Source organism: Benincasa hispida, chromosome 1 (genome assembly GCF_027475165.1).
Source record: "Benincasa hispida cultivar pf3 chromosome 1, pf3_genome.v1.1, whole genome shotgun sequence".
Lineage (NCBI taxonomy): Eukaryota > Viridiplantae > Streptophyta > Magnoliopsida > Cucurbitales > Cucurbitaceae > Benincasa > Benincasa hispida.
The window spans coordinates 18,298,079-18,442,257 of NC_143478.1; the positions used below are offsets into that span (position 1 = coordinate 18,298,079).

At 33.2% G+C, this 144,179-nt stretch overlaps 10 protein-coding genes and 1 pseudogene across 11 annotated transcripts; 7 read left to right on the plus strand and 4 right to left on the minus strand.

Moving 5' to 3' along the window:
- Nucleotides 1–11,043: 11,043 nt before the first annotated feature.
- On the plus strand, nucleotides 11,044–109,883 carry LOC150038300 (secreted RxLR effector protein 161 pseudogene; annotated as a pseudogene).
- LOC120072919 (Pre-rRNA-processing protein TSR2, conserved region) lies at nucleotides 37,517–38,293 on the minus strand. Its single transcript, XM_039025460.2, has 3 exons — nucleotides 38,095–38,293; nucleotides 37,911–38,002; nucleotides 37,517–37,809 (listed from the first exon to the last, which is right to left on the minus strand). The coding sequence occupies exons 1-3, from the start codon at nucleotides 38,291–38,293 to the stop codon at nucleotides 37,756–37,758; spliced, it is 345 nt and encodes a 114-aa protein (XP_038881388.1). The 3' UTR covers nucleotides 37,517–37,755.
- LOI1 (Pentatricopeptide repeat (PPR) superfamily protein) lies at nucleotides 38,674–43,472 on the plus strand. Of its 2 annotated transcripts, none has more exons than XM_039025437.2 (3): nucleotides 38,674–40,259; nucleotides 40,657–40,943; nucleotides 43,314–43,472. In XM_039025437.2, the coding sequence occupies exons 1-2, from the start codon at nucleotides 38,674–38,676 to the stop codon at nucleotides 40,889–40,891; spliced, it is 1,821 nt and encodes a 606-aa protein (XP_038881365.1). In that variant the 3' UTR covers nucleotides 40,892–40,943; nucleotides 43,314–43,472. The 2 variants fall into 2 exon arrangements, with proteins under 2 accessions (XP_038881365.1, XP_038881359.1); XM_039025431.2 differs by lacking the exon at nucleotides 43,314–43,472 and adding an exon at nucleotides 41,242–41,491.
- Nucleotides 41,604–44,745, plus strand: LOC120072913 (late embryogenesis abundant protein D-34-like). Its single transcript, XM_039025446.2, has 3 exons — nucleotides 41,604–41,930; nucleotides 43,314–43,595; nucleotides 44,033–44,745. Exons 1-3 carry the CDS (start codon nucleotides 41,604–41,606, stop codon nucleotides 44,306–44,308), a joined length of 885 nt encoding a protein of 294 aa, XP_038881374.1. The 3' UTR covers nucleotides 44,309–44,745.
- Nucleotides 51,345–53,320, plus strand: LOC120076061 (transcription repressor OFP16-like). Its single transcript, XM_039029844.2, has 2 exons — nucleotides 51,345–52,116; nucleotides 52,887–53,320. The coding sequence occupies exon 1, from the start codon at nucleotides 51,415–51,417 to the stop codon at nucleotides 52,039–52,041; it is 627 nt and encodes a 208-aa protein (XP_038885772.1). The 5' UTR covers nucleotides 51,345–51,414; the 3' UTR covers nucleotides 52,042–52,116; nucleotides 52,887–53,320.
- Nucleotides 56,771–57,456, plus strand: SECE1 (secE/sec61-gamma protein transport protein). Its single transcript, XM_039040653.2, has one exon. It carries the CDS (start codon nucleotides 56,771–56,773, stop codon nucleotides 57,308–57,310), a length of 540 nt encoding a protein of 179 aa, XP_038896581.1. The 3' UTR covers nucleotides 57,311–57,456.
- On the minus strand, nucleotides 57,532–58,193 carry PDF2 (prefoldin 2). The gene has a single exon (XM_090316540.1). The coding sequence runs from the start codon at nucleotides 58,191–58,193 to the stop codon at nucleotides 57,747–57,749; it is 447 nt and encodes a 148-aa protein (XP_090172666.1). The 3' UTR covers nucleotides 57,532–57,746.
- Nucleotides 57,532–61,119, minus strand: LOC120084825 (Ribosomal L18p/L5e family protein). Its single transcript, XM_090316530.1, has 3 exons — nucleotides 60,983–61,119; nucleotides 58,680–59,780; nucleotides 57,532–58,199 (listed from the first exon to the last, which is right to left on the minus strand). The coding sequence occupies exon 2, from the start codon at nucleotides 59,713–59,715 to the stop codon at nucleotides 58,717–58,719; it is 999 nt and encodes a 332-aa protein (XP_090172656.1). The 5' UTR covers nucleotides 59,716–59,780; nucleotides 60,983–61,119; the 3' UTR covers nucleotides 57,532–58,199; nucleotides 58,680–58,716.
- FDC1 (2Fe-2S ferredoxin-like superfamily protein) lies at nucleotides 68,718–69,440 on the plus strand. The gene has a single exon (XM_039024997.2). It carries the CDS (start codon nucleotides 68,829–68,831, stop codon nucleotides 69,255–69,257), a length of 429 nt encoding a protein of 142 aa, XP_038880925.1. The 5' UTR covers nucleotides 68,718–68,828; the 3' UTR covers nucleotides 69,258–69,440.
- A 4,624-nt stretch (nucleotides 109,884–114,507) lies between the features above and the next one.
- LOC120068808 (Survival protein SurE-like phosphatase/nucleotidase) lies at nucleotides 114,508–119,458 on the plus strand. Its single transcript, XM_039020443.2, has 10 exons — nucleotides 114,508–114,880; nucleotides 115,316–115,410; nucleotides 116,249–116,313; nucleotides 116,627–116,670; nucleotides 117,121–117,198; nucleotides 117,445–117,598; nucleotides 117,757–117,921; nucleotides 118,213–118,272; nucleotides 118,358–118,481; nucleotides 119,157–119,458. The coding sequence occupies exons 1-9, from the start codon at nucleotides 114,735–114,737 to the stop codon at nucleotides 118,463–118,465; spliced, it is 915 nt and encodes a 304-aa protein (XP_038876371.1). The 5' UTR covers nucleotides 114,508–114,734; the 3' UTR covers nucleotides 118,466–118,481; nucleotides 119,157–119,458.
- A 1,051-nt stretch (nucleotides 119,459–120,509) lies between these two features.
- LOC150038301 (uncharacterized) lies at nucleotides 120,510–121,339 on the minus strand. The gene is made up of 2 exons (XM_090308310.1): nucleotides 121,115–121,339; nucleotides 120,510–120,878 (listed from the first exon to the last, which is right to left on the minus strand). Exons 1-2 carry the CDS (start codon nucleotides 121,185–121,187, stop codon nucleotides 120,766–120,768), a joined length of 186 nt encoding a protein of 61 aa, XP_090164436.1. The 5' UTR covers nucleotides 121,188–121,339; the 3' UTR covers nucleotides 120,510–120,765.
- Nucleotides 121,340–144,179: the final 22,840 nt, after the last annotated feature.

A 144,179-nucleotide genomic window follows, 5' to 3' on the forward strand; every position in this document is an offset into this window, starting at 1 on the left:
AAGCTACTTAGTTCGTTTTGGAGTGGTTCGAGCGGCCCGGGAGTGGTTCAGAAGCTGTTTTGTAATAATCAGGTTTTGTTTGCTTGTTTTTGCCAAAACTAAAGCCATATCAGTTGATGTTTAATTATTTATGCATGTGATGTATGTTATAATTAAACAAATATTGTATATGCATATAGTATGCCATGTAGATTTAAAATCCCATCGTAGGAAGTATGCTACATGCATTAAAAGTACGTTATAAAATGTTATAATATATTGAATGCATGTAAGGGTTTCTTTTATTTAATATAATAGTTATATTAGATATTGAATGCCTTTGTTATTTGTCATGGATGTTTAAAATCTATAACAAAGAACAGTTGCATACTCACTTAGGTTAACCACTTGTTTTAATAGTTAAAATGGATCGTTAAACTTGTAAAACTAGGGTTACAAACTCAACTGGTATATAATCCTGTCGAAGGCTGGGGGTATTTAAGTTGACGGTCTACAAAACACCTCCTACCTGGGGATTGTAGCCAAATAATTGAGTGTTGGTAACCAGTTTTATGAGCACTCGTGGGCGATGTGAGGTAATAAAAACGGTTTATCACCTAGAGATCGTATGTTTAAAATCCATTTATAAGTGTTATATATGGATAAACCATCTAGACTTAGGGTTGTTTTTATTAGCCGAAAAGAACCTAAGTATAAATATACCCAAACATTTAGAACACTTCAGTGGGAGAATAAAAGTTATTAGCTCTCACATCCTCAAGAGTTCACACCGTGAGATCCATGTTGGGCTTCTTGTCTATTTTACCTTGACTGCTCCATACAGAAAGTGTTTGCATGGGTCAATAACAAGGTGAATGGGGGAGGTCGTTCATAATAAGTGGGTGAAGGAAGTGCGTCAAAATTGTCCTACGGTCTCCTCCATAGTTTGAAACGCGAGATTCTTATGTTACGTCTGCTGTCGTTTTTATGCGGCACTAGCTAGTCGTTAACCGCGGCGATCCCTACGGAGGGTTGTAACATAGGATTCAGAACAACTCAGGTTTCAGTGAAATGAATAGGGTCTTATAGTTCCGTCTTGGGTATTGTCTTCTATTTCGGAGGCATACTCGTACCATTCTGTAAGATCTGAAAATGATAGGTCTACATTTACAAGACTTACTAAGTATTAGTAATGGTCTTGACCGAAAACAATAACTAAATGGCTATTGGAATATGAGTTTTTCTAGAGATAGTATTTGGTCAAGAACTGGTTTGCTTTTGTGAAGGAATTCTTGACTGCCCCACAGTAACATTTGTTCTAAATCACTTAAGTATTGTTGCAAAAATAATGATTATGGGTACATTATCACTTTTCTAAAACTTGATTGGATTAAAAAGCAATTTCACTTATAAAACTTGTTTATAATTTCAGAATGGCGAGTTCAATTATACAATTGTTGGCTTCAGACAAACTGATTGAGGACAACTATGTAAACTGGAAATCGAATTTGAATATAATACTCACGATTGACGATTTGAGATATGTCTTAACGGAGTAATGTCCTCCCATTCCTAGCTCAAATACCAACCGAACTATTTGGGAAGCGTTTGATAGATGGATCAGGGCGAATGATAAAGCCCGTGCTTATATTCTCGCCAATCTGTCTGACATTTTGGCGAAAAAACACGAGGATATGAACACTACCAAAGAGATTATGGAATCTCTAATAGGGATGTTTGGACAGTCATCCTTCACCCTAAGGCATGATGCTATCAAATATGTTTACAATAGTTGCATGAAAGAGGGGACCAATGTTGGTGAACATGTCCTGGACATGATGGTCCACTTTAATGTGGCTGAAGTGATCGATGCTATGATGGATGAGAGAAGTCAAGTTGACTTTATTATAGAATCTCTTCCGAAGAGTTTTCTACAATTTTGTACCAATGCCTTGATAAACAAAATTGAATACAACTTGACAACTCTATTGAATGAGCTGCAGGCTTTTCAAACCATGTTGAGAACTAAGGGTTTGGAACCAGAAGTAAATGTTGCTTCTGCTGAGAAGAGAGGAATGTCCTTCAAGCCTGAAGTTGCCTCATCTTCATAGACTAAGAGTATTCCAGTGAAGAAAGACAAAGGGAAAAGGAAAAGGAAGCCTGTTGATAAGAAGAGCAAGAAATCCTCTGCAGAGAAAGAGAAATGTTTCCACTGTAACAAACAAGGGCACTAGAAGAGAAATTGCCCTAAATATCTTACAGAGAAGAGAGCAGAGAAAGACAAACATGCTACTTAGAACCTAGAGATCGTTTGCTCAGCTCATCCAGTAGGAGAAGTTGCTGATGAAGATGTAAATTACCTATTTTTGTTAATCTTGTAATTAACCTATTGTACATATTTTTTGTTTTGAATGAAATGTTCGTTTTCAGGAAATATGTTTATTCTATCTTATAGTAACCTCTGTTAAGAATCAAATTGTTAAAAGCCATTTGTAAATATTCAGATATTTAAACGGCTAAGATCGAAGTATAAAAATTTAAGATTTCTAGATTTGACTATTAACAAGAGTTGTTAAGGCATGTCAGACGCATCTTGATCAAAGAGTTGAGAGTACCTCAATGTAGTTGGAAGAAAGTATGCTTCCTAGCCATTATTGAGAATTAGATGCATTCCTCATATAGTTTAATAAGAAGCCTATTGTACACTAATATGTTTACAATGATTCTCTCGGCTAAAGTATTTAAGAATCATCTAGTAAGACTAGAAATACCAGAGGTTAATAACTTCAGGCAAGTGGGAGAAATATCGAGTATGAGATACCGAATGGTAAACCATGGGTATGAGATGCCCTAGTTTATTATATTTCTCTATAAAACTCAGAAACTCGGTCTTATATATCGGATATATAAGTTACCACTAGAGTTTTAGTCCAAGTGGGAGTTTGTTAGGTTTTATGTCCTAAAACTCGTGGTTTGTAAACATTAGAACTTACTCTGAGAATTCAATAAAGTTGTTATTGAATATATTATTTTTTAGAAATCTAATAAACCTAAGTCCCTTGACTATTATATGAGTACTTGAGCTTTATGTGGAGACATACAAGTGGATCAGGTTCGAGTAAATAGTCAAAATGATCTATAGTATATGAATAAGGTTGAGTACCTTATTTTGGTGACACTGTTGGATGCGGCCTACTCTGTAGTTGTTACAAAGAGTTGTAAAGTGCTACAAATGAAGTGATCTTAATTCGCTCATGTTGAGACATGAGGAGTAGGGATGTCCCGTGCAAATGAGTTTTATGCAAGATCGGACCACGAAACCAGTCACTTTTACTTTATAACGATGTTTACTGTTTAAGACTAACTATTTCAAAGCGATGACCTAGGTAACTTAACCTTAATCCTAAGCTAACTATGAACTCCTATTTTTCGAGATTATCCTTTGATCTGCAAATGGTGAGAGTAGACCAACTGCCTCTACTCAATAAGCTTACCATTTTGGGGATAAGACCGAATGAATAGCTTGGAACATAGGGTGCAAGAGGGAATTCACTCCTACCCGATTAGGGTTACTAGAGAGGTTGTTCCCTTTAAGTGATGATTCTGGGTCTTGAACAAGAGGTCTCACCCTTTCATTGGCCCGAGAGGGATTCGATTTGTTGATTGGATCACAAATCAATTGTTCATTTGGGAATCAGTGGAACTTAAGGAACAAAAGATAATTTCGGGGTAAAACAGAGATTCGACCCAACCGTTATTACGAGCAATCTGTGAAGGGTTAACTTACTAATCATGGTTATATCGAGTGGACATAATATGTCTACAGTGAGGGGAGTTCAGCTATAGGCTTTAATGGAATCACCCATTTGTTGGATTTTATGTCCTAAAACTCGTAGTTTGTAATATCATATTCTTGTTCAATAAAGCTGTTATTGAAAATATTTGGTAAATTTAAATTCTATGTTCATGCATCCAATAAAATAAGGTTATGAGGCTATTAAGTTTAAGTTTGAACTATATGTAGTGACATAAACGTGGATCAAGTTCAAATATATATAGCCAAAATGGTCTATAGTATATGAATAAGGTTGGACGCTTTATTCTGGTGGACACTATGGATGCAACCCATTTTGTAGTTAGTACAAACGATGTGATTCGTGGAGACATGAAAATGGGGGCATCCTATGTAAAGAGTTTACATAAGATTGAACCATGAAATAGTCACTTTTTACATTCTAAATGTCGTTTAATGTATAAAACTGACTATTTCGTTAATTGATGACCTAGGTAACTTAATCTTAATCCTGAGCTAACTATGAACTCATGTTCACTCGGAATTATCCTTAGATCTGCATAGGTGAGGGCAGCTCATTATCGCTGGCCCAATAAGCCTCCCATTTTAGCGGTAAGATCAGGTGGATAGCTAGGAACATAGGGTGCAAGAAAAAATTCACTCCTACCCGTTATAGGGATAGTAGATAGGTTGTTTCCTTTAGCACTGAATCCAGGTCTTGAATAAGGGGCCCTACCCTCTCATTGGCCCGAGAGGGGCTCAGTTTATAGATTGGACCTTAAATCAATTGTTTATTAGAGGATCGGTGGAACTTAAGGAATAAGATGTAGTCTCGGGGGTAAAACGGTTTTTATGACCCAGCCGAGATTACGAACAACCTGTGAAGGATTAGCTTACTAACCATGGTTATATCATATGGACACAAATATATCTATAGTGAGGTGAGTGCAACTACGGGACTATAGTGGAATGACCCGTGAGTTAACAAATGTTGATTAGCTCCATCAAAAGAGTTTAGCCAACTAATCTCGGATCGTTGGAACCCATGATCTATAGGAACATTAGGTTCCCCTATTGTTCGAATTAGGTGAAGAGAGAGAAACCAATAAGTATATGTGATATAGTGGTCGATTTTTTAGTTTAGAGATACAACTTTAATATTAAATGTGATTTAAATATCAAGAATATGAATTCGTTCATATTCGGAAGCTCGAAAATAATGGAAATGGTCAAAGATGTAAAAAGTCAAAGAGTTGACTTTTGACTTTGAAAAGTCAAACTTTGACCGACCTTATATTCAAATGTGATTTGAATTTCGAGAAATTGAATGTGGATTCATGCTCGGAAGGTCAAAATTAGTCAACATGGAATAAATAATAAAAAGTCAAAATGTTGACTTTTCAGTCAAAGTTTGACTTTGACCAAATGACTATTTTGCCCTTTGACTAAAGTTAGTGGGAAAATCCAAACTTTTGTTGGATAATCCCACTAACAAAATAGTGAGCTAGGTGTTGGCTTATAGTGGAGACATTAAGCCCACTTAGTGAATGGAATCTAGGTGTTGGGTTTTTATGAAGTTATTTCATGCAATTTTGCATGACCCTTTTCTATAAATATGAGCTTGTCATTTTGGATTAAAAATTTTATTTTTTGCCAAAATATTTTTCTAAAATTGGGCTAAAAAGAAAAGCCCAAACCCAACTCAAAATTCCTTCTTCTATTTCCATCTTTTCTCTCTCTCGGGTTCTTCATCCATCGAGTCCCACAACCCGATTCTGAGTCCAGAGGATAGTAGGTCAGCTCTAGTGGTGGTCCGTTCGTGTTTGGGTGGAGATAGACGAGTTTCGGGAGCTTCAAAAGTATTATTTCAAAATAATCCTAATTAATTCATTAGGGTTGCATGTTTATTTTGGGCAATTAGAGTAAAATCGATTCTCATTTCCGCTGCACATGCCGACTTTTCCATCATGTGGTATTAGAGCATGTTATAATTTTACTCAATTGCATGTGGTGGGTATCAATTTATTAGATAAAATTGAGATTGGAAACTAAAATGGTTTTTAGGTTTTGGCAATTAAATTAAGTTTTTTTTTTGTAGTATTAATTTGTAATTGATCACATGTTTATGAGCATTAAAGTTGAAATTAAGTTGTAATTGCTTGGTTCTGGGAAAGAGGACGACTTTAAAATGAAGAAAAAAATATTCACAGATCCGATTTTGCTCCCAGACCCGAGAAAAGGTGCTCCTAGACCCGACCTGAAGCTCGAATCTTTTTTTCGCGACCCACCCGATTTTTTCGCGACCCGAATCGCCGCCCGCGTTTCCGTCGACCCACCCCGCGCATTGACCAGATGGTCTGGACCGGTTCGTTTGACCTGGTTGAGCCAGTTTGACCGGTTCAACTTGGTTTTTTGGAGTTTTGGGCTGGTTCGAGAGTTTTTTGGCCGGTACAAGTTGATTCAAAGGTGTTTGAAGCTGGTTTGAGAGGGTTTTTTTGTACTACACCAAATTATTACTATAATAATTTAGTTGTTAGCTTAATTTAAGAGCCAAAACCAATCTATTTTAGGTTGTTTAATTAATTATGCATGTTGATGTATGTTTTAATTAAATTTTGAATCTTGTCGTGCATATAGTATGTCATATAGATTTAAAATCCCACCGTAGGTAAACATGTGAATGCATTTAATATATGTTATAATTGTTATAATGTAAATAGTATGCATGTTAAGTTTTTTTTAATATAAAGTTTTATATTAAAACATGATCATTAAGTATGAATGTATGTTATAGATGTATGATTCTAAGGTTATAATGGTTATAATTTTATTTTATAATTGTTATAAAATAATCTAGACTTTAAAATCTATAACAAAGGTAAAAGTTGCATACCTAGGATTAAATTGGTGCAATTTCAATCGGCTTTTCTAAAGAGTTGAATAGGTCGATTACTTGTTAAAAAAAGAGTTATTTACTTACCCGAGGAGATCTTGTCTAAGGTTGGGGGTTCTTAAGATAACGGTTTACAGAACACCTCCTACCTGGAGATTAAACTAGCGTCTAAGTCAAATAATCCTAGTTTTAATGAGCATGCGGGAGAGATGTGAGGTAATAAAATTTGTTTATCACCTAGACATCATAGGTTAAAATCCAGTATAAGAGTTATATATGGATCTATCACCTAGACTAAGGATATGTTTAATTTAGCCAAAATATATCTCTAAGTATTTTTTTTATATACCCTAAACCGTTATAGAACACTTTAGCTAGAGAGAAGTAGCATACTTTTAGCTCTAGCGTCCCTAAGAGTTCACATCGTGAGGTCCATGCAGGGCTTTGGGTCGTGCTTAGGAGCGGACTCCCTTCGGAAAGTGTTTGCATGGATCAATATCAAGGTGAATAGGGGAAGTAGTTCATAGTAAGTGGGTGAGGGGTATGTAACAACATATCCCACGGTCTCTTCCATTAGGTCGCACCATGAGATTCCTATGATGCGCCTGCATGTCTGCCCTGAAGCGACCTTTCCCTTCGGAGGGTTGTATTATAGGATTTAAAATACCGCGAACTCCAAATCTGGATAGGCTCTCTTAGATCAGTTTTCATATTGACTTTCCACTTTTGGGAGCATGTTGATTCTGGTTTCTGAAATCAAAAAATGGAAGGTTACACTTACAAGAATTACTAAGATGTTAGTATATTCCCGACCAAAGTAACGATAACTATAGTGCTATAAGAATAAAGAGTTATTCTGGGGTTAGCATCTAGTCAAGATTGTCTTTGTTCGAAAGAGGAATAATCGACTGCCCTTCAGTGGAGGTTACTCTAAACTTTTGAAATATCGTTGCAAAATATAATAATGAAGAGTACATTATTAATTTTTTTTTGCTAAACTTGATTGGATTTAAAAGATTAATATTTTTTACTAAAAAGGATATATTTATCTTTTCAGCATGAATAGCTCGATAATTCAACTCTTAGCTTCCGAGAAACTAAACGGCGATAATTATTCGGCATGGAAATCAAATCTAAATATAATACTGGTAGTTGATGATTTAAGATTTGTCTTAACTGAGGAATGTCCTCAAGCCCCAGCCTCAAATGCTAACTGATTTGTTCGGGAAGCATACGATCGATGGGTCAAAGCCAATGAAAAGGCCCGTGTTTACATTCTTGCCAGCATGTCTGATGTTTTGGCAAAGAAACATGAATCCTTAGCTACGGCTAAAGAGATAATAGATTCATTAAGAGAAATATTTGGGCAACCATCATGGTCCCTTAGACACGAGGCAATTAAGCACATTTACACGAAGTGTATGAAGGAGGGAACTTCTGTTAGAGAACATGTCATGGACATGACGATGTACTTCAATATCGCTAAAGTAATTGGAGGACCCATTGATGAGGCTAACCAGGTTAGCTTTATCTTACAATCTCTTCCGAAGAGTTTTATACCTTTTGAGACAAATGCGTCTTTAAACAAAATAGAATTTAACCTCACTACCCTTCTTAACAAGCTCCAGCGATTCCAAAACCTTACTTTAGGTAAGGGGAAGAAAGTGGAAGCAAATATTGCTACCACTATGAAAAAATTTATAAGAGGATCGTTCTCTAAAAATATAGCTGGACCCTTTAAAGCTCAATTGAAAAAGAAGGGAAAAGGGCAGGCTCCCAAGATAAAAAAAAGGAAAGAATGATACAGATAAAGAAAAATGTTTCCACTGTAACCAAAATGGACATTGAAAGAGAAATTGTCCGAAGTACCTTGCAGAGAAGAAAGCTGAGAAAATGGCATAAGGTAAATATGATTTACTAGTCGTTGAAACATGTTTAGTAGAATATGATACTTCAATCTGGATACTAGATTCAGAAGCCACTAATCATATTTGTTTCTCATTTCAAGAAACTAGTTTTTGGAAAAAGCTTGAAGAAGGTGAGATAACCCTCAAAGTTGGAATATGAGAGGTTGTATCAGCTGAAGCAGTGGGAGATCTGAAGTTGTTTTTTTTAAGATAGATATCTAGTACTTAAAAATATTTTGTATGCACCTCTTATGAAGAGGAATTTGATATCTATCGCTTGTATTATAGAACAATTATATACAATATATTATAGAACAATTATATACAATATCTTTTAATATAAATGAAACGTTCATTTTTTGTAAAGGTATTCAAATTTGTTCTGCTACACTTGAAGACAACTTATATAAGTTAAGACCAACTAGAGCAAATTTTGTTTTAAATACTGAAATTTTTAGAACATTAGAAAATCAGAATAAAAAACAAAAGGTTTCTTCCAACGCCTATCTATGGCACCTTAGACTTGGTCACATAAATATCAATAGGATTAGGAGATTGGTCAAGAGTGGACTTTTAAGTCAGTTAGAAGATAACTCTTTACCTTCATGTGAATTCTGTCTTGAAGGAAAGATGACCAAAAGATCTTTTACTGGAAAAGGTCTCAGAACCGAAGTACCCTTAGAGCTCGTACATTCGGATCTTTGTGGACCAATGAATGTTAAGGCTCGAGGTGGGTATGAATATTTCATCAGTTTTATTGATGATTATTCAAGGAATGGTCATGTTTACCTGCTTCATCACAAGTCTGATTCTCTTGAAAAATTCAAAGAATATAAGGCTGAAGTTGAGAATGAATTAGGTAAAACAATAAAGACACTTCGATCAGATTGGGGTGGAGAGTATATGGACATACGATTCCAAGACTATTTGATAGAAAACGGGATCCAGTCACAATTCTCTACATCTAGTATGCCTCAGTAGAATGGTGTATCAGAAAGAAGAAACCGAACCTTATTAGATATGGTTCGCTCTATGATGAGCTATGTTCAATTGCCTGATTCCTTTTGAGGATATGCACTTGAATCCGCTGTCCATATTTTGAACAACGTTCCCTCTAAAAGTGTTTTAGAAACACCTTATGAACTATGGAAAAGGCGTAAAAGTAGTTTACGTCACTTTAGAATTTGGGGTTGCCCAACACATGTGTTGGTACAAAATCCCGAGAAATTTGAACATCGTTCAAAATTATGTCTATTTGTAGGTTATCCAAAGGAAACAAGGGGTGGTCTGTTTTATCATCCTCAAGAGAATAAGGTATTTGTATCGACAAATGCCACATTCTTAGAGGAAGACCACATAAGAATCATCAACCTCGCAGTAAACTATTATTGAATGAAATTTCCAAAAACGCTACAAATAAAGCTAGTTCATCTACTAAAGTAGTAGATAAAACTAGTACATCAGGTCAGTTACATCCTTCTCAAGAGTTGAGAATGCCTCAATGTAGTGGGAGGGTTGTTCATCAGCTTGACCGTTACTTGTGTTTAACAGAAACACAAGTCGTCATACTTAATGATGGCACAGAGGATCCATCGAACTATAAATAGGCGATGAAAGATGTGGACCGTGATTAGTGAATCAAAGCCATGGACCTCGAAATGGAATCTATGTACTTCAATTCTGTCTGGAAATTTATAGATCAACCAACTGATGTAAAACCAATTGGTTGTAAGTGGATCTATAAGAGAAAACGATACCAAGCTGGTAAAGTACAGACTTTTAAGGCTCGACTTGTGGTAAAAGGTTATACCCAGAGAGAGGGAGTGGATTATGAAGAAACTTTGTCTCCCGTTGCCATGTTAAAGTTGATAAGAATACTCTTATCCATTGCCACCTTTTATGATTATGAAATTTGGCAGATGGATGTCAAGACAACCTTTCTAAACGGAGATCTTGAATACAGTATCTATATGGCTCAACCAGAGGGGTTTATTACACAGGGTCAAGAACAAAAGGTTTGTAAGCTTCAAAAATCCATTTATGGGTTAAAACAAGCTTCTAGATCCTGGAATATAAGGTTTGATACTGCGATCAAATCTTATGATTTTGAACAGAATGTTGACGAGCCTTGTGTTAACAAGAAAATCGTCAATTCTACTATAGCGTTTTTAGTTTTATATGTCGATGATATTCTACTCATTAGGAATGATGTAGGATATCTTACTGACATCAAGCAGTGGCTAGATACTCAATTCCAAATGAAAGATTTAGGAAATGCGCAGTATATTCTTGGGATCCAAATTGTTCGGAATCGCAAGAACATGGCACTAGCCATGTCTCAAGCATCTTATATAGACAAAATGTTGTCTAGATATAAAATATAGAATTCCAAAAAGGGTCTATTGCCTTTCAGACATGGAATTCATCTGTCAAAAGAACTATGTCCTAAGACACCTCAAGAAGTTGAGGATATGAGAAATATTCCCTATGTCTTCGAAGTTGGAAGCCTGATGTATACAATGTTATGTACTAGATCTGACATATGCTACTCCGTAGGGATCGTCAGTAGATACCAGTCTAATTCTGGACGTGATCATTGGACTGCCATTAAGAACATCTTAAAGTATCTCAAGAGAACTAGGGACTACATGCTCGTGTATAGTGCTAAGGATCTGATCCTTACTGGATACACTGACTCTAATTTCCAAACTGATAAAAATGCTAGAAAGTTTACATCTGGATTAGTGTTCACTCTTAACGAAGGAGTAGTAGTGTGGATAAGCGTAAAACAGACTTGTATAGCTGACTCCACAATGGAAGCTGAATACGTAGCTGCTTGCGAAGCAGCAAAAGAAGCAGTATGGCTGAGGAAATTCTTGACAGATTTGGAAGTTGTTCCAAATATGCATCTACCCATCACATTGTATTGTGACAATAACGGTGCAGTTGCAAATTCAAAAGAACCTCGAAGCCATAAATGGGAAAGCACATCGAATGCAAGTACCACCTTATCTGAGAAATCGTACATTGTGGTGACGTTGTAGTGACCCAGATACCTTCTGGGTCACCTACAGCTAAAGTTTAGTGTTTATTGTACTCATATGTAATATTAATTTATCACAGTTAAATTTAGCATCGTTTGATCCTGCTAGGAGTTTTAGTCCAAATGGGAGTTTGTTGGATTTTATGTCCTAAAACTCGTAGTTTGTAATATCATATTCTTGTTCAATAAAACTGTTATTGAAAATCTTTAGTAAATTTAAATTCTATATTCATGCATACAATAAACTAAGGTTCCGAGGCTATTAAGTTTAAGTTTGAACTTTATATAGTGACATAAATGTGGATCAAGTTCAAATATATATAGCCAAAATGGTCTATAATATATGAATAAGATTGGGCAAATTATTCTGGGGACACTATGGATGCGGCCCATTTCGTAGTTAGTACAAACGATGTGATCCTAAACCGCTCACGTGGAGACATGAAAATGGGGGCATCCTATGTAAAGAATTTTCATAAGACTAAACCATGAAATAGTCACTTTTGATGTTCTAAATGTAGTTTAATGTATAAAACTGACTATTTCGTTAACTGATGACCTAGATAACTTAATCTTGATCCTGAATTAACTATGAAATCCTATTCACTCGGAATTATCCTTAGATATGCATAGGTGAGGGCAGCTCATTATCGCTGGCCCAATAAGCCTCCCATTTCAGGGGTAAGATCAGACGGATAGCTGGGAACATAGGGTGCAAGACGGAATTCACTCCTACCCATTATAGGGATAGTAGATAGGTTGTTCCCTTTAGCACTGGATCTAGGTCTTGAACAAGGGGTCCTACCCTCTCATTGGCCCGAGAGGGGTTTAGTTTATAGGTTGGACCTTAAACCAATTGCTCATTAGAGGATCGGTGGAACTTAAGGAATAAAATGTAGTCTCGGGGGTAAAACAGTTTTTATGACCCAAACGAGATTACGGATAACCTATGAAGGATTAGCTTACTAACCATGGTTATATCATATGGACACAAATATATCTATAGTGAGGGGAGTGCAATTATGGGACTATAGTGGAATAACCCGTGAGTTAACGAATGTTGATTAGCTCCATCTAAAGAGTTTAGCCAGCTAATCTCGGATCGTTGGAGCCCATGATCTATAAGACCATTAGGTTTCCCTACTAGCTCATATGGAATAAACTTAGAACAGTATGATAGAATAATTCAAATTGTTCGAATTAGGTGAAAAGAGAGAAACCGACAAGTATATGTGATATTGTGGTCGGTTTTTTAGTTTAGAGATACAACTTTAATATTTAAATGTGATTTAAATATAAAAAATATGAATACGTTCATATTCGGAAGCTCGGAAATAATGGAAATGGTCAAAGATGTAAAAAGTTAAAGAGTTGACTTTTGACTTTGAAAAGTCAAACTTTGACCGACCTTATATTCAAATGTGATTTGAATTTCGAGAAAATGAATGTGGATTCACGCTCGGAATGTCAAAATTAGCCAACACGAAAAAAATCATAAAAAGTCAAAATGTTGACTTTTCGGTCAAAGTTTGACTTTGACCAAATGACTATTTTGTCTTTTGACTAAAGTTAGTAGGAAAATCCAAACTTTTATTGGATAATCCCACTAATAAAATAGTGGGCTAGGTGTTGGCTTAGAATGGAGACATTAAGCCCACTTATTGAGTGGATTCTAGGTGTTGGGTTTTTATGAAGTTATTTCATGCAATTTACATGGCCCTTTTCTATAAATATTGGCTTGTCATTTTGGATTAAAAACTTTTGGATTTTTTGCCAAAATAGTTTTCTAAAATTGGGCTAAAAAGAAAAACCCAAACCCAACCCAAAATCCTTTCTTCCCATCTTTTCTCTCTCTTGGGTTCTTCATCAATCGAGTCCCACAACCCGGTTCTGAGTCCAGAGGATAGTAGGTCAGTTCTAGTTGTGGTGTGTTCGTGTTCGGGTGGAGATAGACGAAGGTAATATTTCAAAATAACCCTAATTAATTCATTTAGGGTTGCATGTTTATTTTGGGCAATTAGAGTAAAACCGATTCTCATTTCCGCTGCGCATGCCGACTTTTCCATCATCATTAGTTAACGAATGGGGGTTAGTCGATCTAATTCGTTTAGCCGACTAGCTCATAAATGGATAAGCTCTAGAATAGCGTGATAAGTTAATTTGAAGTCTTCAAATTAGAATTAAATGAATTTGGAGAAATAATATTTAAATATGATTTAAATATTTGAAGATTGAATTATGTAAAAAATTAATTTAATATTTGATATTAAATTAATTAGAATTATTTAAATTGTTTAAATAATTATTTATTAATTTTATTAAAGAAAATTAATTTATGAAATTAATTTTGTAAAATTAATAATATATTCAGTTTTATTAAATAAAATTGATTTATGAAATCAATTTAGATAAAATTGAAAAAGAAAAGATAAACACAAAAATTGGAAAATAGTTTTTCCATTGTCTTCTTCTACTAGGTCACCAACAACCCACATTAACTCTTCATTAACTCCAAGCATGTGCTGCATCTCATGCAATAAATTTCTTTACATGAATGTTTGCAATATATTGAAGAGATTGAAGTGTTTTGAAGTGATTGCAACCAAACAAATTTTTGAGAAAAAATCGAAAGAAAAAGGCTGTTATTCTATTTGGTTGCTACTGTGAGCTTCTCCAAATTCCCTTAATTCCAGCTTATTTTGAGTCCCACTACTCAATCTTTAGCTCCAAGAGGATAGTAGGGAAGATCTTGGGGTGGTCTACAATAAGATTCTATGGAGATTTGCAGCTGAATCAAAGCTTAGAGGAAGTTCTTCAAAGATATGTCATGAAACCCATTTATTTATGTTAAAGCATACTTTCTTTTCTTCCAAAATTAATGAATTAGAGTGCTTATGGATCGTGGTTTCTTCCACTGCGCATTGGTACCTTCCAGTAACTTCACAGATGCTCATAAGTACAGTTGGACCAATTTATTGTTTTGCCCCTATAGTTATATCTTATTCTTTTAGTATCACTGATCCCTCTAATGAACAATACAACATAGTCTTACTATGTGTGAACACCTCTCGGGCCATGAGAAGGTGCGTGGCGCCACATCGTTCAAGGACTGCGATCAGCCCTTAAGAGAGCAATCTATTTACTTACCCCTACTTCGGGGAAGGAGTGAACTTCATCTTGTGAAGTTGAGTTTCCAGTTTCTAAATCAGACGAATCCCCAAAGTGGTAGGTTTGAGTCAGTGCACTGACCACTCGCACCCATGCAAATCAAAGGACCACCCTTAATGGCAGGAGTTCCCAACTCACTCAGGATTGAGGTCATGTTACCTATGGTCATCTTAGTGAAGTAAAGTCTCTGTCATGAACGGAGTTATATGACGAGACGTTAACACTTCGTGGTCAGGTCTTATATAAACTCTTTGTATAGGACGCCCCCACTCGCATGTCCCTTACACGAATGATCATGATCAAACTATCTGTGACAATTCATAACACTTGTAACTATTTTATAAAGCGGACCACGTCCATAGTGTTACTAGGATAAGGTTTCCCTCCTATGTCCATATACTACAGACCATTTTGGTTGTCACTTAAGACATGATCCACTAGTATGTTACTACATACATGCTTAAGTTACATAGAGAAAACCAAGGATTTAAGTTTATTGGTCTGTGGTAAAGCAAATAAAATATCTAAATGTGTAAAGTCAAGAAGTGAAGTAAATATCATATATTATACATCATAAACGTTCGTACAAAATGTGTTTATAAGCTACAGGACACGAGACTTTAGGGCATCAACCCCAAGAATCTCCCACTTGTCCTAAAGCGAAGTGGGGAGTACAAAAACAAGTACAAAACAATAAACTAGGACATAAAAACCTAGTACAATAAAATCTCCCACTTGCCCTAGTCCAGCCGTGGGCGGTCCCGTAGACCCATGCTCTAAAGGTGACCCTCAAACATTGTAGCCGTGAGAGCCTTTGTAAACGGGTCAGCAACGTGGTGCTCTGAGGCCATGTTTGTGACGATCATGTCTCCTCGATGCACTATCTCATAGATTAGATGATACTTCTGCTCTATGTGTTTGTCGCGCCTGCGACTCCTAGGCTCCTTAGAGTTCGCCACGGCACTACTATTGTCACAATAGAGGGTGATGGGCTGAGACATATTTGGAACAACTTCCAGCTCTGTCAAGAACTTCCTGAGCCAGAAAACATTCTTAACAGCTTCACAAGCCGCTACGTACTCAACCTCCATCGTGGAGCCGGCGATACACCCCTACTTAATGCTCCGCCACACTACAACTCCTCCGTCAAGAGTAAAAACTAACCCTAAAATGGACTTCTGAGAGTATCAATCTGAAAGTCAGAATCCGTGTATTCAGCAAGGATCAAATCCCTAGTCCCATACACGAGCATATAGTCCCACATTCTCCGAAGATACTTGAAGAAGTTCTTAACTGCGGTCCAGTGACCCTGGCCTGGGTTAGACTGATACACGAGCATATAGTCCCACATTCTCCGTCAAGAGTAAAAACTAACCCTAAAATGGACTTCTGAGAGTATCAATCTGAAAGTCAGAATCCGTGTATTCAGCAAGAATCAAATCCCTAGTCCCATACACGAGCATATAGTCCCACATTCTTCGAAGATACTTGAAGAAGTTCTTAACTGCGGTCCAGTGACCCTGGCCTGGGTTAGACTGATACCTACTGACTACTCCCACAACATAGCAAATGTCTAGCTTAGTGTAGAGTATGGCATACATCAAACTGCCAACGGCAGATGCATATGGGACCCATCTCATCTCCTTAACCTCTTAAGGCATCTTAGGACACATGTCCTTAGACAAAGTGACTCTATGCCTAAATAGCAGTAGGCCCCTTTTGGAGTCCTGCATCGAGTACTTGAGCAAGATCTTGTCAATATACGATTCCTGAGACAACGCTAGCACTTTGTTCTTACGATCCCAAAAGATCTGTATACCCAAAACAAATTGAGCCTCTCCCAAATCTTTCATTTGAAATTGGGTCGTTAGCCAGTTCTTAACTACAGTCAGTAGACCTACATCATTCCCAATGAGATGTATATCGTCTACATACAACAGTAAGAAAACTACCGAACTGTTGATGATCTTCTTGTAAACATAAGGTTCATCAACATTTTGATCAAAGCCATACGATTTGATCGCAGTATCAAACCAAATATTTCAAGATCAAGACGCCTGTTTCAGCCCATAAATGGACCGATTCAGTTTGCAAACTTTTTGCTCTTGACCTTGGGCAATGAATCCTTTGGGTTTCACTATGTAAATGGTCTCCTCAAGATTGCCATTCAGAAAATCCGTCTTGACGTCCATTTACCAGTTCTCATAATTATAATAAGTGGCAATGGACAGAAGGATGCAGATCGACTTTGACACGACAACAGGTGAGAAAGTCTCCTCATAGTCGACTCCTTCCATCTGCGTATAACCCTTTGCCACAAGTCGAGCCTTGAAGGTTTGCACTTTCCCATCAGTTCCTCGTTTGCGCTTGTAGATCCATTTACAACCTATAGGTCTTACCCTATCAGGCTGATCTACAAGATCCCATACTGAGTTGAAGTACATCGACCCCATCTCGAGATTCATGGCTTTGACCCATTCATCCCGGTCAACATCCTCCATTGCCTTTTGATAAGACAACGAATCCTCAACGTCGCATCTACCACCATAGCTAGGATTTCTATGAAACCTAGATAGTGATTAGATGGGTTCATAACCCTCCCACTGCATCGAGGTTCCCTCAACTCTTGAGGTGGAACCGACCTACAAGATAAACTATCATCAACAACTCTAGCTGATGAAGTAGGTCCTTCGACAACTCTTGTTGAAGTTTCAGTAGTTTCTTGGGAAAGCTCACGTAACACGACTTTACTACGTGGACTGTGCTCCCTAATATGATTCTTCTCCAGGAAAGTAGCGTTCGTGGAAACAAACACCCTATTTTCGGACGAATCCCCTTCGTGTACCTTTGGGGTAGCCTATAAAGAGGCATAACCTCGATCGTGGTTTCAACTTCTTGAGATCTGCCTCAAGCACATGTGCTGGGCAACCCCATATGCTAAAGTGACGTAAACTAGCTTTACGCCCGTTCCACAACTTCAAAGGTGTTCTTGCAACACTCTTGGAAGGACAGTTGAGTATATATACCGTAGTCTCCACTGCGAAACCCCAAAACGAGTCCGGTAAGGAAGCGTAACTCATCCTCGAATGAGCCATGTCCAACAAGGTTTTGTTCTCCTCTCCGCTACACCATTCTGCTGATGTGTACCCGGCGTTGAGAGTTGGAAAACAATTCCATGTTCTAATAAATAGTCCTGGAACCCTGAATTTAAAAGCTCTCCGCTGATCGAAATGTTTTAATCTGTCTATCCAAAGAATTCTCAACTTCAGCCTTGAATACTTTGAACTTTTCAAAAGATTCAGACTTTCGTTGCATCAGATAAACATACCCAAAGCTAGAGTAATTAGCCGTAAAACTGATAAAGTACTTATAGCCTCCTCGAGCTCGCACATTCATAGGACCGCAAAGGTCAGAATGTACTAATTCTAGAGGCTCTTTAGCTCGATAACCTTTTCCAATAAAAGGTGTTTTAGTCATCTTACCCTCAAGGCAAGATTCGCACACTAGTAAAGAATTTTCTTCTAACTCACTTAGAAGGTCATTCTTCATCAATCTCTCAATCCTATTGAGATTGATGTGTCCTAATCGAAGGTGCCAAAGTTGGACATTTTTTTTTTTGGAGAAATTCGTTGACGTTTAGATTGAGTTACAACAGATTTAAACAACTATATGTTATGGAGGGAACTTAAGGCTAACAGTCTTAGCACATACAAATTATTTTCCAGTTTAGTTGTACAAATTTAAACACCATCCTTATGAATAAACACTTTATTCTCATTAAAAGAAAGAGTGTATTTGCATTGCAACAGACACTTTACAGAAATAAGGTTCATTTTTAGTTCAGGAACTACAAAGACATCTTTGAATATAAGAAATCTATTATGTAAAGTTAACTGGATGCCTCCCACTGCCACAGCTGAGACGATATGCCCGGTGCCTACTTACAATGTCATCTCACCAGCCTCCAGTTGTTGGCAAGATCTAATCCCCTGAAAAGAAGAACAAACATGATTAGTGGCGCCCGAATCAATTATCCAGGCTGAATCACCATTCTCCACTAAACAAGTTTCTAACAAAAGTAAATCACATTTACCTTTGTTTGCCTTGGCCTTAGCCTTGGTTTCCTTCCTTTCCTTCAGATAGGGAGGATAATTCTTCTTCTAGTGTCGATGGTGGACGCTTCCTCTAGGCGACAGGTGGCGGGTTAGCAGGTGCTTTCCCTTTCCCTTTACTACCCTTCTTCTTCTTCCTCTTTCTAGAGTTAGAAGTTGAAGGTGCAGACTTCATCCTGAGGTCGAACCTCGATGGAACTTTTTAGAAGACGAGACAACATTTGCCTAACTTCACATCTTCTCCTTACTTTCAGCAAAGATTGATAAGTCTGCTACTCATTGAGGAGAGTAGTAAGGGTATATTCCACTTTGTTAAGAATCGTATTGCTAATAAAGTGGAGGAAGCACTCCAGTAATGAATACAGGATAATGCTAACCTGACTGCCTTCATCGATTTTAGACCCATTCATCTCCACCACGTTAAAGTGAACCATCGTATTAAGCACGTGTTCACTAACAGAGGTGCCTTCCTCCATTTTAGAGTTGAAGATGTGTTTTAGAGCCTCGTCCTTGAGCTGTCTAGATGGCTGTCCCAACATCCCCGTAGAGACTCCATGATCTCACGTGCTGAGACCATGGACTCATGTTTCTTGGCCAACACGTCACTAAGACTAACCAAGATATAGGCTCGAGCCTTCTCGTTTGCTCGTGTCCTTCGCTCGTACGCCCCCCAAACATTTCAAGTAGCGTCTTGAGCTGGAATAGGAGGACAGTCCTCTGTAAGGACAAACTTCTGATCCTCGATGATGAGTATTTTCGTGATCATATGTTTCCAACACGAATAGTTTTAGCCATTCAATTTTACGGTGCTAAGTAATCTAATAGTGGCTGTAGCCATTTTTAAAACTGTTGCTGAAAAGAAAAATGAATAAACTTTTATAAGACTTTGCAAAACCACATTTTAAGCAATTAGTTTTAGCAAAATAGTTTCCAAGTACCCTAAATGATTAGACTTCTATTTTGCAATGATGCCCCAGCGAGATAGGACAAATATCACCGGTGGGGTGATCAGATGTCCCTTCACTGGGATGAGACATTCTCAACCATTAGGCAGAACCAACTCTTAGAACTAAACCTAACATCCACCATTTGTTCGGTCCAAAACTATTAACCTTTAACAATTTCGTGTAAGTGTTACCCCTCATTTTCGGCCCCAGAGTTCCACCCTAATGCGCCCACCATAGGGAAAAAGAAAATTTGTATAAGAGACCAAGTAACCTTATCCTCTTATAGGAGATCAAATAAAGAAACACGCAAAACTGCTATCCTATAGAGGGACACTCCCAGGGTGTCTCGAGGCGATGTGCATAAACTTTATTCAATCCAACGAGAGAGACCGTGGGATATGTTATCGCACTTCCTACTCCCACTTACTATGAACATTCTCTCCATCTACCTTGATATTGACCTACCCAAACACCATCCTTTAGGGGGATACTCCGAGGGTGCCATGAAGCCGAGGATAAATCTCACGGGTGTGGACAATAAGGGAGAAATGCTAGAGGTTTAAAAGAAGCACCTCAAGTACCTCCCACTGAATGTTCTACCTAGGGGTTCTTTAACCTAGACAATCTGGGTACTGATTATAGTCTAAGTCATTATTAAGTCTGCTAAAAAATAACTTTTGTCTTTGAAATAAAACAAATTCAAGTAGTCACATTTAAACTCTTTAATGGACTGTTCTTAACTTGCATGCATGCATCAAATCTATTTATTTCACCTTTCCAGGTAGATTTCCAGATAGGGGTGTTCAGTTGCCGTCACCTTAAATACCCCAGCCTAGATAGAACCCGCCTTAGACAAAAGGTCCCTTATAGATAGATTTACTACACTTTAATCTTTTATTATTGATTTTAGTTCTAATTTCATTTTATAACCATTATAAAATAAACAACTAAAACATACATTGCCACACAACGAGGTATTTATAACACTTATAAATATAACCTTTAATAAATACTGCATGTATAAATATAACTCTTATATTATATGATGCATGAGCATGCACTTACGTAATTTAAATCATGCTTCTCTAAATCATAACACTTATAATAAAGAGATTGTGTATAACTAATGCATAACCTAAGGTGAGATTTTTCTATATGTGCATACCATATGACATATAAAAAAAATCATACATCGCATGTATAAAACCATAGGTTAATGGAATGGGATGAACCAACAAAAAACCGGAATGAAATTCTATCTATTACATTTTTCCACTGGGCAAACTGGTTCACAAGCGAACCGAGTAACCATCGGGCGAAGCTCCATCATTTAGTAAACGTCTCTAGGTAAATGATCGTGTAGCGCACATTAAACGATAGCGCGAAAGCTAAATGATCATATAGACGACAACGAGGTCGCGAAGCCTGATCGTCTAGACGATCGCTTAACACGCGAAAGGTAAATGATTTACCACGCATTTACTCCACGATCGTATAGTTAGTAACTAAGCGATGAAGTTTTTGAGCTATACGATCGTCTAGTGCGCGCGCACGTTAAACGACACCCGAGCATCCGATACTTAGCGATCGTCTACTCTATCATCTATACAACCTGACCAACGCTTGATTGTCTTCTTCCTCGAAAAACAGCAACCGTTGGTCTGAACTTTTTCACAAATGACTCAAGACTCAAACTAACTTTGAAAATACAGACTCGATAGCAATTAATTATGCCCAAAAATGCAGGGGCCTTTACAATTAACTGAAAATGCAAAAGAATTTAACAAATCGAGGTTTCATGCCAGAAAACTCCATTAATCTACATATCCACAAACGATTTAACAATTAAAGAAGAATAAACATGTTGCACCCACCAAGAATGTAAATGCAATTCTTTGCAGCAATGAAATTGGAATATTAGAAACTGGGGGCTCTGATACCAATTGAAGGAACTCTTATACAAGAGTACCTATAAGAGGAAGCGGATCTTTCCAATTCATTGTGACAGAATTTCCACATATACATTCACACATACAGATATACACTAACAACGCTAAATTACTGGCATGCTTAAAGGATAAATAAACAAGAGACCGAGAGAACATACCAGTTGAAGATTTTCTACACAACAAATCTTGCTTTCGTTGGAACGACAAGCTATTGTTCAACAACACCTAATCGTATACCACGAACAGTCTCCACACGAACAAATGAAGAAAAGGAACGACACCACCACTTGGAACCCTCGGTATTTTTGGAGTGAGAATCCAAAGAGTAGGCTCTATTCGGATTTGGTAAAGGGGAGAAGGAAAAGAGATCGTATACAACAATCAAACAAGTGGGAGAAAGACTCATCTATCGTATAGACAAAATGCTTGATCGTTTAGGTGAAATATACGATCATGTAGGACAAGCTATGCGATCTTTTATACGATCATTTAGTAAAGCTCGAGCACTAAACGATCGTTTAGTAAAAGATGGGCGATCGTTTAGTAAGTAGAGCGCCGATCGTTTAGTAAAAGATAAGCGATTGTTTAGTAAGTAGTGCGCGCGGGTGTAAGCGATCATTCAGTAAACAGCACTACGTCTAGGCTCTTATTTACTAAGCAATGACCTTCTCGAATTGCAACACACTGTGAGCTATTTAAGAGTCTCAAAACAATTCTTCATCTTACTCATCAGGTACGAAAACAGAAGAGACGCCAACCAATTATCCCATAACTGTCCAATTAATAAATATAATCACATTATATTCATAACCTATGGTTTAATATCATATATTAACTATAGTATTTTTCCTCCATTAGATATAAATCATATTAATATCCAATTTCCTCCAAATTAATGTATCTCATACATAAAGTCAATTATATCATATATAATTAACTAGTTCAATTATATCATATATAATCGAACTCCCTCTTGTCAATTTGAACATTTTAAACTAACCCAAAAACCGATTCTCAACTTTTATCCAAGCTATCAAGGGGACCTTATGAACCTATGGCTGAAGCTCCAACGGTACGTGAATAACTTATTAAACTCTTTAGCCACGATATCCACCATCCGTTAACTGCCAGGCATTCCATTAAAGATCGATAACTGAACTCTTCTTACCACAGATATATTTCTATGTCCATCGGATATAACCAATCATCAGTACGATGACCCTTCACAAATGCTCGTAAGTACAGCTGGGCCAATTTACCGTTTTCCCCTATAGTTACATCTTACTCCTTAAGTGCCACCGATCCTTCTAATGAAGAATACAACATAGTCCACTATGTGTGAACACCTCTCGGGCCATGAGAAGGTGTGTGGCGCCACATCGTTCTCTCCATGGGATCATCCCTTAAGGGAGCAATCTATCTACTTACCTCTGCTTCGGGGAAGAAGTGAACTTCATCTTGTGTAGCTGAGTTTCCAGCTCCCAAATCAGACGAATCCCAAAAGCGATAGGTTTGAGTCGGCACTCTGGCCACTCGCACCCAAGCAAATCAAAGGACCGCCCTCAATGGCAGGAATTTCCAACTCACTCGGGATTGAGGTCATGTTACATATGGTCATTCTAGTGAAGTGAAGTTTTTGTCATGAACGGGGTTATATGACGAGACTTTAACACTTCATGGTCTGTACAAATTCTTTGTATAGAACGCCCTCGCTCGCATGTCCCCTACACGAATGTTTAGGATCAGACCATCTGTGAAAAGTCACAACACTTGTAACTATTCCACAAAGCGGGCCGCATCTATAGCATTACCAGGATAAGGTTTCTCTCCTATATCCATATACTACAGACCATTTTGGTTATCACTTAAGACATGATCCACTTGTATGTCACCACATACATGCTTAAGTTACATAAAGACAACCAGGGATTTTAAGTTTATTAGTTTGTGGTAAAGCAAATAAAACATCCAAATATGCAAAGTCAAGAAGTGAAGTAAATATCATATATTATACATCACAAGCGTTTGTACAAACTCTTTACAAACTACAGACACGAGACTTTAGGGCATCAACCCCAACAATATATACTTTTTTTGTATCATATAACTGGGCCGGAGAATGTGGTTTTTGTACATATTTTTTATGTCAACCATGTAACATAACCATTAATCGAGTCATTATAGTACAATTACACTTTTTTGAATATTTCACAAATAATATAAATCCAAATTTGTTTTGTTCCAATGAATCAATATAATTTTATCTAACTTAACTAGAAACGTCACATGCACAAATTTGTAACATGATTGCTTAAATAAAAAAAAAAAGAAATACATGATCCAAAAGTAAACCCTAAATCTCATTTCTCAAAACTTCCAACGCTACATGTGTACTTAAAAAAAAAAACAATAAAACAAAGGACAATCCATAGTTTATTTAAAAAAATGTAAAATTAATGAATAAAAAAGTTTCCAAACAAAAATAATCACTATAAAAATAGATTATTTATGTCAAGAAAAACTATACCAGATACCCATAACATATGAATTTAACTCAGCACCGGAAAGATATACATATGAACTCCTCAGAATATAAACTCCACATACATATGAACTCAACTCAACATTCTAACACAGCCCCTATATGTCATTTAGGATATTTACAAAATTATATACAAATATACAAATATATTATTATATTATTTTAATCATTATTCTTCGTCATTGAACTTTCAGGTTTGTATCTCGCTTGCTTTCATGAACACTCATTATTGCTTTTTGATAGCTTGTAGAAATACAAGCTATTGTAGCCTTTTACTTAGAATTATGAGGGCTAATAAGCAAAATATGTATTAATAATACCAAGAATTCATGTCAAAAAGTGAGTTTGCGTCGTTCAACACTGAAAACCCTCACTAACCATATATCATGCGTTATTCTGCATCAAAATGTCTATGTTTGCAGCTATTGCAGGAATTGATCACATGCGTTGATCCCAAACTGCCATAAATTTGATCGCATGCTTTGATCTTCATGAAGACTAGTTCATCGCATGGAATGCTGCGTCCATAGAATGATAATCGTGATAGAAGGTTGATCGCAAGGTGGGTGGAATGCATTGATACTTCAGGAGAAACGAGCATGAACGCATACCTTGGGAGTATTAACATGATAATGATGCTGACATTTCCCGTACCGTGACAGAAGTAGCAGTGTGTCAGAATGGGATTGTCAATGCTATCAGCGTTTGAGCTCTATAAATAGAGCCTTGGAGTCAAACTATTCAAGTTTATGCCTTAGGAAAATTCTTGTGATCACGATGAGAGCATGAGCAAGACATTCTTTGAGAATTCTTCACTTCCACAAGCCCTTCCGAGTGACGACCAGAGCTTCGCCGGAGATAAAGCTCGAGAGAGACTTCTTCACCACTCATCCATGGCACCATCGGCAGCTTTGAAGCACATCGGATGAAAAGCAAGAGACTGCTTACATCTAGCCCTCCACCTCTCCTTTTATCTTTGTATTGTATTACATTTTGGCTTAAGACATTAATACATTTTGTAATCAATGCATCTTTTTAGTTCCTTTAGCACCATCGTCATCATCTTCTTCTTCTTTATCATCGTTTAGTTAAGTGTTAAATACAAGTCACATATTTAATCATGCGGCCTAGAGATATGACACATGTAGCAAACCACTGAGAGGTGTGTGTTGCACAAGTATAGTGAGTTAATCCTCTTTGCTTGGTGTGAGGCTATCACAATGCTTATCTTTGAGCTGAGTAGCTACAACCAACTGCCCGAGAGGGTAAGTAGTGGAACACAATAAACAAAGTGAGTAGTGTTCCTAGAGATAGGAATGATATTATGCTCAATGTAACCATGTATTATAGAGATATAAGCATGAGACTGACCACCGAGAGGTGTGCGATGCGTTAGTGTGGCGAGCTGGGATTACTCTTGCGACCAAGCATAATGATGCAGTGAATTCATTCCCTCCATAATTATGTTTCTTCATTCACTTTATTACGCGTTAACAGTTGCCGGATCTCTACCAATTCTCATAGTCAAACTTCCATTGCTCAATTTGTCTAGCTAGGAGTAGGAGTAGCGCATAATCCATTAATCTCTTTCTTTTTACTTTCATTCATCACCTCAAATGCATGGTCATCGTATACACGCTTTACGCATATGGCATATTCTTCATTCCAACGCATAGAGATTAATGCATATCAAAAGAAGAGTGCATTTTCCTCTTTCCTTTTTCTTGAACAAGTTTTGACCTACAACTCATGACATACCTGATATCTTATAGAAGTACAAGTTATTTTACCTCTTTTATCTAAAACAATTAGGAAAAATCTTGGAAAATGCGACAACTTGGCAAGAAAATCATGAAATTAATTATGTCATGTGATCATATGTGTACAAAATCTCACAATCCACGAAAGATATAAAAATCGTGCCTTTTGGGTGCATAAAATCTATTTATGCGATCACGAGATATCTCCGCGAAGAAATTCCTGACGCCAACATAGGAATCGCATAATTGGAAACACATAGCCTCATGCAATAGAAGGTGACAAGATGCATGGGCAATAACATGACGCTTAGGCGGTGGACGTAAAATCAAAGACCAAGTTGATAGTTGACAAGAAAGCTTTATGGCAGAGCCAATGAACTTCTGATACGGAGCAGACGGCACAACAAGGTATGGAAGTTAATGTATCATGTCAGTATAATCATTAGTGAGAGATGAAGAAGTTAATCCTTGACGCCTATAAATACTCAATGAAATTTCCATGCAGAAAAGGAGGGAGTGAGATAGCGAAGACATTGGAGAAAACTCTACAAAATTCCTCACTTAAAAACAATTCCATTCGAGTCTTTGTGAAATTTGAGTGAAAGTTCAAGATTTTTTCCTTAAAAAAGGGAAAACTTCACCTTCAGCACAATCTTTGTAAAGCAGCCATTTACGGTGCCAAAAGGAGGAAGGAATCGCACCCCACGGCTTGATTTTCTGTCTCCATCTCTTTTTCTCTACTATTGTTGGTTTATGTTGTGTAAAATGTTGAAAACTTCTTTTTTATCAATATGAATGCATCCATAGTTTATTGTTTATCCATCTCTCCATCTTCAACCATGAGCAACTAATTTCTAAATGGATTGAGAAAATTGCAACTAACATGAACTAAGCAGAGCATAATCCTACGTTCAACTTGTTTTATGTATGCTTCGTGACTTAGTTGATCAAGTCGAGAGATTGCTCTAAATAGAATGAATCTATATTTGAAAAAGCAAAAACTTTAGACCTCATAAAACAAGAAGAGATTACCATTAGAAATAAAGTGACATCTTTTGCATCAAAGACTCATCGCATGCATCCTAAAAATAGGACATTATGGCTAAATGCACTACGAAGTATAGCTTATGATTTTGAGTGATTTGCTTGAACACATGGTTTATGCATTTGCTTAGGAAGTAGTAGTGAATATTTCTCTCAACCCTATTTTATTCATTAGGAATCTACATCTCCCTACTTCGGCTATTTTGCTTACGACTGTGACCCTCATCATATCCATCATTATTTACCTGCACTAGCGATAGAATAGGTATATCAACTCAACATATATTTAACAATAATTCGTGTCAAGATCGAAACAATTATTGTCATTGAATCAATAGAACACAATATCTCAATTCGACCTTAAACTTACCAAGATTCTAGTTAGATTTATACTTGGGTCTAATTAGATAAAACAATGCGTTTATGAGGTATCACATAGCATTCATTACATCGCATAGTAAAATACATCAAAACCCTACTTTCTATGTCATGCTTCTTCCAATATTGGAATAAATTCGTGTTGGGATTTATGTCCTAAATCTCGTAGTCTATAAATTTGTAAACAAATTATTGAATAAATATAGTCTTATTTATTTGAAACAGATAAAGTTGTTTATTTTTTGCATAACTCAAATTCAATAAACTCAGGTTTGAGGTTATTTAATGTAACTAGAACCGTATGTGATTGACATACAAGTGGATCGTTTTCAAAGAATAACCTAAAAGGTCTATAGTATATGGATGAGGTTGGATACTTTATCCTGGTAACATTACGGATATGACCCACTTTGTAAATGCTACAAATGTTGTAAGTGTACAAACGATTTGATCCAAAACGTTCATGTGATGACATGTAAGTGGGGGTATCCTATACAGTGAGTCTGTATAAGATCGGATCACGAAATATATAATCTTTCTTTATAACTGTTGGGTTTTATGTTCTAAAACTCGCAGTTTGTAAAATGATAAACATTTTCTATAATCAATAAACTTATTATCGATTTCATAAATTGTATGAAAGTCTAAATCCAATAATCTAAGACCCATGACTATTATATGAGTACTTGAACTTTATGCGGAGACATAAGAGTGGATCAGGTTCGAGTAAATAGTCAAAATCTATAGTACATGAATAAGGTTGGGTACCTTATTCTGGTAACACTATTGGATGCGGCCTACTCTGTAGTTGTTACAAAGAGTTGTAAAGTGCTACATACGATGTGATCATAATTCATCTTATGCAATGAGTTTGCATAAGATCAGACCAAGAAATAAATCATTCAAACTTTATAACGGTGTTTACTGTATAAGACTGACTATTTCACCTAGATGACCTAGGTAACTCGATCTTAATTCTGAGCTAACTATGAACTCCTGTTTATTCAGGATTATCCTTAGATTTGCATAGGTGAGGGTCGGCTTAACAGTGTTGGCTCAATAAACCTCCCATTTCAAGGGTAAGACCTAATAGATAGCTGGGGACATAGGGTGGAAGATGGTGTTCATGCCTACCCAATTTAGGGATAGAAGAAATGTTGTTCTCTCTAGTACTGAATTTAGGTCTTGAACAAGGGGCCCCACCCTCTCATTGGGTTAAGAGAGTTTGGTTTAGTGATTGGATCACAAACCAGTTGTTCATTAGAGGATGAGAAGGAACTTGAGGAATAAGACGTAATCTTAGGAGTAAAACAAATATTTGACCTGGCCGTTATTACGAACAACCTGTGAAGGGTCGACTTACTAATTATGGTTAAATCATGTAAATATAATATGTATTTTAACCAAGCAATGAATGATGTAGATAAAGACCAATGGATTAAAGCCATGGACCTTGAAATAGAATCTATGTATTTCAATTCTGTCTGTGATCTTGTAGATGAACCTGAAGAGTTAAAACCCATCGGTTATAAATGGATCTACAAGAGAAAATGAGACCAAGCTGGTAAGGTACAGACCTACAAAGTAGACTTGTGGCAAAAGGGTTTATCCAAAGAGAGGGAGTAGATTATGAAGAAACCTTCTCTCCAATTGCGATGATAAAGTCAATTAGAATACTCTTGTTCAGAGCCACATTTTATAATTATGGAATATGAAAAATGGATGTCAAGGCAGTTTTTCTGAATGGCTATCTTGAAGAGAGTATCTATATGTCTCAACCAGAAGGGTTTATACAGTAGGATCAAGAGCAAAAGGTTTGCAAACTTAATCGATCCATTTATGGATTGAAACAAGCTTCTAGATCCTGGAATATGAGATTTGACACTGCGATCAAATCTTATGGCTCTGAACAAAATGTTGACGAACCCTGTGTATACAAGAAAATCGTTAACAAAACTGTCGCTTTTCTGGTGTTGTATGTTGATGATATTCTACTCATTGGGAATGAGGTAGAATATCTAGCTGACGTTAAGAGATGGTTGGTTTCACAATTCCAAATGAAAGATTTGGGAGAAACACAGTATGTTCTTGGAATCCAAATCGTTTGGAATTGCAAGAATAGAACATTAGCATTATATCAAGTATCTTATATAGACAAGATGTTGTCTAGGTATAAAATGCAAAATTTCAAGAAAAGTTTTTTACCTTTCAGACATGGAATTCATCTGTCTAAAGAACTGAGGAGATGAATCCAATTCCATATGCATCAACATTAGGGAGTTTAATGTATGCAATGTTGTGTACTTGTCCTGATATATGCTATGTCGTAGGAATAGTCAGCAGATTTCAGTCCAATCCTGGACATGATCATTGGACTGTTGTTAAAAACATTCTCAAGTATCTTCGGAGAACGAGAGATTATATGCTCGTGTATGGTACTAAGGATCTAATCCTTACTGGATACACTGATTTTGACTTTCAAACCGATATTGATTCAAGAAAATCAACTTTGGGATCGGTATTTACTCTAAATGGAGGAGCAGTAGTGTGAAGAAGCATCAAACAGAGTTGTATTGTTGACTCCACAATGGAAGCTGAGTATGTAGCTGCAAGTGAAGCAATAAAAGAAGCAGGATGGTTCAGAAAGTTTCTGACAGATCTGGAAGTAGTTCCTAATATGCACCTGTTTTTCATTCTCTATTGTGACAATAGTGGAGCAGTTGCAAATTCAAAGGAACCACAAAGCCATAAAAGAGGAAAGTATATCAAACGAAAGTACCATCTCATCAGGGAGATTGTACACTAAGGAGAGGTAAACTTCACCCAGATTGCTTCATAAGACAACTTAGCTGATCCATTTACAAAAGCCCTCTCGGCTAAAGTGTTCAAGGATCACCTAGTAGGACTAGGACGACGAGTTTTGTATCACTAGGGCAAGGGAGAATTTGTGGGTATTATAATGCCCTAGTTTATTGTATTTGCACATTTTATTCTCTCCATGTAAATTAAACATTGTATATATTGATCCACTGGAGTTTTAGTCCAAGTGGGAGTATTGTTGGGTTTTATGTCCTAAAACTTGCAGTTTGTAAAATGATAAACATTTTTTATAATCAATAAACTTATTATCAATTTCATAAATTGTATGAAAGTCTAAATCCAATAAACTAAAACCCATGACTATTATATGAGTACTTGAACTTTATGTAGAGACATAAGAATGGATCAGGTTCGAGTAAATAGTCAAAATGATCTATAATACATGAATAAGGTTGGGTACCTTATTCTGGTAACATTATTGGATGTGGCCTACTCTGTAGTTGTTACAAAGAGTTGTAAAGTGCTACATATGATGTGATCCTAATTCGTACATGTTATGATATGAGGAGTAGGGGTGTCCTATGCAATGAGTTTTCATAAGATCTGACCAAGAAATAAGTCACTCTTACTTTATAACGTTGTTTACTGTATAAGACTGACTATTTCACCTAGATGATCTAGGTAACTCGATCTTAATCCTGAGCTAACTATAAACTCTTGTTTATTCGGGATTATCCTTAGATTTTCATAGGTGAGGGTTGGCTTAACAGTGCCGACTCAATAAGCCTCCCATTTTAGGGATAAGACCTAAAAGATAGCTAGAGACATAGGGTACAAGGCGGAGTTCACGCCTATCCAATTTAGGGATAGGAGAAAGGTTGTTTTCTCTAGTACCGAATCTAGGTCTTGAACAAGGGACCCCACCCTCTCACTGGGCTGAGAGAGTTTGGTTTAATGATTGGATCACAAACCAGTTGTTCATTAGATGATCAGTAGGAACTTGAGGAATAAGAAGTAATCTCGGGGGTAAAACAGATATTTGACCCAGCCGTTATTACGAACAACCTGTGAAGGGTTGACTTGCTGATTATGGTTAAATCATGTAGACATAATATATCTACAGTGAGGGGAGTGCAACTATGGGCTTTAATGGAATGACCCATTAGTTAAAGAACGAGGATTAATCTGGTCTAACGAGTTTAGCCAATTAACATCGGATCGTTGGAGCCCATGATCTGTAGGTCCGCGAGGTCCCCCTACTAGCTCGTAATTGGACTAGCTCTAGAATAGTGTGATAAGTTAATTTGAAATGTTCAAATTAGAATTAAGGGAATTAATAATTATATGAGATATAATTACGTGTTTAATTTGAGAACTAAACGGAATAGGAGAATTTATATTTAAATATGATTTAAATATATAAATATAAATATGTGTAAAAATTAATTTAATATTTGATATTAAATTAATTAGTTTTATTTCAAAATTAATTTATGAAATTAATTTTATAAAACTAAAATTTTTCAGTTTTAAAATCAAAATGGATTTTGGAAAAATCAAGTTTTGATTTTGAGATAAAATTCGAAAATTGGAAAAATCGTGCATAAATGGAATATTGAGATATTCCATTATCTATCTTCTTCATGCTCACAGAATTTTCATTTCCTCTTATTCATTAACTCCAAGCATGAGCTGCAACTCATGTAACTCTCTTCCTTGCATGATGATTTGCAATATATTGAAGAGATTGGAGTGAATTTAAGGCATGCAATCAAGAGAGAATTTTAGAGAAAATTCGTGCTGAAGAAAGTGTTCTTCAACGAGATTGTTGCTGTGAACAATTCTCCATAATCCCTTGATTCAAGCTTGTTTTGAGTCCCACAACTCAATCTAGAGCACCAAGAGAATAGTGGGGAAGATCATGAGGTGGTCTGCAATAAGATTCAGAGAAGATTATAGTTGGAGATCATGCTTTGAAGAAGTTCTACAAAGGTATGTCATGAAACTCACTTGTTTTCTGCAAGAGCATGCTTTATATTTTGCCAAAATTAATGAATTAGAGTGCTTAAATGATCTTTGTTGCTTCCGCTGTTGCTGATACATTCCTACAATAACACCGTTAATTGAAAAGATTAATATTTCAAACAATAACCATGTAACTTAATCTCAATCTTGAGTGAGCTATGAACCCCTGCTCATAAGGATCGTTCTTTGATTTGTATGGGTGAGAGTGACCTTAGCTGTCGACCCAATATACCTATGACTTTAGGGACAATACTGAGTGGGGAGCTGGGAACATAGCTACACCAGATGAAACTCACTCCTTCCCGACTTGAGGATAAGTAAAAAGGTTGTTCTCTTAAGTGCTGACTCAGAGAATTGAACAATGGAGCCTCACTCTCTCAGTGGCCCGAGAGGGGACTTGGTTTGTGGTAGAACCATAAACAAATTGTTCATTAAAGGATCAGTGGTACTTAAAGAGTTATAGATAATTACAGGGGTAAAATGGTAATTTGACCAACTGTAATTATGAACAACTTGTGAGGATTAACTTATTAAAATGGAAAAATCAATGGACACATAAAATAGTCTATAGTTTATAGGAGTGCAGATATTGGTCTTTAATGGAGTATACTATAGTTGATAAGTGTTGATTGATTTAGTTAAAAAGTTTGCACACAATGGGTTAAACAAGGATATTTAGCATTGAAAGAATTTGAAATGTTCAAATTATTTAAGAGAATTGATAGTATGAGATTAATTATAATATAAAGTTAATTTTGAATTAGATTCAAAATTACAATTTATAATATGAGAGTAATAATATTTAAATAAGATTCAAATATTAAATCAATATGAATTGGATTCTTATTAAAACTATAGGAAGTTAATGTGAATGAGATTCATATGAAAATTATATGTTATGAGAGAAAATGTGTATTAGAATATGATTCATATATACATTAAATTAAATATATAATTAATTTAAATAGATTTAATTAAATAATAAGTTATTTAATTAATTTAGATTTACATTAATTATTGTTTAATAAATATATAAATAAATAAATTAGATTTAATTAATTAATATGTAATTAATTAAATTATATTTATTATTTAAATAACTCCCCTGCATTAAGGGTCATTACAAACTTCCCTCACGTCATATGGGATATGAAGTTTACAGAAAAAAAAAAAAAAAAAAAAAAAAAACGTTCACACACACTCTCTCACAGGAAAAAATCTATGCACTTTTTCTTCCTTTTTTCAATTGGTTCCCACAAACCACCTTTGTCCAAGAGAATAGTAGAGAAGATCTACTTGGTGGTGTCTTATTCGTGACAAGTTTGTATGTGTTGTTGATAAATCAACCAAACCAAGAGAAGATATTGAATATTGTTCTTCAAAGGTAATTGTTATTTTCCCAATAATCTTCTAAAAGCATGCTTAATCTTGTGATTTATCTCTGTTTTGTATAATTTTTTTGTAACATAATTAAGGCAAAAGCGATCACACGATTTCACACAGAAAATCAATTCCTTGAATTGGTATCAGAGTCCAATTTTTACCTTAAATTATGTTTTGAAATTTTACGAAAAAAGAATGGTGGGTTGCTTTTGTGCATTTGATTTATGAACGTTAAAGGTTGCATAATAGATGTTTCGAAATTTTAGAATATAGATTACTGTGTTTATGTGATAAATTTAATGTAGGGGTCTGTTGTTTTAGGCATCTAATTCAGCAATTGAGTCTAGAAGTTTGTGTCATTCGTTAGCAAAATAGTTGTTGAAAATTGGAACCCAGAATAGTGAAATTCAAACGAAAAATGAAGGTTTTCTAGGCATTCTGTTTCGTAGTGCTCCGACGGTGATACGACGCTCCGAACTTGCTGAACATGAGGTGCACGCGTAAGATCGTAAGTTCAAGCTAGAGTTTCGTTATTTCCTTTTTTCTGTATTTTCACGTTTTATTAATTATCTTAATATAATTTGATTATATTAATTTAATTATTTTTATAGGATACCAGATTTTGGTCTATTATTGTTGCATTATATAGTTTAAAATACATGTGATGTATGTTTAATTATAGTAATTATATATTGCATATAGTATGTCATATAGATTCAAAATCTCGCTATAGGTTAAGCATGATTATGCATCTTATTTAAATATCATTGTTATATTTAAAGTTTAGGTTATTTCCTAAAGTATGACATGCATAGTTAGTATGCATGGTTATAATATAAGTGTTATGTTATATAGCTTAATATTTGATTAAAGCATGTACACTGTAAAGTGTTGTTTTCATTAAAATCTAGGTGAGTACGTTATATTATGCATGTTAATGAAAATAGATGATGCATGAAACATGACATTATATAGATTAAATATTAATGCTATATTAGTGATACCACTAAATACATGTTATAGTTTTTATTTCATAAATGTAAAATTGTTATATGTTTAATGATATAGAAATTAAAATCTATAATAAAGTGTTGCATGCAAATATAGGGTTTTAAAGAATGGTTTTTAAAGGGTTTAAAATTTTGAATCTTTTATGTAAAAGAATTTCTAATAAGATTAGAAATATGTTAATCTTTTATTTTTTTTTTAATAGGATTAAAATAAGATAATAAAAGATTAAATTTATAAAATATTGACTATAAGAGACCTTTGATTAGGAAAGTTCTGTCTAGGATTGGGGTATTTAAGTTGACGGTAAGGGAATAACCTGAGAATTGACTTGGAAGGTAAATTAGTAAACATTTTATAAGCATGGAATAAATGATTAAACTTTATTAAAATATTTAATAGATGATAATCATATGTCGTTAAACTATGATGATAATCATATGTCGTTAAACTATCTAATATAAGTATTATATTAGACCTAGTTGTACTTACGAGCAATTTGTGAAGGGTCATCATACTGTTGATTGGTTATATCCAATAAACACATAAATATATCTGTAGTATAAAGAGTGTAGTTGTCGGTCTTTAGTGGAGTACCCAACAGTTAACAGATGATGAATAATGTAACTAAAGAGTTTAATTAATTATTCATGTACTTCAAGCTATAGGTTCATAAGGTCCATTTGGTAGCTTAAAAGATTTAGTTGAGAATCAGTTTTTGAATTAATTTGAATGGTTCAAATTCATAGAGGGATTTAATTAAAACTATAGTTTATATCGTATGTGATACAATATTAAAACTATATGTTATATTTGATATAACATATAATTTAATATAAATATAACATGATAATAATATGATAAGTAGTTATCATATTTATTTATGTTATTATTATTTTGAATAATAAGGAAACCCATCTTTTCTATCCACCCACTTTAGTGGGTAGTTATGTTTTTTATGGCAAAAATCTTTTTCTTCTTCTTATACGTTGAAGTTGTTGAACGATAAGAGTTTTTTTTTACAGAAGTGTTCTGTGTTTTTGTGTTCTAGAGAGAATTCTCAATCCTCTTCCTCCACCTAAACTTTCCCTCTAAACCAAAATAGTCAAAGCCTACCACTCCTGGGTTCTCACCCTGAGAATACCAAGGACTCCATTGTGGTTGTTTCCGGATTTTGGTTCGAGAAAATCTTGAAGAAGGTCTTCAAAAAGTTTCCGATTCCGTTCGAGGGAGGATTCGTGAAAAAAAGGTCTTCAAAGGTGAAATTCTTGAAACCCTTTTTCTTATAGAGCATGCTGTAATTTAAATGCATATCTGTTGTATATTTACTGTAAACTCAGTATTTGATAATTAATAGAATTTTGACAATCCATTTCCGCTTGGTTCTCCTCACACGAGTTCCTTCATCTTTTTCCTTCCCTAGGTTTTTTCCCATTAGGTTTTTCCTATTAAGGTTTTAGCGAGACATATTTCATACATACATATATATATGTGTGTGTGTGGGCATTTAAGGGGGAATATTATAAATATCATAAAAATAGATGCCCAATGTTTAGTGTCCTAAAAGTCATGTGTCATTTTTTATATTGTCTATGTGTCTTGTAATAATTCATGTTTAGTATCAATGTAAGTCCGCATCCTACTTGTCACTTTTCCTATAAATAATGGCATTTGGTGGATCTCAAGAGAATGCACATTAGTGAGAAATCCACTTCAAAATTCTGTTAATTTTCATTTTATCCAATTTTATAATTTTAGTTATTTTATTTTGTTTTATATTATATTATATTTATTATTATTATATTATATTTTCTCCATATCCGTGTTCTTGTCGTGCGCATCAATTTTACAATAAAAATAAATAATTCAATGAAAATAAAGATATATTTCATGTTTTATGTGTATGATAGTAGATTAAAAAACTATGTATAGTTGAAACTAGTTATGGGAGTTTTATTAAATGACTGCTTATGAGGTTTTATAAAATTATAGGAATTAAATCATAAGTTTTAAAACTATAGATACTAACCCTTTTTTTTTTCAAGATATAGGAACCAAATTTATAAATTAACATAATTTAGTGCATGCGCATATTTTAGTTTAGAAGAAGAATGAATTGAGTTTACAACCTAAAATACAATATTTGTTAACGTTTTTATATCTGTTTTAATATAGTTCTACATTTTAAAATTTCAAATTCAAAATCTGGATAGTTTTCAAAATTTGCAATGGTCATAAAATCCAAAAATAATTTTCAAAATAAAAACATATTACCTATCAAACATGCTCTAAAAGACTAATATATAATCGAAAAAGTTGTACAAACCACCCTTGAACTGTGAGGTTCATTTAATAACTCTTAATTTAATCAATTGCTCCCTTTAGCTTTGTGGTTTGTCACAATTACATTTCTAAACTTTGAAGTTTATTAATTAGCCCTCAATAGATTGTTATTCGTTACAGTCACCTCGGTAATATGTTAAAATTTTATATTTACCTTTGTTTGAAATGTTTTTAACTTTTATTGTTTTATTGAAATTTTAATTAATAAATATATAGATATCAATACTAACATGGAGGGTTGATTGTAACAATTAACAAACTACTTGAGTTAATTGATCGCATTCAAAGTTTAGGAGTATAATTGTCAATCAAATTAAAAGTTTAAGAATATTCATAATTCAGAGATGGTATGTGCAATTTTTCTTTATAATTTTAGGGCAAAGGGACTAAAAAGAGATAAATAATATTCAAAATGCATCTTGAGAGACAAAAGAAGATTTTCCTTTTTTTTTTTTTTTGGTTTGAGAAATCAAACTAAGAGGATCTAAGTCCAACCAGTTACAAATTTTGAGTACTGAATTTGTATTGGTAACAATAACAATTCATATAAGATTTATCGTCAGGCCGATGGCAGCAACTACAATTCTATCCCTGCCTGGAAGCCATGACAAATCCGGTGCTGGTTTAATTTCTCATATGAACAATCCGATTCTACATTTCTCTAACGACTTCCCACCAAATTTTCTTCGTATATCATCATCAATTGTTCTGCTACCTGCTCGAATTTTCATCCAAAACATCAACTTTTCTGTTAAGTTGATTGTAATTTCAATGTTGTGTAACGTAACCCCAACAATTGGTTCTAGGAATTTTTACCTGTTCGATGCTCCCATCTTCAATCTCGGTGTTGAAGGAAAGCAACAGGGTTTCATGGAGCAAAGTTTCCAGATCTTCCACGTATAAAGGAGCTGCAATTATTGGAAGCAAAAAACATACATCAAGAAATTGCAAAAGGTTAATTTTAATGGCGGATGATAATTTAAAGAAGAAGGGTAATAACGTTTGGATTGAGAGAACCAAGCGAAGACATCAGAGGCGAGATTCAGAGATTTCTGGTGAGAATCGCGACCTCCCCATTGATTTTCAATGGCCATTTGAAGGCCATCCCACCGAGAAAACACGGATGAAATGGCCTTTTGGAGGCTTGAGACAGATCCCGCCTTATAATTGGTTGAGGTTAATCCATCAATTGACTCCATGGATGATCCTCAGAGTTTCGTCTTCGTATTCTCCCTCTTCCGGAACCTCGAAATCTTCTTTTTCTCTGTCACTCCTAACAGAGTAACCAGAGAGAGAGAGGGCGGTTGCATCTAGTAATTAATGTCAGAATTGGGCGGAGAGAAAAGCGGAGATGTGTTTGGAGAGAGAGGCGTAGAGAGTTCGGGCCTTTTTTTATATCTTCAAATGATAGAGCTCGATTCCATGGCTTCTCGAATTCCCGCCAAATCCAACTGAATCGAAGTAACGTCATAGAAGAAGATTCTCGTAATTGGAAAAACCAGAGGGTAAGATTGCTCTCTTTACTTCTTCTTCTTCTTCTTCATTCTGATCTAGATCATGACCTTTAAGGTATTCAACCATGCCGTTTCTCTCACCAAACTCGCTCGCTTCACTGGTCGAATTGGCCGTATCGGTTCGTTCTTCTCTTCTTGGCCGAGCCGCCCATGCCCAAATTCTCAAAACCCTAAAAACTCCTCTTCCAGCTTTCCTCTACAACCACCTCGTGAACATGTACGCTAAATTCGACCATCTTAACTCGGCCAAACTCATCCTCGAACTCGCCCCTTGCCGCTCCGTTGTCACTTGGACTGCCCTTATCGCCGGTTCCGTCCAAAACGGCTGTTTTGCTTCCGCTCTGCTTCACTTTTCCGACATGCTAAGTGACTGTGTTCGACCCAATGACTTCACTTTCCCTTGCGTTCTCAAAGCCTCCACTGGGCTTCGCATGGCTATGACAGGCAAACAGCTACATGCACTTGCGGTTAAGGAGGGGTTAATAAACGATGTCTTCGTCGGGTGCAGTGTCTTCGACATGTACAGCAAATTGGGCCTTCTTAGTGACGCATACAAGATGTTCGATGAAATGCCTCATCGAAACCTCGAGACATTGAATGCGTATATATCCAATTCTGTGCTCCACGGGCGACCTGAAGATTCTGCCATTGCATTTATTGAGCTACTTCGAGTTGGTGAGAAGCCAGATTCCATAACATTTTGTGCTTTTTTCAATGCGTGTTCAGACAAACTAGGCCTGGGGCCTGGGTGTCAGCTTCATGGGTTCATTATTAGAAGTGGGTATGGGCAGAATGTCTCTGTTTCAAATGGGCTGATTGATTTTTATGGGAAATGTGGGGAGGTTGAATGTTCTGAGATGGTTTTTGATAGAATGGGAGAGCGGAACAGCGTATCTTGGTCCTCTTTGATAGCTGCTTACGTTCAAAACAACGAGGAAGAGAAGGCTTCATGCTTATTCTTGCGAGCGAGGAAAGAAGATATCAAACCAACTGATTTTATGGTATCAAGTGTGCTTTGTGCCTGTGCTGGTCTTTCGGAAATCGAGTTCGGAAGGTCAGTTCAAGCACTAGCCGTCAAGGCTTGTGTAGAGGAGAACATCTTTGTTGGAAGTGCACTGGTTGACATGTATGGAAAATGTGGAAGTATTTATGAAGCAGAGCAAGCCTTCAACGAGATGCCAGAGAGAAACTTGGTGTCTTGGAATGCATTGCTGGGCGGATACGCGCACCAAGGACATGCAGACAAGGCTGTGGCATTGCTCGAGGAGATGGTGTCAGTGGCAGGCCTGTCGCCGAGCTATGTAAGTTTGGTCTGTGCATTATCAGCTTGCAGTAGAGCAGGAGATTTGAAGACGGGGATGCAGATTTTTGAGTCCATGAAAGCAAGGTACGGTATAGAACCAGGGCCAGAGCATTATGCTTGCTTGGTAGATTTGCTTGGACGTGCTGGAATGGTAGAATGTGCGTATGATTTTATAAAGACCATGCCATTTCCTCCTACAATCTCAATCTGGGGTGCTCTGTTGGGGGCTTGCCGAATGCATGGGAAGCCAGAGTTGGGAAAGTTGGCCGCTGAGAAACTGTTTGAACTTGATCCAAAAGACTCTGGAAATCACGTTGTGCTGTCCAATATGTTTGCGGCAACTGGAAGGTAACCCTCAAATTTCACAACGATCTTATTCACATCTACATTTGAAAGTTAGCTCATTACTCGATCATAGCTATTGTCAATAGTACTTAGAAAAGATGACTCTTGACATTCTAAATTGATAGATCGTTGTTTGATCTTTTATTCCTATTCTACTACTATTCACTCGTGAGTTAAAAATTTAACTAAAAATCCAATAGGCAACTACTATACTATTAATTTCCTAAGATCATAGAAGTTTAAAGACAATAACTTCTTACTTTATTCTTTAATACTAAATTAAATCGCCACTAAATCTAAAAATTTAGACCAATGAATTGTTGTATTCTTAAATCTCTCACATTCTTCAAGACATTGATTTCTCAAATTCTATGGTAAATGAATTGGGGGCGGAATTCAGGTGGGAAGAAGTGACTGTCGTACGAAATGAGATGAAAGAAGTGGGGATCAAAAAGGGAGCTGGGTTCAGTTGGATAACTGTAAACAGTAGAATTCATATATTCCAAGCGAAAGACAAAAGCCATGAGAAGGACTCTGAAATTCAGGACATGCTGGGGAAGCTGAGGAAGGAGATGCAGGAAGCTGCTGGTTTCATTGCAGACACCAATTATGCTCCTTTTGAAATGTCGAATTAATCAGATTTGGCTGCCACCTTAAGAGCAATGCTCTTGCCATCACTTTCTGCAGGTACTGAATTCATCTCTAGTAAGTAATCAAGAATCAGCATTGATATTTGTTTTTCTGGAGATTATTTGAGAAGTTACTACTTTCCCTCTCCGTAGTTTTTCAAATGATCTCATTGTAAACTGTAATTGTTAAAATTCTAAGCTTGCAATCCTTCCTCTCTACCTGATTGTCTTCCAAGTTTCTTAATTTTTTCCCCCTCTTTTGTCGTTTCTTGTGCAGTTGAATAATTAACCCATTAAGTAACCAAATTATACAAACTAGATCCAAAATGTTTAGATCATATGCAATTCCATTGCAGGGAAGAAACACATCCAACCCAAAGGCTCGTAAGTTCCACAAATTTTCCAAATCAATCTCTTGAGATTTGAAAATACTTTCCTCCAGTACGAATAAATGTCCAGAAACTGCCATCTGTACCCAAAACTCAGCTAAGTGTCAAGCAACTGGCACTCCCTTCTCAGTGGATTTCTCAAGCTTTCTCCACCGGCCATCTGTACATTTAATCATCAAATCACTATCCTTCTTCTCTACATTCAACACTTGTCCCAACATGACCAGCCACTTCTTCCACTCACCAATCTCTTCAAATAGGGAACAGCAAAAATTCAACCGCCATTGCAGAAAGAAACTTCCCATAGTTTTTTATTTTGTGTTGAAATCATGAGTCAGGAGCAGCCTCGCCAGAACGACGATGAGCAGCTGGAAACCATCAAATACGGGGACGTTTTTAACGTCTCGGGTGAGCTGGCTGCGAACCCTATCGCACCTGAGGATGCTCGCATGATGGACAGTGCTGAAACGAGGGTGTTGGGGCAAGTGCCTAAGGCTGGTTCGGCCGATGTCATGCGGGCCGCCGCTGCTCATAATGTCCAAATTGGTCTTCTTAGTAGCCGTGATATTAGCGATGCTGCTAAATACCAAGGCATTAACATCAGCGAGACTGATGTTCCCGGAGCCCGTGTCGTTACTGAAAGCGTTGCCGGACAGGTCCCCCATCTTGAATCTCTCCCATCTCTCCCATCGCTTGATTTGTTTGTTTGTTTTTTATGTTTTCTTTTCATTATGCTTGAATATTTTTATAATATTGGTTAAATAGTAAATTTGGGAAAAGAATTTAGTTTCTATAATTTTGAAAGTTAGAATCTAATCTATACTAAATTTCATAAATAGTCTCCTACTTTTTAATAAAATTTTCGTAGTCCCTACCTCTGGATTGTTTATGAAGCTTTTGTCAAAACTATAGGACTATATTTTAATAATTAAAATATAGGGATTAAATTCTAACGTGCCCTTACTTATAATGTCTGATTTAACACCTTCAACCTTATTTTCGTAATACTAAAATTGATTTTTGGGGTATGGAAATTTTGAACGCCCTTACCTATAATGTTTGATTTAACACCTTCAACCTTATTTTCGTAATACTAAAATTGATTTTTTCCCCCCTAATACAACTGAATGGGTATGAAAATTTTGAATTTATATCATCGTTGAGCTACTCATTCTTTCTGACTATCACTTACATTTATTTAAATTAATGATTTGCAGGTTATGTGTTTGAGGTGATTTTGAACCTGGCACGTCATAAATTAGTACTTTTTAGAGACTTTTCTAAAATCATAGATATTGACCAGCTTGAAATTTTTGTCGTATTTTTTAATCTAAAATTTGATTTTTCTAAGCGCAGCCTATTTGTGCATCCTCAGCTTGATGCATCCACTATCATCAGACACGTAGCGAAATGAACTAAAATATTAAAAATAAATTTATTATGTGCCAAATTTTGGTGGTTGGTTGGAAGATTTGGTGCGACTTAAAAGATAGATACAGCTCAGAAAGTATTTTTCTTTTTCTGATGGGTGACATTTTTTCCATCCAAATTTGCACCAACCAGAGTATTAACACTAAGTAGCAGTATGGAATAACTTGAAAAAAATGCCTTTTCCTTTTTAGGATGGAGAAAATGGTCTAATTTTCTTAGATTTAGAAACTTCTATGTTTTGTTTTCTTCCAAATTGTCCTTAATTGATTATTTTGTTGCGTGAGTTTGTTAACGAATTTTAACTTTATTATGAGTGAGGAAATAAATTGCAAGCCAAAGGGATTAATTGTTAAATATACGGAATTAAATCGATTTTTTTTTTTTCAAGAGTAGATTTTTTAATTGCCACATACCCCTAAAATTGGACAGGAATTATAATTTCATCTTAACTTGAAGGAGGAAAATGCTTAGGATGTCTACGCCATCTTTCTGTCGTCAGTTTTTCTTCTTTCTTCAAATATTCTTTAAATATTTGAGTTTATTCTTTTGTGCGTCATCTAGTCTAGTATGCACCAAGTACTCAATATCACATTTATTTACTTTTCCAGGTTGTTGGACAGTATTTGGACACAACGATGGCGAGTGGGATAGAGACGCCGGAGCAGAATGTAATCACGATCGGACAAGCCCTGGAAGCAGCATGTCAAACTGTAGGATACAAGCCAGTGGAACAGAGTGATGCTGCAGCAATTCAAGCCGCTGAGGTACAAGCAACAGGCAACAATGTCATAAGCCCAGGTGGGCTGGCCGCCACTGCTCAGGCGGCAGCAACTTTCAATGCCATAATGGATCGAGATGAGGACAAGATCAAGCTCAACTATGTCCTAACGGTATCAGAACTTCTGAATTCTATCATATGATATTCTATACTTGACGCATTGATTATTGCTTCCTTGCTCATTGATTTTGTGATGAAAGTTATGTTTATCTAATACGAATTATATTCTTTTTAAGTTAAAGCATAAACGGCATAAAACAGAAAATTAACTACTAACAAACTCATTCACTTCCACTCGGCTAACTAATATACAAGAATATTAGCTCTAATATATTGCACTCTCTCTAATTGAGCAGCAGCAGGTATCACAAGATTTTTACCAATATATAGCTGAGACATTTTCTGTATAAAAACAAATCCAATTATACTTGCACAGTTATTACCCTTTTACATTATTTTTTCTGTATAAAAACAAATCCAGTTATACTTGCACAGTTATTTTTTACATTATTCTGAGAATCTTTCCATTTTCCTTTTTTATCTGTACAGGCCGCAACTCAGAAACTAGCGACAGACAGAGCGGTGAGCCAACAGGATGCGGAGGGGGTGGTGAGTGCCGAGCTAAGGAACAATCCAAGCCTGACGACACACCCAGGTGGGGTGGCGGCCTCCATAGCTTTCGCTGCTAGACTGAATGAGGGTGATGCAGAGGGGGTGGTGAGCTCAGATCTGAAGAACGATCCAAGCCTGACGACACACCCAGGTGGATTGGCAGCCTCCATCATCGCCTCCGCGGGACAGAATGAGGACGGCGGGGGTATATGAAAAGGTAACAGCAGCTTAACTGAGAGTTCTGAGCGAGTGTTTAGGTATATGAAAAAAGTAATAACAGCTTAACTAAGAGTGTGAGTGAGTGTTTGTTTTGGAAATGAAGTGTTGGTTTTGATCAGGAATTTTGTTTTTCTGATACCGTTATTCGTGTCTTTAAAAACAAAACTCTGCTCCACAAGAAAGCAGCCTTTTTATTTTCCCCTTGGTTCTTTTTTTTTTTTTTTTTTTTCCTTTCTTCTTTCTGTTTGTGTGATTTTAAAATGGAGAGGTAAATAATAAGGGGAAAAAACCAGCTGTTTGGTTTCAGAATATGTTGACTGTTCACTGTGGAGTCAGGTTTTTTTGTTTTTATTTCAAGAGGATCGAGAAATGTTCAGGGATATGGATTGGTCTTTTCTCTGCAGGTTCTATTTCAACTTTGTTGAATTGTTCATGTTTTCTTTTGGTTTTTTTTCCTTCAGAATTGGTTCCCTTTTTTAAGATAGGGAAAAAGGTTGAAAATTTTGAAGCCATGTTTGGTAGAGAATCTGAAAACAAAGGATTGAATAAATAGTTCTATTTTAAAATAGACTATTATTTATGAATATTATTTAATGAATATTTATTTTGTTATTAACTTTTAAATTTTGGATATTTAATATTCAAAATTTAGATACAATAAGGATATTAACATTCAAATTTAGATACAATACAAACAGATTAGAGGGGTCTTTAAGCTCTCTGACAATATTTACTTCCACCAATGTTGCATGAACATTTGAATTTGAATTTCAAACAGAACTTTTCGGTTTTTGATTTTTTTTTTTCATTTTTATTGATTTTTTTTTTGAAAAAAAGGAAAAAATTGAGTTCAACTTCAATTTTGGGAAAATTTGAAGTAGCTCTCTACTGTCCAATTTCTTGAATCAATATTCAAGATAACTGCCAACAAAAATTATTCAAGATAACGAAATGCATATATATTTTTCTAAATAAATAAATTTATCTGGAAGGGACATCTTTTTAATACAATTTTGAATATGAAAAAGAATATTAGGTAATTATCTTAAGGCTTGCAACTTGTAATATTTTCAAATACAACAAAGAATGGTGGTAATTATCATTTTCTTCCATCAAGAAGAAGAAGAAGAAAGTGCTGGTTATTTACTAAATATTTGTTAAACACCTTATGTTTTACGTGTATCAACTTTTACCCCAAAAAAACACGAATGTATTTATAAAAGTTCTATTATTTTCTTTCTTTGCAAGGTTTTATTATTTTCTTAAATCTAATTTTGTCACTATCGAATCACACGATAAAAATAATTTTTAAGAATAAATATGTCAAGATTTTCACAAAATTTCTGTTGATTCCACTAATCCTAAAAGCCAAAAACTGAAATTTATCTCTTTTTCTTAAAAAAAAAAAAAATGGTTATCGATCCTTTTTTTTTTCTTATAAATGTATTTGGAAAAATTAGAAGGATATTATCCTTTTAGAAACTATTTAGAAAAAATATTGTTGTTTTCAAACTATTTGTAAAAATATATATTTTTTTTTTACAAGTCGAGGGTTGAAAATTTGACCTAGATGGGTTGAATTTTGAACCTTCGATCTTTCATTTTCTCTTTACATTTGTACGTCGAACTTTAAACCCTCGACCTTGTCCTAACATTATTATTGAGTCTGTTTAATTATCATTGAGACTTTTTCATAATTATTTGATGTGGAGAGAATGAAAGTCCTTCCCCATTTCGGAGACCTTCATCATAACACTCATAATTATTCGATGTGTTAAAAATAATTTTGTATTGGGAGAGAACGAAATAAGGAAGAGTAAGAGAGAGAGCGAGAGCGAGTACAAGATATCCGTACAAATTTTTCTTTTTTTATTTTTTTAATTATTACACATTCCACTTCTTTCTTCCTTCTTTTTTTTTTTTAACTTTTCATTTTATAAAAAATTTCTAAAAATATTTTTTTATTATTTATAATTTTTTTTAAAAAAAAAAGAAAAAAAAACTCCATCAAAATCTTGGTACCAAATGTACAAAAGGAATCCAAGATCATTATTGTAAAATCTTTTAAACTATTAACCTCACTACTGTAATTAAAATTTCTGTTCTTTATATCAATAATACAGTCTTATTTATAGACTTGCATGGGAAAGATTTTGAGTGTTGATTTGATTTATTATGTCCCCAAATTATTATCTAAAATATGTAAATTTGAATATTGAAGTTTTTTTTAACCTAACTTTCTAGATTTAGACTATATGATGTAATATTTATGTAAGTGACATTTAAAAGCTTCTATATCAAAATAATTATTATTCATAATATATAAAAATAATAAATTAAAAAAAATAATATCTCATAAAAATAAAAAAAAATGTAAATTAAATATCTCATTTATACAAAAATAATTACAAAAATCAATGTGTCCCATATGGCGGACGTCATCGATTCGAGCTGGTTGTCGTCATCGACTTCGAACTTAAGGTTGTTCGGGTTCTTCTTGATGTTACTCTGGTACCTCTGTAGACGCTTCATAATATAAATATTTATTATGCTCTCCACGACCCCGACCATGTCCATGCACGTATGAAGACGAAGGACCAGCCTCTGAGTCATAATGTCATGAACCAAATGCTAGCATCATCATCATCGGACTAATCAGTCTGACTCTGCGTCTGCATCATAGGGGGAAACTCTTCCACATTATGTGCAACCTAATCAAACTCATCCCCTTCCCGAACAGGTCCTCTACGTCTAGGAGCTAGTGGAGGAACAATAGGTATATCGTAATATAATGAATTTCCTCCATATAGCTTTGGTTGTTACTACATATAGCAAGAACCTGGTTCGGATCATTCGCAACCTCACGGAGTCTACGGTGGTTCGATCTCTGTGAATTATAAAACAATAGACAATATTTAGAATAAATTTAAATTAAAAATAATTAGATAATATTCATTTACCAGATGATCCATAGCTACTCTCGGACGAGTGACGTAGTGCCTTGTGATATTATTATATCAATGAATATATTCTGGAGTGACATCTGTGTCAAACTGTTCAAGAGAAACCCCCACTGCAATAAACCTTGCACGATAGTGCCATCGCACTACCAAATGTGCAACTTTTTCGGACCAATCTCCAGTCCTTAGGTCAATATCATGCAATACGGGTTCAGTATTACAAGACGATGAGACATTCTGCTGAAAACCGAATTGTCTCATCACCCTGTCAGGAAGATGCCACTCACCAATGTGAAAACATATGAGAGGACTCATCGTCTACCATATGTTTTGACCATTCGTACAAAAATAGGCAAAGTATGCATAATAATTTTGTACGGCTCCCAAATAACCTGAAACACAAAATATTATATTAGAGAATATTAAAGAGAAATACAATAAAAATGTGTATAAAATAATCAATTAGGTTTAGTGTAATGTACCAGGTTGAAGCAGATCAAACATGTATCTATACTGGCTGACTACATGTGTAGCTGTCCTAGTCACAAAAATTTTTCTCTCCACCTAAATTTTTAAATTGATAATTTATAATTTAAATTAACTAGATCAGTGATATAAAAATTAAATTGAATTAAAACAACATACCGAGAATCGTAGGCTCGTCCAACCAACTGAGCGCCATTAACATGTTGTAGTTGTGAAGCCATTATTAGAAATCGCTCCCAAGCCCATAGTTGCAAAAGTATGAGAGGCCCAACTATCTCTCGAACCTTAGGTCTTGTTACTTTGCATAGTTGTCTATACAACCATGCCAAGCATGCTCCACCCCACAAATACTGCCCCGTATCATGGAGGTTAGCTAACAGTGGCAGAAATATCAAGTGAACAAAATGACTTGATTTATCTGAAAATAGACTTCCACCATCTGTGAGCTCATGAAATTGTGTTCATAACCATATTAAACTTAACCTCGATTCTTTAATCTTGTCGACAGGTGGGGTCGCACCGAGGTACAGTTGACAAACTTCTAACCAGTCATCATACATCACTCCGGTGACCGGCTCACCGTCAACCGGTAACCCCAACAACACTTCTATGTCTTGTAGAGTGATAGTGCACTCTCCAACAGACATATGGAATGTATGCGTCTCGGGCTTAGTGCACTCTCCAACAGACATATGGAATGTATGCGTCTCGGGCCTCCATCTCTCGACCAAGACTGTGATCAGATGCTAATCCAACTTAATAAATCCTAATATGGCAACTCCATAGAATTCAGATGTGCGCAGTAGCGGTAGTATTCGTGGGTGGAGCGGGATAGTGCGCTGGAGAACTGCTTCTCAATGCCTGCAAGATATTTCTCCAATAGTACGATCTCGCCATACAACAGATGATCGATGAATGGACTGGTCGGACAAAACATCGGGATCAACAGGTCTTGGGTTTAAAGTCATGATTTGAAAAAAAAAATATTTATTTCTCAATCAAAAAAATATTTGTTTCTCAATTAGAAAAATAATGTACAACTTAATTAGAAGAATAATGTACAACTTTATAATAAAAAAAAATTGAATATACAATAAATTTATTTACTTTCCGTAGAAATATATATATATATATATATATATATATATTTCTATGGAAAAAAAGCTAGTAATTATTAATGAAAAAATAACAACAATAACAGAATTTTGAATTGTAAGAGAAGGCGAGATTGAGAGCGAGATTGTGAGAGAGAGCGAGATTGTAGGAGAGAGCGAGACGCATACATTCCATAGACGTTGGAGATTGTCCCATCCTACAATCTCGCTCTCTCAATCTTCTCTCTCCTACAATCTCGCTTGCAATCTCGCTCTCTCTTACAATCTCGCTTTCAATCTCACAATCTTGCTCTCTCTTACAATCTTGCTCTCTCTTACAATCTACTTCACCCACTTATCTTCTTTGTCGAGGGTTGAAGTTTCGACTAATGTAAAACTAGCGAGATTTCCTTTTTCTTGTCGAGGGTTGAAGTTTCGACTTATGTATGTCGAAACTTCAACTCTCGACAACCTTTGTTTCTAAGTTTTCTTTGTTTGTCGAGTTCTCAATGTTCGACCTCTACATTAATCGAATCCTCAATCCTCGACTTTTAGCCTTGAACTCCTAAAACAACAATATTTCTCTAATAAGTTTCAAAACAACAATATTTCTCTAATAAGTTTTGAAAATAACAATATTAATATTAAAGGTCCAATGTATTTTATTCGTTTGACTCTATTTTCTAGATTTTGGGGATATCTTTTGAAATAAAAATATTTCTATTAAATACCTGTCGACATATAGATATATAATATATATCTATAAATCGAAAGATTCAAAATTAATAATTTCAACATCAATATATCGACAATATTAACATCAATATTAAATTAATGATATCTTTAATATCTTTTATAGATATTTTGTATAAGTGTTGTTTTTAAATATAGAAAAATAAATCAAAGTATTTACAAAATATGAGAAAATTTTAGAACTATCAATGATATTGATAGATATCGACACTAATAATTCGAAAAATTTGTTAAATCTTATAAATATTTTCAACTGTTTTACCATTTGAAATAATTTTCCTTTGTATAATATATTAAATGTATGTTTAATCTAATATCAATAAAAATACGTTCTTTTATTTTTTTTCACTCTACAAAGATCAAGATCAGATTAACGATCTATGGATTCATATATCTCAATCGGAAAAATTCATCAATATATTCATATTGACGTAAATTTTTTTTTTTATCTCATTTGGGTTATATGACTTAATTGATTTGTTTATTGCTCGAACTTTCATTCCATCGTCATACTAAAAAAAACAATATACTTATTTTTTAATGGAATTCTACAATCGTTTCTAACTTTTTGATGGGAGAATCCTTAAATTGATAATACAAATTCTTTGAACATAAATAATTCTTATGTGGTTTGAACGTAAATTATTTATAACATCATATGTGTTCGATTTTGTCTTTTATTTTTTCGAATAAAAGTTATAGATGAGAGATCGAACCTTCAACTTTTGAATTGTGTTAATACTACTATTTACGTATTAATACCATTATTTAGGTGTGTTTGGGGATGTCTGTTACCATATTAACATTAGTAACGGTCGATTGAATTCAGCAAATATTTGTCTTCATATGTTTTTGGGACTGCTGTTTCTATCCATGTTTACCTCACTAAGGAAAAATAAAATTACACTATAAACAAATACCCATAAAACGATTTAAAAATAATGACAAAACTCTAAATTACAAACTCAAAAGAAGGAAAAAAAAAACTGTTTGACCATAATTTGGAAGTTTTCAGATTTTGTCAACGAGAGTCATCAATTAATTAGTTGCTTTTTAGCTTTAAATTTAAAAGAGAAAAATTTGGTTGCTTCTTAGCATCTAAGTAATTTTCCAATAATATTATTCTACCATGTGACAATTTTTTTTTAAAAAAATAAATGAATTCTTTTTAGTTTTTCTTTGTGTCTAAAAAAGAGGTATGTTGCACCTAATTATCATTCGATTTAAAATATGTAGTTTCTATTTCAAAATAAAATATAAATGTGTTAGATATTTATTACTTCATATATTTTCTTCTTATTTTAAAATCAATAAAGACAATCAATTAAATAAGAAAAAAAATAGAAATTATCAAAATAAGTATAATGTGTTTATATAATCAACTTTGTAGTTAGAGGTTTGATTCATTCCTTCCATATATTTTAAAAAAATTGAAAATTATTAAAAAAATTGTATGACATATTTAATACAATAAGATTTGAGTACAACTCTCACATATAAATTTGAAACTCGTCCGACATAGATTAATAAATAACCTAATCCAACTTTTAAAGAGTTTGAAATAGTAGATAATCCAAAATAGATGTTACATATGTGAACATTTATTTCTACTTTTCCATGTTACCTTGTCTTCCAAAACTTTGATACATTTGATCATTTAATTAACTTTTTTTGCACTTTTAATTTCCTTATTATTTATGACCTTATTTTGAGGCCCCACTCTTTCTTTTACACCTTATAATAATAATCCCTCTCTCACAATTACTCAACAATTCATACTTTCCATTCCCCCTCTCTCTCTAAAAAAATGTCCACCGCCAAGAAAAGAAATTTCCACCTCTGGTTCTCAAAGCTCCGTTGCTTTCCGGCCGCCGTGAAACCCTCATCGCCGCCGCAAACTTCCAACAAAAAACCCCTTTCCATTACCCACTTGGAAAACTCCGACTACTCTTCTACATCCACCGCTGCTGACGACGGTTTCTTCTCCGACGACTCCACCTCCGATTCCGACGCCGTGGTCCCTGACTTCTCCGCTGCCGTCGCTTCCCACCGCTTCTTCTTCTCTTCCCCCGGCTGCTCCAACTCCATTTTCGACTCCTCTCCCGACACCCACCACAGCGCCGCCGTTTCCGACGCCGTACACGGCGGCGTTAAAGTCCGGAAGGTTTCAGTGGACCCATTTGTCGATTTTAGAGCTTCAATGCAGGAGATGGTTGAAGCGAGAGATCGGCCGGTGGACGTTCGGCGAGACTGGCAGTATTTACAGGAGCTTCTTCTTTGTTATCTTCAAATCAACCCCGTTGATACCCACAAGTTTATATTAAAAGCTTTCTCCGACCTCGTCGTTTATTTGCTGGAATCTTCGCCGGAGTCATTCTCCGATCACAGTCTTCACCGGCACAATATCAACTCACGCAGCTGGTTGGTGCAATAATAACAACATAACATCAATGTTTCAAAGATATAGATTTGCTGCCCTCCACCAATTGAATTCTTGATCGGTGTATAGGCAAGTATTTTTCTAACTTCTTATCAGATAAACATGAGATTTTATTTTAAAATTAATTCATAATAAAAAAAGTAATTCATTCATCATATAAAATTTAGTAAAATTTTTACTTATAGAAAAAATTGTTAAAAGTATCTATAGAAATAGTAAAAAAAAAAAAAAAAAAAAAAAAAAATGGATACTATAAACTTCTATAGGTTTCTATCACTAGTAACATCTATTTAAAGAAGATTTAAAATTTTGTTATTTTGTGTAGATAATTTTATTTATTTATTTATTTATTTTTATTTTCGAGGGTTGTTTCATTTAATTTTTTAGTTATCCAATATGAGATTATCAACATGTCTTATCAAGATAGTATTCTAAGTTTACCATTCTCGATCAGATCTCAAATTTGTAGTTGGACTGAATATTTGTTTGAGTTTTATAGACTCTAATATCATATTAAATAATATGAGATTTCATTTCAAAAACAACTGGTAACATGTGAATAGCAACTCACCTATCTTATAAGAAGTATGAAGTCCCTTGATTTTTCCAACATGGGATTCTCAACCATTATATTTCTTCAATCCCTTCAAAGATGTACTTACTTTAGGTCTATGCTCAAGCACATTTTGTTCAAAAGCATATATATATATATCATAAGAACCAAATATAATTATGGAAAAATGATTTCATAATCATAGGGTGGGTTATTATTGTTTCTTTTTATCTTCTACTTTATGAAAAGTGATGATGTTTTTGTTGTTGTTCGTCTTTATTTACAGGGAAAAGCTTAGTAGTTGGTGAAAGTTGGAATGTTTGTTGTAAGAAGACAAAACAAAATGTGGGTTTCGATGATCACACTCATACACAATCAAGAAAAGCGTGGGATATGCAAAAAAAAGAGAGAATATTGTGTTTACTGTTTGGTTGGTGGAAGAGAAAATGAGGGAAAGGAAAAGAAAAAAATTATTTTATTTTATTTTATTTTTGGGTACATATAATTGCTGACAAAAGAGGGCAGAAGGGTTGGTTTATTGTCCTTAGAAAGAAAGGTTGGGAGTGGTCCTATAAGGTCATGTTTGGTGATGACATAAATGTTTGTAATTTAATGGTGTTGCAGTGTGGAAGAAGAGCTAACAGCTGAAACAGAAAAGGCTTTCTTTATTATTATTATTATTACTTTTTTTAAGCTAAGAAGGTGGTGGGGTTTGGTCAATTAAGTTTCTTGTTCAATGTTTTTTTTTTTTTTTTTTTTTTTGGGAGAGAGGAAGGATTTTGAATCTTAAATGTCTATACGTGTGTATATGTTTTGTTCATTGTTTTTTTTTTCTTTTCTTTGACAAAAAAGCAAGAAGAGATTTGAGTACAAATTGGGAGTGGGGAGATTTGAATCACAGATCTCTTGATCTTGAGCATATACGCAAGTGTCAGTTGAGTTAAACTCTTCTTGGCACAAGAAGTGATTTGACTTCACTTCAAGATGAATAATAGAAAATAAATGATTTTGGTTTAGTTGCTGGATTGATTTGTTTGATCTTATAAGTTAGATGTTGTATGACCCACATGTCTTTGTACTTAATGTGGGTTGGTTTATTTAAAGAGAATGGGTTCAAATGTTTTTTTGTTTTTTGGACAAGTGAGTTGGGAGATTTAACTCGAAATAGAAAATTATATTATTCGTAGTGATGCATATACATGCATATCTTGTTTATGTGTAAGATGATATTTCAAAAAAGAAAGGTTAAAAATGTGAAGAGGGATTATAATACTACTATTTTCATATTATCTTATTCTCCATCTTTAAAAATTTCAAGTTCTTGTTTTTCAATGAGTAATGATAAAGATTAAGATATCTTCTTGTAGTTTAAAAGAAACTACATTTGACTTGATGTTTGGTGTTAACAAAATTATAAGAAATGTTTATGATAAAATAAGTTCATAATTTTCTTTTATTTTAATCTCCAACTTTTTTATCTTTGTGAGTCGACTTATTTCCATAGAAAAAATCAATATAATAGGGATTGGTTAAATAATCTATAAGAATAATTCACATGTGCTATTTTGATATTAGAATAGGATGAAAAAGAAATTGTCCCAATATTCCATAGTTATGGGCAATTGGGATAGGAATAAAAAAAAGTAAAAAGAAAAAGCTAGGCAATGAAAATTTCACTCAATGGACCATTTTGGATACTAAAAGTAGTGAAAATTTTATAGCAACATGAGATGTAGACTCTATTTTTAAAAAGCATGTTGACGTGGTAATTAATAGATAGAGGTACTATGAAGAAAATTTTCATATTACTGTAACATACTAGAAATTTACTTTCAAAAGCATTGAAACAATCTATTTTTCTCTATGCTTGCACACATTTTTCATATTCATGTAATACTGGAAATTTCCTTTCACAAGCAACAAAACAATCTTTCTTTCTTCTATGCATGCATAAAATTAAGGCTTAAACACCGATAACTATGGTTCCGTTGGGTAGTCATTTCAGTTTTTATTTTTATTTTTGAAAATTAAGTTTATTTCCTCTCAATTTCTTAAAATGTTTTCCATCTTTCTTAAATATAAGGGTTGAATTCTTAGTCAAATTCTAAAAATAAAAACTAGTTTTTAAAAGTTTTTTTTTAAAATTGGCTTGATTTTTTAAAACTATTGATAAAAAGTAGATAACCGATGAAGAAATTTAGAGGTAAAGTAGTATCTATAGGTTTAATTTACAAAAATAAAAACAAAAAAAATAAACTGTTATCAAATGGTGCCTATATTCTCATTTCAAGATAGGATATTGATCATAAAAATTAAATAAAGTAGACAAAAGTATTAAAGAAAAAAAAAAGAGTTTTTGTTACCAAGTTAGCTAGAAGTTTATTGCAACTCAATTTAGACAAGAGTGGGCTGATAAAGAATGGGTATGTGTCACCACTGCATGCCTTTATTAATTTATGATTTTATATGCTTCCAAAGGAGATTCTCTCTCCTTTTTAGACCAAAGTTCACTTTAACGCTTTTCATTTCACAAAGTTCAAAAGTATAAATCATTTTCTAAGCGGAAAAAAGGTTTTGCTATTTATTAATATTAATATTATTTGTAGAAGCTAGAAAGTTACTAATTACCTTTTACTTTATTTATATCATAGCCAATTAATTCCTAGATCACTATTTAATAAAAACATATCATATACTATAAAGTTGAATAGAATTTTAGGATGCACAAGACATTACTTATAAGTTTATAACATAATCAAAATTAGTTTTACTTAAATAAAATACTTATCAAAATCTTCGTCATCTTTGTCATGTCAAGTTGTAGCCTGCAGAAATATTTAATTTTTTTTTTTTAAGGAATCTAAAAAAGTATTTAAAAGTATGCATGAATAAAAGACTCGATATATATAATTTCGAGATCTAATATAGATGTATTTTTTTTAGTCTTACCCTTGTGCACAATTTATTTGATATTGAAATATGGGTCATCCAAATTTTGGCAAACCCATCCACACATTATATACTTAGAGCTATATAAGAGTAGCTTTGATAAACCCAAGAGATAATGAGAGAGAGAGAGAGAGAGAGAGAGAGAGAGAGAGAGAGAGAGAGAGAGAGAGAGAGAGGAATTTGAAAGGAGTTTTGTTTGATATGAAGTAAAATGGGACAAGGGGAAAGTGGATCCAAAGAGAGATTCCAAGAGGCATCTAAAAAGAAAGACATTCTTTTAGTATTTTTATGCATATTTTTTGTATTAAGTATGATCCCCAAGATACCTTGGGTCTACAAATTTGGTCTTGTTTTAAGTATACCATTTTCTTTCTCTCTCAAATATTTAAGGTTTGATTTGGACTAAGTGATGGAATTTTCTGATGTAATCCATATTTTAATCTATGTTGTTGGAGTTGATATATGTATATCTATATTTATTTCATAATCAGGGCTAAATTTGGTGGCTCAATACTTCACTCTCTCAACTTCATTCATCTCAAGGTAGACACAGCTTTGCCAATTTGGCAAATAGGGAGATGGTGTGTGTATATATATATAGTACAGTCAAAGAATAGTTGAAGATAATATAATTTATCAAACATAATTATTTAATAACCATAACTACTGATGAACTCAATCAGTCTGATTTCCGTTTAGTTTCCAGTTTCTCTAAGTGAAAAAAAAAAAAAAAAAAGCAATCTGCTCTTAAACTTTGAAGATAGAGTTCAAACTGAGAAAGCACATACATATATACTAAACTAAAACGTTTTAAAACTATAAGAACCAATGAAACAAGGATAATCAGTTTTAGGGCTAATAATTAATGTATAGAAACATTTTTTAAAAATTGTAAATATAACAAAATTTATCAGTAATATAACTTTATTCATGATAGATAGTCTATCACTAATAAACTCTAAAAATTAATCTTTGCTATATCTTCCTTTTTTTTTATTCATTATGTGGGCTATATTTCCACCTGCCGTGAAACATCCCAAATTCTCGTGGGCTAAGCCCAAGTTAAAAAGTTTGGGCTTTTCTACATTCGACCCACACAGAACCTAACGATCGTGAAAGATAATGTGGGCCACAAACAAAGCCCTAGCTATCCCAAACTCTGACTCTTGACTGTCAACCGATTTATTCAATCTGATTCTCGACCGCTCACCGACAGCAAAAATGGCCGTTCCGATCTCCCTGAAATTCCCGACGGTACCATCCACTTTAACCAACAGATCCGCCTCCTTGTTCCTATCACTACGACGGAGCTCCGCTCATCATTCTCATCCTCACTCACAACACACGATCAGACTCCCCACTATTAGGTTCATAAGGAAGATTAACTTCTCCGCCGTCAATGCCGTGCAGGAAAGCCAAGAGAACACAGAATCCAACGGGGTGGAGGTTCAAGCAGGGCCACCAACGGAGGAGCCGAAAACGGCCGACCAATCGGCAGAATCCGGCGCAAATTTGGGAGCCGAAATTCAGGAGGCTTTGAAGCAGCGGAAGGTGGAGAAAGAAGGGGACCTGATCGGCGGAGTGGCGGAGGAGATTAAGGAGATTGAGTGGCCGGCGTTTCAAAAGGTTTTGGGCACGACGGGGGTGGTGATTGGCGTTATTGCTGGCTCTAGTGTCGTTTTGCTAACTGTGAATGCCTTATTGGCAGAGCTGTCCGACCGAGTTTTCGCCGGAAAAGGAGTTCAGGATTTCTTTAGCTGAGAGGATGAGACTTCGATTATGACTATTTGGTTTTTCACTTGAGATGTAAACTTTGTAACTTTTAAGAAAGGCCAATGGCTTCCATTGGAAGAGACTGCTTTGTATTTGTGTTAAGAAAGGAGAAAGGTTGAATCTGAACGCTCGAATATAGAATCCATTACAGCATAATCAAAGATTCAAACTAATAAATTTTGAAGAGATTATTCTAAAACTAAGAGAAATTTTTCCACATCAAAACGATGAAAAGTCGGTTCCCATTCAACTTTTTCCCGTCAAAATCATCTATACCATACAAGTCCTGGAAATCTTCCTATTGAACTGAAAGTTGTCAAAACAAAACTTCACACAAACTGGCTTATAACAGTGAACCATCAAGATGAAACTAAAAGTTCAGCACTACAAGAATATGATAAAAGTTCATCATGGGGTTGAGAGTTTAACTTTCACCTGCAGGGCCAACTAAGACTCCCTGGGCTGCACCTTCTTTCCGCCCACTGTCTTCTTCCTTAGCCTCACCATCAGGCTTTCTAATCCTGATCTTGTATTTGGTCTCCAAGTCAGAAATCTCCTTCTTCTTCTTCTCCAAGGCCTCATTGAGTCTAGAAATGACCTCCTCGAGTCCCTCTTTGTTGCGTCGAACAGCAGGCAGGACCTCTTTGATTGTTCTTTCCACCAGCACTCCACCGATCATTCTGTAGCATCTTCTTGATGGGTCAAGTGGCTCAATTGCAGAAATAACCAGAGAGTGCTCACTGACTTCCATTTCGAGTTCTGTGATTTTTGAGTATATCTGATTGAGTTCAGACCTTAAAGCACCATACATGTTCGCAACCATTTGCTCATTCACCGGTTCCTTGCGTTCACTCTCACTTGAGCTTGCCATTTTGATCTGTGAAGTGGTAGAAACTTAGTATACAATTTATAAAACTAGAAGAAGAATTACTTTTTACTTTCCATCCACATGAAATATCCTATACGACTATCAACCCCAAAAATTCTAGCGTGAATTGGTCAGTGTATACTCATGGAGACAAAGGAATGTCTTTCTAATGGAGGATGAGATCACAGACGATGAGGAGGGTAGATGAGAGTTTCCTTGACGAAGGGTGTCTGAATATAGTCGCACCCTTAATTTTAGACAGAATTGAAAACTCTACAAGAGTTATATATATATATATATTTCAGATTCGAAACTGGGCACTTTTTATATACTGAAACATCTTGACAGAAGAAAAACAAAATCTTTAATGTTACAAGAAGATTAAATAAGTTCATGGCTCTTATCAAATAAATAAATAAGTTATTGGCTGAGAAGGAGGATCCACAACAATATTACTTAGCCGTTAGCATATCAAGGAAGTTGTCTTACATCAAAAGTGCAGCCTCATGTTCTTCATACGTCCATGCTAATGGTGGACTTCCCACTTTCTGGGTCTCTTTTGCTGCTTAATTTTTACCTTAACATTAATCCCATTATCAATGACAGACTGAAGCACAATTTGAAGCTTCCCTTCTATCCTCTCACCTTTTCTTGGAGTGTATACCAGATTGTGGATATCATCAGCCAATGCTCTCTGGGCCAAAACAGCCCCCACAGCAGTACAGGCAGAGGAATCCTTCCTTGAAGTCAGGTCAAATTTCATGTCTGTAGAAATTGAATGTGCCACAGCAACAACCTTACTAGTCACTCGGTGAATGACACAGGCTCGAACTGAGGCCTTTGATATGTATATATCAAGACAAAATGGCTCATGGTAAGGACCAGTAAGTTGATTAAACGTGGGTGTCCTAAGTTTCTTCTCAACGTCATCACTCTCCCTTTCCACTATTACATATTTGTTCTTCACATGTTCAGGAAGCTTTACATGGCCATTTGCCAAACGATTATCAAGCTTATCATTGATTTTACTTTTGCTTTTTTGCATATCTTCCTTTTCCTTCATAGACTTCTTCTTCCGATGAAAATCAAGGCTATATTCTTCAAATTCTTTGGATCCTCGATCAAGTTTATAGAAGAGATTTCCACGTATTCTCATGTTGTCAATATTGTCAAAATCTAAATCACAATAATCAATTGGGTCATGAGCCTCATCCTCTAAGAAGCATCTATTTTCAAAGCCCGTCCAACCCTCTTCTCTCCCTTCCCATGCTCTTGCTAAACCACATGAAACTGCCCAAGTATCAACATCTACAAGTTCAACATCATAAGCAACTGAATGAGGTTTACCATCAGAGAACAATGGAGATTCCTGAGGCCTGGATGAACGATTTGCAATGCTATCTGAATGAGCTACCCTTTCATTCTCGCTTCCAAGGCTTCCATTGGGCAATGCTTTTGAGCAAAAGCTGCAGGCCCTCAAAACAAATTGAGGACTAGTAAAAGAAAACCCTCTCCTCAAGAACATGAAGCCACTTTAAATCTTTGAAAAACCACCGTTCCCAACCACCTATTTACATGAATATCATATGCCTAGGACAAAAAAAACAAAAACAACACAACGCGTAGTGAATGAATTAACTTATTGAAGCAAAGCATCAAACAGATGGGCTGCATTATTGATACTGTAAACTTGCACAATTAACTTTGTACAATTGAACTAGACGTAGAAGGGAAACTCATAGATATCTTAATTCCTGTAGTTGCATCTAAATCTGCAACCTGGGTGGACTGGTTTAATCAAAGTTTGTCTTCAACTTTCTCCTCCCATTTCATTGATGGTGGTAGAGACTTGGAAATCGAAACCCAGTGGCGAAAGTGAACCAAGCATAAGAAATAGCTACATCTAGTTCCCACTTCCCGGTACAGATATCCCTCAAATCAAACAAAGGATCTATCATTCCAGTCCACACAGACTTCCTTCCTCCCTGCTCACAACGTAGGAATGCTGGAAGTCCACTTTGAGCATAGATAGGATGAAGATCACGAAGTTAAATTTTGAATAAGACAACTTCCTTGATAACTTGACATATAGGTATCCATACCCGTCAGAGTTAAAATTCCAAAAACGGCAGCACCAAACAGCTAACCATAGTCTGAAATCACCACTACCACATCTCCCAACTACTAAAAGTTACCAACAAATCATCCCAACAATAATGTAATTTCATGGAATCAGGAAAAATTTAACATTAAGCACGGAAAGGTAAGTGGAGCAGTTTAGAAACGCAATACAATTTCAAGCTATAAAACGTCTATTAAGGTATCGAGTTCTAGCTCGATAAGTGGGGTAAAGTCAAACGATCGTTCATTGTGGTTCATAATACAAAAAACAAGCACCAGAGAATTGAGATCCTTAAACAGTCGTGAACTGAGCCAAGAGGTGATGATGGCAATTTGCAGAAACACAGCATAACAAAGGCCAAATTTAAAAATGAAAGCAACTAGCTCCAAATTGCTGCAACGGAATGTTTCGTAGCGAACAACTTAAAACGAACCACAGGTCCAACGGAACAAACGATTAAATACGACAGAGCAAATACCTAATCCCTTAGAGCAGGGTATATAGTCCAGCATTTAGTCAAAATAGAAACGGATTGCAAAACCTAATTTCAATCGAAGCCGCAGGCAAAACATGGACATGATTCGCAAAGAAACTAAAAGCAGTCGATCGCAAGCTTAAAAGAAGCGGATGAAAGTGAGGCAGAATAAGATGAACAAAAAACAAAGCATACTTGATCGACGCCGCTAATCAGTGCTGAGAGTGAAGCAAATGGTGAGCGATTCGAGGAGGCGACCACTTCGAACAACTACGCTAACTGTGAGACTGCGAACAGCCAAATTGAAAGAAGGGAGAAACGGTGAGTTAAGGAAATTGGGTCATACGGGAAGTTCCCTTCACTTCTCAAGGGTAGTTTGGGAATTGAGCTACGTTTATTCGATTTTTGTTTTCTTTTATATTATGATTATTATTATTGAAAAAGTACTATTGTTTTGTTTTTTTTGTTTTGTTTTTTTTTTTTAAGTTTAATCCTTTTGGTTCCTACATTTCAATTGGTAAAGATCCAGTATTTATGCTTTTAATTCGATGCCAATCAAGACTTTATATTTGAGGGTATGTCTTAGGTTTAAAATACATTGAAAGTAATTAATTTAAAAAATAAATTATTTTAAAAAAATTCAAGTATTGGATAACCATTTAAAATAGAATTTTAAAAAAATGTGTTTATCAAATAATTTGGTTTAGGATAAACCTTTGTAACCGACTTTTTGCAATAGACTGATCTTTCAACCTTTTTCCAACCCGGAGTGAGTCTGTCCAAAGAAGCTTAAGTAGTTCCCGTGATAAGGGGTAAAAGGGGCATAGACCCACGTTATACTCTTTTCTAAAGCTATAAGCAGGTCAGATGGATAAAGCATGGGCAACTCAGCTCGCTTTGTTCATCTTTGAGGAAAAGGGAGGGGGATAAGGAGAGCCTTAGCCCTGAGAATCGAATTCTAATTTTAGGTATAATGGTTAATCTCTCCTTAATTTGAGAAATTTTGGTCACAACCTCCGATGACCATCACCGGCCACTACTTTCAACAACCGTTGCAACCAATCTTTGGTCACCTCCTCCAACGACTGACGTTGGCCACCTTTAGCCATACCTCCAATGATCGTCGACCAACCTTTGGACACAATCTCTGATGGCTAGCATCATCCAACTCCAACCATCATCACTGTCAGATAATTCATTTATAGTAATTTGACATTAAAAAAAAAAGTTTTGAAAAGGAGTTGCCAAGCACATGTGTGTTCTTTATTTTAAAGCATTTTTATCAAAAGTATTTAAATGAATATGAATTTTTGAAAAATATTTTTCTATGTCAGTCCAAACAAATCCTAAACATGTTACAATTTAATCTCTAATATGTGTATAACTCAACTAATATGCTATCAATTTCAAGGTTTGAGATTCGATCCTCTACCCCGCATATTGTTAAAAAAGTCTTTATCATAAAAAATGTTGTTCAAAATTCTTATATCTATGAATTCATTAATTGAGAAAGGATAAATGTGTTTATAATCTATAAAATTAAATCGTTAGATTGAACCCATGACCTCAATGTTGATAGTATATACTTATTCTTGTTATGCTCATTTTGACTCGCACTCATATTGCATTATAACAAATTTAAAAATACAATATTAAATTAGTTGGTAGATATTAAAATTTATGAATGTGAACTGTTATCCACTAAACGGTCGATTTATGAGTCTAAACTGTTATCCATTAAATGGTTGTTTTGTTTAAGATTTTCTAGATGCCAGTAATTAAGAATAACTGGGAATTATAAACTTGGGAATAAGATTGATGAGAATCAAGAATGATTGCATGAAAATGCTATCTGAATTTTATGAAAATAAATTATCTTTGTATTTAATTTATAAAATTAATTATGACAACTCTATAAAATTTTATAGATTAATTGGTAAACAATAAATTCAATTCAAAATCTTGAGAAAAATGTTTTCTCGGGTAAATACCTAAATTTTCCAACCAAACAAGGATTTTATATATCCATGTCCATTTCCACTCTTTATTTTCTCAAACCAAACGGCCCATAAAATTTTGAGATTAAATTGTTGATTTCATGAATGTTCAACGATGAAGATTGATTTTTAACGGTACACTAAAAAAAATTGAAATGCAATGTATTGACATTTGTAAAATATTCTTTTATTTTTTTTGAGAAAGTCATGTTTTATGAGATGTGAAACGTAAATCTGAAAACGATATTCAATTAAAAATAAAATTGTAATTCATTTTCAATTATTTTTAATATTTATTCTGTTTTGGATCCCAACTTAATCTACGGTTCCAAACATGTTTAATAATTGTTACGGATAAAATATTAAATTTAATATTTTCGTGGATTTTGTAGTTTGTAATACATAAATACAAATTGTTTATTTAATAAAATAAGAAGTATTTTATTTGACATTTAGATAGCATTAACTCAATTCGATAAACTAAGATCCAAGATTGTTTAAATGTAACTTGAACAGTATGTGGTAGACATACAAATGAATCGTGTTCAAGTAATAACCTAAAAGGTTTGTAGTACATGGTTAAAGTTGGATACCTTATCTTGATGACACTGCGGATATGACCCATTTTGTAACTGTTATATGAGTTGCAAGTGTTACATACGATATGATTCATATTGTCCATGTGGAGACATGTGAGGGGGTGTTTTGTATAAAGAGTATATACAAGACTAAACCTGAAATGATTGGTTTCTCTGTATAACACCGTTACTCGAAGAAACAACATTTCACTAGGATGACCATTGATAACTTAACTTAAATCCTGAGTAAGTTGTGAACTTCTATCTATGAGGGCAATTCTTTGATCTGTATGGGTGAGAGTAGCCAATTTCATTGACTCAATATGCATACCATTTTTTGGATTTTTTCGAATATGGAATTGGGAGCACAGATACACAAGATGGAATTCACTCATTCTTATAGACAAGAAAAGTAGATAAATTGCTTCCTTAATAGCTAATCCCATATCTTGAACAATGAGGTTTCACCCTCTCATTGACCCCAAAGGGGTTAATTTTTATAGTTGGACTATAGACTGGTTGTTCATTAGAGGAATCAATAACATTTAAGAAGTTAGATGTAACTACAAGAATAAAACGATAATTTGACCTAGTTATAATTATGAGCAATTTGTGAACGTTCAACTTACTATTGATCGATTATATCTGTGAATACAAAAATATATTTACAGTGCGAAGAGTGCAGTTATCGATCTTTAATGGAGTAACCAACAATTAATGAATGTTGATTAATCTAGGTAAAAAGTTTAATTGATTATTCTCGTATCATTGGAGCTTATAATCTATAGGTCCGTAAGGTCCTCTTATTAGCTCATTAAGGATAAAAACAATTGCATAATTATTTTTTTGAATAATTTGAATTGTTCAAATTATTTATGGAAATTTAAGCAATTATTATATTAATATGATTGATATAATATATGAGTATATTGATATATTATAGTATATAGTTTGTGAGAGAGAAATATTTGAATGAGATTCAAATATTATTTGTATCAAAATTATAGGTTAAAATTTAATGTAAATATGATTCATATTAAAACTATAGGTTATAAGAATGAGTTACATTTTAATATGATTATAATGCATATTATATGGTTTATTAATTATATAACAAACCATATAATATACATATTGTATTATTATTAATTTAATAATACAGTTATAACTCCCTATGTAAGGGGAATTACTTTTATAGAACATGAGAGAGAGTATCCCTCACTTTTCTCTTATACTGTAGGTTATGGGACTAGAGGTCCCAAGATCGAAACCTGGCTCTAATACCAATTGAAGGAACATTTCCTTGATCCCAAGATCGAAACCTAGTTCTAATACCAATTGAAGGAATAGAATTCCCTGCGGAAGCGTGTGAACGTTATACAATTCGAACTCAATTAATAAATTGAAAATGCAAGATAAACATTCACAAAGCCTATGCATGCAATCTACATCATATTGAATATAATTGTTATATTATATGATTGTATGCATAATTAACATGTCCATGTATCATACTATAGTATAAAAGTTCTATTATATGGTTTTGTATGATAATGTGTTTATTTTCGTTACTTTATAATATATATGTTACATTATATAATGAAAATGAAATTGTGTTGAGCATGACATTATTTAGTATATATAAGTGCTATATTTCATGAATGTCATTAGATGCATAGTTATAAGTTTTAATTATTTCACTATTTTATAAGTGTTATAAGTTTAATTATTAAAATTAAAATCTATAATCAAGAGTTGCATGCAAATATATGTTTCAAATAATTTTAAATGGTATAAAATTTATTCACCTAGATCTATGTTAAAATTATTTCTAATATGATTAAAAGTATGTTAATCTTTTAATTTTCCTTTTAATAGGATTAATTTGACTAATAAAAGCTAAATTTATAAAATAATTGTCTATAAGGGACCATTGTCTAAGAAAAGTTCCGTCTAAGGTTGGGAGTTTTAAGCTGACGAAAATGGAATACCCCTACCTGGGAATCAATCTGGAAGGTGAATTAGACAAATATTTTATAAGCATGCAATAAATGATTCGATTTATTAAAGTGTTTAATAAATAAAATCATATATTGTTAAACTATTCAATATAAATGTTATATTGAGCACATTAACAATCAATTAGTTAAATTATTTAATCGAATTTATCTAAGTGTTAATAAACTCTAAGGTTCAAAACACTTAGAGGGAGGAAAAATATATATATGATATGACATTTTTTCCACTCACATTCCCCCTAAAAGTTCATGGTGTGAGATCCATGCTCGACCTCGGGTGCCTTGGACACACCCTCCCTTAGGAAAGTATTTGCATGGATTAATATCAAGGAGAATGGAGAAAGTGTATATAGTAAATGAGAAAATGATGTGTATCAACACATCTCTTTCATTAGTTTGTAATATTTTTCCGTGTTCGGCCTCGTGACACCTTAGGAGCGTCCCCTTTAGGAAGATGTTTGCATGGAAGGGGACAAAGCGAACTCAAAAAATGGATTAGATCATTGTAGCCAATTGCACCGATTATATTCTTCCTTAAGGCAGACTAATTGAGATGGGCTATAGAGTTGAAAATACAGGGTTACACTTATAAAAAAAAATTAAGATAGTTAATAATTTATTGACCAAATTAATGGTAATTAAATATTATAGGAATAAGAGTTATTTTAGTGTAATATTTAATTGAGAATGTCTCAATTTAGTGAAGGAATAAGTGTACACTCCAAGGTGGCATTTATTCTAAATCACTGAAGTATCATTGTAAAATCAAATGTTTTTAGGGTTAGTTAAGTGTTTTGCTAAATTGATTGGATTAAATGAATTTTTTCATTCATATCTAATATAAGTAATTTGTTTTTATCAGCAACCTATAATCATGACTAGTGCTATAATATCCTTACTTGGTGTTGATAAGTTAACCGACAAAAATTACACTAGCTAGAAAAATACGATAAACACAATCTTGGTCATCGACAACCTCAAATTTGTTCTAATAGAGGAATGTCCTCCAGCCCCTGGATTCAATGCATCACGAAATGTTCGTGATGCCCATGACAGGTGGACAAAGGCCAACATTAAGACTTGAGTCTACATTTCAGTAACTTTAATTGAATTCTTGGCAAAAAAGCATGAGACCATGCTCACAACACGCAAGATCATGGAGTCATTACATAAGATGTTCGGGCAATCGTCCAGACATCTCAAGCACGACGCTCTTAAGTTCATCTTCAACGCCAGGATGAATGAGGGATATTTGTTAAGGAACATGTCCTTAACATGATGGTCCACTTCAACGTGGCTGAGATGAATGGGGCTATCATAGATGAGTCCAATCAGATAAGCTTTGGAGACTCTTCCGAAGAGTTTTCTTCAGTTCCACAATAATCCTATCATGAACAAAATAGAATACAACTTTACCACCCTTCTCAACAAATTGTAGAATTACGAGTCCTTGATGAAAGTCAAAGGATACCACGGGGAGGCAAATGTTTTATCAATTCCTTGAAAATTTTCCATAGGGTTTCTATCTTTGGGACTAAGTCCGCGCCTTCTTCCTCAGGTTCCAAGAAATGGAAGAAGAAGAAGAAAGGTGGTAAGGAGAATAAAGCTAACCCACCAGCTACTGTCCAAAAGGGGAAAAAGGCCAAGGTTGCAAAAGAAACTTGTTTTCATTGCAACCAGGATGGACACTAGAAAAGAAACTGCCCAAAGTACTTGACTGAGAAAAGAAGACAAAAGAAGGTAAATATGATTTACTAGTTCTAAAAACCTATTTAGTAGAAAATGATGATTCTGTCTAAATACTTGATTCAAAAGTTACTAACCATATTTGTTCTTTATTATAGAAAAATAGTTTCTAGTAGCAGCTGCAGGCTGGAGACATGATTCTGCTGGTTGGGACAAGACATGTTGTCTCGACGGTTGCAATAGGAAGCTGGAAGTTGTTTTTTCAATTCAAAATATATATTGTTAGACAATGTTTATATTGTTCCTCATTTTAAGAGGAATTTGATTTCATTATCATGTTTATTGGAACAATATTATAATATATCTTTTGTTTGTGATAAAGCATTTATCTAAAAAGTGGTATTAATATTTTTTTAGTAATAAACGAAAACAACTTATATGTGGTAAGACCGTTGACATCTAAAATGCTCCATAACCTTGAAATGGTCAACCACACAAAATAAAAGACTAAAAGTTTCTTCAAAAGAAAATGACCATCTTTGGCATCTAAGAATGGATTACATAAATCTCAATAGGATTGAGAGATTGGTCATGAATGGACTTCTAAAAGAGTTAGAAGAAATTTTTTTATACTATATTATTATAAATGAAAATATTATTACTCAAGTAAATATTATTATATTCCAACATTCTTTATACTATATTATATATACCATTATTCATGAATTTAAATATGTGTAAATCAAACCTAAATATTTAAAATAATCTATACATAAATGGCACATGATTATTCAAATCAATCAAAATAGAATTTAAAAAATCTCAAAATTTTAATTTAATTTCCACATTTCTCATGCAATATACCTTATATCAATTTTATCTAATTTGTATTTTATTAAACGTTATTTTAAAAAATAAAAACAATTAATTCCACCTAGTTCAATGGATGAAAACAAGAGTATGTAAATATATTTCTATGCAACAATTTTAAACATTACAATACACGTGTTATTAAACTAGTAACCATAAGTGAGTATTAAATTTTTTATCAACATATCAATATTCTAATAGATATTTTCATATGTCCAAGAATTAATCATATTATGTCAAAATTAATCATAACATTGACATAAGAACAAGAATTTAATCTTGAGATCAGAAATAAGAAGTGAATTATTATTATTTTTGACATTATAAGAAATGAATTCATCTTTTTACTATATCTTATGAAAGGGATGAAATGAATAATAAACATTCTTGTTTACGAGAAAGATAAAATATTTATTTATCCATTACTCTTTTTTCTTTTTTATAGTTTTCATAAATATAATTTAATAAATCAATGCTGATTTAAAAAGTGAGTCCTATTTAATAACTTTTGGTGGTGTTTACTTATGTTTCGTACTTGATATTTGGGGTCTATTTCTAAATCTATAATAAAAATGTAAATTGATGACAAGCAAAACGTACTCAATTTAATTGTGTTTGAAAATTAGGCTAATTTAAAGGCCTAAAAAACCGAAAAAATCAAGGAAATCAACCAAACCGCACCAAAATGACTGGTTTGGTAGGTTATCTAGAAAAAAATTGGTTTTGTCAAGCCAGATGATCTACATCGACTCCCCACCGCTGTGATGGGGCCATGCTTTAGCAAATTACATCAAGGAATCAGAACCTTATCTCATCACCAACGCCCTCGAATGGCCACAACCTCACAAATTACCTCCTTTTCAATTCATCCTTAAGCAGAGAAAAGAAAACAATGGCAACTCTTCATTTTGTTCCATCCGCTTTCTCTCTACCAAAACGAAACCAACCCACCAAGCTTTCCAGACCCACAACCCATATAGGCTGCTCACGGCGGCGCTTGGTGGTCCGGTCATACAAAGTGGTGATCGAGCACGGGGGGAAGGCCACCGAGCTGGAGGTCGATGCCGACGAGAGCATATTGAACAGTGCATTGGACAATGGCTTAGAAATTCCTCACGATTGCAAACTTGGAGTGTGCATGACTTGCCCTGCTCGCCTTGTCAGTGGCACCGTCGACCAAAGCGAAGGTATGTTGAGCGATGACGTTGTGGAGCAAGGCTATTCGCTTCTTTGTGTGGCTTATCCTCGCTCAGACTGCCACATAAAAACCATCCCTGAGGAAGAATTGTTGGCACTTCAATTAGCCACGGCTAATGACTAAAAATCTTGAGTTCTTTGGATGGTTTTGTAGATTTAATTGTGATTTAGTTTAACTATATGGAAATCAATTGTTCTGGGATGTTGTCTCTCTTGGCTGTTGTTTGGTCATTTGGCAGGGTTTTTTATAATGAGCTGTATAATGGAATTGATGCATATTGTTAAAGAAATCCAACCCATTTCTCCATTTAGAGCTTCTAATTAATTGTTGGAAAGTAACATGTATAGAGATAGGATTTTGATAGACCAGGAATCGAAGTTCTTCAGAACAAAGTAATGAAAAACACTAAGTCGTAGAAGTTGGAACCACAACACTTCGATGGACGGAAGATAACAGCAATGAACAGCGGTCACGAACGGCAATCGTCAAAAAGTGGAACCTGCAAAACAGAAACTCGTTACAGGCTGAGTCGGGGATCTCGCTCTCTTTATAACATTTTGTTGCTCTGCCTAAATGTGTTTCCATGGAATTGCTACGATGTTGCCAGGATGAAATAGCCTAGAATAAATAATACTGTCTCGATCGGAGCTACACTGTATCCGACTGGAAAACTCACACTCTTCTAAATTGAGATGCTCGAAAAACCAAAATGGAAAGAAAGAAGAGGCCGAGAGAGAAAATGAAGATGAATTGAGATGTGTGAAATTGCTGAAAGACTTGTCCCTTTTATAGTCCTCGAGAGCCAACTGCAGCGCGCAACTAAGGAGAAGAGAAGCGCTCACAGTCGTGGAACGTGTGCGAGGACCACGTAACGAGCGGAAGACCTCTTCTTTTATTTAATAAAAATAATCACATACGCGCCTTGCCGACCAAACAGACAACGGCGGTGTGCGTGTGGGATGTCCACCATACCCACATTTGCCTATCTCCTCACTCCCTCTAAAATATGACTATCCCTTAGGTTCAAACCCACTAGGTGGGAGTATAAGAAGGAAATTCTACTTCCAAACTAAGCAATGTAGAATTCTCAAACAAGTCCTTTTTCCTTAAAACTTAAATTTTCACCAAGAAAACCAGCTATCAAGTTGTAGACTTACGTGAAGTTAAAATATACTATCATGTTGTGGATATCATGAAAATCTTAATCACAGTGATCAACTGGGTCATGATCATTCTACCTTCAAATTCAACATCATAAGCAACTGAATGAAGTTCACCATCAAGGATTAATGGAGATAGATATCTAAGACCTGGATGAACCATTTGTAATTTTATTGAATGATCTACCTAAAAAAAGAAAAAAAACAGGAAGCCAATTTAAAAAATCTAATGCTAATCCCACATCTACGTCAATATAGAATGTCCAGAACAAAAAAGAAAAAAAAAAATGAATACAAACAACCTGCAGTGAAGAAACGACTCTCATTGGAGCATATCATCAAACAGTTGGCGTGCATGCAATTTGATACTGCAAATTTGGACTACTTAACTTTGTGTAGTTTAAATTGACGTAAAAGTGAAACTTAAAAATGTATTAATTGCTAGATTAGTACCTAAAACTTGCAAAAGTTCGTCTGGCTCATAAGCATACTAGCCAACCCTAAAATATATTTTTGGTGAAGTTGAGGTTTCTGTCTTGTTCTCAGCTTTGGGTTTGAGAAATTCGAATAGGAAAGGGCAAAGAGTTGATACATAAGGTGAAGTGTTCGGTCCATTTATTCAATGCACCTAAAAAGAAGACGACGAAGTTAGACAACAAAAGAGCTCATAAAGGTAGCAAGGTCGCATGCCCAATGTGTACTACAATCAATAGTACAGAGAAAGCTTTATGTGCCTAAGCTTGAACGAAATTCCCACCTCGACGGGTTTGAATGTTTGCAACAAGAATGAACCTAATTTTAGGATTATTGTCTCTTTTGATCAAATCAATCGCAAAAGCAATTCAACTTGGTGAGGAAAACAATTTTCAATAACTTATTGAGGAATCATTATTGCCCTTTATTGGGCTGCACATTATTATAAAAAAAAAATTATATGTATACAATGACTTATATATTATGTGGATAATTTGACATATTTGATTTTATGAAATTAAAAAACTAACCTAATGGGATTAGATTTTTTTTTTTTTTTTTTTTAAAGATACATTTCTCCTCCCTCTTCATATCTCAATCTTTGTGTGTTTTTTATTCTAGAAATGAGAATAACACTCTCTATTTAGGGTCTAATTCTTTGAAGTAAACAAGTCCTTATATCATGAAACGACGAATTGAAGAATCTACGGTATTGGGATTGGAGAACATTTAAAATTATTTGGGACATACATTCATCATGTAATAATCAAGTAAGTATTCATTCCTTTACCATATATATTTTGTTTGATTTAATTATCCTATTAAGATCATTTTCTGTTAATAGCTTTCGTATTTGAGTTTAATTGAGAAAATTAAACATTTTGGTATGAGAGCGGTCTAATATGAATTAAATAACCAATTTAGGGTTTATAAGTATTGGGATTGGTGTCTTAAATCTCTTGGTTCTCGTAGTTTATAAATTTTATGTACAAATTATTTATTTAATAATATAAAGAGTTATTTTATTCGATATTTATATTGCATTAACTCAATCTAATAAACTAAGATTCGAAGTTATCTTATGTAGCTTGAACATGTATGTGGTAGACATATAGGTGGATCATGTTCAAGTAATAACCTAAATGGTATGTAGCATATGGATAAGGTTGTGTGCTTTATCTTGGTAACACTATGGATATGACCCAATTTGTAAATATTATAAGAGTTGTAAGTGTTACAAACGATGTGATGTAAATCAATGTGGAGACATGCGAGTTGAGGTATCCTATACAAAGAGTTTGTATAAGACCGGACCGCAAAACGATTAATCTCTTTTTATAACATCGTTAATTGAAGAGATTAACATTTCCTAGGATGACCATAGGTAACTCGACCTCAATTCTGAGTGAGTTATGAACTCCTATCTATAAGGATATTCCTTTGATCTATAGGGGTGAGGGTGACCAGTTTCGCTAACTCAATATGCCTACCATTTTGGGATTTGTCCATGTAGGGAGCTGAACATAGCTACACAAGATGGAATTCACTCATTCCCATTTTTAGGGTAAAAGTAAAGGAGTTGATCTCTTAAGGACTGATTTCGAGTCTTGAACAATGGAGCCTCGCCCTCTCATTGGCCTGAGATGAATTTAGTTTATAGTTAGACTATGAACGAATTGTTCATTAGAGGGAGCGATGATATTTAAGGAATTAGAGGTAATTACAGGGGTAAAACAATAATTTGACCCAGTTGTAATTATAGGCAATTCGTGAAAAGTTACTTATTATTGATTGGTTATATCGGTGGACATAAAATTATATTTACAATGCGAAGAGTGTAGTTGTGGATCTTTAGTGGAGTGACCTGTGAATGAATGTTGATTATTTTAATTAAAGAGTTTAATTAATTAATCTAGTAGCATTGGAGCTTCTAATCTGTTAGTCCACTAGTCCCCTTTGCTAGTTCACTAAGGATAAAACAAAGAATAAGAAGTTAGAATAATTTGAATTGTTTGAATTATTTAAGGAAAATATAAGAATTAATTATATAATTGTGATTAATATAAAACACATTGTATAATGATACATTATAGTATATAGTTAATTATAAATATGATTTATAATTAAAACTATATGAGATAATATATTTGAATGAGATTCAAATATTAATTATATGAATGAGATTCATATAATACTATAGGTTAAAATTAATGTGAATAACATTCATATTAAAACTTTTGGTTACGAGAGAGTTACGCATTTTAATATGATTTAAATGCATGTTTAATTAAAATTGTGATATTTAATTAAATTTTGTAATTAATAATAAGATTAATTATTATTATTATTATTATTATTATTATTTAATTTTATGATTAATTAATGAAATTAATTAATTAAAATTAAAATTTGATTTTGATTTTAATTAAATTAATAAATTAAATAATATTAAAAATAACTCCCATACAGGGAGTTAATATACTCATGTCTTTTTTGTGTAAATTCTTTGTATGAAATAAGAGAACACAGAATCACACAAAAGAAAACTCTCAACCTCTCTCTCACAATTCCTATGTATTTTTCCTTTAATCTTCCAAAACAAATAAGGACCCCACAATCCATTCCTTAACGGAGAATAGCAAGATCCCCATGATGGTGCCTAGAGAATGTTCTTGTTTGTTGGGAGTTTCATTCGTGGAGAGGAAGAACATCGAAGAAAAATCTTCAAAGGTAAGTTTTCTGCTTCTTAGTATTTTTCTTTCTTCCAAAGTATGTTTAATTATATGTTTATCATGTCTACTGCATCTCTGTATCTTTTTCTCTGTTTTCTTGAATTTCAAATGATAAAATTTTAAGGTACAAGATGTTCAAACGCTTTTGCAGTAGAATTCGATTCCTTCGTTGAGAATTTGGGTATTTTCTCATTTGAAGTTACTTAATTAAGACTAATGGTGTTAGTTAATTTATGGCTCAATTTCGATACATCAAATGAAATTCCTCCAGAATGCGTACGAGTTACATCAAATCGATTTCGACCGAATTGTGTATTGGTGGTCATGGAATTGGTGGGCATGAAATTAGACTCTCATCAGAGAAACATTGCCTCAAATCTCCGTAATTTGTTACATATATGGGAGTGAGATTTGGTGTTTTAGTTTAATAATGAATTAATTTAAGTATTATAATTATATTATTAAATTAATATTTTAAGTTTACATGATTTAAATCCTTAATGTTTTAGTTAGTGTGTTAATCACTAAAGTAACGCACTCAGAATTGATTAAATGATTTAAATTATTTTATAAATATTTATTTGATATAGTATCATAAATGTCATTTAAGATTGATAAACATTTATAATTATTAACATGAAGTTTTACGATTACCCAAAGGTAGATCTTACTCATTTAATAAAAATTGAAGTAGGGTATGAATTTTGTTTAATCAATATATAATGTATATCCTAAGATGACTTGTATATTAAAGTAAACTTAGTGATGTGACCTTATGTTTGTTATATGAATGATGCATGATTGAAGCTTGTTGGTTGTGTTTAGATTTAGTCTAAAAACAAATTTAAACGCAAAGTTTTGGTATATATTATAGTCTGAATTGTGGTTTAAATTCAAAGCAATTAATATATGAGATATAAATTTTAGTGGTTTATACTATGTCAAATATGACTGCCAGTGGTATTAAGTTTAATGGACAAAACTATGATGACTGGATTGAATATATCAATTTAAATGTTGGCCTTTTGGGACTCGATTCAGCTCTAGTTATGGATGAGCCCATTAAACCAACCAATACTAGTTCAGAGGCAAACAAGAAACTGTGGGAGAATTGAGAGAGGTTGAATAGGCTTTTGATGATCTTTCTTAAGCTCAATATAGTGCCTAATGTTAAGCCTTCCTAGCCTATTGTAGTGAGGGAATTTATTACTAAAATTAAGAAGTATACTATGACAGACATTGTGGACGTCTATTGTTGCTGCTCTTATTGATCTATCTAATAGAGAGTACTTTACAACTCAATCAATGGAAGTACACATTACTCACATGGTGAACACCTACAACCGACTTAAAAGTTTGAATCATGTAAAGGTGATAATTTCAAGCAATTTCGGAGAATTTACAACCAACCTAAGGAAAAATGGTCTCTTACGGACACTAAGATCATGTTCATTCAGGAGGAGACAAAGCAAAGGAAAGACTTTAAGTCAAACTTCCCCAAGCCAACTTTACTTATCGTGGTAATTCAAATGTTGGTTCTAGTGGCACCCATGCTCTAAGTAGGAAATGGAAGAACAAGGGAAAGCAACTATTTAAGGTGCAGCCCAATAAAGGGCAAGAAGTAGTTACAAAGATTCTGAAATGTTTCTAGTGCAACAAACCTGGGCACAAGAAGGTTGATTGCCAAACAAGGAAGGAATGGTTTGAAAAGAGATGAATCTAATTTAGGTACCTTCTAATACTTGGTGGCTTGATACTAGTGCAACCACTCAGGGTTTTAATGTTATGTAGGGTTACCTAAATCTCCACCAAATACTAGAAGGTGAAAGCTTTCTATTTATGGGAAACAAAATGAAGGTTAGAATTGAAGATGTAGGACATATAGAATTGTGTTAGACATAGGCTACTGTCTCGATCTACAAAAGTATCCTTAGTGCTCTAAAAATCTTATTTTTATTTATAGGTTGGATGTTTTAGGATTTGATTTTAAGATTGGACATAGTTGTTTTTCATTGTATCATGGAACAAACCTATGTGGTACTGGTTTATTGTTCGATACTTTGTATTGTTTCAATCTAAATTCTACCTTTGTTAATTCCCTGTTTAATGTTGAATGTGATGTTGGTATGAAAAGGAACACATGCATTTATCAAAACAGCCTGCCACAAGGAGTAGTGGATTACTCTATTTAATACATACATATATTTGTGATACTTTCGACATACCATCTTAGGACGGTGAAAGGTATTTCATCACCTTCATTAATGATTATTCTAGGTATTTTTACCTATATATATTACATGAAAGAACTCAATTAGTTGATGTCCTCGAGACATTCATTACGAAGATTGAAAGGCAGTTAAATGGAAATGTTAAGGTAATACGTTCTAATAGAGGTGGTGAATTATGGAAAGACATTGGAAGTTGGACAAATTCCAGGTCCATTTAAGAAATTTGAGTTTAAAGACATTTGTGGCAGTATACAATGTCTGGATCACCACATCAAAATGGTGTAACAGAAAAGTGTAATCGTACATTGATGGAAATGGTGAGGAGTATGGTGAACAATAGTTCAATACCTATTTCATTGTGGATGTATGCATTGACGACAACCACATACATATTGAAAGGTACATAGTAAAGCGGTTCTGGAAGGAATCGAATTCCCCAGCGGAAGCGTTTGAAATCTATTTTGGAAATCAAGGAAAAATGGAGAAACATACAATATACAAGATAAACATAAAACTGATAAGCATGTTGTACAGATGATAGAGATATTAGAAGAACTAACCTTTGAAGACCGTCTTCAAGTCATTCTTCTCTGAAACTCACAAATAGTCACGAACTCCTCTGCACTGACTTCTCCCTCGAACTTAATGTATAAGAACACCTCCATTGGACCTTTCTTGCTATTCTCCAAAATAAGAATCCAAGATGTATCGGCTCCTTGATTTTGGTAAAGGAAGTCAATTTGAGAGGGGGAGAGATTTCTATCCACTAGAGAGGAAGTTGAGTAAAAATCATACTTTTCGAAGAACTCTATTCCTCTGTGTTTCAACATCACAGAACTGTTCTGTGAATCTTCATGTGAAAGGAGATAACTCCCCTCAACTTCACATTGACTCCATTTCTAATGGATGAGGAGTTAACATTAATATCTAATTTAATATTAAATTAAATTAAAATTAATGTCACATTTGAATCATATTTAAATGTATTTCCTCTCATATAATATAGTTTTAATATGAACCTCATTCATATTAAACTTAACTTATAGGTATAATATGAATCTCATTCATATTAAACTTAACCTATAGGTATAATATGAATCTCATTCATATTAAACTTAACCTATAGATATAATATGAATCTCATTCATATTATTTAATATTTGGATCTTATTCAAATACATTATTCTCTCATACAACTTATAGAATTAATATGAATCTCATCACATTAATTTTAACTTATAGTTTTATATGAATCTCATTCATATAAATAATATTGTATCTTATTCAAATATTTATCTCTCTCATATATAGTATTAATTATAAATCATATTTATAATTAACTATATATTATAATGTATCTATATATATATATTAATTCTATCTTATACATTTAATTCCCTTATTTAATTTGAACAATTCAAGTTAATCCAAAATTAATCGATTGTTATTTTTACCCTTAGTGAGCTAGCAAGGGGACCTAATGAACTTATAAATTAGAAGCCCCAATGATACGATATTAATTAACTAAATTCTTTAATTAAATTAATCAACATTCATTAACTGCAGATTAAAGACCCACAACTGTATTCTTCGCACTATAGAAATATTTTTGTATTCATGGATGTAACCAATCAACAGTAAATTGACCCTTCACGAATCACTCGTAACTACAATTAGGTCAAATTACTGTTTTACCTCTGTAATTACATCTAACTCCTTAAGTACCACTGATATCCCTCTAATGAACAAACAGTTTATAGTCCAACTATAAACTAATCCCTCTCAAGTCAGTGAGAGAGTGATACCTCATTGTTCAAGACCCGGAATCAGCCCTTAAGAGAGTAATTCATCTACTTACCCTAAAGATGGGAATGAGTGAATTTCATCTTGTGTAACTATCACTACAAGAAATAAGAGATATAATAGCTAACACAAAATGTTATACTAGAATTTTTATAGCCTTTTTCAAAGATCCTGACAGTTCATGTTATTAAAAGTTCAGGACTTTTAATATCATTTTTTATTAGCTATGCCGAATGCTCTTAAAAACCTTAAAAATATAGCATATTTAGCTTGTTATGTAAATATATAATAGCTTTACTTATTAAAGCTATAATAAGTTTTATAGCTAATAAAATGTGCTATTATCACTTTGTAATAGTTTTTAAAAAGTTATTATAAGTTTCTATAAGGCTTTTGTATGCAATATTATGAGATTCTTTATAGCTTTTTCTTTATGTTATTAAAAGCTTTTATAGCGTTTTTGTCAATTATATAGTACCAAATGTCAAAATGACCGTTTTTAGCCAATTTTTGTGATTTAAAGCGATATCAATGCCATTTCACTAATATTCATCAAATATCAAGTAAAACGATTCAATATTTTAACAAAACTAAATGATAGCTACAAAACATACCTGTGCTATATATAATAAAATATCATAACTTTCATTTCATAATGGAAAATTTATAATTAATTACCTAATACATTTGGTTATATCTAATACAATGGAAGAAAGTCATAGAGTAATTTCTCCAAAGTGAGTAGACAAAATACAAGATTCACCAAGTTTTGAAGATTAAAGTAATGAGTATAAAATTCAAAGGCCAAGTGAGTTGTCATCTCCATCCATATGTAAAACCTCATTCTATTAATCTACAAAAATAAACCAACAAAAAAATCAAATATAGTTAGAGTTATCATTGTTCAATTAAAATATAAAAATCACTTAGAAATTAGTGTCACAAAGACTCAACTAATCACTACTTCGTATGCACCCTTCCTCCCGAACACCATCTAGCCCAACCCCTCCCCTCACCCACAACCATAAAAAAAAAAAAAAAATCAATTAAGGATTAGAAACAATTCTATCTCAAATAATTTAACAAATTTTGGAGTGGTGCAGACTGCTACGTATACTCAAAACTTTCAAGCAAAAACAACAAAGCTATATTTTTGTACTCGTACATTCCATAGTTATTTCAAACAAACCAATATCAACAAACTCCAAAAACAAGACATAAAGAGAATTATCTACATAAAAGACATGTTTCTAGGAATAGGAAAAAAAAACTATCATTCATCATGTAACCTTCCTCAGGAGAATCATTACAATTTATCTTATAACCTATTTTCTATGTTTTATAATTTAATTAAGGTTCACAAACATAACAAGATATAATTATACCGATCTTTAACAAAATAACATGGTGCTTTTGTGACTATAAACTGCTAAAGTGAAGTATTAAACTGACAAAGATGGAACCAATCAAATAATCAAGTATAAAAAGTGAGGAATGGTTTAACCTAATCAACTTACAAATTCAGAATCTTATATAGGACACAAAAAGTGAAATAACGAAAATCTCCCTTAAGAGTAAAGACAAATCCAATGACATGATCAACCCCATGAGTAGCACACATTAAAAAGAGCATAGAGAACACAATTTGTTCTCAACAAATATCACCAACTTATGAGAAAAACAAAGAGGAAAACGTAACAATGACACAATTGGTTCATGTATCTAACCTACCAATCAAATAGAGCATGGAGAGCATTTTTTCTAGTATCAATGATATGACCATATCACAAATAAAGTTGTAACTTACACTTGAGTACTTTTCAAGCAAACATGTATGCAGGGAGTATTAAGGATTCATTGAAATAAATGGATAAATATTACTTACTTGATAATCCATTACATTTCTAATCATTTAATATTTATTTCACTTACTCTTTTAATAGTTAGCTTGATCATTTTTATAGCATTTAGGAATTTATTACCAACAACGTTCTCCAAGGCCTACAAAAGAGAGGGAGATAGAGATAGTTATAGAAATTAGAACCGGAAGAGAAGTAGAAAACAATAAAAGCCATATGTTTTGAATATAATTTATCAACTTGGTTAAGAGAACATCGAACATTATTTTAGGAAGGTAGATATCAAAAATAATATTATGGATTTGGTCTATTCATTCATGGAATTACCACAAGACAAACCATCTGTCTCTTTGTCTATCAAATGTACATGCAGATCAGAGAACTAAGAAGTTGCTTCTATCCATACTGTAGGAGGCATAGCATCTTTGATTGTGGTTAGAAGGAAGTTAGGAAAATTTAAACCTACAAATAGCCTAAATGTTAAATTGACTTTGTACATAAAAGATGTTTTACCACAGTCATAGCAAATATTATCAAAATAAAATAGAGACTACTTATCTTCCACAGAGAGGCTAAGAAATTAGCAACGTAGATGGCAGAGTGAAGAGAGTGAGAAAAGTGGAGGAAAATCGAGAAGCTGTCCATTGAAATTCCTTTTTTACAAGAAAACTATCTTCCAGACTTATTTTTATACTGTAGCGAGAGAGAGAGAGAGATTCACCAGCACCAAACATGATTGGAACATGGGCCAATGAGAAATTTGCTCTCATCAATCATCGCCATGGTAGAGTTCCTAAGGGACCAAGGGATCGCTCAAATTCTTTCATCGGCTTTGACGATGGGGTTCGCTCGAGTTATCTCCTCTCTTCTGATTGATTTGAAGTTGAAGTGTTGAATTTGTATTCTAAATCTCGTGGATCTTATAGTTTGTAATTTATAAATACAAATGATTCATTTAATAAAATTAGTATTTTATTCGACATTTAGAATGCTTTAACTCAATCCAATAAACTAAGATTTAAAATTATTTTGTGTAGCTTGAACAGTATGTGGTAGACAAATAAGCTAAGTGGATTATGTTTAAGTAATAACCTAAAAGGTTTGCAATATATAGATAAGGTTGGGTGGCTTATCTTAGTGGCACTGCATATACGTCCCATTTTATAAGTGTTACAAGAGTTGTAAGTGTTACAAACGATTTGATCTGAATCGTTCATATGGAGAAATGTGAGTGAGGATATTCTGTACAAAGAGTTTGTATAAGACTGGATCGAGAAATGATTCATCTCTCTTTCTAACACCGTTAATTGAAGAGACTAACATTTCATAGGATGACCAAAGGTAACTCCATCTCAATTCTGAGTGAGTTATGGACTCCTATCTATGAGGGCAATCATTTTATTTGTATGGGTGAGAGTGACCCGAGTTTTCGACTCAATAAGTCTACCATTTTGAGAATTTGTCCAAATAGGGAGCTGGGAACATAATTCCACAAGATGAAATTCACTCATTCCCGCTTTCAGGAAAAGTAGATGAATTGCTCTCTTAGGTGCTAACTTCGAGTCTTGAACAAGGGGACCCTTCCCTCTCATTGGTTCGAGAGATATTTGTTTATGGTGGAACCATAAACAGGTTATTCATTAAAGGATTGGTGGGATTTAAGGAGAAATATATAATTACAGGAGTAAAATGGTAATTTTGACTCAATTATAATTACGAGTAATTCATGAAGGATCGACTTATTGATGACTAGTTATATCCATGAACACATAAATATATCTATAGTTCGAACAGTGCATTTGTGGGTTTTTAGAGGAGTGATCTACAATTAATGAATGTTGATTATATTAATAAAGGCTTTGATTAATTTAATCTCGAATCATTGGAGTTTCTAATCTTAAGTCCATTAGGTCCCCTACTAGCTCATTAAAGGTAAAACAAGGATTAATCAATTTGGGAATAATTTAAATTGTTCAAATTATTTTAGGACATTTTATATTAATAAAGACTAATATAAAGTATAATGTATAATGATACATTATAGTACACATGTAGTTATAAATATGATTTATATTTAAAATTATATAATATGAGAGAATAATATTTGAATAAGATTCGAATATTAAATTAATATTAATTGAATTCATATTAAACTATATAGTTAAGTTTAATATGAATTAGATTCATATTAAAATTATAGATTTAGAGAGATATATGCATTTTTATACGATTTAAATGCATGATTAAATAAATATGTGATATTTACATTAATTAAGTAATAGTTAGTTAATTAATTAATATTTATTTAATTATTTATATATAAATATGATTTAATATATAGATTAATTAAATTAATTAGTTAATTACAGTCATGCACAGGAATGGAGAGTAGGGCGAGGGAGTTCTTTTCCCCTCACGTTAGTTTCTGAGTTAAAAAAACACAGAAAAGAGAATTCTGCTGGTTCTCTTGATCTCTCACTCTTAATCACATCTCTCTATGTTCTCTTTCAAAAGAAAAAAAAGAAGAATTTCCCCGTAGAGTTTTGGATCCACCATCCTTGATCCTCCTTGAGAATAGTCGGATAACCTCTTGGTGGTGTCTTGCCATTCGTGTTCTTAAGATTTGTGTAGAGGAAATTCACAGAGTTTTTTTTTTTTTTTTTTTTTTTTTTTTTTTTTAGGGATTTGGGCTTAAAAAGTATTGTTTCTAATTTCTCCTAATTGCATGCTTAACCTCTGCTTTTCATGTAAGTCAATTATGTTTTTCCATCCCAATTTCAAAGATAAAAGTGATTACATGCGTCCACATTGGGATTTAATCCCTTCAATTGGTATCAAAGATAATGAGATTGTCTTTACTTTTGGTTTATGGTGCATGTTTGCACGAGATTTTTGGAAAAACTTGTTTCGTGGAGTTGAACTTGTGTTGATATTGATTTGATGCGGATGTGGTTTGATCTCTAATACTTGATCATCTAATTCTCTCTCAGTTAAATGCATATGTTTGACTTGAGGAAGGAGAGGGTATGTTGTTCTTCAAGTCAAAGTTTTGAAAGAAACTTTTGATGGAATACACAAGCATGCAATGGAAGCAAACAGAATCAATAAACAATCTAATTACATTTAATTTGAGTTCTAAAACATGCTATTTCAAAAAAAAACTAAAGTGGGTTTCAAGTTGAACCTTACATTTGATGAAATCTTCCAATTTCAAGCTGCTCTTCACTCCAATTAAGCTCCAAATCGACAGTGAACCACCAAGAGATCTTCTCTACTATTCCCAGCCTTTAATTTAAGTAGTGGAACTCAAATTTGAGTGAATTTGGTGAAGAAAATTGAGAGAGTTTTTGAGGAAGAAGATGAAGTAGCAGAAAACTAATTTTTCCAGCTGAATCTTTTCTTCTTTCAATTCTCAGTGTTTTATTAACCTTCCGCATGCAAGCATTTCATCAATGGAATTGGCCAGCAACTGCTTCAACTAAATGTGGGATTTGTGTATGCTTGTAGGAATAACACCTCCTACTTGAGGTGTTTGTTGGCAAAACCAACTTAATCCAATTTTTTCAATTTTTCATTTCAAAATTCAATTAATTAAAAAAATGATTTAATTAATTCATAATTAATCAAATCTAAAATATCAAAATCCAATTTCTTAAATTTAATTAAAATTGAAAATTAATTTGCATTTTAATTAATTAAACATATTTAATTAATTAATTAACTTAATATCAAATATTAAATTAATCACACACTTAATAATTAAACATATTTAATTAATTAATTAACTTAATATCAAATATTAAATTAATCACACACTTAATTTTAAACATGTATCCTATTCATGTAATTAATATTTAAATCAACATTTAAATATTATAAACTCTCCAATTTCGTTTAATTTCAATAATTTAAATGTTAATTATATCATATATAATTATACAAACCCTAATTCGAATTTAAACCTATTCAAATTCAAACCCTAATTTCAATTTGAACAATTCAAATTGATATCATTCCAAATTCACTCAATTTAATAATTCAAGGTGTTTATGTTTTACGAGCTAGTAGAGGGACCTTATGGATCTACAGATCATGAGTTCCAACAATTAAGATTAATTGGTTAAAACTCGTTAGACTGAATTAATTAGTATTCGTTAATTATCGAGTCACACCACTATAGCTCGATAGTTGCACTCTCCTCACTCTAGATATATTTGTGTCCACATGATATAACCACCAGTAAATTGACCATTCACAGGTTGTTCATAATAACGGTTGGGTCAATATGCTGTTTTACCCCCGATATTACGTTTTGTTCCTTAAGTTCCAACTGATCCTCTAATGAACAATTGGTTTATGATCTAATCACCAAACCGAATCCCTCTCGAGCCAGTGAGAGGGTGTGGTCCCTTGTTCAAGACCTGGATTCAGTATTTAAGAGAACAACTTTTATCCTATCCCTAAATCGGGTAGGCGTGAATTTCATCTTGCACCATATGTCTCCAGCTATCTACCCGGTCTTACCCTAAAATGGGAGGCTTATTGAGTCGGCATTGTTGAGCCAACCCTCACCTATGCAAATCTAAGTATAATCCCGAATAAACAGGAGTTCATAGTTAGTTCAAGATTAAGATCGAGTTACCTAGGTCATCTAAGCGAAATAGTCAGTCTTAAACAGTAAACGACGTTATAAAGTAAGAGTGAATTATTTCTTGGAACGATCTTATGCAAACTCATTGCATACGACGCCCCCACTCCTCATGTCAATACATGAACGAATCAGGATCACTTTGTTTGTAGCACCTTTATAACAACTTGTAACCGCTATAGAGTAGGCCCCATCCAATAGTGTTACTAGAATAAGACACCCAACCTTATTCGTATACTATAGACCATTTTGGCTATTTACTCGAACTTCATCCATCTTTATGTCTCTACATAAAGTTCAAGTATTCATGTAATAGCCATGGATCTTAGTTTATTGGATTTAGACTGTATGAATGCAATTTTAAAGATTCAATAACAACTTTATTGAAGAAATGTTGAATAACATCTTTATTGATAATAGCATGTGTTTAAGTTTACAAACTACGAGTTTTATGATACACAACCCAACAACTTTGTATCTTCAAGAGACTTATGTCTTCAAGATTGTTGGGACCATTCTCTCCAGTCTCTCTAGATTGCAGAATTTCCTGTCCTCCTAAGGAAGAGAACTCCTCTATTTACAAAGTTTTAGTGGGCTTTATGGGCTTGGGCTTGATTGGTCAATGAACTTGGCTCATTAGCCCTAATTAATTGGATTTGAGCCTTATTTGACATTTGGGTAAAATTAAGTTTATTTTTGGGCTCAATTGAACTTTAGCCCAAATAATAATATCAAATTGGACAAAATTATTTTATTAATTTCAACGGTCACGAAGAAAACATATGACATCATCGGAATTTGTCAATTTATGGCCTCAATTTCAATTCGGGACACATGTCTCAAATTCAATTATTTGTAATTTCGTTATTAATTTGATAAATGACGTGGAATATGTGATTGGTCCAAAATTTTTTCCTTCAACAAATACCCTTTTCAAGATTTATGCATATTTATGGGTGGCTGAATCTTGAAAAAGATGAAATTGGAATTAAAATACAAGTAATTTGTTCTTGATCTCGATATGTTAAATTAATCAAACTATGAATTTAGTACATAAGTTTGATTAAAATTTGGAATATGGCCAAATTTTAATTTGAGATGAATTTGAAGTTTTATCCTGTTTAACTTGACGACAAAGCCTAAGCTTTAGTTTAAATTTGGGATAAAATTTGAATTATGCCCAAATTTTAGTTTGAGATAAATTTGAGATTTGTATCCACAATGTATTTTGATTTGAAGATAAAAGCTCAAAGTTGGATAAAATTTAAAATATGGTCAAATTTTATTTTGGAATAAATTTGAGGTATCGTCATAACTTAATTAGACTTGATAGAAGCCTAAATTTGGAGATTTGAATTTGTGATAAAATTTGGAATATGCTAAATTTTAATTTGAAGTTTTATCCACAATTTAAATTGACTTGAGAATACAGTAAGATGATTTTTTATTTATTTTTTATTTTTTGCAAAGATTATAGTGATGATTTGAATTTGGGATAAAATTTGGAATATGACCAAATTTTAATTTAGGATAAGTTGGAGATTTTACCTTGCAATTTTATTTTGGAAAGATAAAATCCTAAACTTGGGGATTTGAATTTGAGAGAAAATTTGGAATACGCCCAAATTTTAATTGAAAACTTTCCATAAATTTTGAGAGAAATTTTGAATGGTGAAAGATGAAATTAAGCTTAATTGGATAAATAGGGGAATTTTAGAATTTAATTTAGTAAAAAGGAGTGTTTTCAAAATATTTAAGGAAAAAGGGTTTTTTTTTTTTTATTGGAATGCGTCTCTTCAAGAGATGCATTCAACAATAAAATATTGTTGTTTGACTGGCCATCGCAAAATGCATCTATTGAAGAGACACATTCCAATAAATAAATAAGAGAAACTGAAATGTCAAATCGGGTCTAAATACGTTTCTTAAACAGACCATATGGACCGGTTGAAAAATGCTTGAACCGCCCAAAACTGGTCAAACCAGGCCAGCTCTCTTCCTCGAAGTTGAATGTCGCTGCATCTTCACCGAGTTTACTTGCACTGCCAGCCACCATTCACATGGGTCGCTACCGATAATGCACACCCCCTCTCTTGGCCAACTCTCTCTCAACTGTGCAGAGGTCCAGCCACCGATCGTCACCAGACGTTGTTCAGCCGTCGCCGGTCTTCTGACCTCACACGCTAGATTTGTGCATTCCGCCGAAAATTTTGATTTTGGGTAAGATCTTGATTTAATGGTGAAATTTTGGGTTTTGGTTGAATTCCCATTAAATTTTGGCATGAAATTGATGCTATCCACAATGTTTCAAATATTATATTGAATTTTTGGAATGTTGACAACCACTTTTCATCTGTTTAAAGATTGATTTTGGCAAGTTTTGGTAAGTGATTAAGGTTTCTAATATTTTTCTAGATAAGTTTATGTTGGTGTAAGTTGGTTTATACCCCTTAATTATGATTCAAATGTAGATTTGGATTTTTGTGCAAACATGGAAGTTGTTTGGAGCAAACTACGTATTGAGATTTGGTTCAAATTTATTAAAGCCAATGAGGGGATTTTACTTGAAATATTACATTTGGGCTTAAATTTGAGGTAACTGTCCTTCTATTGGTTCGCCTTCAAACCAGTCGTCCCTACCACTTGGACTACTTAAGTAAGATTACTTAACTGTTTACTTAAGAATACATGGACTGGTTACTTAAGATTACATGGATTGTTTCTTAAGAATGTTAAGACGGATTTGATTGATTATTCTACACTGTTAGAATTGGTAAATTATGACTAATTGAACTACATTACTTAATGACATTGATTGACTGGATTAGATTATTTTGACTATGATGATTGTACTGTTGATTGATGATATATATGAAATATTACCCCTAAGATAAACGACTGTAAAATATAATACAGGAGTTATATGAAAACTGATATATGCTAAGTTATAGGGTTCCTGCTAGTTTATTTTATCTGGGTAGGTGTATACATATGAGTGTATACGTTCATATTATGACTAATTTGTGGTCCTTCGAGTTACACACTATGACTGATTCATGTTCCCTCGGGTTCATGATTATGATTGATTTGTGGACCTTCGGGTTACACACTATAGCTTGATTCATGTTCCTTCGGGTTCATGTTTATGACTGATTTCTGGACCTTCGGGTTACACACTGTGACTTATTCATGTTCTTTTGAGTTCATGTTTATGACTGATTTGTGGACCTTCGGATTACACACTATGACTGATTCATGTCTATGAATGATTTGTGGACCTTCGAGTTACATACTATGACTGATTCATGTTCCTTCGAGTTCATGTCTATAACTGATTTGTGTACCTTCAGGATACATACTATGACTGATACGTGTTTCTTCAAGATCACATTTATGACTAATATATGACCCTTCAAGATCACCACGACTAACATGATGGGTGTACATTGATGTCTAGATAAGCTAGCTAACAGGTAACCTAGAGGGCCTAGTAGTGGGTCACTTACTAAGTATTTCATACTCACCATTTCTTCCTTTATGTTTTTTTAGTAATGACAGGAATAGATCAGCGAGTGACAGACGGGACCCGTGATAGAGCCATATGGGGACAAGAGAAATCGCTTCTGCTCGGTTTATGTTTTTTTCATTTGATTGTTTTGAAACTAGAATTTAATGTCAGACAAAATATTTTAATGTTTGAATGTTTCCTTTGTAAATATTTTAAGGGCCTCAGACAAAGGATTTACTTATTTGTTATTTATTGACTTTCTAGTTTATTTTGAAAAACTATCTTTATTGTTTTAATGAATTTTACTTCAATGATCAAATGTTTTGGGTTTAAAATGTGTAATTATGAGTAACGACCCATGTCAGTGTACACGAAAGGTCGGGTCATTACAGATTTGTATGGGTAATAGTGTTCATATCATCGACTCAATAAGCCTACCATTTTGGGGATTCGTCTTATTGGGGAGATGGTAACACAACTACAAGACGAAATTCACTTCTTCCCTAATGTCAGGGTAAGTAGATAAATTGCTCCCTTAAAGGCTGATTCCAGAACTTGAACAATATGGTGCCACACCCTCTCTTGGTCCAAGAGGGGTTTGGTCATAGTTGAACTATGACTTATTGTTCATTAGAGGGATAGTAGTATTTAAAAAGTTAGATATAACCATAGAGGCAAAACGATAATTTTGACCCAACTATACTTACAAGAAATTTGTGAAGGGTCATCGCACTATTGACTGGTTATATCCAAACATAGAAATATATCTATAGTGCAAAGAGTGCATCTGTCAGTCTTTAGTGGAGTAACCAATAGTTAATGGATGTTGAATAATTTAATTAAAGAAGTTAATTAATTATTCAAGTACCATTGAAGTTTCAATCTATAGGTCCATAAAATCCCCTCTGTAGCTCACCTGGGATTATTGAAAATTAATTTTGGATTAATTTGAATTGTTCAAATTAATGCAGAAAATTAATTATATATGATATAATTATTTTAAATTAATCATATGTGATATAATTAATATAATGTATTTGATACATTATAAAATAAAGTTTATTAGGAGAGGAATTAAATATTTGAATATGATTCAAATATTAGTTATATGGATGAGATTCATATAATTATGTTTAGTATAAATGTGGTTTATATTAAATACCATGTATTAATGAGAGAATTAAAAACTATAGGTTATGTGTAATACATGATATAACATATAGTTATATATACATAGAATAAGTTAGTTATTATATATTTAAATTAAATTAACTTTAATTTAATTTTAAGTTTTAAAATTAAACAAAAAATGTGGAGAAGGGGAGTTGGTTTTAACGTATCATTCGTCTTCTTCTTCTTCCCAAGTGAGAACAAAAGGGTTCTAAAAGTTTTACAAAAAATTCATCCTTGAGAAATTCCTCTCTCAAATCTCTATCCCTTTTCCCAAAAGAACATAGAGCCCACACCTCCTATGATTCTCATCCCCTATAGAGAATACAGAGGATTACCTCTTAATGGTGTCCTTTTGGTTTGTTGTAATTTTTGGAAGATTAGTGGTTTGAAGTGTTTGTGACCTTTTGGGCTGAATTTTAGGAAAAAGGTTTTGGCTTCAAAGGTATGTAATTTCTAACCCTAATTCTTTCCAATTTGTATGTTGTAAAAAATTAGTTTGAATTGCATAATTATTTCTCTATAATTTTTGTATCTGTGAAAATTGGGAATTGGGAACGATCCTCACTTCCGCAGTGGATCTCACGGTTTCTTCAACTTGGAACTAGCTCATCAACACAACTCAACCATTTATAGGTCCGCAACCTTTCATTTTGACTTTCCAAATAAATCCAGTATTTGTCACACAAATACATTATTTCATTTTGGACGGTCCAAAAGGCCATTTTATAAACTCCTCAAGAACTACCTACATTTAGGTGTACTTTCAATCATTTGTTTCAATAAGGGTTCGTTTTGACACAAGTGTCTCAAGTTACCCAAATATTGGAATGTTGAAAATAAGTTTTACAACACTTTCATAATCCAATTTTTCTTTTAAAACATTTTGGAGGAAACAATGTTAAGAATTGCAATCTCCATTGCATATCCGTTGTGGAGTCAGACATCAATGTAGTTTAAAAAAGATCAGAGTTATGTTAAACAAAGTACTTAAAATGTACTAAGTTTACGAGACCACATTCTTCTGTTGTAGCACAATTTCATAAAAAATGTACCTAATGCTTGAAGTTGAGATCTTATTTCATCTCCATCGATTAGGCATAGTACAATAAATTTTCTGTACTAATCATTATGATTTAATCATAATGTCACAATAGACTTGTCTAAATGATTTTAACTTTAATCTAATTTCTTTTGAACATTTCAAATAAAATAAGACTTAAGTTGCATTAGCTAAGATACTTCTACTCATAAATACTAAGGGTGATCATCAGTCGGTCGGAGTCAATTTTTCGACCAGACCGACCCCAAATCGACCAGGATCGGTTTGGAATATATCCAAATCGGTCCCGTCCGACAAATGAGCTAATACACGACCGGCCAACCGGTCGGTTGGTCGGTTGGTTTTTTCGGGTTAGAGGTATATATTTTCTGTTTTTTTGTTTTTGTTTTTGTCTTTTTTCTTCCTTTAAAATAAATTTTATTTATTTATTAAAATTCTAAGAAAAATTGCAATTATAAATTATAAATCGTTATAATTTTTTTTGGCTATTAGGTAAAAGTCGTTATAAATAGCAATTTTTAATAATAAAAAAACAACTATTTATTAACTTCCTTATCAATCATGTTTAGTTTTCTCTTTTAATTTGTGATTGTGAGTCAAAATTCAAGATACTATTTCACATTTTATTTTTTTAATACTTATGGAATAGAGTTAGCCTAGAGGTATTAAAAATAAGATATTGTTGATATGATTTGATTTGACAACCCTTAATATTTAACAATTAACATGTACATTGTTTGGGATTGTGTTACTGCTCGTTTCGCTTAATTGCTTATAGAACCTTTAATACACATTACATATATAATTGAAAACAAAACTAATATGAGAGTCGAGAGTGTACGTCACAAATAGAAATGTCACATGACACATAGTCACACTCACATACAATACAATCAAACTAGAAATTACAACATAAAGTCAATTGTCAAATACAAGCCAATTACAATAAAACATAAAGTCAATTGTCAAATACAATTCTTAGTATATGCCAAATATATATATATATATATATATTATCATCATTTTCATATTTATTAGGTAAATCTTCCAATTCTTGGTTCAATCTCTATAAAATTAGAATACATTACAAAATGTATTGCAAATCGATAACGGAAATGGACCTGCAGTTGCAAATCGAAAACGAACCTCGGGCTAAAAATCGAAAATGGCTACGAAGGTCTCTAGAACTGAACTGAATTGAAAATGACGAGCAAGGAAGAGCCAAATCGGACGGTTGTCTAAAATCGAAAACGAAAAATGGACCTGGGACTGAAATGAAGCACGGTTGCCTAAAGTTGGACATCGAAAGAAGACGATGAGCAAGGATGAGCCGAAGAGGAACGGAAGAAGGAAGAAAAAGAAGAAGCTTTGGACCTGCGGTTGTAGCGTGCAAACTGTGAAGCGGACAAAAAAGAAACCCTAGGCGGCCTACAATATACATTATCTAATATATTAAATAATAAATTTAATTTTGTTTTTTTTAAATGTCGGTCGGGTCGTGTCGAGACCCGACCCATTGGGTACCCGACTGAAACCTAAAATCGGTAGTAACCTTCCAAACCGACCCCGCCCGATTTGTTTGAATTTTCGATCGGCCGACCCTATTTCGGCCGGTAGTCGATCGTGTCGGTTTATCGGTCTACCATGATCGCCCCTAATAAATACTCATTAATGACATATTTATGACGTTGGACTTAGTCTTTCAGTTACCAGACCACCTAGGTCAAAATGCATAAGCCCAACGAATTCTTTGACCAGGTAGCCTTATCTAATAAGGTTTAATGACATTCTTGTATAAAAGGCAAGAATTTTGACAGGCAGTAGTAATTTAATTCTAACTCTTAGAGAATTACCTGTAACTATCATTTAACAGCCAAATACAAATATCTTTTAAGGAAAAAAGAATTTGTCTTTCTTTCTGGATTCATTAATCCTTACTCTCCGTCAGCTTAGTATTTAGACGTGTTAACTTTTAACAGATAGAAAAATGTGCTTATCTAAAGTTGAATATGTTTTCAAACAAGTTTTTAAAACATGCCTTATCATTAAAACAATTCATACTCTGTAAATTATTTAGTAATAAAGTTTGGAGAAATTGAATTTATCTTATGGTGATAAAAGCACCATATTCAACATAAATAAACGACATTTTAATGTCTCCCACTACTTTAACTTATATGAGCTTTCCGTTGCCAGCTAGCAGAACTGTTCTACTAATTTAAGAATTTGCCAATAAACACAATTAAAGTATAATGAAGACAAATTTTGATAGTAAATCTTTATTCAACTATCAATGTGTGAATCTTTATTGCCACCAAGAACTTAGTGAATTAAATTTACTTTGTTCTTATTTTTCTTATTTTTCTTCTTTTTAATGTATTTCTAAAATTCCTCATTGTGTGACATCCTAAACTAATTTGGAAAAATTTTCCTTATTTGCTCTAGTCACATAAATTTTTCTTGGACTCAAATAATACTTAATATTGGAGGTTACTTAGCTTTCTATGACTTCAATATACAAGATGTTTTGTAATGACTTTTCCTTATAATCCAGACATATCATATATTATCTAAATGATAAAAGTAAGCTATCACTTCATTTATAATCCATGGACATTTCATGAATTGACAACTTCCTTTTGAGAACATTTCCCAAATTAAAGACTAATTTAAGAAATACACTATCATTAAGTGTTGAAGACATTTTTCTAAGTAACTTATTTATCAATCCTTTCGATTTATGTCGCTAATTAAAAATTAAAACTCTGGAGAGAAAAAGACATAACCTTGAATTATATAAAACATGTTATTTGACTATATGCAATATTTAACTCATTCTAATTTAGCATAGAAATTAAAAATGAACCTAATAGATTTAATATGAATCTCACTCATATTAATTCAAAATTTATATTGCTATGATATTCTAGTGAATCAAAACAAGTGCCACTAAAGGTTGGTCAGTTATTCCTTCATTAGAAGGAGACATTCTCAACCAATTGTTACATCGAAATAACTCTTATTCCTATAATAATTAGTTATCATTTATTTGGTCAAGAAATCATTAACTTGCTTCACAACTTCTCTTAAGTGTGACCCTCCATCTTAGATCTTAGAGTTCTGCCCTAATGAGTCAACTGAAGGGAAAAATCGATAGGGGCAAAAATTAAAGTGAACCTATCCATTTCTAGAGTTCGCCCTGATATTGACCTAATGCACAAACCATTCGAAGGGGGATGCTTCCAGGGCACCTCAAGGCTGTGCAAAAAGATATCACGTTGCAAACCAATGAAGGAGACATTAGGACATGTTTACACACATCTTTTTCCCACTTACTATAAATATTTTCTCCATTCACCTTGATAATGACTTTCACAAACACCATCCGAAGGGGGATGCTCCCAGGATGCCTCGAGGTCGAACATGAGTCTCACGACATGAACTTTCACGGAGAGCATGAGAGGAAAAAAATGACATATCATATATATCTTTTTCTCCCACTAAATATTTTAAATTAAAGTTTCATTACTTAGGTAAATTATGCTACAAAATTTATCTAAGTTATGTTAAATTTTCCTTATAACTCTTATATTGGATAGTTTAACGATGTATGATTATCATTTATTTAACACTTTAATAAATTTTAATCATCTATTGCATGCTTATAAAATATTTGACTAATTCACCTTTTAGGTTGGTTCCCAAGTAGGGGTGTTCCGTTTCTGTCAGCTTAAATACCCCAATCCTAGATATAACGTGTCTTAAACAAAGGTCCCTTATAAGAAAATGTTTTATAAATTTAATCTTTATTTTTCTCATTTTAATCCTATTAAAAGAGAAATAAAAGATTTATTTTAAATCTAATCTTATTAGAAATAAAATTTTAAGATTAATTAAAACAATTTTAACCATTTAAAACAAATTAATTAACCTTATCCTAATCGCATTAGGCTAGCATGCAATTGAATCATATGCATATCACGGTATTATTAATTGAATATAAAAATTATAAGCCAATTAATAAAATCATATTCCATACATATCTCATTCATTAACATGCATAATATAACTCTTATATTAATGTTAATGGAAAAACTATATAATAAGACATGCTTTTAATCAACCATTAAACATATAATATAACACTTATATTATAAACATGCAAATTATATAGTATAATCATGCATGTAAATACTTTAGAAATTAACCTAAACTTTAAATATAACAATTATATTTAAATATGATGCATGATCAAACCTTTTCATTAATTGATATAACTCTTATATTAATATTAATGAAAATAATAATAAGCATGCTAGCATATAATATAACACTTATATTTTTTTTAAAAATGTATGACATGCTTATTAGAACATGCAACCACATAATATAATATTTATATTAAATATGATGCATGCACATGCTTATTATATCATGTAATCATATAATACAACACTTATATTAAAATGATGCATGGATATGTTTATCCTAAGGTGAGATTTTAAACTATATGGTATACATTATGCAACATATAATCATTACATTCATGCAATCATATGTCACATGCAAAATTAAATTAAACAGCAAAAATAAACCAAATTTTGGCACCCCTAAGAATTAATTAAATTAATATAATCATATTATATCAATTTAATTAATTAAAATAATAAATTACATCAAAAGAAAATAAAGAATTACAACTGCTCCTGCCATGATTCGAACCCATGAACTAGAAGCAACAACCGCATGCGCATTAGTCTCAGAGCGCTGCGACGGTGCTTATGATGTAGCGTAACACTACGTTACCTCCATTGTCACAATGCTCGATAGAAGTTCCAAGGTGTTGGCTTCTATACCGCAGCGTAAAGCTTAGTGTTGCAACGCTCTACTTTTATACTCCATCACATAATGCATTTCTCTGCTTCATTCTAGGCCTATTTCTACATCCTTTTCCATCGATCTTCTCAACAACTCTTGCTCCTCGATCGATACGGACTTACAAACTCGATTACATAAATAAAATGTCCAAAACAATGGGCCCTTAAATCAATCTCATTAATACAAAAGAAAGGTAATCTAAATGCCAAAATTTAAAATAATCTATTTTGCAAACCCATACATCAAATAAGCTACCCACCTCTTCTCTGTTTTTCAACCCAAAAAAAAAATCATAAGCATGATTTGGCTCTGATACCAATTGAAGAAATCGAATTCTCCAGCGGAAGTGCGTGAACGTGTGTGTTTTCGAAATTCGTTTGAAAATCAAGAAAAAAATAGATAAGCATACAATGTACAGGATAAACATAAAACTCATAAGCATGTTGTACAGAGGATAGAGAGATTAGAAAAACTAACCTTTGAAGATCGTCTTCAAATAATTCTTCTCTACAACTCATGAACAACCATGAACTCCTTTATATTGACTTTTCCCTTGAACTCAACGTACAAAGTATACCACCACCGGGTTTTCTTTGCTATTCTCCAGAATAAAAATCCAAGATATGTGGGTCCCCTGATTTTGGTAAGAGAAGTCAATTTGAGAGAGGGAGAGATTTTCTATTCTCTAGAGAGGATGTTGAGTGAAAAGCATATTTTTAAAAGAACTATATTCCTCTTTTTTCAACATTACATAATTGTTCTGTGAATGACTCATGTGAGGGAGAGATACTCCCTTCAACTTGATATTAACTCCCTTGCTAACTACTAGGGAGTTGACATTAATATCTAAATTTAATGTTAAGTTCTTATTAAATTAAATTAAATATATATTAATTAATCCAGCTAATTAATATCAACTAATTAAATATCATATATTTAATTAATGTCACATTTGAATCATATTCAAATGTATTTCTTCTCATATATTATAGTTTTAATACGAATCTCATTCACATTAAACTTAACCTATAGGTTTAATATGAATCTCATTCATATTAAACTTAACATATAGTTATAATATGAATTTCATTCATATTATTTAATATTTGAATCTTATTCAAATACATTATTCTCTCATATAAATTATAGAATTAATATGAATCTTATTTACATTAATTTTAACCTATAGTTTTATATGATTCTCATTCATATAAATAATATCTAGATCTTATTCAAATATTTATCTTTTTCATATGTAGTATTAATTATAAATCATATTTATAATTAACTATATATTATAATATATCTATAAACATTATATTAATTGTATCTTATATAATTAATTTCCTTATTTAATTTGAACCATTCAAATTAATCCAAAATTAATTTATTCTTATTTTTAACCTTAGTGAGCTAGCAAGGAGACCTAATATACTTATAGATTAGAAGCTTTAATGATACGAGATTAATTAATTAAACTATTTAATCAAATTAATCAACATTCATTAACTGCAAATTATTCCACTAAAGACCCTCAGCTGTACTCTTTGTATTGTAGATATATTTTTGTGTCCATGTACATAATCAATCAACAGTAAGTCGACCCTTCACGAATCTCATAATTATAGCTGGGTCAAATGACTATTTTACCCCGATAGTTAAATTTAACTCCTTAAGTACTACCAATCACTCTAATGAGCAAATAGTTTATAGTCCAACTATAAACTAATCCCTCTCAGGCCAATGAGAGGGTGAGGCCTCATTGTTCAAAACCTGGAATCAACCCTTAAGGAAGTAATTTATCTACTTACCTTCAAAGATGGGAATGAGTGAATTCCATCTTATATAGCTATGCTCCCAGCTCCCTACTCGAAAAAATCCTCAAAATAGTAGACTTATTGAGTTAGGGACTCTCACCCATACAGATCAAAGATCGCCCTCATAGACAGGAGTTTGCAACTCACTCAAGATTAAGGTTGAGTCACTTATGGTCATCCTATGAAATTTTAATCTCTTTATTCAACCGTGTTATTAAGAGAGACTAATTATTTCGTAGTCCGATCTTATACAAACTCTTTCTATAGGATATGCCTACTCACATGTCTTCATATAGACGATTAGGATCAAATTGTTTGTAACACTTTACAACTATTATAATAAATACAAAGTGGGTCGTATATGCAATATCACAAGGATAAGGGACCTAATCTTATCCATATACTACAGACTATTTAGGTTATTACATAAACATGATCTGCCTCAGTCAACCACATGTATGTTTAAGTTACATAAAATAACCTTGGATCTTTCTTTAAGGGATTATTGTATATGTAAAATAATCAATCATTATTTCAAATAACATATGACTACGAGGTTTTAGGGCATACATCCCAACAATTCTAAGACACTTTGTGAACTATGAACATCTAGAAAACCTAGTTTAAGACATCTTTCACGTGTGGGGCTGCCAAGCTGAAGCGAGGATATATAATCCATATGAAATAATCCTCATCACAATAAGACTATGGATTTAATTAATCTAAGTACTCTAAAATAATCCTTCAACCCAAACAAATAACACTTTGCTTTATCCTTTTTAAGTCTAAACTCATGTCCAACTATTTTGGCTTCCTTTAATGACATCAACTTAGCTAGATATTCCAAAGAAGTCCTTCATATCACTACACATACTTTACCTAGTCCATCAAGTCGTAGTATTACCAAAGTGATTATGACTTATTAATCCTTTCCAAAATTCCTCTCAAAATGTTTGGTTTTAATATCTTGGAACTTTTAATAAATCCATAGTCTCTTCTTTTTCTCCTTCTTATCCATAAAACAACTTTTAACCTTATATGTGAGTACGTGGCCTGTAAAGGAATTTATTTATACTAACACCAATTGCACTACTCAACAAAAAAACATAACACTATCCTTAATGAATTCTTATCTAGACAATTCTATTCCTTGGCTGAAACATTTAAATACCTTTATTCCTAAATTGTCATAAATCTACATAGTTTCATCAACCTTTAAGATCTTTGAACTGAGGTATATATTTGTTTGTTTTAACAGAATTTCCATGAGATAAACTAGTGTCAATGTAAAACCCGAACCCTAATTACTTTAAGTAAGAGTAAGTAATGTGATGTCTTCTAATGAGTTAAATGAAGCCATGTTTTATGAGGGATAGAGGATGGAAGCAAAAAGAAATAAGCTATTGTGTAGCTAAGTGTAAACCCCGAATTCTAGGTTTCCTGAACAAGCATGTTTAGCCAAAGGAATGGTATATTGAATATCTAATAAGTGAAAGTCCATGTTGTTTATAGGAGTTGTTGAGAAAGGAAAAGGAAAAAAAACATATTAAATAAGGAAACTCATTTATTGGCTTGGGCTGGAGGCACTAAATATGGGGTGACGTGGCGGTTGATCCTTGAATTCAGGAGGTGGCAGGAAGATTAAAAGAAAGAGGAACTTCGAAAGCTTGATTTGGGTAATCTACATGAGCAAATTTAGTGAAATCAGTGCCATTTGAAAGCTGGGAGAATCTATTTTCGAGGTTGGCTTACCGGAGAAAGATTGCAGGAGAAGAAGAACAAAAGTGAGGAATTTGCAGAGGAGGTAGAATCTCGGATTAATCAGGGCCTGAGGTGATGATTGGAAGCTCCAAGCCAAACTATAAGGAATTTTTAGCAAGTTACTCAATTCTAAACATATTTATATAAGGAAGTTTCTTCAAAAGAGATCTGGATTTTGAGTTATGAATTTTTGAAGTTGTAACAGAGAATCTGTGCATAAGCAGACATTTGCTTGGGAAGAACAAGCAAACAGCTCACCGTGGAGAGTTATAGCGAGATATGGAGAATAAAGATCTCGCTAATGAAGGAAATCTCGCTAATTTTATGCTGAGGATCTCGCTCTAGAAGGAAATCTCACTAGAAATTGGGCTGAATCTCGCTGGTAAGGTGAGTATCGCTAGGATGGAAGTTTTGTTAAGGAAAAGCTTGATCTCGCTCATGATGAGGATCTCGCTCATGATGAGTATCTCGTTAGTAAAGCTGTCTTTGATGATGAAAGTTCCATTAGTAAATGAACTATTTGAGGTATTTTGCTAAGAAATCTAAGTAGTTTAACTGGGAATTATGTCATTTCAGGCCAAGAAGAGCTAGAAGAGGTGTATAACCCGTTAAGAGCCCCGACGAGCTGTGAGTGACTATGTGATGATTTAATATTTTAATGATTTAGAAACCATGATTTCTTTGAAGTTATTTCTCATGCTAAGTGTTACATGAAGTGCCCAACAACATATGTTTAAAAGCTATTTCACATGCTAAGTAAAGCATGTTTTCCATGGAAATTGACATGATTTAAATATGTTATTTTGTCCAAATACTTTCAGAATGTTTTAATAACTCCATTTTCATGATGTTTACTAATGTATGGGTTTTCCAAGTATGTTTTCCATGTCTAACGCATGCTAGTGGTTTTTACAAGCTAGTTCAATATGTTTTAAGCCAACTTATTTCACAAAGTATGAAGCATGCGTTAAGGTTAAAGCTAAGGTTGAATGAAGCTTGATGTACTATGTTTTAAATACCTAAGGTTGTCAAAGTACATGCATTGGTATTCCTAAACATAATGAAAAGGGATACTGAAGGTAGGGAGGGTATCCTAAAGAGTTTTCTATGCTATATTCGAAACTATTCTTTTAGTGCTTTTCGAGAACTTGATAGCTTAAGTGAGCCGGATACTAAAGGAAAGGAAGGTATCTGAATAAATGTACCTAAGGTGTTGACGGTACATAGAAAACTCCACGTGCACGTAGGTAGTTATTAATGAGAGACCGAAGTATGGGTCTCTTGGCTGGTAACAGACGTTGAGAGCTAGAGCGATGTATGCTCGTTCTCAACTAAGGAATAATGATGCTTAATGGTGGTTTTAAAGCTTTTATGTACACGTTTGCTTGGTATATTTTAGTTTCAAAGTATTATGTTTTCAAGCTTTCAGTTTAAAGCATGAGATTTATGTTTTTATTAAGTCACTCACTGGGCTTCTAGCTCACGTTTCCAAATGTTTTCCTTTTCAGGTGGCGGTCAGTTCCCAAAAGACTTTTCTACTGCTGCTCTGCCACACAAAGAAATAGGTTGAAGGAAGTGTAATTGAAGACCTGTATTAGTTAGTACACATGTGTCTGTCTAGTGACTAGTATTTTAGATGAGGCTCATTAAGTTGTAATATTCATGTATGAATAATGTTGCGAAACCCTGTAATGTAAATATGTTAAGTTCTGAGTTAATATGTTGGTATATTGATGATACGTATGTACTCAGGGTTTGAGTAAAATTTAACAGGTTAGATAGGCAGTAAGTGCCAGCAAAAGGATTGGTAACTGCTGCAGTCACCATTCCATCTAGGTTAGGAGGGTAATCTGGAGTGGGGTGTGACACCAAGTGACCTCATAAATTTTATTTTTTTTCTCTTTTTGTAGCATCGTACCTGAATAATCCGCTTATAATAACTTTTAATGAGTCACTGACCTAGCATTAGAATATAACTAGTGCAATTAAGCTAAAAAAATATTTTAATGCACAACTACCATAAAACTTTTAATTGATAAGACATACCTGGTAATGACGAGGAATCCGTTCATGGGCCATAGGGACAATCGGTCTACAGAACCCAAAACATGGGCTCTGATACCAATTGTAACGACCCGACTTCCTAGGATTCAAGCTAAGCCGTTACTAAACGCATGCATGCATGAAAGTTAAAACGATATCCTATTTATAGTGAAATAAATGCTAAATAAATAAAGTAACTTAAAAGATTTTCATTAAATTCAAATATTAAAATCAAATGATAGGGTACCCATAAGTCATAAATGAAAATAAATAAGTCTGAACATAAATCTCAAACGATAAGTTTCAAATGTCAAGACCGAAAGTTAAAAAACATAAAATAACTCTTAAAACATGAGCGGAAGCATTAAAACTGGTCCCCAATGGCTCGTTCATGGATTCCTCTTGTCATTCGCCGGTGCATCCCTACCTTTACCTGAAACATAAATATGAGAAAATGTGAGTATAAAATACTTAGTAAGTAACTCCACTACTAGGGTCAGGCTAGACATCTATGTCCTCTAGATGCCTACCTCTGGTGGAATATATAAACTTCTCTAGTCCTCATGGGACACATACATACATGAAAAATTGATTTTTATCCTAATATAGTTAAGTATGCCCACTACCTCTAGTAAGTCCCGTAGGACCCAGAACCTCTGGTGAATCCCGAAGGAAAGCACCACCTCTAGTGAATCCCGAAGGAAACACAACCTTTGGTGTATCCCGAAGGAAACCACCATCTCTAGTGAATCCTGAAGGAAACACAACCTCTGGTGAATCCTGAAGGAAACATAACCTCTGGTGAATCCCGAAGGATAACACCACCTCTAGTGAATCCTGGGAAACACAACCTTTGGTGGATCTCGAAGGAAACCACCACCACTAGTAAGCATCTAACTAATCAGTAAGGACACTATCACGATCTCAACATCATAAGTATCATAACATGATTCTATAACATACATATACATCTCATCATCATGGTTCTATAACATACATATACATCTCGTCATCCTAGTCCCATAACATACATATACATCTCATCATCCTCATATCAAACAGAAACTCATAGAATAATAATATACTCAAATCATGCTAGCATTCGAATATCTCTATGCGCATCTAGTCTTTTAGATCCTCATATCAGCAAGGCATACATAAACTCAAACCATCATGAAATCCTCAGTAAATCATAACTACATTGCCTGGCATATGGGCAATTCTAGTAGTAAGATTACTTACTTCAATACTAGATTCAGATATCGATCCAAGCGGCAATCTTCAACAATCAATCTTTGAATTCAATTCCCCAACAAAGTCTAAGCAACAACCACCCTAAAAATTCTAATCTCCAAAATCTTCATTCAATCAGACCCTGCTTCCAACTTTTAATCCCTTTCTCCCTTAAAATTTTCAATCCGCAAAGAATTCAACTAACCCTCTTCCACAATGAAATTAATTCTTGACATTAATTTCAAATTAAATTTGTGTGACATAACCCCCTTCCAAAATGAAATTAATTCTTGACATTAATTTCAAATTAAACTTGTGTGACATAACCCCCTTAAAAAATGAAATTAATTCTTGACATTAATTTCAAATTAAATTTGTGTGACATAACCCCCTTCCAAAATGAAATTAATTCTTGACATTAATTTCCAATTAAATTTGTGTGACATAACCCCCTTCTATTCCCACAATTTCCCTCTGATTAAACAATTAAATTGAAACATCCCTTTCTCAATAATTGAATCTCAGTATTCCAATTAAAATTTCAAAATTAAAAAATGATCCCGAATATTACAAAATACCGAAATTACATTACGAACAAAATTTCGGGATGTTACATGTAACATAGCTTGAACAGTATGTGGTAGATATATAAATAGATCATGTTCAAGTAATAACCTAAAAGATCTGTAGTATATGGATAAGGTTAGGTGCCTTATCCTGGTGACACTACATACGACCCACTTTGTAAGTGTTACAAGAGTTGTAAGTTTTACAAACGATTTGATCAAAATCATCCATGGGAGACATGTGAGTGAAGATGTCGTATACAAAGAGTTTGTATAAGATCGGACCAAGAAATGATTAATCTCTCTTTATAACACTGTTATTTGAAAAGACTAACATTTTTTAGGATGACCATACATAACACAATCTCAATCCTCTGTAAGTCATGGACTTTTGTCTATGAGGACAGTCCTTTGGTTTATATGGGTAAGAGTGGCCCTAGTCGTTGACTCAATAAGCTTGAATTTTTCTGAGTAGGGAGCTGAAAACATAACTACTCAAGATGAAGTTCATTTTTTCCCATCCTTAGGGAAAGTAGATGAATTGCTCCCTTAAATGTTGGTTTCGGGTCTTAAACAAGGGGTCCTTGAAGGAACTCTATTTGAGGTCCTTGAGCAGAAGTGGGGATTTTACCCAAATCCAAATAATTTACAGAATAAAAGTTTTACAGTAGAAGAACAAAATCATGCATTTAATAAAAAAAAATACAACATGCTTGAAAATACAGAAAAATAAAAATAGGTTCGAAACCCTTACATTTGAAGACCATTCTTCAATGGAAAATCCTTCGAACTCCAATTGGGTACCACCGTAAAGGAGACCTTGGTATTCTCTAGGTGAGAATCTGGGAGGATGTGGGTTCTGACTATTTTGGTAGAGGAATTTTTTAGAGAGGAGATGGTTTTAGAGGAGGGGAGCAAAAACTTGGAAAACCACGCAAAAAAAAAAAAAAAAAAAAAAAAAAAACCTCTTCTGTAAGTTTTTTTTTTTTTTTTTTTTATGATGGAGGAAGAAGATGATCTCTCAATTGGAGCTTCCCCTCTTCCTAGGTAGTAGAGAGAGAAATGAGGAGGAAGTTACAACTCTTTCCCTAAAAAATTATTTTTTTAAAAAAATAAAATTAATAATAATAATAAATTTAATTTTAATAAAAGTTGTAATATAAATATATATGATATCTACTTTATCATATAATATATATTAAACCATATGTTATATCAAATATAATATATAACCTATAGTTTAATATTGTATCTAATACAATGTAACCTATAGTTTAATTCTCTCCTACTAACGACTTTTAATATAAACCTCATTTATATTAAATTTAATTATATAAATCAAATTTATATGATTAATATTTGACGCATATTTAAATATTTATTTCCTCTAAAAAAATACTTTATATTATAATGTATCAAATACATTATAGTAATTATATAATATATAATTAAAATTAAAATGTATTATATCATATATAATTAATTCTCTCAGTTAATTTGAACAATTCAAATTAATCCAAAAACTAATTCTCATTTATTCCCGTTGAGCTACTGAGGGGAGCTCATGAACCTGTAGCTTGAAGCTTTAATGATACGTGAAAAATTAATTAAAGTTTTTAATTAAATTATTCACTATCCGTTAACTGTCGGGCACTTCACTAAAGATCGACAGCTGCACTCTTTGCACTAAAGATATATTTTTATGTCCATTCGATATAACCAGTTAACTGTACGATGGCCCTTCACAAATTGCTCGTAATTACAGTTGGACAAAAATTACCATTTTGCCCCTACAGTTACATTTATCTCCTTAAGTACCACTGATCCCTCTAATAAACAATAAATCATAGTCCAACTATGATTAGACCCCTCTCGGGCCAGGAGAGGGTGTGGCCCACATTGTTCAAGCCCCGAAATTAGCCTTAAGGAAGAAATTTATCTACTTACCCCGACGTTGGGAAATGAGTGAATTCCTTCTTGTGTAGCTGTGTTCCCAGCTCCCTAATCAAACAAATCTCCAAAATGGTAGGCTTGTTGAGTCGGCGATCTGGCCATTCTCATCCATACAAATCAAAGGATCGCCTTCATAGGTAGAAGTTCACAACTCACTCAGGATTTAGGTTATGTTACCTATGGTCTGTTGGGGTTGATGCCCTAAAGTCTCATGTCCTGTAGTTTGTAGACAGTTTGTACGAACGCTTCTGATGTATAATATATGATATTTACTTCACTTCTTAACTTTTCACATTCGGATATTTTATTTGCTTTACCACAAATCAATAAACTTAAAATCCCTGGTTGTCTTTATGTAACTTAAGCATGTATGTGGTGACATACAAGTGGATCATGTTTTAAGTGATAACCAAAATGGTCTGTAGTATATGGATATAGAAGGGAAACCTTATCCTGGTAACGTTATGGATGTGGCCCGCTTTGTGGAATAGTTACAAGTGTTGTGACTTGTCACAAATGATCTGATCATGATCATTTGTGTAGGGGACATGCAGACAGGGGCGTCCTATACAAAGAGTTTGTATAAGACCTGACCACGAAGTGTTAACGTCTCGTCATATAAACCCGTTCATGACAGAGACTTCACCACTAGGATGACCATAGGTAACATGACCTCAATCCTGAGTGAGTTGGGAATTCCTGCCATTAAGGGCGGTTTTATGATTTGCTTGGATGCGAGTGGCCAGAGCGCCGACTCAAACCTACCACTTTGGAGATTCGTCTAATTTGGAAGCTGGGAATTCAGCTACACAAGATGAAGTTCACTCCTTCACCAAAGCAAGGGTAAGTAGACAGATTGCTCCCTTAGGGTTAATCCTGGGGCTTGAACGATGTGGGCCACACATCTTCTCATGGCCCGAGAGATGTTCACACATAGTAGGACTATGTTATATTGTTCATTAGAGGGATTAATGGTACTTAAGGAGTAATATGTAACTATAGGGGCAAAACGGTAAATTGGCCCAGCTATACTTACGAGCATCTGTGAAGGGTCATCGTACTGATGACTGGTTATATCCGATCGACATAGAATATGTCTGTGGTAAGAAGAGTTCAACTGTCGGTCTTTAGTGGAATTCCTGGCAGTTAACAGATTGTGGATATCGTGGCTAAAGAGTTTAGTCAGTTATTCACGTACCATTGGAACTTCGAGCCATAGGTCCATAAGGTCCCCTTGGTAGCTTGGATACAAGTTGAGAATCAGTTTTTTGGTCAGTTTGAAATGTTCAAATTGACAAGAGGGAGTTCGATTATATATGATATAATTGAACTAGTTAATTATATATGATATAATTGACTTTATGTATGAGATATATTAATTTGGAGGAAATTGGATATAAATATGATTTATATCTAGTGAAGGAAAAATAATATGGTTAATATATGATATTAAACCTTAAGTTATGAATATAATGTGATTATATTTATTATTTATTAATTGGACAGTTATGGGATAATTAGCCGACATCTCTTCTGTTTTCTTAACTCATGAGTAAGATGAAGAATCATTTTGAGACGCTTAAATAGCTCACGTTGTGTTGCGATTCAAGAGGGTCATCGCTTAGTAAATCATAGCCTACACGATAGTGTTGTTTACTGAACGATCGCTTACACCCGAACACGCTACTTATTAAACGATCGTTTATCTTTTACTAAGCAATCGTTTAGCGTCCGAGCTTTACTAAACGATCGTTTAGATGATCGCTCATACACGATCGTATACTTCACCTAAACGATCAAGAATTTTGTCTATACGATAGACGAGTCTTTCTCCTACTTGCTTGATCGTTGTATGCGATCTCTTATCCTCATCCCCTTTACCAAATTCGAACAGAGCCCACTCTTTGGATTCTCACTCCGAGAATACTGAGGGTTCCAAGTGGTGGTGTCGTCCCTTTTTCTTCATCTGTTTGTGTAGAGACTATTCGTGGTAGACGATTAGGTGTTGCTGAACGATAGCTTGCTATCCCAACAAAAGCAAGATTTGTTGTGAAGAGAGACTTCAACTGGTAAGTTTACTTGTTCTCCTGTTTATTTATCTCTAAGCATGTCAGTATTATGATGCATATCTATATGTGTGAATGTAAATGTGATAATTCTATCACAATGCTTTTGGAAAGATCCACTTTCGCTCATAGGTACTCTTGTATAAGGGTTCCTTCATGGTCATCCTAATGAAATGTAAGTCTCTATTATGAACGGCGTTATATAATGAAACTAGTCATTTCGTGGTCCGATCTTATATAAACTCCTTTGTATAGAATATTTCCACTCACATGTCTCCACATGAATGATCAAGATCAGATCATTTGTAGCATTTTACAACAATTGTAACATTTACAAAGCGGGCCATACTTGTAGTGTCACCAAGATAAGATATCCACCCTTATCCATCTATAAAATGGTAATTTTGACCCAACTACAATTACGAGCAACTGTGATGGGCCAACTTACTGATGACGGTTATATCCATGGACATAGAAACATATCTATAATGTGAAGATTGCAATTGTGGATCTTTAGTGGAGCAATCCATAATTAATGAATGTTGATTAAATTAACTAAAGAGTTGAATTATTTTAATTTCGAATCATTGGAGTTTCTAATGTGTAGGACCATTAGGTCCCATCACTAACTCACTAAGTGTTAAATAGAGTTGTCAAAATTTTAGAATAATTTGAATTGTTCATATTGTAAGGAAAAAATAAATTGCATGTGATTAACAAAATGTATATGGATACATTATATTATAAAGTTAATTTCGAATATGATTCAAAATTCAACTATATTATCTAAGAGATTAAAGTATTTGAATAAGATTCAAATTTTAATAATATGAATGAGATTCATGTTATTAAAGTCTATAGATTAAAGTTAATGTGAATATGATTCATATTAAAACTATAGATTATGAGAACATATGCATTAGAATATGATTCTAATGTACATTTAATTAAATATATGATATTTAATTATTTAATTATTATTAATTAACTAAATTGATCAATTAATATATATTTATTTAATTAAATTAATTTGATCAATTATAACTTCGATCAGGAAGCTACAAAAAAAACATTAGCTAGGATGATAATAAGACGTGAATATCCTCTCTCAATAGTTGAGCATGAAGGTTTTAGGGAATTTTGTAATGTCATCCAACCATTATTTAAGTGGTGTCAAGAAACACAATAAAGAAGGAGATTTTGATATTTATGAGACTGAAAAATTGAAAATCATGACATTGTTGAATGAGATCAAAGGAAAAATTGCCCTTACAACGAACATGTGGACTTCCAACCATCAAACAAAAGATTATATGGTTGTCACTACTCATTTTGTTGATGAAAATTTGGTTTTGAAAAACAAAATAATCAGGTTTATATATGTCCTTTCTCGACACACTTTTGAGATGCTTCATGAAGAAATAATGGAATGTCTGTTAGATTGAAATATTGATCGAAAATTATCATCTATAACTATAGATAATTGTAGTACAAATGGCTCCATGGTTAATATGCTTGTTTGATAGTTTGTGTGGAAACTTAATATTGGATGGGAGTTTATTTCATATACGATGTTGTGCTCATATTCTGAACTTGATTGTGAAAGATGGGTTGGCAGTGATAGGAGATGGGATCGAAAGAGTACATAGTAGTGAGTCTTTTTGGGTGCACACACAAAAAAAAAAAAAAAAAAAAAAAGAAGGAGAAATTTGAGGAAACTGCTCGACAGTTGAATATTTATAATGGTCAGATGTTGAGTCTTGATTATTGTACTATACTAAGAACTACGAGATTGCCCCTTCATTCTGGGTTCCACATATTTTATGTTAGCCACTGCATTAAAGTACAAGACTACTTTTTATCGATTAAAACAACGAGAACCAAAGTACAAGTGTTTTTATCAATTAAAACAACGAGAACCAAAGTACAAATATTTACCTATGTGAGAAACTGAAAATATTTCATCACGCGATTGAAATATTTTCTGGATCCAAATATCCTACTGCTAATCTTTTTTTCCCAAAATTTGTAAATTGAAATTATTTCTAAGTGGACTAATTCTGACATTCAAGAGATAAGAGACATGGCTTTAAATATGATGTCAAAGTTTGATAAGTATTGGAAGAAAATTCATGGGGTAATGGTCATAGCTGCAGTTTTAGATCCACATTACAAATTAAAGTTAATTGAGTTTACTTCCCTAGAATTTATGGAGATAGTTATTTTCTTGAAGTGGAAAGGATTAAAAAAATTTGTTCAGATTTGGAAATAGAATATCAGCTGAAGCATGAAGGTGAAGGTGATGATTATCACGCTAGAAATTTAGATGGATCCTCACAGAATATAGAATTTGATGATTTTAATGATTATGACTTGTTTATATCAAACTCCAATAATATGAATCAGAAGCAACTGTTTGATACATATTTGGATGAACTTGTCTTACCTCGAACATCCGATTTTGACATTTTAAGTTGGTGGAAATTGAATGGTGTCAAATATCCAATTTTACAAGAAATTGCAAGAGACATATTAGCCATCCCGTTTTCTAGTGTTGCATCAGAGTATGCTTTTAGTACCTGTGCTAGGATTGTAAGCCTACGTCGTAACAAACTTCATCCAAAGACGATAGAGGCTTTGATGTGTGCTCAAAATTGGATTGCAACTGAAGTTTTGACAGGTTAGTTTGTTTATTTTGTTTTACATCTTTTTATCATTAATATATTAATAAATATTTTCTTTTGTTATAAATATTTGACAATGTAAGGTAGTAGCACGGTAAAAGAAATGGTTAAACATTTAGCAATTTTTTTAGAAGATACAGACGATTCTGATGAAGATGGCGTGGTGACTAAGGTATGCTCAAGGATTAACATTATTTCGTGGTCTAGTTTTTTTTTTTTTTTTTTTGTGACATTATTTATTTATTACATTTTAAATGTAGGAATGAATAATACTCACAACTAAGGATGGGATGATGCCAAGAAAGGAAAAAGATTTGATTGTAAAGTCATCGTTGAAGAGAGAAAGACGAGCTTTATTGAATTTTAAGTTGTAAACTTATTTGAATGTATAAGACGTTTGCCTTTAATTGACTTCCTTATTCAAACTTTATTGAATTTTAAGTTGTGAACTTATTTAATGGATTTGTTAGCTTTTAAATTGTCAATTGTGTTTATTTCATAGAATAGTCTATTATTTTTTGTTTATTTGTTGTGCACTAGTAAAATTTCAAATAAAATCACTTGAATTAAAAAAAAATGAGGAATTCGATAAACTTATTTAATGGATTTTTTGTGGGTTAATCAAATTTTAAATTAAATTTTAATTAAAAAAATGGAGAATCTCTGTGGGGAAACAGGGAATGGGGCCCTGCGGGGACCCCGTTTCCCCGACGGAGAATCCCCGCTCCCGTCCCCACCTTCAAATGGCGGGGACGGGAGCGGGGATAGGGGAGAATTTCCCCCACAAGGAGGCTGTATGGCTTAGAAAATTTTTGACATATCTGGAAGTTGTTCCTAATATGTCAAAGCTTATCACCCTTTATTGTGATAATAGTGGTGTTGTGGCTAATTTCAGGGAGCTTAGAAGCCACAAGAGAGGGAAGCACATTAAGCACAAATATCATCTTATCCGGGAGATTGTGCATCGAGGGGAAGTGATTATCACAAAGATTGCTTCATAGCACAATGTTGTTGATCCATTTACGAAGGCTCTCATGACTAAAGTGTTTGAGGGTCACCTGGAGAGTTTGGGTCTATGAGATATGCATCATCTAGTCTAGAGCAAGTGGGAGATGTTACTAGGCATAGTGTATGCTTTAATTTATTGTTTTGTATACTGTACTTTGTTGTTACACTTGTATTTGTACACTCCACCAGCTTTAGGACAAGTGGGAGATTGTTGGAGTTGATGTCTTGAATCTCATGGGTTTTCATAGTTTGTAAATTATTTATATACGAATTATTTATTTAATAAAATAAAATGTTATTTTATTTGACATTTAGTTTGCATTAACCCAAAACCAATAAACTAAGATCCTAGGTTATTAAATGTAGCTTAAACATGTTTGTGGTTGACATACAAGTGGATTATGTTTGAGTAATAACCTGAATGGTCTGTAATATATGGATAAGGCTGGGTACCTTATCCTGATGACACTACAGATACGTCACATTTTGTAATTGTTACAATTGTTGTAAAGTGTTACAAATGATCTGACCCTAGTAATTTGTGTAGAGACATGTGAGTGGAGGTATCCTATATAAAGAGTTTGTATAAGACCAGACTACAAAATGATTAGTTTCTCTTTATAACACTGTTACTTGAAGTGACTTACATTTCATTAGGATGACCATAGACAACTTGACTTTAATCCTGAGTGAGTTGTGAACTCCTGCCTATGAGGGCGGTCCTTTGATCTGTATGGGTGACAATGGCCAAATTCGCCGACTCAATATGTCTACTATTTTAGGGATTCGTCCAAGTGGGAAGCTGGGAATGCAACTATACAAGACGGAATTCACTCCTGACTATATGAGATGCAATTAATATAATGTATATAGATACATTATAATATAAAGATCAATGAGAGAGATAAATAATTGAATATGATTCAAATACTAATTATATGAATGAGATTCATATAAAACTATAGGTTAAAACTAATATGAATATGATTCACATTTAAACTATAAATTATATGAGAGAATATAAAGTTAGATTATATTATATATAATATAATATAAACTATAAGTTATATTATATGAGATATAATATAAAGTTTTGATTTAATTATAGTGTGTTTTAATATAATTAAAAATAGAATAACTCCCTTGGAAGTTGTTCTAAGTGATGAAGGGAGTTATGAAAATAACTCCCCTCATTCTCTCATATACAGGAACACTGAAAAGGTTTTTGAAGAAACAAAATATAAAATTCACAGTAGTGAAATTTTCAGTTCTTCCTCTCAAGAAACTTTCTCAGAAGAATTCTCTTCTCCCTCACTGAAATTAAGTAGACAGGCTCACAACTTCGTCTTGATCCTTACCTTGAAAATAGTCAAGGAAGACTTTGGTAGTGGTTCCTAAGAAAAGTTCTTTTCTTGTTGTGTACGTGAGGACGAGTTCGTGATGATTTGAAGAGGAGAATGTAAAGATTGTTTTTCTATATGGGTAAGTTTCTTGTCTTGATTGTTTTTCTATATGGGTAAGTTTCTTGTCTTCCCTTTCCTCTTTGTAATCGTTTTAGACAACATGCTTAGAATTATGTTTATCCTTGTTCTGTTATGTATTTTCTCTATTTTTATGTTGCTTTCCAAAAACAAATTCATTGATAGAAAGGCGACCACTCACTTCCGCATTGGGATTCAATCCCTTCATAAGCCTACCATTTTGGAGATTTGGTTGAGTAGGGATCTGGGAACATTACTACACAAGATGAAATTCACTCCTTCCCGTCCTCAGGAAAAGTAGATGAATTGCTCCCTTAAGTGCTAACTCCAGGTCTTGAACAAGGGGCCCCTCCCTCTCATGGCCCGAGAGGGATTTGTTTATGGTAGGACTATAAACAGGCTGTTCATTTGAGGATCAGTGGGACTTAAGAAAAAAGAAGTAATTATAGGGGTAAAACAGTAATTTTGACCCATCTTTAATTACAAACAATTTGTGAAGGGTCGACTTACTCTAGTTATATCCATGGGCATAGAAATATATCTATAGTGCGAAGAATGTAATTGTTGGAGTGACCCATAGTTAATGAATGTTGATTAAATTAATTAAAGAGTTTAATTATTTTTAATCTCGAATCGTTGGAGCTTCTAATTTGTAGATTTATTAGGTCCCCTCACTATCTCACTAAAGATTAAATAGGGTTGTGAAGTTTTAAAATAATTTAAAATTTTCAAATTGTGAGGGAAAAATAAATTTCATGTGATTAATATAATGTATATGGATACATTATAATATAAAGTTAATTTTGAATCAACTATATTATATGAGAGATTAAAGTATTTGAATAAGATTCAAATATTTAATAATATGAATGAGATTCGTGTTATCAAAAACTATAGGTTAAAGTTAATGTGAATATGATTTATATTAAAACTATAGGTTATGAAAGACAGATGTATTAGAATATGATTCTAATGTACATTTAATTAAATTTAATATTATAATAAAATTTAATTATCTGATTAACTAATATTTATTTATTTAATCGAATTAAAATTGTTTAATTTAAATTAATTAATTAAATATAATATTATAATATTAGATCTCTCATGTAGTTGCATGGGAGTGGTTAGTGAATGGGGGTTAACTCCCCTTTCCCTCCTCTTTTTAGAATCGCGTTACTCACTGAATAAAAAAAAAAAATCTCCTCTCTTTCTCAAGAGAACTCTCTATGTGAATTAAAAAAAACAAGTTATTAAGGTTTGTTTGGTAACCATTTTGTTTTTTGTTTTTGTTTTTGAAAATTAAGTCTATGACACTACTTCCACCACAAAATCTATTCTTTTATTATCTACTTTTCATCAATAGTTTAGAAAACCAAACCAAATTTTAAGAACTAAAAAAATTAGTTTTTGGAATTTGGAATTTGGCTAAAAATTCAATCATTGTACTTAGAAAAATGCAGAACATTGTAAGAATTGTGGATGAAATTGGCTTAATTTTCAAAAACAAAACCAAAAATCAAATGGTTACCAAATGACTTTTTTTTTTTTTTTTTTTTTTTTTTTTTTGAATTGAGCTAAAATCCAACTCTTTTACTTAAGAAAATAACAAAAAGATTAAAAACACTTTTGGTTCATGAACTTTCATGAAAGTACTTGGTCCCTACACTTTAATTGATAATTATTTAGTTCCTATACTTTTAAATTTTTAAGGATTTAGTCTATGAGTAATGATTTAGTCATTTACTTTACTATTTGTAATGCTTTAGTCTATATCTTAAATGTTTTTTTAATCAACATTAAGTGTTAATTTTTATTACATAATCATTTAGTCACTATAGCTTATAAAGAGCGGGGGGAGGGGGAATATGTTTAGTTTTTAAAATCCGAAATATAAAAACTAAGGTCTTGTTGGTAATCATTTGGTTTTTTTTTGTTTTTGTTTTTTAAAATTAAATCTATTTCATCCACATCTCTTACCATATTTTGCATATTTCTTATTTAATGGTTGAATTTTTAATCAAATTCCAAAAACAAAAACACTTTTTGAAAGCTATTTTTTGTAGTTCTCAAATTTTGGCTTGATTTTTTAAACCATGGGTAAAAAGTAGATAACAAATGAAAAAAATTGGAGGTGGAAATAGTATTCATATGCTTAATTTTCAAAAACAAAAACTAATAACAAAATGGTTACCAAAAGGGACATAAATGCTTGTCAAACAAGACATAAAATAGCAACTTTAATGTCACCTCTTTTGAAAAGAGAGGCCAAATTTAAATTCCTAAAAGAAACCAAGTTGTATACTTCATCTTCATTTTCTTATTCCTTTTTCTTTATTATAAAAAAATCAATTTTGATCATAGATTTGCAATTTGTTAAATTATATTAATTTGGACGATTTTATCATTAATAAATTCTCACTAAAAGTGCCGTTAAAAAAGTAATCTCTTATACATTTAATAAACTATAGAACATTTATACGGTATGGAATTGATAAATTATTTAGAGAACCAATTTTTTTTTTTTTTAATTTTGTGAATTTTGAGAATGTATGTTCAAATTTGATGACATTAAAAGGGGTTTTTATACGGAAGGCCCCTACCAAGTAAAATTTGACCCAAAATTCAAATTTGTTCAAAAAATGGTCTTCTGCTTATGTCAGTCGTGTGGGAAAGTACCATATTGTCCCCATACTGCGTGCGAGGGCCCAACACTCAAACGAATTCTTGTTTTTTCCTTTCACTTCTCATTCCTTCCTCTCGCTTCTTCCTCTTATTCTTGATGCAATTTTTTCCCTTCGTTTGAATTCTTCCTCTAGTTTTTTCCTCATCAATTTTGTAGTTTCTTCCTTCGAATATTTTTTCCTTCATTCGAATTCTTGCTCTCACTTCTTCTTCTCGCTTCTTCCTCTCGTTTTTTGGTCTCATTCTTACTTCTTTCCTCTTGTTTTGATTCACACTCCAACTAACATCTTTGATTCGAGAAGAAGAAGAGAAGGTGACATAAACAAAAGAAATCGTCGAAAAAGAGGGCGATCGAAGAAAAAAAAGGACAACATAAATAGAAAACGTCCGAAAGAGAGAAAAAGAAAGGAAAAAGGAAAAAGAAGAATGACAGAAAAAAGGATGCAAAAGAGAGAAGGGAAGAAAGGTTAAATTTATAATTTCACAGCCAAAATTTGATTGATTTTGAAACTTAGATTACTTTTTATGCGACTCTTCTAAAGCGGCCTCTATACAATGATTCCAAAATAAAACTTAGTCCAAATTGATACAATAAAGTTTATTGTAAAAGAATGATTTATTCCCTTTAAGCAGTCGAGGTTTTTGATTGGGCATTAAGACCAAATATTATTCCAGATTGCAATATTTGCTTTTAAAATCATTTCCCTGTACTCGAGGCCATACTCAAACTTTCCTTCTTCTACGTCGCTCCGGCGAGCTCCCTCTCTGTGCGCAAAAATGGAAGCCAGCACCATCGATTCAGACAGTCGACCGACGATAATGGTCACCAACGACGACGGAATCGATGCACCCGGTCTTCGCTCTCTAGTTCGCGTCCTTATCTCCACTCAGCTTTACAATGTTCAAGTCTGTGCTCCTGATTCGTACGTCTCTGTCTCTTTTCCTCCTCTCGCTTTCTTCTCTTCCCAATTTTCGAATGTTTTCGTTTGAAGCCAATGATCATAATCTGTGTAACAGGAATAGTAGGTGAAATTTTGTTCCCTCGTCTTTTGTGTTTGGTGCTAATTTGTTCTGATTGTTTGTGCATTTTGGGTTCTTGTTTTTTCCATTTTGCAAGTGGTTGTGCTAACTTCTTTCTTTTAGAATGTTGATGCCCGTTGGATCGCGTGAATTGAGATACAAGGAACTGTTTTGTCGACAGTTCTTACTTTTTAATCATTATGATAGGAATTAGGATTGGATTATAGGCCATAGGAGATTACCTTAACCAACTAGGTTCGGTTTGTTTTTTTCAATAATATATATGAATTATATATATATATATTCGATATTGTTGGGGCTGTTTTTTCATTATACAGGGAAAAGTCAGCTGTTAGCCAATCTATTACTTGGCTTCATCCTGTTTCTGTCAAGAGAGTGGCAATTGAAGGAACCACCTCTTATGCTGTTTCTGGTATGTTTTTATCCGTTCATTTGAAATCTGTACCTTACCTGGAAACTTAAGTAGACTGATTGTTAAATTCTTAGCTATTCTACTTTCTCATGTTCTACATATTAGCCCAAAAATGTTACTATCAGATGTATTGGAGATAATGTAATTTTGTTTAGTTGTTTGCCTGTTATTAGTTAGTTAACCACAGCTGTTGTTACTACTGCTAGGGTGTGTTTGGTTTGATTTTTCAAGTATTTAATTTTGAAAATTTTGAAAAAAATCAAAGTGTTACCTCTCAAAATTGCTCTTGAAATACTTTCAAAGTTTATTTTGAACCATTTTTATCAAAAGAGTTTAAATAAAAATGAATTTTTTGAAAAACACTTTTTTTTCTCTAGTCAATCAAAACAAACCCTTAGTTGGTTATGTTAAGCTAACTGCCTCTGTAATTCCATTTAAGTGAGAGGTTTATCTAACAGATGTATTAGACAAATTAGTCGTCTTCTTTATACCTGTAAGTTAGTGCCCATGGCACAGCTATGATATTATAGTAGTATGATAAAATGATGGAGGGTTGAAACATTTACCGTAATTATGCTCAAATGGGGCGTTACCAATATACAAGAACCATCAACGTATATTAAGATGTTTTCTTTAGTCCAATCTCCAATTACATATCTCTTCACCCAGTAATAATTTAAGGTATACTTTAACCGAATAGATTTAACTTGAAGCTATGGGTTTTTGATGAAAGGTTTCTCATTTAAACCAATTATCATTGACGTGAACTTCATTCTAGCTGGTGTCCGATATTGCTTTCAGTGACTTAACATGGTTGTAAGCTTTCGTGCTTCTGCAGGAACTCCGGCAGATTGTGCTTCTTTGGGAATATCCAAAGCTCTCTTTCCTACAATTCCTGATATGGTTGTTCTTTTTCTCTTTAATGCACGGTTTAGCTGTACTATATTTTCCTATTGAGCTATTTGTGCTTTATTCACTTTAACACACTTGACATGAGAATAAACCTGACAAGTAGTTAGGATTTCTAAGGACACAAGAATGCCATTTTTCAATTTGATGTTTATCTGTAATTGTAAATGTGGACGATTTAGTCAAACAACTAGTTTATGTTGAATCCTAGCACATCTTGCAGCGTTATCACTGATGAAGTTGGTGTATAAAGTTGAAATTTATTTAGCTCTTCCTGCCTGTTTATGTATTGTACTTTTAATTGCAGGTAGTCAGTGGCATAAACATGGGTAGCAACTGCGGTTATCATGTGTTAGTGACAAATCTTTACATACTTCCCCTCGTATTGAACTATTTTGACAGTTCAGCTATCAATGATTTTAAAGCATCAAATATGTACTCACTACTCAGCATGCATGTTTACTTGCCCTTGTGTTGGCAAGAAAAGCTTACACTTAAAGTATCAACTCACGTGGAAGTCATTAGAGCTCTCATAATTATAGGCCTAACGTGTAAAATGTTCTCTTAAATAGAATAGTGAAGAAATCATCAACCTACAAGCAGTCAAGCACATTGAAGCACCTGGAATTATTAATTCCTAAAACTTTGGAACAAAACAAACTAATAAATATTTTTCCTTGTAACTATTTTGGTTATTTAAGTAGGTAGGTCAATATTCTTTGACCAATATTGAAAATTCTCCATGCGTGGTTGGAAAGAATTTTGTAACTTTATTGATGCAGTCTTTCATTTAAACTGCAGTGTGTATTCTGGGACAGTAGCTGGTGCTCGGGAAGCATTTTTTAATGGCATTCCTTCTATTTCCTTATCTTATGAGTGGTATGTCTAAAGATTTCCTCTATTGGTAAACTTAATCATTTAATTGTTACGTAATATCTATTTAGATAGGCTCCTTTCTTAAGAGGGGAAAAAAGGAACGGGAAGAAGAAGAAAGATACAGATTTGTAGAGCAGTAGATGGCCTGTCATCTCTTAATTATCAGTCTAAGTAAATCTCATTATTATCAGTATTATTAATTTATTATTAGTCTTTACTCATTTGACTTTTCTTGTTATGGAGCTTCAGGGTTGGAGGTAGGAGCAGTATAGAAGACTACACACTTGCTGCTGAGGCTTGCTTGCCCATAATAAGTGCGATGTTAGCTGACGTCAAGGCTCAAACTTTTCCACGAAGTTGTTTCTTGAATATTGATTTTCCAACAGATATTGCTAGTCATAGGGTAATAAATATTTTAACACCTAGTGAACATCTATCCATTTCACATTGAGTAATGCTGTAGAATGTATTATGTTGACTGCTTATTATACTTCCATGTTATGAAAGAGGTGGTTAGCACTTAGCAGTGACTCTTGTGGGTGGTTTTTGGACGTTATTTAGGGTTACAAGTTAACTAAGCAAGGCCGAAGCATATACAAAATGGGTTGGAGAAGAGTTACTTCCGACTCTCAAGGAGGTAAAATGTTGTCAACTATGACAATGGAAGCAGCATCGTCAGTGGAATGTAATATGTCAAATGAATCATCTGAACTGTTTGCGAGGCAGGTAGGTTTTCTGCCCCTCTACCCAAATTCTTTAATTAAAAGAGTCAGCAATGTTGATATCTTCTGGTTCCGAGCACTCAAAAGACATTGTTCCATCATTGGAATTGTTTTGTTCTGGATTGCTCATTCTTTAAGTTTTTCTGGACACTCATGGATATTAATTAAGAAAAAAAGCTCGTTGGAATTATTCTATTTTGGATAATTTGATGATTGTTCTGTTTCATCATTCCTAGCTTATCATCAAATAGAACTTTGTAATTGGAAATGTAAATTTAAGTTTTGGTCTTTGTAGGTAATAGGTGCACCTGTTGATGATGAAGATACAGATTTCAAATATTTACGAGAAGGCTATGTGTGTATCATTTTCTTTACAAAATAAAACTTATCATTGTAGAAGATATGGCATCACGAATTAAAAGCTTGTGATTCGATTTCAGATTACTGTCACTCCTCTTGCTGCCCTGTCTCGTGCGGAAAACTGCGAAAAATTTTTGGAAGCATGGTTGCCTGGTGTGGTTGCTCGGCCATCACCATCTGCTTTATAGTTTCGCAAGGTTTCTGGTAATGCCACTTCAAAGTTTATGAACTTCATTTCATTTTGTTTAAATATCAATAAGCAGATAGACATGAGCATAAAGGTGCCCTAGAGCCTCAGTTCACTTGTCATAATTGTCTTTTGTGGTCTCATTTGTTTTTTCTGTTTTCTCTTACCAATTCCCCACCACCCTCCCACTCAAAGCTAGTTCATGTTCTAGAACCTTATTACAAGATCATGTAAACAGCTTTTCCTTCCCAATCGTTGAGATACTTAGCATTCCATTACCTTCATCTTATTGTTTGTGATAAATGAAGTTCATTATCCTTTCCGTTCTTCGACGATGCTGACAGGCAGCTGAATCTTAACCAATTGATAACTTGTGATGTACCCATATGTGTCAAACTCTAGACGTGGTATCTAAATTTAGTTAATACACTGTTGGCGTCCTCTTAGGATTCTGTTTACCTCACTGAATGATAGGAAACCTGTATTTTTTATGGGGATTGGGATAGTCTTGACTGAACTGAACACCCAATACCTTGCACATGCACTAGAGGAGCCATATGATGTCCGATGTTCTATCCTATAGAAGCAGGGTAGAACTTGTGTTACAAGGTTCCCCCCCGCCCCCCACTGCTGCTGAACAAAACATTACGAAAACCAGCGTTACTAAAAACTTTCTTTTATATACTTTGCAGGTTTAGGCATTTGGTTAGATGGTAAAATTTCGAGCAGAGAAGTTTCTTGTTTAATATCCTCTGCTTCATGCTTTCAGAGAGCAGGTCTTCATGTCATGAAAAATACAAATCCGGACTGAAAAATTGTTCGACAGTAGAACTGTGGAAGGCTTATTGTGAACTGATTCTTTTTAAAATATTACTCGATGTGACAGAAACTTGAAGAAAGAGTCTTTCTTTCTTTCATTAGCTTTCGCATTTCTAATAATGTTATGATTGTTGTTTACTTCCAATGAGATATACAGTGATTTGCATTGGCCGCTTGATTTTGTTTCAAATCTTTGTGAGTTGGGATCTAGAAAGAATCAAGGTTGCAAGAACTTGACCAAATAGAGTTATTGATGTAGATATTGAGGAGACAAGTCTTACTCCATGGAAGATGGTGGTAGAAACTATAGGAGAGAGATTTGATACTGAAGTTTTTAGATACTTAGTCAGGATATGATAGATTGAGATAGTTTCTACCCTCAGCGTAAGTGGGGGCATATCTTCTCTAAGGACAACATTCTACAGCGCATCTCCACCCAAATTATAAGCTTATTTTACTGATTGACTTTTGGTTATTCAATTTTATTTAGGAATATGAGAGTAAAGAGTGAAAATGTTGCCATATACACCCAATTTGATAGGGTTGTATTCTCTCCCAAGTACATTCCCTCTAATTAACTTACTCTTAATTTCCCTTTTTTGCCCATTTTGTTATATAAATTTATAATAAGAGGTTTCATTTTGCTCATTTGGAGATAAACATTTAAATAGGAGGCCTAACATTATGAAACTCATTCTTTACACAACTACAAACAAACTCTTGTAAATTATAAACCTAGAAACCAAACACAAATTAAACAAAGTTAGGCCTTAATAATTTTTTTCCCCTTTATAATTCAATTTTAAATTTGTGAGCCAAACCTCTCATTAGGTTCACAAGTCACTTGTTGGAATTATCTTTCATTTGGTAGATTTGGATTAGTGAACAACCTTACCATCTTACCATATCATGAAGCAAATGACACTTTATCAGCTTAGGGGATTTTATCAAACCATTTCATTTCTATTGTAAGATGAAGATTTTAAACCTCTATTGGATTCATCATTGACTCTCTATTTTCTCCTTTGTAAATGTCTATATACCAAGTTTAGTCTCTTAATTCTACAGGAATTTATGAAGGAAATAGTAAATATAAACAAAGCATTATTCTCATATGAATTAAAATTTATGGCATTGGTATTATTATAGTATATATCTAAGGGAAGAACATCTTTAGGTTGTCCCATCTATTCAATAGTTGTCTCATGTCATTATCAGAATCAAACTTGAAAATATAAAATTTAGAATTCAACTGCCACCTCAACTGCTGAAGTGGACAAATCAACTGTAAGAAACTACACAAAAATTTAGAAGAAGAGAGGGGAAAAAAAAAGAAAAAGAAAAAGATGGAAATGGGGAAGGAAAACTTTTTATTTCTGGGCATTCTTTTCTTTTTCCCCCTTCATTATGTAAAAGCATTATAAATATTTTATGTACATTGGTGGGGAAACTGTGTATTTAGGAGGTTGAAACTTGAAAGCTTCATTGTTTTGGTGGGAATGGAGTGTGTGATTCCACTAATATTGACCAAAGCACATGCACATCTTCACAAGGACAGGATTTCACATCCTCATACAGAATATATATCCCTCTTCCTGCATTAAATATCCCAAAAAAATATGAACAAGAAAAAAAAACTTGAACTTCAAAGGGTGTTGAAGAGATTCTTTTCCCATAGTTTTCAAGTGAAAGAACAGAAAGAGAGGAGGAAATGGCTGGTCAAAATATGAAAATGGTGGCATTGCACAAGGAAAAAAGAAAACCAACAGAAACAGAGAGGATACAAAGAATGTAAGCGATGAAAACGAGTTCGAAAAGGGAAGTGACTTACGTTTTTTGGGCGAAGAATGGAGGCGAAACCAGAGCTTCTTCAATGGGGAGAAGAGGGATTGGAGCCACCCCATTTGGAGAAGAGAAGTGGAGGGAAATTAAAATGTCTTTCACTTCATGTAGAGGGAATAGAAAGAGCAAAGGCTTTGGTTTTGTATTTGGTCCTTTTTTTTAAAGCTTAGACAAGAGGGATATTGAGGCATTTTTTTTTAAAAAAAAAAATCACTTTCATTTGTTCAATAAATCATGCATTTCTCATATGGTTCTTGGTAAAATGTCTTTCTCAAGCACTTTTTTTCCTTGTAGTAGAAGAAGCCTTCTTCACCACCAATCTGCTGTGCTTTACACACTTCCATGAAATCCCTTTTCCCTTTTATTTTCTTAAAAAATCCCATCTTCTCAATTTTTTTATATAACATTCCTTCAAAACCCACTTTTCAAGAGTTATGATAGTCTGATTATAGTTTTAGTGGCCTTTCCCATTTTGGATAACTCTTGTGATTGAAGAAAAAATGTATAAAGTTTTTTTGAAATGGAGTCCCTAACAAGGGATCCTATCCCATAAGTCCACATGTCCTTTACTCCCCAATTGGGTGCCTTAGAAGTGTGCTTCAACCTTGTTTTCCCAACTCCAATTTTCTTTTTCCCTTATTTTTGTAAGTCTTTTCTACTTTCCCTTGCTTGTTTTTGCTGCACCCTTTTGTTGATTGATTCAATATCCACAAAACTTGTTATGTGATCCACAAATAAAGAAAGCAAAAAAGATGTAAATGGTAGGAAAATCTAACATATAGATTTACGTTATTCACTATTATTATATTAGTTGTGTGTTTACAAACAGAGGAATAAATCGGATTTTATTAGAGAAAAAAATGTTTAACTCTCGAATTACCATCATAAATAACGTAAATAGAATAAAATACGAATACAAAACTCTAATTTTCTTTTTTTTCTCTCATTCTCTCTTTTAGAAACTTTTCTGCATTATCAATCAGAGTAAGGTCTCTCTCTTGAGGAGAGAGAGAGATTTTGTAGGTTGTGGTTATGATTGATACTCTCATTGGAAGTAAAATGAAATGGAAGGGTTTGATTTGGTTGAAATTTAGAAATACCCAAAATCAGTAGATTTATTCATATATAAGAAAAACTGTCCAAATCATTTAACTACAATTTCTTGTTGACCACCTCAAATATACATTTCCCTTTTTAACTTTGTATGGCTTTCTTTCTAATTTTTTCTACTTATATTTATTCTTTGCAGAAAAATGGATTTGAAAATGGAGGTTGTTGTGCAAATAGGAAAATATTACTAAACAAAACAAAATGTGCAAATAATATGACCATACACTTTTCCATTTTTAGATATGAAAATAGATCCTCTAGTGTGTTAAATCCCAACAAATTCATCTAGATAGATTTTGATTCAATTATTAATAATGCATATGAATAATATATTAGAAAGTTAACATTTATTGTGTTTTAGTATCTTTACTTTTTTAAATCAGTTAAAAAAACAAAAAATAGGTTTATATGTACCCATTTTCGTGGGATTGTTATATGAACATTTATAAATTTTGTGTTGATTAACATTTCAAACTTATTTAATTGACTCACGTCAAGTATGAATTATTGACTAAAAGATAAGTTTAAATGTCTCATTCTATAAATATATATATATAAACGTATGTGAGAAGCATGAAACACATAAATGACCCAAATATTAAATGTAATAGAGTATTTTGATTTTATTATTTTTGTGATTCTTTATATATATAAACTATCAATATAGGTCATTTTAATATTTTATTAACAAAATTAACATATTTGATCTCGTATTTTATTTCTGACTCAATGTTTTTTTTTAAGATTTTTCCCCCAAAAAATTGTTGAAAGAAAAGGGATAGAAACATGGGAAAATTGGATGAATATTGTAGGTTTGACAAATAATTAGTGAATTATTGTAGATTTGAAAGTAATTAGAGAAATATTGTAGTTTTGTGATTTGACCTCTACGATTTAAAAAAAGAAATGGATGTGGGTCAAGGGTTGAATATTTAACTTCCTGTTTGTCGAGTGTTGAAAATTCGACCAACAATGGTCGAGTTTTCAAATTCGACCCTTTTATTCTTTTTTTTTTTTTTAATATTATTCATTTACCGGCTAAACAAAGTATGTATTTATTTTTCTTTTTTTAATATTAATCATTTACCTTCCCTAAACAAAGTATTTTATGCAAGTTTATCGTTCTATTTTTTAATGAGAATATCCTTGTATTTCTTAATAATAAGTAAAATTAACAATAAGAGACATCATAATTGAACAAATTATCTTTTTGTCTTCCATATTACAATTATGACTCATAGTTAGAAAATAATAAAATGTCAATTAAAATATTTATATCAATACAACAAATTAATGTTTGTCATTTATATAAAAATAACAATAAAAAAATCAATGTGTCCCATAAAGTAGACGTCGCTAATTTTAAGTTGGTTGTCGTCGTCGACTCTGAACTCTAAATTGCTTTAGTTCCTCTTGATGTTGCTTTGGTTCCTCTAGATGTTGCTCTGGTAGCTCTTGTACATCTGCAGGCGCTTCATAGTATAAATATTTATTATGCTCTTCATGGCCACGCCCATGTCCATGCATGTAGGAAGATGGTGGACCTGCCTCTAAATCATAATATCATGAACTAAAAGGTGGCATCATCATCATTGGGCTAACATAACCAGTCTGGCTCTACGTCTGTGTTATAGGAGGCAATTCTTTCATATTGTGGTTGATCTCATCAAACTCATCTTCTTCTACTCGAGCACGTCCCTTACGGCTAGGAACTGGTGGAGGAGCAATAGGTATATCGTACATATAATGTACCTCCTCCATATAGCTCTTGTTATTATTGCATATAGTAAAGACCTGATTTGGATCATTTGCAACATCACGAAGGTGACTGTTGTTTGATCTTTGTGAATTATTTTTTAAAAAAAGATAATATTTAAAATAAATTTAAATTAAAAAAAATTAGACAATATTTAATTATGTACCGGATGACCCACAGCTGCTCCTGGACGAGTAATGTAGTACCTTGTAATAAAATGTACCAATTGATGTAATTTTGAGTTGCATCACTACCAAATTGCCCAATTGGATACACGTTGCAATAAACCTTGCACAATAGTACCATCACACTACCAAATGTGCAACTTTTTCAAACCAATCTCCAGTTCTTAGGTCGATGTCATGCAGTAAAAGTCCAATATTGCATTCTGATGGGACATTTGTTGGAGACTAAATTGTATGATCATTCTGTTAGGCAAATGTCACTCACTAATGTGAAAACATATGAGAGGGCTTATCGTCCATCCTATGTGTTGGTCGTTTGTACAGAAATTGGGCAACCATGACATCTTTGTAAGGCTCCCAAATAATCTAAAACATAAAATATTATATTAAAAATATTAAAGACAGGTACATTAAAAACATGTATAAAAAATTCAATTGCCTTCAGTATTCATGTACCTGATCAGGTTAAAGTAAATCAAACATGTATTTATATTGACTAACTACATGTGTAGTTGACCTAGTTGCACAAAATTTATCTTTTCACCTACATTATCAAATTAATATTTTATATTTAAAATTGACTATATCAGTCATATAAAAATATTTATTAGATTAAATTTAATTTAAATAACATATCGAGAACCGTGGGCTCGTCCAGCTAATTGATCATCATTCACATGCTGGAACTATGGAGTCATTGTTGGAAATCATTCCTAAGCCCACAATTGTAAAAGTATCAGAGGCCCAACGATTTCACGAATGTCGGGTTTTGTTGCTTTACATAGTTGTCTATACAACCATGCCAAATATGCTCCACCCCAAGAATATCGTCATGCGCCATAGAGGTTGGTTAACAATGGCAAGAATATCAAGTGCACGAAATGACTAAATTTGTAAAAAAAAATAGACTTCCACCCATCATCTGTAGTATATATGCTCGTATATATCTCATGACAGCTTCCTCGTCTGCATCATCAACAAGTTCACGAAATTGTATTCCTGACCATGTTAAACTTAACCTCAATCCTTTTTTTTTATTGGCAGGAGGTCACACCAAATAACAGTTGACAAATATTCAGCCAGTCTTCGTGCATTACTCTGATAACTGGCTCGCCATCAACAGGTAACCCAAACAATACTTCTATGTCCTATAGAGTGATAGTGCTCTCTCTAGTGGGCACATGAAATGTATGCATCTTAAGCCTCCATCTTTCGATCAGTGATGTGATGAGATGTCAATCTAGCTGAACGAATCCAAATCTGGCAACTCCATAAAATCTAGACGTACGAAGTAAGTATTCTAGGGTGGAGTGGGATAGTGCGATGAATAACCACCTCTTGACGTCTACAGTATATCTCGCCAGTGGTACGATTTTCCCATACAACTAATAATCGATTAATCAATTAATTATATAGAACATCAAGATTAATCGGTCCTGGATTCAAAATCATGATCTAAAGGAAAAAAATTATTTATTTCTCAAGTAAAACATAAAAATAATGTACAACTTAATAAATTATAATAAAAAAAATTAACTACACAATAAAAAAATTAATTACAGTATAAAAATATTAACAATAAAAAGCTCTAGCTGTCGGGAGCCTGTTGTTGTAATACAATTAAAACTACTAACATTAATATATAAATATTCTTGAATTCAACTTCTATTGAAAAAGGTTAACATGATAGATCTACTAACATCAATATATAACCAAAATTCAAAAACTAATAAAAATCAATATATAAGTAATTAAAATTGTATATCTAGCATAATATAAATATAAAAAAGGATTTTTTTAAAAAAAAACTAGTAAATAAAATTTATCTCACAAATTCAATAGCGGTTACTTTTTTTTCCTCGAAGTGACAATGGTCCTTCTTTTCTTTGTTCTTTGTTCTTTGTTATCTGACAACAAACACTACGAAAAAATAGAATATTATGAGAATATAGATCTATAACTTATTTTTAATTAAAAAAAAAAAAAAGAATTTAGTTGGAGGAACGTTACATCTTTTTATTCTTTGTTTCCCAAACATAATAAAAACCAAATATATATATATATATATATATATATATATATAATAGTATGAGAATAGTAACAAAATTTATAATTATTTTTAAAAAAATTGAAATTTAGTAGAGTGAAAGTACAAACTTCACAATTTGATGGGCGAATGTAGAAAAAAAAAGGATTTAGTAATAATTTTTTTGGAGAAGAAGAAGAAAAAATGTAATATGAGATACATAGAGGCAAAAAGGGTGAAAGAAATGTGTGAGATGTAAAATTCGAAAGAGAAAAGGGAGGAAGATGAATGAATACACAAAGAGTGATATGAGGGGAAAAAAAAAAGGAGAAAGATCGATGAAGAGTGATGAAGATGAGCGATGAAGATGGATCTAAGAAGAATGATTTGGGGTTTAAAAATAAGTAGGTTGAGAGTTCAAAACTCGATCCACGGACGGTAAAGAATTAAAAGCTATCATTGGAAGGATTAAAGCTGCTAAGGGGGCTGGTTGAGACTTCAAGTCTCGAGGTGGGCAGGCGATGCAGACGGATAGAGATTTTGACAGAGGCTTTGTCAAAGGTTGAAGTCTCGACCTATTGTAGGTCGAGTTTTGAAAACTCGATTATCTTTTCTTCCCCTGCCTTCCTCAACCTTCTAAAAAAACCTGTCAAACTACCATATTTCACTAAATAAAAGTTCCAATTGTAATATTAAAATAAAAGTTCCATGGAACATTATTACCTTTGCCAAAAAAAAAAAAAAAAAAAAAAGTTGCTTTTGGAAAATTACCATTCAACTCTTTTTTCTTGAAAGGAGCTCACGATGTGGGCCGTGATTACGTGGGCTTCTTTCTTGCCTCAGCCCAATGAAAGCAGATCTCATGCCTGTGTGGAAGCCCGTTACTTTGGGCCTCAGCCAATACAAGGCCGGTACAATTAAGTCTCTTTCTGGGCTGCTTTTTGAAATCCTTGCTTTTAAAAAGTAGAATACGAATGTGGGCCTAGGCCCAGTACAAGTCCATTACAGCTAGAATCATGGTGAAGCCCCTTGGTTTGGTTGAACGATGAATTAACGTTCCAATCATGAAGAAAATAGAACTGTAATTTTTTTGGAATTCAATTTAGTACAAATGTAGATGTCAAATTTATTTCCAAAATATTTTTCATTTCAAACTAAAATAATGGTATACTAAAGAAAATTTTAGTGATTTTTTTCCCTAAAAAAGAGAGATAATTTGAGTAATAAAGTTAGAGTTTGGTGCAAACTTATGTGGTTAGCAACAACTAGGTTTTTTCACTGTGCATATAATTCAACTGGAACATGTTTAATTGATTAAGAGGTCAAATTAAAAGAACCAGTTTTTTTCCCTCGAGTAATTGAGGGTCATTTATTAATAAATTGTCACCTACCTTTTCTAGAATTCATTTGACAATTTTTGTAAAGGTTTTATATATAAAATAGTAGAAATTAAACTTGAAAGACCTTTAAAATTTTAAGAAAATTGAAGAACTTATAGTTAGGCCAAATATATCATCTAATTCCTAAAGTGTACTATCCTTATTGTTTTAAAATATTCTTTTAATCAATTTACTCATTAAAGCTTTTCGAAGAAAAAAAAACCTTAATAAAAAGAAGTTTGAAACGAAATATAGCTTAATTGCTTAAGACACAAACCAAGATTAAAGGTTCAAATTTTCTACTCACATATTAAATTTTAAAAAAAGTCGCGTTTTTAAGTATTCTTCTCACCCAATTCAAATACAAAAATAAATATATTCTATTTGAAAAGTATAGGAAGAAGAAGAAACATGTGATCTGGTATAATATATGAACACGGTATTTTTATCAAGGCCCTCCTTTATTTAATTAGTCTTTTAATTGAATATTGTAAGATATATTTGATATTCTTAAAGTTTAGATATCTATTAGATACGACACTAGATCTTGGGAGACCTGTTAGATAGTTTAAAAGTTTAGAGTTTTACTAGATACAAAATTGAAACTTTAATAGCCTATTAGATTTTTTTTCAATCTTTTGAGAATATATAAGATATTATTAAGGGAATGTTTGGTAGTGATGACTTGAGATGATATGAGTTGAGATATAAACTCAACTCAATGTTTGGGAGCATAATTTGGTATGTCGCCGATACTTTATATCATGTTCGTTAACAATGTACTCAACCTTCATAATCACCGATATCCTGTATTGCCTCTCTGGCCACCATCTCTAGTGGTTAACTTCGGCGACCACCGCCAGTGGCCAACTCCTGCCTCATTCGACCAACACTGTCGATAGTCAACTCCGACGTTCTTTGACGACAACCACCTCCACCAACTCCAACGATCGCTGTTTTAAATTATTAGTTTATAGTATCTTATAGTTGTTCATTACAGTAATTTGACATTAATAAAACGCATTGAACATTGCCAAACAAACTTGTATACTTTAGAGAAAAAGTTACCAAACATGTGAGTGTATATATTTTAAATAGTTTTTTTAATCAAAAGTGTCTAAATTAAAAATAACTATTTGAAAAACATTTTTGTCCAAGTTAATCTAAACAAAAGTTTGTAGCATGACAAAAAGATGGGAGGTAAAAGAAAGTTGTCGAATATATCTATTAGATAGATGATTTGGATAGACGTTTATGTAATTTTTTTTATGTAGGTGAACTTGGTCATTTGTTGGCACATATCATATAACTTTTTTTTTTTTTCATCATATAACTGGTCTAGAGAATGTGGCTTTTGTTACGTATTTTTTAGGTCAACCATGTAACATGACATTAATAGGGCAATTATAGTACAATTACATTTTGAAGATACTTCGCTTACAATATAAATCCAAATTTGTTTTGTACCATTGAATTCGATATAATTTTGTCCAACTTATCTAAATAGGTTACATGCACAAATTTATAAAATGACCGTTTGAATTAAAAATAAAAATTGAAATGCATGATATAAAATTAAATCGTAAACCTCATTTTTAAAACTCCGAACAATATATGTATCTTAAAAAAAATTGTAACTCTTATTTTATGACAAAAAATGTAAAAATATTTAATAAAAAAATTTCTAAACAAAAATAATCACCATAAAGGCATCTTATTCATCCTAAAAAAATGCATTAAATATTTTTTACATAGAATTTAACTCGGTATCCCAAATACTAAAACAACTCTAATGCTTAAGACCTATGACTACACTAATAATTTAACATTTTATATTTTTTTCTTTAAAAAAAAATCAGATTTTCAGTACTATGACTGAATTTACCTGTCCTTTGCTGAATCATCCTTTTATCTCGATTTGCACAACTTCATTCATTTTCTTTCAAACAATTAGGCTATGATTTTTATCATGATTATCACATATTTAGATTAAAATACTATTTTAATATTCCATCGTGGGACTATAATTATAATAAAAATATAATAAAGTAAAAAAAAATTTCAATGTTTTTCAAGAATGTGGTCACGAAACTTAAGAAAAAAAAATCAATTCATACTCATAAATATCGGAATTTGTATCACTTAAAATCTAAAAATACTAATAGTATCAATTAAGACTTCACAAATAAACTAGTATAAACACCTCATTTCGTTTTAAAATTGTTCATTTGTGTACAAAAACTTGTTAGATGTAATGAAAAATATAAATAAAAAATAAATGTTGGAACCATAAATATATAGCGGAGATTTTTCATCCTTTTGTCAACTTTTATTTTTATTGAAAAAAGAGTCTACATGTATATGTCAAAACGAGCATAGTTTAATTGACATAAAAATTTACTATCAAACTCAAAGTCAGAGATTTAATCCCCTCCTATATTATAAAAAAGATAAAAATATCTTTTCAGTCCTCCAAATTTTGCAGAAAAGATATATTTGGTTTCCAAGTATTCAAAACATACTTTTTTTAGTCTCTGAAATTTTTTTAGAATATGTGCATTATTATTTGGATCGTGAATTTTCAAAATTTACCTTTTTAATCTTCATATCCTTAAAAATATATTTAAAAGGTCCAAATACATAATTTTTATTTTGTTTAATTATAGAACATTTTGAATTACAAAAAGAATTTCAGAGGGATAGGTAATTTTTTTAATCTAAAGATAATTAAAAAAGAAAAAACTATACAAAAATGGTACATTTTTAAAACTGAGAGACGAAATACATCGAGTCTAAAAGAAATTAAGGGAATAAAAATGTATATTATATTTACTGATATTTTTGAAAAAGGGGGATAAAAGAAGAAGAAGGAATTTGAATGTGTGGCAGAAGTGAAAGAGAGACAAAGCATTTGAAAACAAAGAATGAGAAGAAGAGAAAGAAAAGGAGAGTGGGGGTTTAGGTTTAGGTTTAGGACAGTCAGGGTGTCTTAAATGAATCATAAGCTTTACAAAAGGACTGTTTCATGTCTTTATGGGTTTTGGATTTTAGGGTTCATACCCACCAACCTATTTCATCTTCTTCAGGTCAACACACCAAACATTTCTTTTTTCAGACTATCAGATTTCTCTGTTTCTAATTATTATTTTTCTTATCTCTCAGCTCTACTTTTTTTTCTTTTTTTCTTTTTCTTTTTTTTAATTTCTCATTTCACTCTTTATTTAGAATTCAATTTCAAATCTCAACCATTCATACACAACCAATTTCCATTTCACTATATCACTAATAAATTTTCTTTAATTAAATTACAACTAATTTTAAGTTCTTATCTATTTGGATGTTTGTTATGTGTCTAAGGTTCTTCACAAATTAAAGTTTTTAAACAAATTAATTGATTTATTATGTATATATAAATTTTAATTTTATATCTAATAGAATTCAAGTAGATCTATGTATTTTTTTAAAAAAATATTAAAGTTTAAGGATTAAATTTGTAAATTTGAAAGTTTAAAGATTAAGTAGATACAAACTTTGTTGTTAGGAACTAAGCTTGTAATGTAACATAATTTTTATTTATTATTGCTCATATACTATTCACATATTTATTTTTCAATTTCCTATTTTAAGTTTGTGAATCTAAATCATTATGCATTACAAAAAATTGATTTGCACTAATGTAATCCATATGTAATTTTTACTATCTATTTAGTAAAAAAGATCAATTTATAATCCTAAATTTTGAGAATTGAATTATTTAAAACTTTTGAATAATATTTGTATCAATTAAAATTTTGGATTTTTATCCAGAAATCAATCTAGACTTTTTGATGTGTGTTACTTTAAACAATTAATACACAAGTCTCACAAGTGTATTAGATTTAAATATAAAAATTTTTAAAAAAATGTCATAATCAAATGAATAATAGAAAATTTCATTCATCTCAAGATTTTTCTTTCATATTTTATTCTTTTTTATCTACTCTACTTCTTTATGATATTGTGGTATGTTTTTGGAGTTAATACATAATTCTATCAAAGTGATTTTGAGTTTATTTTAAATAAAATTTGAATGAAAATATTATTAAATAGTCTAAATTCATTCCTTCGCGAAAAGTTCTAAGTCTTAATTGATTTAATCAAATTTGAAAGGTATAAATTGATTTTTTTTTAGTTCAAATCCTAAAATTAACATATATGTAAAGAAAATAAAAGGAAATATTTTGTAAATTTTATTTTTGAAGTTGGGAAAGAATAAAATATATGAGGTAAAAGTAAAATAACCCAAAATCATGAGAGGTTAAAGTGATCACAAGTGGGCACATGGTTTTCAAGGTAGGATTTCCTTTGCTAATTCAAAAGTTCATGCATGTCATTTCAATTTATTTATTTTTTTAAAAAAAAAGGAAAAAAAACAAGAAAAGAAAGATATGTCATTTCAAGAATTGTTGTAAATAAGAAAAGAAAATAATTTACATTAAAGGGGAGCAAGAAACAAATATTTGGTATAATTGTGAAATCAATAACTTTTTCTATGAAATGACATTGATTGATATTTCAACAATAAATATTTTTAGATCTTTATTTTTCTTTAAAAAAAAAGGTAAAAAGAATATGGGTTATTAAAAGAATAAAGTTGGTAGATAGGTTAACATTATGACATGTTACTTGTTTTATTTTAGTCTTATGCTTCTAAGATTTTTGGTAATTATTTTATTTTTTATTTTTAAAAAATTAAGACTATTTTCTTTTCATTTTTTATAACGCTTTACACTTCTCTTAAATATAATAGTTGAATTTTTAACTAAATTCCAAAAAAACAAAAACACGATTTTAAAAACTATTTTTTTAATTTTCAAAATTTGACTTTGTTTTTTAAACCATTAGTAAAAAGTAGATAACAAATAAAGAAATTTGGAGGTGGAAGTGTATCTTCGAGCTTAATTTTTAAAAAACAAAAAATAAAAAGAACCAAATGGTTACTAAATGAGATCTAAAATTTTGGTTTCGATTGAGATTTTGAAATTATTAAAAAAATAAAATCATTCAAGTAATGTTGAATTACATTTCGATTTTTTTTAATCTTTAAAATATCATTCAATATATAATGTAATTAGGATAAATGTATTTTTTGTTACTATATTAGCTACGGAGGAGAAAAATTAGCGGTCCCTTGATATAGATAATATAATGTGGGGCAAAATTTTGATTATTTTTTTTTAAAAAAAATTGAGTCAATATTATCACTTTGTTTGATCAACTCATTGTTAAATCTATTTTAAAATGTCTTAAAAACCATTATCAAATTTCAAGGACAAAGAGAAAATAAACCTAAATATAATGGGCCAAAAATGTTAGTTTCTAAAATTCAAGAAGTAAATAAAAACTAATTTCAATTCACAAGAACTAAAAGCGTATTTTATCACAAAATACAAAATTCATAGTTTAAAAATTGAAAAACTAATATAAATTAGAACATATAAGTTTAGGAAAGTGTTGCACAAAAAATCAATAATATTATAACATATGTAATTTTTTTTTTTTTTTTATCAATTATAGTTGATCACTGCAGTCGATATTTAAAAATTATAAAAATGGAGGATAATGTTCCATCCAGTTGAAACATATATTTTAAATCAAAAGATCAGAGATTCGAATACTCGCACTTGTTGTGAAATCAAAAAGAATAATTAAATTTTAAATAATATCTCTAAACTTCCTTTTGTTTCAAAATTGCTTTTTTTTTTTTCAAAAATTACAATATCACGATTTATCTTTTATAAATATTTTAAAACTAATCATTGGAGTAGAAATCTATTAGATTATGTTAGAAATAATACGATCCAAATCTCACATGGACTCATAAAGGGATGACAATATATATTGTCTTAGCTAACCAATTGTTGAAAAAAGATTTTATCATAGAAAAGCGGTATGGCATGTAGTAACCTGAAATGGAAATTGGGACTTGAGAGTACACCATTGCAAGTAACCACCATATCCATTCCATGATGGAATTTCATTAAAGTTATAATAGATTTATACTTTAATGAGCATCTATAAAATATCAAATTGGTATAATTGTGATTTTTGATAGGAAGATTTTTTTAGACAAAAGGACACAACTCGTGTATATTTCATAATTTTAGCGAGAAAAAAAAAAGGAAAAGAAAAAGTCACTCGATTCACTTGAATTCTCTATCTTTTTGAAAAAACGATAAGATGACTCGTCACTCGATATATGAATGTTAAACAAAAAGTATTGACAAGCATTGTAATAACAAAAATACGAACAATAAGTACAAGTAAATGTAAACAGAAGTTAGTAATCCAGTTTGGTAATAATTCACCTACATTTAGGGGATATTGTGTCTAGGAAGAATAATATAATAATACTAATGAGTCAAGTAATTATAACATAGTATTTATCTGTAATATACCAACTACTACAGTGGATCACGTAGAGCTCAACTCCCAAGTCACCTAGGCTTCCCTTAGATGTAAGACTCCCTCTCAACTGTACTTAAGCTCCCCCTAAGCGTGGTAATATTACTAATGAACACTTCAACTTCCGACAGTACGTGAAACTCCTCTTAGCTTGCTCGTGACTCAATGAACTCCCTTCACGTGAGAACTTAGGCCACCTTAAGTCTTGAGAACTCTCTTCTCAATTTATAACATCCTAGGCTCCCTTAAGATTGGAGAACTTATTCTCATGAATGAAGTCTTAAGCTCCCCCTAAGACTGAGAATTCCTTGTCGATGAAAGACACCTTAGGTTCCTCTAAGGTTTGAGAAGTCTTTCCCAATGATAGAAGTATTAGGCTCTTGATGCGTTATTTTATTAAGTGTGGAAAATTGATGATATGCATTGATGGAATTACGTTGTGCACTCAAGTTTCCCCAACAGAATTCAAGTGTCAATTTCTCTGAGTTTCCTGGTAAGTCCAGGGTCAAACACAGGAACTTGTGAAAATAGTTGCGTTAGAGATTTTTATGAAAACTTGCGGTAACCGGTAAATTAAATAAGGTGGTTGATTTGTTGTTGTGTTAATGAAAATAATAATAAATGTGGCAGAGTTCGAAAAAAAGTTGGCAACGGAAAATACGATGAATATGCGGTGAACGGGTTGAGAAGAGTTTCGGCTAACACTTCCTAGGTTGCGTTCATGCCTTGCGATCATGCAACATGCATACAATAGTAAACCACCTCTCGACGTGAATGCCACGGCTTCTAAAGCTAGAACGCATGCGATAAATATGCGATAAGTCTACAGGGTTTACACATAAACCTCTATTTCTATTTATGCAATGACAACATGATATTCACACAAATATGCGACCGCATAATATCATTCCTATTCCTAGGATGCATGCGATGCAAGTTGACAAACAGAGCTTATCTCTAAGTTCCTATTTCTTGTTTATGCAAGCCTAATCTTGCTCTTTCAAGTCAGGTTCTAACCTAGCTCTCTCGAGACATTAAGTTCTTTCTTTAGATTCTCTCTCGAGCAACTCTAAAGGGATGTTTCGCACAACATAAAACAAGACAATCGCAAGCAATGAACTTCCTAGATCATGTTAGCTTAGTTCCTTTCAACTCATTCAACTAGTTTAGCTACTCATGCGTATTAAGAGAGTGAGAAGATGTAGAAATAGAACTTCCATTGAATAGATAAAAGATGAAATACAGAATAACAATATAAGTATAGTAAAGAGCCTGGAGCAATTTTTTGCCATCAGGTGTTACACTATTCTACTCTGCTCTAAAGATATTATCGCTTTCGCGAGAGTCAACCCGTTCTCTGCTCTTACGCTCCAAGGTCCTTTCTCGAGCCGCCTTAGACGATCTCTGGCGTCACCACTCTTTTCTGATACGCCGGATAGTTGTCACCGATAAAGCTAGATGTACTACCGTTATCGGCTGTCAACTTAATTTAGATCTGAATGTTGTCACTTTCTGTTCCATCGATCTTAATTGTCCTTTCATTCGGATGCGTCCACCATGTTGCGGTGATTCTTCTTGGGTGGATGTCTGCGAGCACGATCAATGCAAAGTTTTACGGTGATGTTGTGCTCGACCGAAGTATTCCTATGATCGCATTCTTTGCATTGCATTAACGCATTATTCTGCACCAAAATATAAAGATCAACTGCCCTAATGCGTTGGACGCATGCGACCGCAATATTGTAGAGTTTATGCTTAATGGACGCAATTTAACATATTCTATCAACGCAATCCAACGTTGTTTAAGAACTTAGTACAATGATAATGTGCATTTCTGCTCATTATCAACTCTCCCTAAGTGAAGGAACTGACGAAGGTTCGCAGCGGAAGGAGATTGTCACAATCTTTAGTTTTCACAGAAACTAAGTTATACACAAAAAATATGTAACAAGAATTTTACAGCATGTCTTTTAAAAAAAATTGAGAATAAAGAAATTATGAAATCCTTATCTTTGAAGAACCCCTTCTTCAAATTCATTCTCGAGAAAATCACGAACTCGAGACCCCACAAATGGTCACCACCAATTGAATTTCTCTATATTCTCTGGGATGAGAATCCAAGGAGTTTGTGGGTTTGTGGAATTTTGGGAGAGGGAAAGATGAAATGAGAGGAAGAGAAGGACAGAAAAAGCTTGAGAACTTTTTCTCAGGGAATTTTCTTGCAGAGATTAGTTTTCACAGAGTTCTTTGTAAAACTCCAAAGAAGGAAGATGGTTACAACCCCTTTCTACACACCCCACTCTCACGACGTTGTAGAGAGAGAAAATGGGGAGGGAGTTACAGCTCCCTCTCAAAAATCATTTTTCAAAATTAAAAAAATATATTATTTTAATAAAATATTTAATATATATTTATATGATAACCACTTTATCTTATAATATGTATTAAACTATATGTTATATCAAATATAACATATAACCTATAATTTAATATTGTATCAAATACAATATAACCTATAGTTTTCAGTCTCTCATTAATGCACGATATTTAATATAAATCTCGTTTATACTAAATTTAATTATATGAATCCAATTCACATAATTAATATTTGAATCATATTTAAATATTTATTTCCTCTCAAATAAACTTTATATTATAATGTATCAAATACATTATAGTAATTATATCATATATAATTAAATTAAATTAATTATATCACATATAATTAATTTCCTCAATTAATTTGAACAATTCAAATTAATCCAAAATTGATTCTCATTTAGTCCCTGTTGAGCTACAAAGAGGATACCTCATGGACCTGTAGCTTAAAGCTTCAATGGTACTTGAATAATTAACTAAACTCATTTAATTATATTATTCAACATTCATTAACTGTCGAACACTCCACTAAAGACCAATACTTGTACTTTTTGTACTACATATATATTTCTGTGTCTATTGAATATAACCAGTCAACAATATGATGACCCTTCACAAATTGCTCGTAAGTACAGCTAGACCAAAATTACCGTTTTGCCCTTATAGTTACATCTAACTCCTTAAGTACCACTTATCCCTCTAATAAACAATAAGTCATAGTCTAATTATGATCAAACCTCTCTCGGGCAAGGAGAGGATGTGATGCCACATTGTTTAAACCCCGGAATCAGCCCTTAAGATAGAAATTTATCTACTCACCCTGACGTTGAGGAAGGAATGAATTCCGTCTTATGTAGTTGTGTTTCCAGCTCCCCAATCAGACGAATCCCCAAAATGGTAGGCTTGTTGAGTCGGCAATCTGGCCATTCTCCCCATACAAACCAAAGGATCGCCTTCATAGATAGAAGTTCACAACTCACTCAGGATTCATGTCATGTCTCCTATAGTCATCCTGGTAAAATGTAAGTCTCTATTTCGAATGGTGTTATATAATGAGACTAGTAATTTTATGGTCCAGTCTTATACAAACTCCTTTATATAGAATACCATCGATCACATGTCTCCACGTGAATGATCAAGATAAGATCATTTATAGCATTTTACAACAATTGTAACATCTACAGAATGTGTCATATTCGTAGTGTCATCAGGATAAGGTATCCAACCTTATCCATCTACTACATACCATTTAGGTTATCACTTAAACATGATTCACCTATATGTCTCTGCATACAAGTTTAAGCTACAAAAGATGACCTTGGATATTCATTTATTAATGTGTGGCTTTAGTGCTACTAAATGTCAAATAAAACATTTCATATTTTATTAAATAAATAAAATATTTGTATAATACAATTACAAACTACAAGACCCTACGAGATTGAGGGCATCAACCCCAACAATCTCCCACTTGTTCTAAAGCTAGTGGGGTGCACAATATACAAGTCATACTAATATATAAGTACACAAATCAATAAACTAGGGTATAAAACGCGCCCAATACAAAATCTCCCACTTGTTTTAGATTATATGTGATATGTCCCATAGACTCATACTCTATAGGTGTCCTTCAAATACTTTAGTCGTGAGGGCCTTTGTAGATGGATCAACAATGTTATGCTCTGAGGTTATCTGTGTGACGATCACGTCCCCTCGATGCATAATCTCTCGGATGAGATGATACTTCCGCTCTATATGCTTCTCGCGCTTGTGACTCTGAGACTATTGGGTATTAGCCACAACACCACTATTATCACAATAAAGGGTGATGAGATTTGACATTTCTAGAACCACTTTCAAATCAGTCAAAAATTTTCTGAACCACACAACTTCCTTAACAGCTTCACAAGCCGCTAAATACTCAGCCTCCATGGTGGAATCAGCAATGCACCTCTGCTTGGTGCTCCTCCTGACTACTGCTCCTCTGTTAAGAGTGAACACTGATCCGGATGTGGATTTCCTGGAATCCTTATCGGTCTGAAAATTAGAGTCAGTCTATCCTGTAATGATCAAATCCTTAGAACCATACACAAACATGCAATCCTTCGTTCTCTGTAAATACTTGAGGATGTTATTAACGGAGGTCTAATGATAAATCCTAGATTAGACTGATATCTACTAACTATCCTCCACCGCATAGCAGATGCCAGGTCTAGTACATAACATCGCATACATTAAGTTGTCAACAACCGATGCATAGAGGATCCGTCTCATTTCCTCAACTTCTTGAAGTGTCTTACGACACTATTTTTTAGATAATATAACTCCATGCCTGAAAGGTAGTAAACCTCACTTGGAGTTTTGCATCGAAAATTTGACAAGCATCTTGTCAATATACAATGTTTGAGACAGGGCTAGCGTTTTGTTCTTTCGATCTTAAAAGATCTGAATGCCTAGAACAAATTGTGTCTCTCCCAAATCTTTCATTTGGAATTGGGTCGCTAACCAATTTTTTATTTTAGTCAGTAGACCTACATCATTCTCGATTAGTAGGATATCGTCTATATACAACACTAGAAAAGCTACTGAATTGTTGATGATTCTCTTGTAAACACAAGATTCATCATCATCCTGATCAAAGCCATAAGATTTGATCGCACTATCAAATCTTATATTCTAAGATCGAGAAGCTTGCTTCAGTCTATAAATAGACCGATTAAGTTTGCAGACCTTTTTGTCTCGACCTTTGGTTATAAATCCCTCAAGCTGCTCCATATAAATAGTCTCCTCAAGATTACCATTCAGAAAAGCAGTCTTGACGTCCATTTGCCAAATCTCATAATCATAATATAAGGAAATTCACAGGAGGATACGGATAGACTTCAACATGCAATGGGTGAGAAAGCCTTCTCATAGTCGACTCCCTCAACTTGGCTCTAACCCTTTGCCACCGGTTTAGTCTTGAAAGTTTGTACCTTCCCATAAGCACCACATTTTCTCTTGTAGATCCATATGCAACCTATAGGTTTTACCCTATCAGATTGATCTACAAGATCTCAAACAGAATTGAATTACATAGACTCCATTTTGAGATCCATAACTTTAATCCATTCATCTTTGTCAACATCCTCCATTGCCTTCTTGTAAGACAATAGATCCTCAACATCTCCTTCAATTATCATAGCTAAGATTTTTGTTAAACCTATGTAATGGATAGGGGGGTCCGCAACCCTCTCACTACATTGAGGCTCCATCAAAACTTGAGTTGGATTTGACCTACTAGATGATCCAATTTCAACAACTTTTGTTGAGGTGTTGGGCTCTTCAATAACTTTTGTTGAAGGTTCAGTAGTTTCCTTGGAAAGTTCATTCGACATAATCTTACTGCAAAGTTTATGTTCTCTAATATGGAATTCCTCTAGAAGTGTAGTGTCTGTCTTTATTTTCCTTAGGATCGTAAAAGTAACCACCTCTCATTCCTTTAGGGTAGCCTACAAATAGGCACAATTTTGAACGAGGTTCTAGTTTCTTAGGATTTGCCTCGAGCACATATGTTGGACAACCCTATATCCTAAAATAGCGTAAACTACCTTTACGACCATTCCATAATTCCAAAGGTATTCTGGTAGCACTCTTGGATAGAACACAGTTCAAAATATATGTTGCAGTTGAAGGATCTCAAAATGAGAATTCCATGAGCGGGTTTAGATCGCTCCGATTTTCACGCTGATCGAAATATAAACGATATACATTCTAAATTAACAGTTATGAATAATAAAACTCAACAACAGCATGCTCAGTATACAATAAAGCATAAAGAAGGGGTTCATTACTAAAGAAAGACGATCTTCAAATATATGAACCCATAGCAGCGGAAGAACTCCACCGATCTACCAGTACCTCGACGAGTCTCTCGTTTGACACTGCACGATCCGAACGTACATGAACAAGGATCTAAGGACAACACCACCAATAGGGAGAACCAGGTATCCTTGGCGTTAAAAACCAAGAGAGTTGGCTCTGGTGAGTTTGGTAGAAGATGGAGGAGAAGAAATCGTGTAGACGACAAGCACGCACGAGAAGAACTTCGCTACCGTATAGCGGGGACGTTTATTGTATAGTAAAACTACATGATTGTTTAGGAAAAACTGGACGATCGTTTAGGAAACTGATGTACGATCGTTTAGGGAATGCAAGAATTAGACGATCGTTTAGACGACTGAGAATCTATCGTATAGGCTCTCGACGATCAGTCTTTCATGATTTCTTTTGGGCGCGAGCTTCCTTTTACACGAATCAATTCTCCCAAAAAATTGAAAACGATTTTCAACTTGTCTCCCGCCGGTTACCTTAACCCTCGCTGCCCACATTCTCACTTACAAAACGTGAAAATTGGTTAATTATTAAATAATTAATCGATTAATTTATTTAATAAATATAATCATATTATATTTATATCCAATGGTTTGATATCATATATCTACTATAGTATTTTTCCTATATTTGATATAAATCATATTTATATCTAATTTCCTCCAAAATAATGTATCTCATACATTTAGCCAATTATATCATATATAATTAGCCATTCCAATTATATCATATATAATTGTACTTCCTCTTGTCAATTTGAACATTTCAAACTAGCCCAAACACTGGTTCTCGACTTTATCCAAGCTACCCAAGTGACCTAATGGACTTGTGGCTCGAAGCTCCAACGGTACATGAATAGCTAACTAAACTCTTTAGCCACGAGATTCACCATCCGTTAACTGTCAGTGATTCCACTAAAGACCAACAGCTGAACTCTTCTTACCATAGATATATTTATGTGTCCTTTGGATATAACCAATCATGAGTATGATGACCCTTCACGGATGCTCATAAGTACAGCTAGGCTAATTTACCGTTTTGCTCCTGTAGTTACATCTCAATCCTTAAGTACCACTGATTACTTTAATGAACAATACAACATGGTCCAACTATGTGTGAACAACTTTCGGGCCAAGAGAAGGTGTATGACGCCACATCGTTCAAGCCCCGGAATTAACCCTTAAGGGAGCCATCTATCTACTTACCCTTTCCTCGGGAAGGAGTGAATTCCTTCTTATGTAGTTAAGTTCCCAACTCCCAAAGCAGGCGTATCCCCAAAATGGTAGGTTTGAATCGGTGACTTGGCCACTCGTATCCATATAAATCAAAGGACCGCCTTCAATGGCAGGAGCTCCCAACTCACTCAGGATTGAGGTCATGTTACCTATGGTCATCCTAGTGAAGTGAAGTCTCTGTTATGAACGATGTTATATAACGAGACATTAACACTTCATGGTCAGGTCTTATACAAACTCTTTGTATAGGACGCCCCTGTTCGCATGTCCCCAACACGAATGATTAGGATCAGACCATCTATGACAAGTCACAACACTTGTGACCATTCCACAAAGCAAGCCGCGTCCATAGCATTACCAGGATAAGGTTTCCCTCCTATATCCATATACTATAGTCCATTTTGGTTATCACTCAAGACATGATCCACTTGTATGTCACCATATACATGTTTGAGTCACATACAGATAACCAAGGATTTGATGTTTATTGGTTTGTGGTAAAGCAACTAAAACAAGTAAATGAGCAAAACAACAAGATGTGAAGTAAATATCACATATTAACAATCACAGCTGTTCGTATGTACTCTTTACAAACTACAGGACACGAGATTTTAGAGTATCAACCCAAACATCAGTCTGTACTATATAACCCCAAAACAAGTCAGGCAAGGAAGCATAACCCATCATAACCATGTCCAACAGGTTTCGATTTCTCATTTCTGATACACCATTCTGCTGAGTTGTACCAAGTGCTGAGAATTGGGATACTATTCCATACTCTATCAAATAGGTCTTGAATGTAAGATAAAAAAATTCTCCACTTCGATCAGATTGAAATGTTTTAATTGTTTTATTTAATGCATTTTCAACTTAAGTCTTAAACTCTTTGAACTTTTCAAAAGCTTCAACTTCTATTGCATTAAATAAACATACCAATCATCAGCAAAAGTGATGAAATATTCAAATCTTCCTCTTGCTTTAACATTTATTGGACCGCAGTGGTCTGAATGTACAAACTCTAAGGATTTTTTGGCCCTATGAAATTTTTCAGTTAAATATCTTTTAGTTATTTTGCCTTCAAAGCATGACTCACACACAGATAAAGAATTTTCTTCTAACTTGCTTAGAAGTCTGTTCTTAACCAATCTCTCAATCCTATTGAGATTGATGTGTTCTAACCTTAGGTGCCAAAGATGGACATTTTAAAGGCTTCAATTGCTAACGGTCTTAGACATACAAATTATCTTCAAGATTAACACAACAAATTAATACTCCATTCTTGTAATAAATACTCTTTTTACTTGAAAATCAAGAGAATAATGTTGTTCAAGAAAATATTTTATAGAAATCAGGTTCCTTTTCAAGCCTGGAACCATATATACATTATCTAATAAAATATAAGATTTCTGTAAGCAGAGTCTAAGCCTTTCTACTACCATAGCTGAGATGACGTTCTCATTTCCAACACGCATCGTCATCTCCCTACCTTTAAGTTGTCGCTAGAAATTAATTCTCTGAAATGAAGAATAAACATGGTTAGTAGCGCCTGAATCAATTATCCAGGTTGAATCATCATTCTCTACTAAATAAGTCTCCAATACAAATAAATCATATTTACCTTGTTTGTCCTTCTTCTTTTCTACCAAGTATTTAGGATAGTTCCTCTTCTAATGTCCCTCGTGATTGTAATGGAAATAGGTTACCTTTACAGTCTTGGCCTTATGGCCCTTCTGGGCAGCAGTTGGTAGGTTAGCTTTCCCGTTTTTACCTTTCTTTTTCTTCCACTTTTTGGTGCCGGAAGAAGAAGGTACAAACTTAGTTCTAGATAGTGATCCTCCGTAGAACTTCTTTAAGGACAAGGCAACATTTACCTCTCCATTTTGTTCCTTTCTTTTCATCAAGGACAGAAAACTCTGAAGTTCATTGAGCAAGGTGGTCAGGTTGTAGTCAATCCTGTTCATAACAGCATTGCTACGGAATTATAGGAAACTTTTAGGTAATGATTCCAAAATGAAGCTAACTTGACTGGCTTCATCAATGACAGACTCATTCATCTCCGCCACATTGAAGTGGATCATTATGTTGAGAACGTGTTCTCTAATGAACGCCCCTTCTTGCATATGGGCATTGAAGATGTGTTTAAGTGCGTTGTGCAGACAGTTGTCCGAACATCCCTCGAAGGGACTCCATGATCTCACGGGTAGTGATCATGGAATCATGCTTCTTGGCCAAGACTTCTAAAAGGTTTGCCAAGATATATGCTTAGGCTTTCTCATTTGCCTGTGACCATCGCCCGTATGCTTCTCGAACAATTTGAGTAGCATTTGGAATAGGAATAGGAGGAAAATCCTTCATAAGGACAAAGCATAAGTCATCGATGATTAAAATCATGTTGATTGTGTTTTTTCATGTTGTATAGTTTTCGCACGTAAGTTTTTCGGTGGCGAGCAAATTTAAAGTTGTGGAAGTCATGATTAATAAATTGTTGAAACCATACAAATTATTTATCTTAGTAATTTATGCAATAACCCATTTGGAAAAACGAATAAAATTTAGCAAAATAATCTAATCCACCCTAAGTGACATCTATTTTGCAAAGATATTTCAATCAGATAGGACAAAAGCCATCTTAGGGTGATCAGGTGCCCCTTCATTGAAATGAGACTG

What these genes read in the sequence shown, in the direction of transcription:
- LOI1 (XM_039025437.2), top strand. Translation starts at nt 38,674, where the DNA reads ATGCCGTTTCTCTCACCAAACTCGCTCGCTTCACTGGTCGAATTGGCC. An exon ending in ATGTTTGCGGCAACTGGAAG is followed by an intron (nt 40,260 to 40,656) that starts GTAACCCTCAAA and finishes GGCGGAATTCAG; the next exon opens with GTGGGAAGAAGTGACTGTCG.
- LOC150038301 (XM_090308310.1), bottom strand. Translation starts at nt 121,187, where the DNA reads ATGGGGTGGCTCCAATCCCTCTTCTCCCCATTGAAGAAGCTCTGGTTT. An exon ending in CCATTCTTCGCCCAAAAAAC is followed by an intron (nt 120,879 to 121,114) that starts GTAAGTCACTTC and finishes TATTTAATGCAG; the next exon opens with GAAGAGGGATATATATTCTG.
- FDC1 (XM_039024997.2), top strand. Translation starts at nt 68,829, where the DNA reads ATGGCAACTCTTCATTTTGTTCCATCCGCTTTCTCTCTACCAAAACGA.
- LOC120076061 (XM_039029844.2), top strand. Translation starts at nt 51,415, where the DNA reads ATGTCCACCGCCAAGAAAAGAAATTTCCACCTCTGGTTCTCAAAGCTC.
- LOC120068808 (XM_039020443.2), top strand. Translation starts at nt 114,735, where the DNA reads ATGGAAGCCAGCACCATCGATTCAGACAGTCGACCGACGATAATGGTC. An exon ending in CACCTCTTATGCTGTTTCTG is followed by an intron (nt 115,411 to 116,248) that starts GTATGTTTTTAT and finishes GTGCTTCTGCAG; the next exon opens with GAACTCCGGCAGATTGTGCT. An exon ending in CAGATATTGCTAGTCATAGG is followed by an intron (nt 117,599 to 117,756) that starts GTAATAAATATT and finishes GACGTTATTTAG; the next exon opens with GGTTACAAGTTAACTAAGCA.
- LOC120072919 (XM_039025460.2), bottom strand. Translation starts at nt 38,293, where the DNA reads ATGGAGTCAATTGATGGATTAACCTCAACCAATTATAAGGCGGGATCT. An exon ending in TTGGTTCTCTCAATCCAAAC is followed by an intron (nt 38,003 to 38,094) that starts GTTATTACCCTT and finishes CAATAATTGCAG; the next exon opens with CTCCTTTATACGTGGAAGAT. An exon ending in AAGATGGGAGCATCGAACAG is followed by an intron (nt 37,810 to 37,910) that starts GTAAAAATTCCT and finishes AAATTCGAGCAG; the next exon opens with GTAGCAGAACAATTGATGAT.
- LOC120084825 (XM_090316530.1), bottom strand. Translation starts at nt 59,715, where the DNA reads ATGTTCTTGAGGAGAGGGTTTTCTTTTACTAGTCCTCAATTTGTTTTG.
- LOC120072913 (XM_039025446.2), top strand. Translation starts at nt 41,604, where the DNA reads ATGAGTCAGGAGCAGCCTCGCCAGAACGACGATGAGCAGCTGGAAACC. An exon ending in CTGAAAGCGTTGCCGGACAG is followed by an intron (nt 41,931 to 43,313) that starts GTCCCCCATCTT and finishes TTACTTTTCCAG; the next exon opens with GTTGTTGGACAGTATTTGGA. An exon ending in AGCTCAACTATGTCCTAACG is followed by an intron (nt 43,596 to 44,032) that starts GTATCAGAACTT and finishes TTATCTGTACAG; the next exon opens with GCCGCAACTCAGAAACTAGC.
- PDF2 (XM_090316540.1), bottom strand. Translation starts at nt 58,193, where the DNA reads ATGGCAAGCTCAAGTGAGAGTGAACGCAAGGAACCGGTGAATGAGCAA.
- SECE1 (XM_039040653.2), top strand. Translation starts at nt 56,771, where the DNA reads ATGGCCGTTCCGATCTCCCTGAAATTCCCGACGGTACCATCCACTTTA.